We start from the raw sequence: 144,179 nt of genomic DNA, 5'->3' as shown, positions 1-144,179 counted from the left end.
TCTCTCTCTCCTCTTCTCTTTTCTTCCTCCCTGCCTCCCCTCTCCTCTTCTCTTTTCTTCCTCCCTGCCTCCCTTATCTCTTCTCTCTCTCTCTTTCTCTGCACTCCAAGTATAGGTGGCTTGCAGGCCTGCCTGGATTTTGATATGAGTTCTGAGGAATGAGACTCCGGTCTTTGTGCTTGTGTGATAAGTACTTTACTCATTGGTCCATCTCCCAAGCACGAGTCAGAATCTTTATGGACAAATTTAAAAAAAATTTGAGAAAGGGTTTTAAAAATGAAACAAAGTCTTCTAATTCTTCTTATAGAACATTGGGAAGAGTCAAGTTATAGGTAAACATCCAGAATAATTAGTTGGAAATGACAGACAGGGACAGCAGCATTGTAAATGCTGTGGATGAGATCAACAGAAGAATGGTCTAGAAATGAGAAATTGCAGAACAGAGAGGTGAACAGGATGATTCACAAGGCAAGGATTTGGGGGGTTGTTTTGTTTCATTGTGTTTCAATTTGGGTTCATTTAACTTGAAAGTCTGTGCCCAGTTTGCATTTAAGCTAAATTACTAACCACTTGACATTTCTTCTAATTTAACAGACAGTTCTCAAAACATGAAGTACAAATGGCTAATAAACATTTGAAAAGGGTGTTCATCTTCCTTGCTATCAGGAAAATGCAAATTAAAACTACTGTGGGACTCTATCTTGTTCTTGTCAGAATGGCTATCATCAGAACAACAAATGCTGCTGAGAACGATGAGGGGGATTGAAGGGGACCACCCTTATTCATTGTTGGTGGGAACATAAACAGATCTGGCGACTGAGGAAATCCATATAGAGTTACCTCAAAATGTTAAAGTAAAACAATAATTACTCTCTTATCCATCTATACCACGTCTCAAGATATACCCAGAAAATGGTGTCAACATGCCACAGAGATACACACACATCGACATTTATTGCAACACTATTCATAATGACCAAGCTAAGTAATCAGCCTAAGGTCTGACAATGGAAAAATGGATAAGAAAATATGGTATATATACACAATGGAGATTGATTCAGTCATAAGAGGAATGAACTTATGCTGTTTGCTGGAGAAATGTATGCGAGTGGAGATCTTGCATTAAGCTAAATAAACCAGACTTAGAAAAACAAGTATCTCATATTCCCTCTAGTCTGTCTATCTGCCTGCATATCTGCCTACCTGCCTGCATATCTGTCTATCTGCCCGCCTGCATATCTATCTATCTATCTATCTATCTATCTATCTATCTATCTATCTATCTATCTGTCTGTCTGTCTGTCTGTCTGTCTGTCTGTCTGTCTGTCTGTCTGTCTGCCAGCCCACCCGTCTGTTTGTTCGTCTATCTATCTATCTATCTATCTATCTATCTATCTATCTATCCATGGATTACATGAAATTAGAGGGAGGAAGGAGGGGGACTAATGGGGAGAAGGGGAAGAAAGCCAATGTGTAAGAAAGAGGTGAATGTGGTCAAAGTACACAACATGTCTGAAAGAAATTGTCTTTATGAAACCTATCACTCCATGTAATTCAACAAATATAACTGGGTGGAAAATGCTATGGGTCTTTCATTCTACATTCAGTAGAACTTACCATTGTCAAGCCTCTTCTTGAGTCTTTTCTTTGCCTTGTATAAATGGGCATGCTCTATAAACTTACTTTGGGATACTGCTTTCTTTTATCTTGAGTAATTTAGTATGTTTTGCTTGTTAGTTTGCTGGTAAACTTCTGGAAGAGACGTTGGCATTCTCAGGACAGAGACATGTTGACATGTGGAGGTGAGACTAAGTTCAGAATCATGATATAAGATGGTTCAAGCTCCAGCCCTACTCTTCCCTGGTTATATTTCAATTATTCAGTGTCTCTAAGCACAGTTTCTTAACTTAGTGTGTAGAAATAGGACTTACCACATAGAGTTCTAAGATATCTGGCCTAGTGATTGGCAAGTGACAAACACATAAGTGATACAGTCTAGTTTCATTTCTAATGCTGTGGTTAAAAAAAAAATCCCCTGACAAAAAGCAAACTTGGGACGAAAAGGTTTATTTGGCTTGCAATTCCAAGTTAAAGTCCACCATCAAGGATAAGTCAAGCATGTAGTTACACCGTGTTCACAGTAAAAATCAAATAACCCCATTAAAAAATGGGGCTCAGAGCTAAACAAAGAATTCTCACCTGAGGAATACAGAATGGCTGAGAAGCACCTGAAAAAAAATGTTCAGCATCCTTAATCATCAGAGAAATGCAAATCAAAACAACCCTGAGATTCCACCTCACACCAGTCAGAATGGCTAAGATCAAAAATTCAGGTGACAGCAGATGCTGGTGAGGATGTGGAGAAAGAGGAACACTCCTCCATTGTTGGTGGGATTGCAAGCTTGTACAACCACTCTGGAAATCAGTCTGGCAGTTCCTCAGAAAACTGGATATAGTACTACCAGAGGATCCTGCAATACCTCTCCTGGGCATATATCCAGAAGATGTCCCAACCGGTAAGAAGGACACATGTTCCCCTATGTTCATAGCAGCCTTATTTATAATAGCCAGAAGCTGGAAAGAACCCAGATGTCCCTCAACAGAGGAATGGATACAGAAAATGTGGTACATTTACACAATGGAGTACTACTCAGCTATTAAAAAGAATGAATTTATGAAATTCCTAGGCAAATGGATGGACCTGGAGGGTATCATCCTGAGTGAGGTAACCCAATCACAAAGGAACTCACACAATATGTGCTCACTGATAAGTGGATATTAGCCCAGAAACTTAGGATACCCAAGATATAAGATACAATTTGCTAAACGCATAAAACTCATGAAGAATGAAGACCAAAGTGTGGACACTTTGCCCCTTCTTAGAACTGGGAACAAAACACCCATGGAAGGAGTTACAGAGACAAAGTTTGGAACGGTGTCAAAAGGATGGACCATCTAGAGCCTGCCATATCCAGGGTTCCATCCCATAATCAGCTTCCAAACGCTGTCACCATTGCATATACTAGCAAGATTTTGTTGAAAGGACCCAGATATAGCTGTCTCTTGTGAGATTAGGCCGGGGCCTAGCAAACACATAAGTGGATGCTCACAGTTAGCTATTGGATGGATCACAGGGCCCCCAATGGAGGAGCTAGAGAAAGTACCCAAGGAGCTAAAGAGATCTGCAACCCTATAGGTGCAACAACATTATGAACTAACCAGTACTCCGGAGCTCTTGACTCTAGCTGCATATGTATCAAAAGATGGCCTAGTCGGCCATCACTGGAAAGAGAGGCCCATTGGACTTGCAAACTTTATATGCCCCAGTACAGGGGAACGCCAGGGCCAAAAATGGGGAGTGGGTGAGTAGGAGATTGGGGGGGTGGGTATGGGGGACTTTTGGGATAGCATTGGAAGTGTAAATGAGGAAAATGCCTAATAAAAAGTATTAAAAAAAAGCAAAGAAGCAATATGAGACAGAAAGCCTTGTTTTCTCTTAGCTATGTTTCTCCACTCTGATACTGTTAAGAAATGTCTGTGTAAGGAATGGTGCTGCCCACAATAGGCTAGATCTCCTTATATTAATTAATAATCAATATAATCTCCTATGGGCTGACCTATCTGCATAATTGTTCATTAAGATTCTCTTTTCAGAGGATTCTAGGTTGACAGTTAAAAATGACTATCACAAGGTGCTATTGTTATTTCTTGGCTAGAGGACATGCGACCATCCAAATATTTCCTATTTTGTATATGCCTCACCTTTTAGATGTCTCTTTTCTCTAGTTAATAAGGCCATGTCAAGAAACTAATAGGATTTTAGAGTGCATTTGTGTTTTATCCAGTGAAACTATTACCCCTTCTTTTCTGGCAAGGCAAATAAAATGACACCCCTCAAACCAGAAAAGTCAAACATCTTAGACTTCCAAGGGAAAGAATTTGGCTTGCATCCCATCCCATGAGCATACTCCTATTTTCTTCTTTGTAGGCAAGCAATGTCCTCCTTAGCCCTGAGGATGAGATTGAACTTGTCAAACTCAGCTGTAGACAAGAGGTCACCACTCTTTCTTCATTCCTGCAGGAGCAAGCTAGCTATAGTCTAATGCTGTAACCAGCATTGCATGTCAAGAGAAGAAAAAAAACATGCATCTGAGTCACGATTTGAGCTGTCTTCCCAACCCTGGTTTTATCAAGTATGACAGCGTAATTATAAGGCTTCCTACACAAGTTATTTAGGCAACTGAGATCTTTTCCTGATGTGGGTCTCCTGCATTATAACAAAGTTCTTTCCTGTCATACTCACAGAACATGTTTATATGAGACTAAACTTTCAAAGAATCTTGGACAAGTTTACTGCTAAACTTCCTAAAGTTATCTTAAATGATCTACTTCCATGATAACCCCAGAGGTCATGAATGGAACATGGAGGAGAAATTCTGAAGAGGTCCATTACAGCTGTAAGACTGGATACCTCTGTATATTTTATTTAGTGTTTATGCTTAGTGAAAATATCAACCGTGTACAAACTGGTTGTGATGCTCAGGGTTGAGAAGGTTGTGTAGGCCAGGTTTACTAACTGAGCTAAAGCCCTGTCCCCATTAGGATGGAGCTTAATGCTCATCCACTAGGGCTTTTATATGCAATTTCCTTGTGTTAAATAGGAAGGCATTAAGATGAAATGGTCTTTGAAGTTCCTAACAACTATAAGTTTGAATGCTTCTGTTTTTTCCCTAATTTTCCCTGATATTACTTTTAAAAAAAATCTATCTATCTATCTATCTATCTATCTATCTATCTATCTATCTATCTATCTATCTATCTATTTATCTATCTATTCTTCTCCCATATATTACACCCTGACCACAGTTTCCTCTTTCTCCAGCCCTCCCAGTTTCTCCCTCCCCTACCTCTCCTCTACCCCCAGTCCACACTTTCTCCATTTCCCTTCAAAAAAGAGCAGTCCTCCCAGGGATATCAACTGAACAGGGCATAACAGGTTACAATAAGACTTGGCACATACTGTCATATCAAGGCTGAGCAAAGCAACCCAGTAGGAGGAAAGGGTCCCAGGAGTAGGCAAAAGAGTCAGAGACACCCCTCCCACACACACACACACTACCACTGTTAGAAGTTCCACAAGAATACCAAGCTACACAACCATAACATAGGCAGAGGACCTAGGTCAGACCTATACAGACTCCTTGATTGTTGCTTCAGGCTCTGTGAGCCTCTATGTGCCCTGCATTGACTCTGTGGGCTGTGTTCTTACAGTTTCCTCAACCCCTCTGGCTCCTACAATCTTTCCTCCCCTTCTTCTGCAGCTTTCCCTAAGCTCCACATAAAATTTGACTGCCAGCTTCCACATCTACTCCCATCAGTTGCTGGATGAAACCTTTCTGATAATGACTGAGCTAGGCTCCAGTCTATGGGTATAGTAGAATATCATTAGGATAATTTAATTGACTTTGTTTTTCCTGCCAGTTGTGTTTGGTTCTATTCTAGGTCTCTGGGCTATCCAGTCTCTGGCTCTTGGCCATCCAAGCAGCGTCAGGTGTGGGCTCCCTCTCCAGGTATGGGCCTTAAACTGAACCAGTAGCCAAGCACATCTTGCAGACAGGACAAATTGTAGGTCAAAGGTTTTGTGGCTGGGTTGATGTTGCAGTCCTACCACTAGAAGCCTTGTTTCATTATAGAAGATGGCCAATTAAAGCTCCATATCGCCCATTACTAGGAGTGTTCACTTGGAGGATGCTTGTAAGATTCCAGGAAACTTCTGTTGCACTAGGTTTCCACATCACCCAGAAATGTTCCCGAATTTCAGTTGTCTCTCTCAGTACTCTCTCCCTCCATCCCCCTAATCTGATCCTTCCTGCTCCATCCAGAGCTACTCCCGGTCCACTCAGGAAATCTATTCCATTTCCCTTCCCAGAGATATCCATGTGATCTTCCTTGAGCATGTGTTATTTAGCCTCTCTAGATCTCTAGATTAATATCCTGACTATCCTTTACTTAACAGTTAATATCCACATGTAAGTAATGTTGTTTGTATTTCTGGTTACCTCACTGAGGATGATTGTTTTTTCTAGTTCCGGCCATTTGCCTGCAAATTCCATGATGTCTTTTTTTTTTTTAATAGCTGAGTAATACTCCACTGTATTACTTCTTTATCCATTCTTTGGTTGAGGGCCATCTAGATTGTTTTCAGTTTTTGGCTATTGTGAGTAAAGCTTCAATTAACATGTTTGAGAAAGTGTGCTTAAAGTAGGATGGAGTGTCCTTTGGGTATATGCTCGGGAGTGGTAGAGATGTTCCTTAATAAAAATGTAAAGCTATAAAGTATAATATTTGATATGATTTAACAAAAGTATACATATTCATGTTCCTCTCCCCAACAAAAACATAGAGCATTTATATTATTACACCAATTGTGCCCTTCCATAAAAAACACCTTCCCTATAGTTAATCAATGTTCTGGTTTCTATTAGCACAGTGTGATGGTTAATTGTTTATTTGCATTTTCATGTGCAGTACAGTTGTATGTGAAGGTATATGTGCTTTGAATGAGAAAATGCCTTCCTCCCAAATTTTGGAGCATTTGAATACTTGGTTCCCAGTTGATCGCTGTTTGGGGAGGATTTGGAGATATGACTTTATTAGAGAAAGTGTGTCAGTAGGGCAGGCTTTGAGCCATATGCCATTTCTAGTGTACTTTCTATGTTTTCAGTTTGCCCTTTGAGATGTGAGCTCTCAACTGCTGCTACAAGCCACTTTCAGTCTGCCACCTCTACTCTGCCAACATGGATATTACTCTGAAACTGTAGGCCACAAATAAACCCTTTCTTCTATGTTGCAGAATATTTGATTATACTGTGAACCTCAAGATTGTGGTTATTTGCTCTTGCTTTCTCTTGTTTCTCTCTTGCTCCCTTGCTTTTCCCTTCCCTCCTCTCTTCCCATTCTCTTTCCCGATCTCTCCATGTGCTCATGGCCGGCCTCTCCTCCTCCTCCTCCTCCTTCTTCCTCTCTCTCTCTCTCTCTCTCTCTCTCTCTCTCTCTCTCTCTCTCTCTCTCTCTCCCTCCCCTCCCTTCCTCTCTCCCTCCCTCTTTCTCTGCTTCTACTACACTCTTAACTTCCCTCCCCATGCCCTGAATAAACTCTATTCTACCCTAAAAAAAATGTGGTTACTTACTGAAAAAAAAAGAAAAACTTGCCTAGTTGCGATGTGACTCAGTCCTTAGCACACACCTTTTATTCCTCTGGCTTAAATACAAGCACACCCTTAGTATACATACACCCTTAGTCCAAACACCGAAGGTAAAGTTAGTTTGTAGAAGGAAGCACCCATATTTGAAAGTGATGCCTAATTGAGTGGCAGACAAAGTGCTGAATCGAAAAACACTGACAGAATAGAATATGTCCAACTCTCAGGAGAAGAGAGAGGAAAGGGAAGCTACTTAAGGGGCAGTGCAGAGAGGAGGGGGCTGTTTTTCTGGGAGTTTTATAGAGACTGGTTGCAGAGAGAACAAGCTAAATATAGAGGAAGACATAATGAACCAGAGAATGAGGAATCAGATTAGAACAGACTGACAGAGTTAGTTTGAGGCCGAGCAAGGTAATTCAGGAGAAGCTGAGAGAAGCCAGGTTGAATTAGTCAGCTTGGAGAAGAGTTGGAGCCAGAACAGCTGAGTTGAACCGGCCAGAGCTCAGAAAGAACTAGAAAGGGTGATCTTATTCAGCAGTAAGTCTCAGAGGCTGAAAACATTCTCGACCTAGATAAGATTGTATGAAAGCTAGAAGCATCCAGGACTAGGTCTAAGTTAAAAGACTGAGGCAGCAAGCCTCTGGGAGTACAATTACTACCGGAGAGTAAAAAATGCTGAAACACCTCTATAAATTAATTGCCTTGGTCATGACATTTTATCACAGCAACAGAAAGTAACTGTCAAGAAGTTTTAAAGTGGAACAATATTAGTAGCTCTGCTAGAGGCTATTCTCATAATATTTTGGCCAAGAATGTGGTTATTTTGTTCCCTTATCCTAAAATTTTGCCTGAAGCAAAATTGAAAAACAGTGGATTAGTTTCCTTGGTGGAGATTTCAAGACAGCCATTGTATTGATTGCATTATGTGGTTATTAGTAATCACTCTTAAGCAAGTCTACAGTGAAAAAGAGCAACTAGGGTGAAAAGAAATACAAAACATCCAGTTTGAAGCAAGGAACAGCACCAGGAAATGTAATGTTGAAACCAAGACCTGAGCTAGAAGAGATAAAGAGAAGCCTAATGAAAGGACGGGTTTCTTCAACACCCCACTCAGCTAAGCTTCCAACTTGTAAAAAAGGAACTGCTTGAGAAGTTTTCTGCTCCTACAAAGCCATAAGAAAGGAAAGTTTATGTAAACATAGTTTAAGAAGGGGGCTAAGATCCATCCCAAATGGGTTGCTAAACAGCACTGTCAGCCCTGTGGTTCTGGTTTTAGAGTCATGAGGACCTTTTGAGTAGAGTGGTGATAGAATTTTCCACCGTGGTTAAGGCCATGTGTGTGTCAGGCGAATCCCTGCAAGTCTCTAAGAGGCCAGTGTGGAAAGCTGTGAAAGTGAAGCCTGGATCGTGTTAGAGACATCGAGATATTGGAGATACCAGAGCCACAAGACATCTGCCTTGGAGAGCTGCAGACAGGGAGTGGAACCAGGCCAAGAGAGAGGAACGTGTTGTAGTCAACAAAGCTGGAAGGATAAAGCCATCTAAGCCCTCATGAAAGGCCATGAAGACCTTTGAAAGATGACAGAGTTCTCAGAAAATAGCTTGCATTGAACACATAGGAGGTTATTTTTGAGTAAGGCATTATGATGTGGCTACTAGACCACGTGGGCCAGGGAGGGAAATGTGGGGTTTGAATATAAATGGTCCCCGTAGGTTCATATATTTGATTACATGGTCTCCAGTTGGAGGAACTATTTGGAAAGGTTTCAGGAGATGTGACCTCATTGGAGGTATGTCCCTGGGAGTGAACTTTAAGGTCTCAAAAGCCCATGCAGTTCCCAGTTAGCTCTCCTTTTGCCTTGTTATTGTCTCAGTGAGTGAGCTCTCATCTACTACTCCAGAACCATGCTTTCCTGCCTGTTGCCTTGGTCTCTGCCATTCTGGTCACGGACTGCAAAACCCAGACTGAATAGAAAGGGGGAAAAGGAGAAAACCAGCTGAGGACTGGTGTGCCCCAGCCTCTGCTTCCTTCCTGGTTGGCACTGTGGACCTAACAAGTGTTTTTTCCTTTTCCTTCATGACTAACTACATTTCTATGGACAGTGATCCCAGAGTATTCCTTCTTCCTTTAACTTACTTTGGCCAGATATTTGATCTCGGAGAAGAGAAAATATCCTACTTCATACATATAGAACTTTATGTATATCTGGCTTCTTTCACTCACCATGTTTTTTGAGATTTCTACACATTACTATATGCATCATGCTTCGCCTTGTCATTGACACATACTCCATCATATTAAAATTAATTCCTCCATTTTCCTCTTAATGGACGCCTGACCTATTATGAATAAGGCACAATAAATGTTCTGGTACAAATATTTAGACAGACATATGATTTTGTTTCACTTGGGTAGAATCCTAGGAAAATAATTGTTGTGCTATAGGTTACTTAGAAACATCCAAAGATTTCCCAGAGAAATTGCAGCCTTTTCAACTCTCCCTAAGCTTGTAGAGAGTTCTGGGTACTCTCTATCCTGATGATTCTGTTTTTCTTTTCATGATGTGTCCATTTCCTCTGGGTGTGTTCCCAAGGAAACCAAAGAGATGCTCACTATTATCAGCAAAGACGTGCTTGACACATTCCCTTAAGATGGTAAAGTTCCCAGAAAATAGCATGTATAGATCACTTTAGAGGTGATTTTTTTGAGTAAGGCATCTTAAACCATCTTAAAGGAACATGGAGCTATGGTATGATTTATGAATAAATGCAAGGAGATACATGTTCACACTTACTTGCTGTTTCTTTGTAGCTCTTTCAAATATGCAGAAAACTCTTGTTTCTAGTACTTTTGCATGCAGAACATTGGCAATTTGTCTCAGCAATAAGGAGCTAGGAAGAGGGAAAGTAGTAATTTGCTCATCTATTAAATTTTGAGGTACTTTGGGAAAATGAATCTCTGGAAAACTTGTGCTGTCTGTTAAGGGAGTTCTAGAAATTAAAAAAGCAAATTAGTCAAACTATTATAGCTCTAATGTATGTACACACACACACACACACACACACACACACACACACGACACTATTGTGAATGATAGCTTTTTTTCTGTTGCCAGTGAGAAGGATTTTTTTGCTAGGTAACTAAATCATCTGTTCTCATTCAGTAAATGTTTATTATATCTCAGGCAGTGGGCCAAAGATTTTCATATATCAATTCATTTGATCTTTGTAACAACTTATAAAGTGACAATATTAATTTCATAATGTCATGGAAGGAAGGAGAAAGTAAAATTCATAGAGGTCAAACTAATTTACCCAAAGACATAACTATTACACAGTAGAGCTTGAATATGAATCCAATGGGTAAGCCATAAGTAAGCTACACATCATTAAGACAGTTGGGTTGTGTGGCCACAAAGAAAATGTGTGTGTGTGTGTGCGTGTGCGTGTATGTGTGTGTGCATATATGTTTGTGGTTTAGTACATGCTATGAGTTGAACAATTAGTCTTTTAAAAATAAACATTAATCCCAGTAGGATAAAATTCTGTGTAAGTAGTAGGATGTAAACATGAGATTACAGAGAAAAATGCTATAAAAGAAATATACAGCTGAATTAAGGATTGAGGGAGGATATAGATAGAGGGATGAGGAAGAAGAGGGGATTGTGGGTGGGCTAACTTAAACTAAGGATTTATGGGAAATTCTCATGGAAACTGATGGCTAGCTTTATGTCAACTTAATACAAGCTAGAATCACCTGAGAGGAGGGAACTTCAATTGCTATTGCCATTGCCTTTGGTTACACACATAAATACATAGGAAGAAGCAATTACTGAAGACACCTACACTTTGGCTGCAGGACATAGAGCAATCGATCTCAAGTTGACTGGGAAATTTCCTCCCTGCTGGCTAGTTTTCATTGCACCATAGGATGCCATACACACCCCTGGAGAGAAAAGACAACACTGGCCGGACTCAGTCCTGGACCCAGCATGCTACAATACTGACCTAACTGACAGTTAAGTTGCTCTCACTGATACATTTGAGACACAACTATTATGGGGTTAATAAACTGATTTCTGATGGGATTTAAGGTCTGTACCACAGGAGGGAATTCTATTTCTGGTAGTTTAAACCTTGCCAAAAGGCAATGGCTAGGGAAGTCATAGGCTCTGAAATGGACACTGCTATTATTCTTTTTCTAAATGAAAATGTTATCAAACTGCCTTCTAAATATTTATGGATTAAGAATGTATTACATCCTTAGATTAGTGCAGCTTCAACCTTGGTCAGAAAAGCATATCTGGTCATCCAAATGTACAGAAAGAAAATTTTACTGTATTTCTTTTTATTTGGAATTATTTAATTGAAAAATTATTTGTGGAAAATTTATATATGTAGATAATAAAATATGAATGCACATGTTAATATTTCTCTCTAGTCAGTGGACAGTTACTATACAACTAATATACAGAGTCATAACTGGTACAAGTGCTAAGAACAAGTGATTGTGAGTTCACAGCCCTAAATGGAACATCTTTATCAACTTCACTCACAAGACTCGGGGAATATTAGGGGATAGGAGAAAGAAAGAGTGGAAGCATCAAAGGATAAGGAGGAGTGCTGTGAAATGCTGCTTTTGAGCATGGCATAGTCATTATACTTGCTAACTCACAGCAGCTAACTCACCTGTGCAAGACCTACATAAGAACAAGTCAGACTTTTAGCAAACATAGGGGAGGAGCTCTCAAGATTCCACTCCTTACTGAGATGCTATCTGCAGCTAATAGCTTCTGTGAGAGGGTGAATTATTCTTCTTTGAGTGTGTGGCCACTGGTAGGTCACTCATGCTCCAGTGGATACCTCTGCACCTGGGCACATATAGGCAAGGTTGATTTGATTTAGTGCATTATATTTTTAAAGAAAAACAAGAGGGTATGAAGTTGGGAAGGGGATCTGATGTGAGGATCTAGAACATGGAGAATATCTATCTATCTATCTATCTATCTATCTATCTATCTATCTATCTATCCATATTTCATTAAGTACATGCATGAAATTCTTCAAGAATGCATTTTTAAAATTGAATAATGCAAAATAAAAATAAGCGCTGTAAAATTTCTTCCTATATATTTTTAAAATAGGCAATATTAGGTATTAAAATGGTAATGTAATGCTACTGGGCACATTTAATTAAGTAACATACAGGTTTTATTTTATTTTTAAATGTGTGGGTTTATAATACAGTTGTAGTTATATCATTATTATTTAAGTTTGTGATTAAAATGTTAAAATGTGAACTTTAAAATGGATAGAGAAGTTACCTAGCTTCTCAAGCTTCTTTTAAGTGACATGGCAGCTCAATTCTGAAGACTATGACTTGTCACATTAGTCACCTTTTAATCCTTACACTTGGCACAGTACTCTGACTATTCAAAGTTCTCTACTTGCCTTTGTAAGCCAGAGATGCAAGGAAAATGATACATTGTGCACTCTGTGCACTAAAGGCTCAGAACTGTGGAAGACTTCATGCATCCTTAAGACTAGTGCAAGGAACCATTGGACCATCTAGGCTCATTTCCTACATTCAGAAAATAACGCTCTAAAATAATCACCAGATGCCCACTAAAGGAAATACTTTGAACCATGGTAATTGTTGTGATCATGGTATTTTGTAGTTTAGACTCTTCTGTACAGACATTAGATCACCACAATTCTGAGTGGGAAATGCAACTTTTACATCCTTTTCTTCTTGCTTCTGCTAGTTAGGGAATGCCATTGAGTCATTGATCTTTCTGCCTTAGACAAACAGTAAAGTTAGAATACTACATAGCTTGGGCAAGGACTAAGAATATGCTCAAGGTTGGGAAGGGCAAGGGAGGAGAGGGGAGAGGAGGTTATTGGAGTACATGCAGCATGAGGTTGTTAGGCGGGAAAAATGACTTCTTTCACCTTGCTAAATTCTTTGGCTGGATAGCAGATTAAATTGACATAAGACAGATGAATAGGGATAAAGCCATCTTACCTACATGCATATACATGATATCCCTACAAGAAATGGAACTGAAGGTACAGATGACTAAAGTTTATATAATATCCTAAACTACAAAAAAGAATAAGGGCTTATTGCTTCTGAGTGGTAGTGGATACCCAAATTATGGAAGGGCAAGAGGAAGAAATACTTGGTGTATAAAAATTGGTTTGTTATTCAGACAGAAAGTTTCAAGCAATGCTAGTTGTCTGGAGCCATTATGTAAATTTCCTTACAGATGTAAATTCCTTTCACAAAAGGACAATTTTCAGAGTTACTCTGGAGGTTGCAGCATCTCAGAATAACCAGCTCAAAACATACCGAAAAAGTTTGTTTTGAGGTACCATTCCAGTTTCTCATACACATGGGCAGTCACATATCCAAAACGCCAATACGGTCATCAGTTTTTAGGTCCAAGTGGGTGCTGCTCCCTTTAAAGGATCTATTTAATTATCCAATAAATATTCATTTTCAAACATTCTGTTTGTACCTGAGAATGGTGGTATGGGCCTATAATCTTAATATTGAGGAGACCAATACAGAATGATGGCTCTAGGTTCAAGGTGCCTTAATTACTTTTCAGTTGCTATGATGGAACACCATGGCCAAGTCAACTTATTGCAAAAAGTGTTTAATTTGGGACTCACAGCTACAGAGAGTTAGAGTCTGTGACTGTCATGGTGGAAAGCCGGGCAGCAGGCAGGAAGGCATGGTGATGGAGCAATATCTGAGAACTCACAGCTTGATCTGACTCGCAAGCACGAGACAGAAAAAGCTAACTGGGAATGGTATGGACTTTTAAAAAGTGACACATCTTCTCCAACAGGGCCATATTTCCCAATCCTTTCCAAGTACTTCTACCAAGTGATGGCTAACCATTCAAATATATGAGCCTATGGGGGTTGTTCTCATTTAAACTACCGTACTGGGATGGATACATGGTGAATTTTAGGCTAGCCTGAGATATATCAGTAAGCTCTTGTCTCAAAAAAAAAAAAAAAAAAAAAAAAAGAATCCCCCAAATAAGAGATGGACAAATGGCTCAGTGATTAGGAACTCTTGATGAAAAATGATAAGGACCAGAGTTCAGATCAGAGTACTCATATAATAAGACAGGTGACCCACCGATACATGACCCCATCTTTGAGGGAGTGCATTTTGGAAGAATGCTGAGGCATGCAGGATTCCAATTTAGCCAAAGAAATATGAGCTTTGGGTTCATGGAGAGACCTTGCCTCAAGGAATATGTAGAGAATGATAGAGGATGACAGCTGATTCCCTTTTCTGGCATCCATGCATCTGTACACACACACACACACACACACATCTCAGGAATAAAGAATAAAAATAAAGAAACATAAAGACTTGCTTTGTGAAGGTTTTGAGATAAAAAGCAAAACAATGTTTCCAAGACCTTTTTGGAAGAGGGAAGCAGGTAAGTATGCACATATACAGGAGGAGACTGTTTTTCTTCTATAGCCTTTTCCATCAGAAAGAGGAATTGAGAATCCACTCTCCTCACCTCCTCATGTGATTCAAGGAGGACACTACATTCCTTGAAATGGGATGCAATGGGATTCATGTAAACTGGACGCCTATACATTTCCCATTTGCTTTGCAAGGTCAGCTAGTCTAACAGGAAGTATGGGAAAAGGTGGCCTTTGGGCTTCGCAAAAGTAATAGAATGTTACAAAAGCTATCTAATAAGGAAGAAAAAAACTACTTACTTATATTTCATCTCCAAAGAAGTCATATAGTTGGGGTCAGCAATTATAAGAGGTGGGTATAAACTATCTACTAACTATGCATATCTCTTCAGCGAAGAGCTTGAATTCTAACGGTGCTCAAGCCTCCAAGTTCATTCCTATTGCCCTCATGTAGATATTAATAACTCTTTTGCTCTCAAAAGTGACCCAGGTGAAAAGATAAATCACATAGCCATGGAAGTAATAAGTCAAAGGGGGAAATCAAGCCCCCCTTGCATTGCCCATGGAGAAGTATGACCAAAATACGTTTGTTTTTCAAATCTCTCATGTTAACATTTTGTAGATAGGGTGAGTAATAAATTTGCTGTCATAAATCAGATTCAGCAAGCAATGTTTCTGCAGTGCTTGTGTTAGGAGAATCAGACAGAGGAAAGTGAATAATTTTGAGATCGACTCTGAGCTTATGGACCAACACAGGTGACATAAAGAAATAATAAAGCCAGAATATGGGGACCTAACCTAACCTAATCCATCCTGTATTTTACAGATGAAGAGGTTGTTTATAATTTTCTAAGACTGTATTTATTATTCTCTCTCTCTCTCTCTCTCTCTCTCTCTCTCTCTCTCTCTCTCTCTCTCTGTGTGTGTGTGTGTGTGTGTGTGTGTGTGTGTGTGCGTGTGTACAAGTATGGAGTATGTCCATGCCTTGAGAGTATGTGGAAGTCAGAGAACAACTTAGGGGGAGTTGGTTCTCTCCCTAAGCTATGTGGAGCCTCGATTCAAACTCAGGTCTTCAGGCTTTAACCCACTAAGCCACTTCACTGGCCTCCACATATGGCTTAGGAAAGGAGGCTATGGATTTTGCCTGGAGATAGCTCCTGTTTACATTTGTTCTGGCATCCCCTTTTTGCTCTCTTGTGTGTGTTAGGCAAGTAGATAGGCATTGGAAGCTATCAAGGATGAACCTCTCCTTCATAATCAACCTTCAACCCCATACCTCATTTATCATATGGAAAGGAATAGAGATACCACTTTAACAAGGGTATACTAAAAGAAATCTTCTTCCTCCTGTTCAAAAACATGGGATCTGACTTCTGCCTCTAGCCTTGGAAGGGATATGACATCCTAATCTGCCACCCCCCAAGATTAAAATATTGCATACTATTGTCCCCTCCTTTAAGAGTTCATTTAATTGGCCTATTCATCACTAGTCTAACAGACCACTTGAGGCACCATCTCATCTGCTTTTGCAATACCCTATACCAGAGCCACCAAAATGTGCCTGTAAGTCCTGGGTCATGAAACTTGCAGTCACCATGGATTTTAGGGACAGCAGAACATTTTGGACAGATTGACCCATCAAGAATTCAGTCCAATGGAAGAACAGTCATCTCATGAGAACCCGATTATTCCCCCAAGCAGGGGGTCTTTTTTGAACCTTCACGCAGAACTAAGGCCGAGATAATATTCAACTAGACCGTGTCTTGATTAAGGATGATGAGTTATACATGTCTCTTGCCCTAATTCTTTGCTGATTAAGCTCATATCACCGAACCCCTTTATCTGTTTTTATTTCCAACATATCCACGTTACTTTTATCTTCCTTTACTGTGTTTCACTGCTTCTCATGTCCTTAATTGATGTATTGAGACTGGTAGTCAAGCCTAGGCTGCTGGGGATCCCAGGACTGAATTTCCAGTAACTCTACCACCAAACTGCCCCACAACCCCAGGAAAAGCCTTTATGTCATACATTTGAATTATGTATTAGTCATTTTTCTCATTGTATTGCTGTGACCAGATCCCTGACAAGAAGCAAATTAAAAGTAGGATTTCTTTTGGCTCACAATGTGAGGGTACAGTTCACTGTGTCTGAGAGGGCATAGTGGGAAGAATGCAACATGGCTGGTGTTATGGACTTCATAGTCAGGAAACAGAGAGAGGTAAATACCATTGATCAACTTGCTTTCTCTTCCTATACTTTTTGTTCAACTTATAAAGTGATGTCACTCCCACTCAGAGTAGGTCTTCTCTCTTTATTTAAACCTCTTTGAAACATGCCTCACAGACATGCCCACACAGATGTGCACAGAGGTGCATCTCCTAGGCAATTTCAAATTTGTTCAAATTGACACCCACAATTAGCTGAAGAGATGGCTCAGCAGTTAATAGCACACACTGCTCACTCAAAGGACCTGAGTTTGACTCCCTGAACCATGTCATGTGCTTTACAACCAGCAATCACTCCAGTCCAAAAAGATCTGATGCCTTCTTATATACTCACACACATACTCACACAGAGACACACATGCATGCACAGAACTAAAACTAAAATAAATACTAAAAATTAGCTATCTTATATAGCATTCAGGCAATGTCTCCTTATATTTTTTTTGGGGGGGGGCTTCATTTCTTATTAGACAAAAATCTTACTGTATAGCTCTGCCTGGCCTGGAACTCACTATGTAGAACAGACTGGCCTCAAATTGACAGAGATCCATTTTACTCTGCCTATTTGTGCTGGGATTAAAACCTCATATATATATATATATATATATATATATATATATATATATATATATATATATATTCCTTTGTTTTTATAGATAATTTAACATTAACTATATCCTGTTTGTGGAATGGGACACAGTGACCATGTACACATTTTAGGACTGATTCATTCAACTCTTCTCCATGTAGGCATCCTTAGTGTACTGTATATAGCTGTATATAAAGGTGTGTTTGGCATCTGATGCGAACACACACAAACATTAAACAAAGAGGCAAACACTGGTCATATAATGAGGGAAAGATTGTTAATCTAAGATCAATTTCAGTGTTCTCTGATGATTGAAGCAAATCACTGCTGGGTCAAGTTTGTTGAAGTGTCAGAATTGTCTTCTCTTCCAGGGACAATGACACTTAGAAGACATGACCTATTATTTTCTTCATACTATCAGTGGTTGAGAGACTAAATCAAGAAGCCACTTAGAGATTATAAGAACTAATATAACCATGGAAGAAGAACAAATAAACTGAAGACCACTCTGATTTAAGAATTTCATTTAGGGAGCTGGAGGGATGACTCTGTGGTTAAGAGTGCTTGCTGCTGCTCTTGGAGAGGACCCAAGTTTGGTTCTCAGCCCTCATACTGGATGCCTCACTACTGCCTCCAGGGTATCTGATGCCCTCTATTGGCCTGTGCAGGCACTTGCACTTGGGTACACATACATCCACACAGACACACAAAAAATGTTAAAATCAAATTCTCTCACATAAAAAACAGTAATAATGGCAATAGGAAGAAATACTTCATTTGAACTGCTTTTATGGCAGCTTTCTCTTCATACCCTCTGCAAAAGTACCTGAATTAATCTTTACAGAGAAAAGGAGAGAGCCTATGATTGCTTCTGGTATGTGAAGTTGAGAAAAATACGCTATGAACATCCAACTTCCCAATATATTTGAAGCAGTTCATGTGTCTATTATCTGGGTGCATAGCAAGAGTAATTGCTGATTAAATAGCCTAATTGTTTCTTGATCTAGTTAACTTTTCAGCTGAGTATTTAGACCTGAATCCCAATTAGAACAATGAGTAGACAATAACAAATTGTAAGTGTCACTGAATTTCAAAGAATTAAAGGGAAGAAAAAAGTCAATGCTTTTATCTTCAGGATAGAGTATTGGCAGAAATCATATTGGTTCCTCCAAACCACCATCACTTTCTTAAAGAAGAATAGACAGGAGCTTTGGTGATGGGGCGACAGGAGGGAAAGAGGAGGACAATTTCTGCCTAGCCCAGAGATTATGTCTTAGGCAAGATGCTTTTGTATTCCTCTAAATTTCTCTGTTATATATATAAAAAAATTCCCCACCCATCCTTTCCTTCTGACTATCTTAGAAGACTAATAATTAGTGGTGATGCTGATGTAGCAGCTGAATGAAAGCAGTGCTGATGAAGATACTTGACATATTATTGATGGCCTGATGATGCTCTGAAACAATGAAAAGCACAGGATGATGGCCTTTCTAATCAAAATGTATTGATGCACCCTGAAACAATAATGGTAATGATGGAAGACAGCTACTGATTATGAAGCTCTGTGAGGTGCTCGTTTTTTCACAAGTATAACTTATCCTTTTGGTTCATCAGAGCACTGCATTGAAACACCATGGGAGGTGGTAAGCATTAATGCAGGTTGAATGCATCAGTTTCTAGTACATACTATTGTTACCACTTTGAGATAACATCTCATTATATGCCCAGGCTGGCTTCACACTCAATACACTCCTGCTGTACTAGGCATGTGCCACCATGCCCCGTGTATATTAATTAGTTCCCCTTTTTCATTTCTGTGACAAAGTTCCTGACATAAAGGACCTAAAGGAAGAAGGGATTTGTTTCAACTCAGATTTCAGAGTTTCATAGGGCATTCCTTAACTCAGTGTTTCTGGGCCTGTGGTGAGCCAGAACACCCCAGTAGCAGGAACGTGTGGATAAGTCATAGGGCATTCCTTAACTCAGTGTTTCTGGGCCTGTGGTGAGCCAGAACACCCCAGTAGCAGGAACGTGTGGATAAGGAATATGTCTACCTCACAGCAGACAGGAAGCAGAGAGGAAGTGACAAGACAATCAGATATACCCCTCAAAGGCATACCCCCCCCCCCCATCAAATACCTTCAGCAAGACTCCATCTCCTAAAGGTGCCACGTCCCAAAATAGTTCTGGCAGCTGGGGACCAAACATTCAGTGAAAGGACCTGTGGGGTGCATTCCATATTTGTTGGAGTTTGCTTTCTTCTGCTGTGGTAGACACCATAACCAAAAGCATCCTGAGGGTTAGAAAGAGTTTACTTACTCCTTTCTTCCCTTTCTTTCCTTTTATTGAAAATAAATTCTTGCCTCAAACAATATATCCTAATTATGGTTTTCCCTCCCCCTACTCTTCACAGTCTCTCCCCACTTTTCCTCCTATTTGGGTCCACTCCTCCTGTATCTCATTAGAAAAGAACAGGCTTCTGAGAGATAACATTAAAATATAACAACATAAAATATAGTAAGATTAAATGAAACCCATCACATCGAAATTGGACAGGACAAGTAAAAATGCCCAAGAGAAGGCATAAGAATAAAAGACCCACACATTTGAACACTCAGGAATCCCATAAAAGCAGTAAACTGGAAGCCATAATAAATATACAGAGGACCCGGTACAGACCAATGCAGGCCCTGTGCATGCTTCCTCAGTCTTTGTGAGTCCAAATGTACGTTCATCATGCTGATTTAGAGGACCTTGTTTTCTTGAAATCCCCCATCTCCTCTGACTCTTGCACTCTTTGCACCTCCTATTCCATGGGGTTCCCTGAGCTCTGAGGGGGCGGAATTGATGAAAACACTTCATTTAAGGCCAACTGTTCCAAGGTCTTTCACTCTGCATAATATCTAGCTGTGGATCTCAGTATTTGTTCTAATCTGCTGCAGGAAGAAATTATTCTGATGATGGCTAAGTAAGACATTGATCTATAATTGTAGTAGAATACCCTTAGGAGTGACTTCATCACTATGTTTTATTAATTGATATTTATTTATTTATTTATTTATTTATTTATTTATACCAGTAGTACTTGGTTTTATCCTACATCCCTGGGATATTTAGTTCCTGATCATTTTTTAAAAGATTTATTTATTTTATGTATATGAGTACACTGTAGCTGTCTTCAGACACACCAGAAGAGGGCATCAGATTCCATTACAGATGGTTGTGAGCCACCATGTGGTTGCTGGGAATTGAACTCAGGACGTCTGAAAGAGCAGTCAGTGCTCTCCAGCCATCTCTCCAGCCCAATGTGTAGCCCAAGCTGCCCTTGAACTCATGATCTTCCTGCCTCTGCCTCCTTCAGCAAATCCTACCAGAGTGTGACACTTCAATTGGCTAGTTCCTGATTCTTGGCTATCTAATCAATGCTGGGTATGGGTACTATCTTGTAGAGTAGGCCTTAAGTCAAATCAGGTATTTGTTGGTTACTCACATAAGCTTTGTGTCACTATCAATACTGGATCCTCACTGGGACTCCTTTCAGATATCCTGTTGTTGCCCTGTGTCATGGAAATTCTGCAGCTTTGGATCTGCAGGGCCAGCCCTTTCACATACTCTGGCAGTTTATAGATGGGTAGATGTTAGGGTGGGCCAACTCAAAGCCCTGGATCTGATCCTGGGTGGTAGCTGAGTTGGTCAGCTCACCAGCTCTCCCAAATCCATATCACCAGGGAAAGTAATCCCCCAGATATCTCACCCAATGCCACAGCTGGCAAGGGGCAGAGGCAGCTTTCCTTCTCTCATTCTATGAGGGCCAGTTTGCTCTTGCCTTTGCCACCAGGGCCAGCTCTACTGTGCTGCCCAGGTGAGGTGCAAACATTGCTCTCGTGAGTGCTGCAGCTGGTAAGGGGCAGAGACAGCTCTCCCACACTCACACCATTGGGGCCACCTCTCCCAAACCCATGCCACCAGAGCCATGTCTACAATGCTGCCCAGGTGAGAGGCAGGGCCACCTTTCCTGAGTGTGGTGGCCAGTGAGGGGTGTAGACAGTTCAGAACAGTGGTCAAACATCAACATGGCCTTGGGCAGCAGCTCAAACCAGGGACATCTGCCTGGCCTTTGGGGGTATCATGGGCCTCAGACATCAACACAGACCTTGGTTGTGATAGGACAATGAACCCAGATATTGTCGTTGATAGCAGCATGGACCTGAATATCACCATGGCCTTGGGTAGCAGCGTGGACCATGGGCTTTGTCTTTGGTAGTAACTTGGGCCACAGACATTAATGCAGATTCCAGATGCAGCAGGCCCATGGGCCCAGACATGGCCCTTGGTAAGCAACCCAGGCCAGCATCTCACTATGGCCTCAGATGTTTGCACAGGCTCCTCATAGTTGCCTGTTCCTTACTGCCATCTCAAGTCTTCAGTTCCACCTTTCTCTTGACGTGTGCAAACACCTCAGCTTCTCATCTTTCCACCTATGATGCCATCTTTTCCACCTCTCCATCACATATTTGTTCATTGTACAGGCATCATGGCAGACATTTTGGTGTCTTTCTTAGGGCTGCCCAGGGCTGGCGAGACCAAGACAGGCACTTGGGTATCTTTCTTCCAGCCATCTGGGTCTGCATTTATGTATTTTCATATATTGAACCATCCCTACATCTCTGGAATGAAGCCTACTTGATCATGGTTGATGGACTTTTTGAAGTGTTGTTCTTGGATTTAATTTGCAAGTATTTTATTGAGTATTTTTGCGTCTATGTTCATAGGGGAAATTGGTCTGTAATTTTCTTTCTTTATTGGGCTTTTATGTAGCTTGGATATCAGGGTTTTTTAAATATGTTTTTTTATGATTCTCTGGCATTTGCTTGGTGTTTATGTTCTCCCTTTCATTTCTAATTTTGTTAATTTGGATATTCTCTCCCTGCCTTTTAGTTACTTTTCATAAGGTTTTTGCCCATTGTATTGATTTTTCTCAAAGAACCAACTCTTTATTTCATTGATTCTTTTGTTTGTTTGTTTCTGTTTTATTGATTTCAGCCCCAAGTTTCATAATTTCTTCCTGTCTACTCCTTTAGGGTGTGATTTATTCTTTTTGTTTTAGGGCTTTCAGGTGTGCTGTTAAGTTGTTAGCATGAGAGCTCCACTTTTTTGTAATGCAGGCACTTAGTGCTATGAACCTACCTCTTAGCACTTCCTTCATTGTGTCCCATTAAGTTTGGCTTTGTTGTGTCTTCGTTCTCATGAATTCTAGGAAGTCTTAAATTTATTTTTTAATTGCTGCCTTGATTCATTTTTCATTCAGTAGAGAGTTGTTCAGTTTCCATGAGTTTTCAGATCTTCTGTTGTTTCTGTTTTTGTTGACATCCAGCTTTAACCATTGGTGGTAAGGTAGGATGCAGTGAATTATTTCCTTTCTTGTATTTGTTGAGACTTGCTTTGTGTCTTAGTATGTGGTCAATTCTGAGAAAGTTTCATAAGATTCAAAGAAGGTATATTCTTTTGTATTTGAGTGAAAAGTTCTATAAATATCTGGTAGGTACACTTGCTTTATAAAGTCAGTTAGCTCCAGAATTTCTCTATTCAGTTTTTGTCTGGATAACCTGGCAATTGGTGAGATCAGAGTACAGAAGTCTCCCACTATTGGTGTGTGATGGTCAGTATATAATTTAAGCTTTAGTGATGTTTCTTTTATGAAGTTGGGTGCTGTTGTGTTTTGAGCATAGATGAAATGCTCCTCTTGGTGGATCTTTCTTTTGATGAGTATGTAGTGTCCCTCCCTATCCTAATTACTTTTGGTTTTCAAGTTCATTTTGTCAGATACCAAAATGGGTACACCTACTTGCTTCTTAGGAATTTTTTTCCAACCCTTTACCATGAGATAATATCTGTCTTTGATATTAAGGTGTATTTCTTGGATGCAACAGAAGGATGGATCCTGTTTTCATACCTATTCTGTTAGTCTGTAACCTTTTCTTGGGGGAACTGAGAGATATCAAGGACCAATAACTGTTGATTTCTCTTATTTTTGTTGTTGGTGGTGGTGGTGATGGTGGTGGTGGGATGTGTGCATGCATGCACTCTTCTTTACTTTTGAATTTTCTGGTCTGTGATTATTTATCCCTTATACTTTCTTAAATGTAGTTAACGTCTTCAGGTTGGAGTTTTCCTTCTAATACTTTCTTTAAGGCTAGATTTTCAGATAGATGTTTTTTAAATTTGAATTTATCATGGATTGTCTTATGTTTTCTATCTATGGTGATTAAAAGTTTTGCTGGGTAAAGTAGGCTGGGCTGACATCTGTAATCAATTAGAGTCTATAGTACATCTGTCCAGGCCCTTCTGGCTTTTAGGGTCTCCATTGAGAAATCAGGTGTAATTCTATTAGGTCTGCCTTTATATGTTACCCTTTTTTTTCCCTTGAAGATTTATTATCCTTTCTCTGTTTTGTAAGTTTAGAATTTTGATTGTTATGTAGCAAGGGGACTTTATTTTCTGGTCCAATCTATTTGGTCTTCTATATGCTTCTATATGCTTCTTGTATCCTTCTATAGATTAGAATAGTCTTGTTCTATGATTTTATTGAAAATATTTTCAGGGCCTTTGACCTGCAATTCTTCTCCTTCTTCTATTCCTATTACTCTTAGAGTTGGTCTTTTCCTAGTGTCTTAGAATTTCTGGATGTTTTGTGTCAAGTGTTTTTAAGATCCAGTATTTTATTTGACCGAGGTAAGGATTTTTTCTATTGTATCTTCAATGCCTCAGATGTTCTTCTTCATCTCTTGGATTCTGTTGGTGAAGCTTGCCGCTGTGGTTCTTGTTTAAGTTCCTAAATTTCTCATTTCCAGATTTTCCCCCATTTGGCTCTTCTTTATTGATCCCCCCTACCCCCTCCCCCATACACACACACTCACTCATACACCTTTCAGATATTGAACAGTTTTATTAATTCCTGTCTACTGATTGTATTTTCATAGATTTCTTTAGGGATTTATGCATTTCTTCTTTAAGGACCTTTGTTATATTCATAAAGACTATTTTAAGGTCTTTTTCTTGTGCTTCATCTATGTTGGAACTTTCAGGCCTGCTGTGGTAGGGTTAATGGGCCATAGTGGAAATATATTGTCCTAGCTGTTATTTATTGTGTTATAACACTGGTATCTAGACTTCTGGGATTAGAAGATTGTAATTCCAGGTGCTGATATTTGGTCTTCTCTTTGTTGGGTGGGTAACAAAGACAAGTTCTTAGTACTCTGGTAACAGAAGATTCTTAGTAGATTGTAGTAGTTGTGTGTTTCCTGGCAGGAAATTCTTCTAGAGTGTGACTCCTGGAGGGAGGCTAAGTAATATGTGTTTCTGAGTGTTGAGTGCTGACACTTAGGAATAGGGATGGGTTAAGGGAAGCATGCAGAGTGTTCACAGGAGGAAGGAGAGCAGGGTGTTCCATTAGGATCTTATGGGGACAAAGGCTGAGGAGAGGCCACAGCAAAAGGTACATACAGAGATAGAGATGGGACTTGAGTACTAGACTTGGAGGAATGGAGGGAGAGGTGAAGATCTTTAGTAAACCTACTTGCTTCCCTGGTCAGAGTGGCCTGTGGGTTCCCAGGAAATGTTTGCTGGAGTTGGGGACTGAGATAAAGCAATGGATGGGGTAAAGGAAGTTTGGAAGGGAAGATATTAGGGAGCCACTGGGGATGGATGCAGACGGGGAAGAGAGGCTGTCACAGGTATTTGCTGCAGAGCTAGGGATGAGACTCAGGGATTAGATTTGAAGGAGCAGAGGGAGAGATGAAGATCTTTATCTAGCCTACCTGCTTCGCTAGTCAGAGTGGCCTGTGAATTTCCAGGGAATGTTTGCTAGAATTAGAGGCTGGGAAAAATCATTAAGTGGTAGATGGAGGCTAGGAGGAAAAGATATGTGAGGTCCACTAGAGCTGGGGAATCTGCCACAGGTGTTTTGTGCAGAGCTGGGGATGAGACTGGAAGATTGGATTTAGAGGAGCAGAGGAACAGGCGAAGATCCTCAGTCAGCCTACCATGGTGGTTTGAATATGCTTGGCCCAGAGAATGGCACTATGAGGGGGTGTGGCCTTGTTGGAGAAGGTGTGGCTTTGTTGGAGGAAGTGTGTCACTGTGAGGTGGGCAATGAGACCCTCCTCCTAACCACATGGGAGTGAGTCTTCTCCTAGCATCCTTCAGATGAAGATGTAGAACTCTCTGCTCTTCCTGCACCATGGGTGCTACCATGCTTCCTGCCTTGATGATAATGGACTGAACCTCTGAACCTGTAAGCCAGCCCCAATTAAATTTAAATGCTGTCCTTCTAAGAGTTGCCTCAGTCATGGTGTCTGTTCACAGCAGTAAAACTCTAAGACACCTACCTCCTTTCCTGGCCAGGATGCAGGCTTACTTACTTATATTATATCACCAAGGAAAACTAAGGCAAGAACTGAGGCAGAAGCCATGGAGGAACGATGCTTACTGGCTTGCTTCCTGTGGCTTACTCAGTTTGCTTTCTTATATAACTCAGAAACTTGTCAATAGGTGGCACTGCCCACAATAGGCTGAGCCCTCCTATATCAATCATTAAGAAAATGTGTCACAGACTGTACCAATCTGATAGGGGCATTTTCTCATTTGAGGTTCCCTCTTCCCATAATATTCTACCTATGCCAAATTGACAAAAAACTAACCAGTACAACACATAATTCAGAATACTCGGCTAGTTGAATTTTTTTTCTAAAAAGTAATAAATGTGTATTTTAAGTAATGCAACTGAAGCCCAGAGGAGTTAAGGATGTTGCTCAATGACACAATAACAAAGTACGGGATTTTATAGTATGAGCCAACTCAACAAGCATTACAATGCTGCTTGAGAATATCAAAACTACCAATTGACTTACACTATCACTTTCTATGTAGCCTGATAGAAAATGCAAATGGACACATTCTTTAGTGGAACAGAGGCATGGTGAGATATAGATTTTTTTCCTTGTTCCAAGTGAATACTCAAGCTAAGGATCACTTAAAAGAAGGAATGATTGAGAACAAGGGGTCATGTATGTATCCTCCTGTAATAGAGGCTTTATGTTTTCTTAGAATTCCTTCTCAATAGCCTTCACCCTTGCCTATTTTGCTATAAAGTTTAAGATATAGTTTTCTTTTAGATATAAGTGTATACATTTATAGAAAGATGTTGTCTTCTGAACTCAAGTGGAGAGAGAGTGTTAGCTGCTCGGTCCCACATCCTGTCTCCTTACCTTGAACATAGACTTGATGCTTCATAGGTCATCTTCTTACATAAAGAAAAAAACCCCAAGGCACTAATGATCATAGATCAATGTAATCAAGAGTCATAGAGAGGAAATAATATTGCCAACTTAACATTCCTTGCTTTTGAACTGCTTGTCAGGTAAGAACAAATAAATTTCCATTTATTCCAACAGCTGTAAGTGGAGCTTCATGTTATTTACTCTTGATGCATTCCTAATGTACACAATTCAGTCTTATCCCTGCCTTCATAATGTTTTGTTTATTTTAAACTATTTATTTGATTATTTATTTCACATTTGATTATGCAGGTACATACATTGTGGAACATGTTCAGAAGTCAGAGGACAGACAACCTATAGGAGTCAAGTCTCCCGTCACATGGGTCCCAGGAATTGACTCAGGTCACCAGTCTCAGCAGCAAGTGTTTTTGCCCTTTGAGCCACTTCAACATCCCCACAGTGCTTTATTTCTCTGCCTTCCCCCCTCTTTCCCTCTTCCTTTTTCTTTTTCTTTTTCTTTTTCTTTTTCTCTTTCTCTTTCTTTTTCTTTTTCCCTCTGTTGCTTAACTATTTATTTGAATTGCTTTGAAGTCTAGAAGAGACAAACTTGATTGGGCACTTAGGAATACTGGGAGCAAAACCATAGAACAACATAAGAGATTTTACTAGAAGGATGAGGGGATTCATCCATGGTCATACTCACCCAAATAGCAAGAATATAGAACAACACCCTTAGTGTGCTCTACTCATCAAGGAAGACACTGGAAAGACAAGAACCTATTATGTCATGGAGGCAGAGGATTTATTTCATATAACCATTTTTAATTTTTATTTATTTTAAACATTTATGTATGTATGTATGTATGTATGTATGTATGTATGTATGTATGTGTGTGTGTGTGTATGTACGCCATGGTACAGAAGTAGACATTAGAGAGCATTTAGTTGAAGTCAGTTGTCTCCTTTCACCTTGGTAATCATGAGGATAGAACTCAGATCATCAGGACTGGTGGCAAGTGCCTTTCCCCCCTTAGCAATCCTCTCACCAGCCTCCCTCACTTTTTAGTTTTGTTATATCTTCCCATTGAGGGTTCAAGATCATGTAGGTGGCCAAAATTTGTACTTTTTTTTCTTTTTTGCTTTTAATTGATTCTTTGTGAGTTTCACACCATGCACCCCAGACTCACTCATTTACCTGTTCTCTCACATCATCCCTCCAGCCTAGGCCCTTAAAACGCACCACCACCACCCCCACACACAAAAGAAAATAAAAAACAAACAAAACCAAAGTATAGGAAGCATCTTATCATGGAAGCTGTAGTGTGTCAGAGTGTCCCACAGTATACCCCTCTGTCTACACATCAATTGAAAATGTTTACTGCAGTATGTCACTGGTCTGGTTCAAGGCTTCTGGCTTCTGTGACACCATCAATTTTGGGTCCTTACTGGGACTTCTCCAGGTTATCTTGTTGCCCTGTGTTATGAAGATCCTACAGCTTTGGATCAACAAGATCAACGCGTTTATGTGGTCCAATAGTTCATAGATAATAGAGATTTGGGGGGTGGGTCAACTCAAGGCCTGGGGCCTGTGCCTGGGTGGTAGCTGAGATGGTCATCCCACCAGCTCTTCTGTATCTGTACCACCAGGGTGAGCTCTCTAGCATTGCTCCAGCTAGGCCACCCAATGCCACCATTGACAGGAGGCAGTCAGCTCTCCTTCTCTCAGACCCTTAAGGCAGGCTCACCTACACTCATGCCTCCAAAGCCATCTCTTTCTTCCTTTTAAAAGATTTGATTATTATTATTGTTATTCATGATTGTTTGCCTATATGTATGTGTACTCTGTGCATGCATAGTGCCCAAGGAAATCAGAAGAAGGTGTTAGGTCCCCTGGAACTAGAATTAAGGAGAATTGTAAGCTGCCATGTGGGTACTGGGAACTGAACTCAGGTCCTCTGCAAGAGCAGCCAGTGCTCTTAACCACTGGACCATCTCTCCAGCTGCATCAGCAATTTCATAGTGTTATATCATGGTGAAGTAAAGGAAAAGTGATAGCAAGCAAAACCCAGCAGTCCATAAAAATCAACATTATAAATTGTAACCCTGAGTTTATGCTAACAAATCATAAAATGCATGTTTCAACTTGGTTATAGCAAATTTGTAGTGATAAGCGTAGGGAAAGGAGAAGAAAATGAAAAGCCCTGTATATTTGATGATTTTCAGCATACATTCATCCCTTCCCATCTCACCTCTCCAAAACTCAATAGGAGAAGTATATTTCTCTTTTCCATTGACTTTTATCCAGGCCACATGACTTCCTTTGGAGAGCAGGATGTGGATAAAAGTGAGATCATCCTCGTAATCAGTCTTAAAGAATACAATGTGCTCGCTTCTGGGCCCTTCTACTCCCTCTGCCACCACTCCATGAGCACCCTCATGTAAGCCACTGGTCTAAGGAGGATAAAAGGACTGAATTGCACTTCTGAAAAACTTGGGTTCAGCCACAGTACAGATGAACTCAAGACACATAACTGAAAAAAATCTTATTATGTATCCGTGAGTCTTCAAGTGCTGTTATACAGCACTAGTATGTGAAGAGATAGCTTACGCACAACTCTGACAGAAGCCTGCATGGAGAAAGATATCTCAGCAACAGAAGATGGTCCTACCCAACTATGCTAGTCACAAACTCTAACTCAGACTGATAAAATCAGTCTTTGCAGGTTGATTAATGAGTCCTATAGGTGCTGAAGAATGCCTTGATAGAAAGAGAAGTCAACACAGATTTTTGACCTGGGACAGCTGGGCAGATACATTCTAAGGAGAGTAAGGAAGTTTGGTATTCTGCCTTTAACAATAAAAATATAGACGGTTTTAAGGGAAAACTGAGAAAAGAAGCTCGGCTGTGCCATGACCATACCCATTTGATATGACTCTGGAAATTCCCAATATTTTCTCTTCCCAGCCTACTTTTTCCACACAAGTAGTTTTACATCTTTGAATTCAGAAGAGAACTGGTCTTGTTTTAAGGAGACAATAAAACAGAAGTACAAGAAAGGCTCTGTCTATCCCATAGGCAGTCTTTCGATCATCTCCCAGGAGGATGCAGCAAGCCTAAAGGAAAGTTTAGCTGAGGCCCTAGAGGGTGGGCTTCATCTTATCCTGGACTGTCACAGTAGTTAGGCATGTTAGCCCCTCATTGTCTTTGAATAGAATGACCAAACTGTAAAACAGAGACCTTCAGTTCACATACTGGGCATCAATTAGCAGGCAAAGAAAATTTAGCAGCAAGCAAATTTTATAGCTCAGCTTTCTATTTGAGATGACAAGTTCCAACACCTTTTAGAAACATACCAGCAATAGGCAACCACTACAGCGATTGTATGATCATATCAATTGTACATGTAAATGCATCACAAAGTAGTTTGACAAAGGCTAATACTGTAACACAGGCATTTCAATGGGCTTGCTGCACATTCTTATGCCATGACAACTAATTTCCCCCCAGGGCCAGAAATATGAAAAACTGGTGTCTCATATGACCTACCTCAAAACAAACAAACAAACAAACAAACAAACCCAAACAAACTATACCTTTGTTAGTCTCACGATAGCCCACTGATTGCATGGATTAGCTATATTCAATGTGGGATAGGGTTGTGTTAGAATATGACTTCTAGGAAGCAGATAACTAAGAACTCTCTCTCTCTCTCTCTCTCTCTCTCTCTGTGTGTGTGTGTGTGTGTGTGTGTGTGTGTGTGTGTGTACGCATGCATGGGTGGAGTGCACATTCATATGTATGTATAAGTGTATGGAGTCGAGAGTTAACAACACCTGGCTTACTTGATTTTCCTTCACTTTATTCTATTTCTATTTTTTGAGACAGAATCTCTCATTAAACCTGAAGCTCATAAATTCAACTAGATGTCTAGCCAGTGAGTCCCAGGGCTTCTCTTGTCATTGTTTCCTTGGTGCTGGAATTACATGTCGATGCTGCCACATCTGGCATTTCTTTTTCTTTGTTCTTTGAAATCATGGGTTTGTGGGGTCAAACTCAGGTCCTCCTGCTTGTGTAGCCAACACTTTATGGACTGAGCCATTGCTTCCCCTGCCTGACCCTGTCCTCTAATTCAATATTTTTGTTTATTTTAACACAGTGTTCTTCTGACTCCTCCAAGCAAATATTTTTAAGTGGATTTATTAGCAATACTGAGAGACATTTTTGCATGCACCACATGATGAGGGGAGGGCTATGTGCATACTTGTACACTTGGTTGGAAGAGGTCAGGGGTGATACCCAGCATCCTGTAACATACAGGGGCATTCTCCTTCCAAATACACATCATTAAGCTCCAAACGTCAATAATGACATTCATTCTCATGAATGTCTCCTTATGAAATGGTTACAGTCTGCTAGAAGGTTAGTTTCCCCTTGCAAAGCCTTCAATATATCATATAAACACTGCTTTTCATTTTCAGTCAAGTATAATCAGATAAAGCAAAACAGAGTTATTACAGTTCAAGATCAAATTGCAGATGCACAGCCTGAAGGGAGTGAGCAGGAGAACTGAGTCCTGTTATGAAACATACCACACGTGTGTGTGTGTGTGTGTGTGTGTGTGTGTGTGCACGTGCTCGTGCGCACACCCTCAGAAGTATGGTGGGGGCAAATAAGTTTCTCTTTTATGTGAAACATTTGCTGACTTTACAAAAGCAGCCTTATATTATTCAGATTTCTTTAAGAATTCCTGGCCAGCAACTCAAAATGACATTACCTGCATGACATGGTGAATTCTCTAAAAACCCATCTGGTATTTTAAAGACAAGCAGAAGAATGCGAGGGTGAATTCAATAGCATCTTATTGACAATGTGTAGCTTGGAGAGCTTTTACTCTAAACCTTGACAAGTCTTTGCATCTGAGGTTTATTGGAGCACTCAGAGGGGGGCTAAGATAGCGAATCTATAACCCATCTCTTTCTGCAGTGTTCAAAAGCAAACAAGGAGTGATTATCAAGCAGACCGCCCCGATCTGGGGACAGCCTCAGGACTCCTTGTTCACTTTAACAATTAGGAAAAGAAGATCAGCCTGAACTCTAATTGTCCTTAAACAAACCATGCAGAACTGAATTGGCTTCTGGGCAATGTACAAAGCCTGAGATGATGGGAACAGCTGAATTGGACCACACCTTCTGAGTCTCTAGGCTAGAGCATGGATGATGAATCTTCAGGAGAAAAAAAAACATGTATCTTTTCATTGCAAGTTCCACTACTTGATGAATTATATACGCCCACATTCTTAATCATTTTAGAAAATGTGATTTAGAAATAACTATAAAATGTTCTAGAAGTGGATGCTCACAGTCAGCTACTGGATGGATCACAGGGCCCCCAATGGAAGAGCTAGAGAAAGCACTTAAGGAGCTAAAGGGGTCTGCAACCCTATAGGTGGAACAACAATATGAACTAACCAGTACCCCACAGAGCTCGTGTTTCTAGCTGCATATGTATCAGAAGATGGCCTAGTCGGCCATCATTGGAAAGAGATGCCCATCGGTCTTGCAAACTTTATATGCCTCAGTACAGGGGAACGCCAGGGCCAAGAAGTGGGAGTGGGTGGGTAGGGGAGTTGGGGGGGGAGTTATGGGAAACTTTTGGGATAGCATTGGAAATGTAAATGAAGAAAATACCTAATTTTAAAAAATGTTCTGTCTTCCACATGGAGATCCTTGGAAAGTGCTGGCAGCAGAGGAATAAAATAGTTCCAGGGTCTGGGGTGTCTGCAAGTAGAGGCAGCTATGTTCCACACTGTTCAGTTTGATATCTGCTTGAGCAGTGGAGATGAGGGGGTAATGGGAGGGTTGCGTTCTTGTGAAGGAGAAGCTTTATAACAGATGTGACTGAGTTAAGGCTCCTGCCATACTCAAAACTGGGCTCCCTTCAGAGGCTCAATGCTGCACTCTAGGCTTTGTCTCTTCTGGCTTCCGGTGGTCACTTGCATTCAAGGTTGTATCTTGGTCACTCTACTCTCTTACTTTGTGTTCATCCTGTGCCCCTCCTCTTCCAGCAAATATCCCTCTGCCTCTCTTTGATAAGGGCATGTGACTATATTTAGTGCCCATCCTGATAATCCCAAACAATTTCCTATTTGTTTTCAAGCAATAAACAAATAGGGTCTTGTTTAGGAACATTTACTTTGAACGATAGAACTTAAATGTAGACTGTTTATCTGAGGCCTAATCTCTGCTCATTTTGATATGGGTCTTCAGCCATGATTGGTAGGCTTCACACTGCCTAATGGGGGACATTAAATACACAACTGACATACACTCAGAAGAGCAATACTTTCAGAAATCCATGTGCTTTAGAAATATAAGGGTTACTTTTCAAAGATCAGCTACATATAAAGTAAGAGGGTTTATTTTTAGAGGGGATGTGATTAAAAATAGAAGACTTCTCAACTTAGTTTGGAGTCAGTTTAGAGATGAGGAAGCTGATGGTTTTTAGAGACAATAATATGTGTCAGTCAGCTAATGCTGTGTAATAAACAACCACAGACTCTTACTTTATAAAACACATATATTTACCTACTATATATCTAGACCATCTAGAGGTTGTCTGATCTAGGATTTTGTGGCCACAGCAGTCAGTCCTGTTTATGTTTTGGTTTAGTCAATGAGAAACACATCTTCCTTGAACCAGAGTGACTACTGAAGTAGATTGTCTTATCATGCTAAAAGAGGCTTAAGAGAGCAAGTGGAACTACACATTGCCTTTTAAAGCCTATACATTAAACAAATTACCCATGCCTACATGTCATTACCTTAAGTAAGTCAGAAGTGGCCCAACAGTGAGGCCCATCTAAAGGTGAAATATTAGGAACAGTCATTTGAGGTACAATCATTTAATTATCTACACATGATTTGCTTAATTTCAAATACTACATAATGTCCCAATTAAGGGGCCCAAGGATGGTGGGTTGCTGAGTTGGTAAAGTACTAAGTACTTGCTTGATAAGCATAAGGACTTGAGTTTGATCTCTAAAACTGACATTTTAAAAAAGCCAGTTGTTGTGGCAGAGAGAGAGAGAGAGAGAGAGAGAGAGAGAGAGAGAGAGAGAGCAAGCAACAGAGAGACAGAGGGAGAACTCAGCAGACCACAGTTCTCCGGTAGCAGACCACAGTTCAGTTGCCAGCACCCACATCTGTCCTCTGCTGGACTCCAGAGGCAACTACACACAAACGTGTACCTCAGTCTGTGTCTCTGTCTCAGCCTTTCTGTCTCTGTCTATCTCCCTCTTTGTCTCTGTCCCTTCCCTCTTTTTATCTTTCCTTCTAAATACACACACACACACACACACACACACACATGTGTTCACACACACAAATGAAAGAAAAAGAGAGAGAGGCAGAGACAGAGATAGAGGCACATGTCACTTTCTTTGCAAATTCTCTTTCTGGTGCCCCTGAGATGCCTTCCGATTGTCCTCCTCTTGCTATGTGGTGCTTCTTATCACACAAGTGTGTGTGGGACCTGATGTCTTAGACCTCTGAATCATCAAGTCATCAAGGGGACATGATTCACATTTTTCAGCAGGATGGCATCATAGTGATGTTTTTTGACTTGTATCTTTGTGCTTTTTCGTGAAAATGATTTCTCAGATTTTCTTCTGTAGCCCATCTTTCCAGGGAAGGTACAGAGACTTGCAGCCACAGAACACTCATGACCCTTCTCTGTGAGTTGGGGCAAATTACTTCTTGTTTCCTGCAAGGGCACTTATGGAAATGTTAATAGATTTTAATTCATGTGAGAGATTTTTCAGAGCTCAGGCCTAAACTAAGGTCTTATTGACATAGTTTGTTTGAAGAATAAACTCTCAGATCAACAGAAACAACATCCTCCCAATTGGAATTCAGCAGAGCAGTCGTTCATTTTCATGAGGAAAAAGAAACTAATGGTGGATTGCACATTTTCGTGACTTGCTTGCCAGTTCTCATATTTTCCCCCTTGGAAAGTATTACTTGAGAATTTGCTTAATGATTTCTACAGTGTAATTTATAAGGAACTTCTCAATTTCATGAGGCATAACTAAGTTGAATTAGAATATGGTGAATCCATTTAATTTTGTTGAGAATGCATTTAGAAACTGCAGCCTCTCCTCACTGCTCCCACATATACCCCCAAAGCCATTTTCTCCTGCTCAAACACACTTTTAACATGGCTTAGAATGGATATTAATAGATGCAATGGGAACCCATGTTTCAACTTTCCCTTTTCAGTTTAAAAGTCTCTACCTGGTTTTATTTCAGTCAAAAACCAAAACCACTTCTCCATATAATTTCTTCCTTTGGTACCACTTTGCAAGGAAGGAGATGGCTTAGCCCTTCTCAAACATCAAGTATCTTCCTTATGTCCCTCCCTCCCTCCCTCCCTCCCTCCCTCCCTCCCTCCCTCCCTCCCTCCCTCCCTCCCTCCTTCCCTCCTTTACCTCCCTCCCTCCCTCCCTCCCTCCCTCTTTCTTTCTTTCTTTCTTTCTTTCTTTCTTTCTTTCTTTCTTTCTTTCTTTCTTTCTTTCTTTCTTTCTTTCTTTCTTTCTCTCTCTCTCGCTCTCTCTCTCTCTCTCTCTCTCTCTCTCTCTTTCTTTCTTTCTTTCTTTTCTGACAATGAGGATAAAGCTGGGGTCTCCCACATGCGAGCAAGCCCTCTATTAGCACTGAGCCCCTAGCCCCAGAAAACATGAGCAGCTCCTTCAGAGATGTCTCTAGTCCAGTCATTTACATTCATGCAGACTCTCTTTAAAATGTCTGTAGTCTCTCTATACTCATCAACCAAAGAAGTAAGAGCATGTTTTTACTCTGTGAATGGAAATTTATACTCTTACACTTTCTCAAATTATCCATATTTCTCAGATAGTAAGAAAAGCACTGCTCTGATCTTTTTTTTTTTTTTCTTTTTCTTAGTTTTCTCAAGACAGGGTTTCTCTGTGTAGCCCTAGCTGTCCTGGAACTTGTTCTGTAGACCAGACTGGCCTTGAACTCAGGGATCCACCTGCCTCTGCCTCTGCCTCTGCCTCTGCCTCTGCCTCTGCCTCTGCCTCTGCCTCTGCCTCTGCCTCTGCCTCTGCCTCTGCCTCTGCCTCTGCCTCTGCCTCTGCCTCTGCCTCTGCCTCTGCCTCTGCCTCTGCCTCTGCCTCTGCTTCTGGACTTCTGGTATTAAAGGTATTCATCACCACTGCTTAGTGCTGCCCTGATCATTTTAATAAATGCTGTCTTCTGATACTCTACTAACAAAAAAGTTACTGAATGGATCTTCCTGGGATCTACCTTGTTGTACAATTTTAAGGGACAGATTTGATTTCTAGTTGTCAAAAATTTCACCAAGTAAACCTACCTTCCTAGGGATTTTCCTATGGCAGTTGAAGCCCTCTCCATGCACACACATGATAGGCCAAACTGCCAAAGATTAACATCTTGCTGGGAGCAGTCTTTCAGTGTGTGAATAGTGTTGGGTAGGAATATCACCACTCTGTTGCCTGTTCAGAAGAATGTTATCATGTATGCCTTCTGTTCTGATTCCAAGAATTTTTACCTACAATGGAATCTAGCTTGTTAATCTCACATTTACTGGCTGTTTTCTTTCCCTGATACACTACCACATTCATCTTCTAGAATTTTCTGAATCATCTTGTGTAAATTGGTACAACTATTTTGGTGATGCTGGGGAGTGAACCTTGGGTTTGAACATAGTAGGCCAAATTCTCTACCACTGAGCAACATCACCAGCCCTAACACATGAATGTTGTCAAATTCATGCCTCAAGATCTTCTGTGGGAAATGCAACTTACTGAAGTCAAGGAAGCCATCGTGCCCCATAACAGCAAGATACTCTAGGCATCGAATGCAAACCACATTGGGGGTGATGTCTACTATCCCGAGCTTTTGTCCCCGCTGGCAAGAACACACTCAGGACAACCGGAATCTTCTTTGGTAAAGCTTTTATTGCTTACTTATCAGGAGGGAAGACCCAAACCGGGAAAATGGTGTTGCGTATATAGCCCGCAGTGTGACGTTTCAGCACCTGATGTGGCGTGACAGCTCCTGATTCATTGCTCGCCCATCACCCCATTACTACGCCACGAGATGGGCAGTGACTAGGCGTGAGTTCACTCTTGCACTTGCGCATAAGGCTTATTTACTAGTTAGGCGCAGTGGAAGCCAGCGCCATCTTATAATGGTGATTGCTCACGGCACGCACGCGATTGCTCGCCTCACAGCTCTCCACAGTCTACTCCTAGAATTTAGAATCTAGTGGGGAAAGATTGACAAAAGCATGTGAATACAATGTCTTCTGACATGAATCAATAGCCATGTTATACATAAAGCTAATGTATATTTCCATCAGGTTCCAGCTCTATCAACTCATCATCTAAAAAATAAAGGCTAATAATAGGAGCCATCCCCATTGTGTGTATTGAATCAAACAACATATATAAAGTGCCTAACATAGTGTCTGGTGGATGGTAATGGCTTGAAACTGAATGATTCTGAAGAATCTTGGGTCCATACATTGGATTCATAAAGGCACAACAGTAAAGTTTACACTTTTGAAGGAAACATGGGGATACACATTATCTTTTGAATGCTTTAAAAACTACAACCTTAATGCAATTTTCAGTGTCCACATAAGGTGTGCTAACATCGCTTTTCATAACATGATGTCTTTGTGAGGTTGGACTTTCAGCATTTGCTGAGATAAAAATACAAATACCAAGTGAAAATCAGCATGGAGTCAAGGTGTGGGGGCCAACTTAAAACCAAGATTGCAGAAATTCTGAATATCCAACAGATCCCACTGCGACACACATATCCCACTGGAGAACTTGCCATAGTTATTCAACCATGAAATTTCTGCCAAAAGTTAAAACATGTTTGTGCTATTGTTTTAAATTGCCACTAAGTTGCTTGGATACAAATAAATATTTAACAAGTTGTTTAAACTTAATAAATAGAATCATGAAGGTTTTCTCTTGGTTTCAAGATGCCATGAACAAATTACAAACACACAAGGGGCTATGATCTAAAAAATATTCAGAGCCTTGTGTATATTTTAGTTATTCAGTAGCCAATTACAACTTGAAATTAATTAAAAGTATTCATCACATGCTGCTTTGTAGTTGCCCACTACATAGACAAATCTTGGAATCTTTGCGTGTCTGCCAAGAAGACACCAAAATTTCCAGCCTATAGTATATGTGGTTATACATCTCCAATGATCTTTCTTAATATATCGTTCACACCTCATCTGCCATCATTATCTTGTTAAACTGAAATAGTCACCATCTAAACAGCACAACTTGCTCTTTCTTCCACATATGATGCCTTTGCCATTCACGGCAACCTACTAACTCTTCAAGGATCTGCCAACATCAGAATAAATATTATCCCTGTTAGAGCCAGGAATTATCTATTTCTTTTCTGTCATATATGAATTCTCATGCTCAGAAACTATGAAGACTTTTACATTCAAGTATGTTTATCTCAAACCTTCTTTTCTTTAAAAGAAACTTTATATTTTGTAAGTGGGTGTTTTATCTGAATCTTTGTGTATATATTACCATGTGCATGCCTGGTGCCCTAAGAGGCCAGAATAGATCATTTAATTCCCTGGAATTGGAGTTGTTTTAAATGTTTGTGAGCTGATGTACTAGTTAGGGTTACTATTGCTGTGGTGAGACACCATGACCAAAGCAACTTGGAGAGGAAAGGGTTTACTTGGCTTATGCTTCCATACCACTATTTAAAATAACAAACATACAATGGCCCAGTAGTGTTTAAGTAACTCTCAAACTACCCTCTAGAACTTCACAAGCCAGACTGTCATCATCTGCATTTCTCCCAACTCCCAGAGAACAGCTCACCAAGTTTTGAACATCCAATAGTTTTTTTGCCCAATGTTTCTACATCCTTCCACAATCTTCCCCCAAAACAACATGGCCAGGTTTATTACAATGATATTCCACTATCATGGTACCAATTTCTGTGTTAGTTGGGGTTATTATTGTTATTATGAAAGAACATTACCACTGCAGCCTAGGGAAGGAAAGGGTTTATTTCACCTTCTAATGCTATATAGTGATATAGAAAGAAGTCATAAAAGGAAGTCATTACAGGAACTCAAGCAGGCAAGAGCTTATGCAGAGGCCATGGAGTAGTGCTGGTTACTGGATTGCTCCCCATGGCTTGCTCATCCTGCTTTCTTATAGAACAGAGATGGCATCACCCACAATGGGCTGGACCCTCTCCCATTGATCATTGATTAAGAAAGGCCTTACAGCCAGATCTTGAGACATTTTCTCAGTTGAGGCTCTCTCCTCTCCTATGATTATAGGTTGTATCAAGCTGACATAGAACTATCCATCATAGCTGCTATATGGGTTCTGGACATTGAACCTGGGTCCTCTGGAGGAGCTTCCAGAGATCTTAGCTATAGAACCACATCTCCAGAACCAGTTTCTGATCTTTCTTATTCAAAGGAAAGTAGCCACACAATAAAGACATGCTGTTTCTGGAAAGGAGTCAAGGAGATAGATAAATGATTGCAAGGATATGGATGGAAGAATAGCTGAATAGCAGTTAGACAGATGGGTAAAAAAAGATAGATGTACAAATAGAAGGTTAGTGAATAAAAATGGATGGGTAGGTAAAGAGGTACACAGAAAAGTGAGTGGATATGTGGATAAATGTAATGGCTGTTTAAAAAGTCATTTCCCCTCATACTTAAATTCTTCATAGGCATAGGCATCAATTACCCAAAGGTCACATTCCAATTAATAATCATTTTATCCTTTCATGCCTTATTAGTAGTCTAACATCTCATCATATCATGAATTAAAACAGTTTTTCCTACTTACCACTGGGGTTTGTTTTTTCCAGGAAATTTACACATTAATCTCCTTATCAAATAATTTTGTCTACTTAAAAAGTATATTATGATACATAATTTCCTTATATATAATAAACTTTGTAGTAACATAAACACAGTGTGATTTCAGAGAAAACCACAGCCCTTCCATAAAAGATGAGAAATAGCTATTTTGTAGAAATATGGTTCAGGAGATGGTAATGAAGATGGCTTTAAATATTACATGCAAAATTTGGCAATGTTCTTAGGAAAACAAACCACTGTTTATTGAGTATTTCTCTGCATCCTTTAATTCTCACAGCCTGCTCTTCTTTCTCCTTTTCCCTATTTTTTCTAGACAGGCTATAGAAACCAGAATTCCTCTTCCCCAAGCAGATATTTTATCCCCAAGGTGGCCAAAAATTCTAAGACTGCTGCTCTGGTTCTCCCCCCATATTTCACTGTAGGATCTTGTCATAAAGAAATTCTCTAACAGCATTTCATAAAATCCTCATTCCAGAGGGAATTTGCCCAGAGCCTATAAAGAAGGGATTACCCCCAAAGAAAGGCCAAGAAGAATGTGAACAGACTGGCTTTTCTGGGCTTCCTCTCAATCAGTCACTATTAAGTACAATCATATGTCTACATAACTGTCTATTTGGTGTGTGTGTGTGTGTGTGTGTGTGTGTAACTTAAGAACAAGAATGGTTTCCTCTGGGTCATTTCTAAACCTCCTGTGCCACCAAAACTTAGGATAGGTTAAGGTTATGCTTTATCCTATTTTTCTTTCTCTTTTAATGATTGGATATTTTCTTTATTTACTTTTCAAATGTTATCCCCTTTCTCGGTTCCCCCCTAGAAACCCACTATTCCATTCCCCCTCCCCTGATTCTATGAGGGTGTTCCCCCACCCACCCACCAACTCCCACCTCCCTGACCTGCCCTCACATTCCCCATACACTGGGGCATCAAAGTCTTCACAGGACCAAGGGCCTCTCCTTCCATTGATGCCCTACAAGGCCATCCTCTGCTGCATATGTGGCTGGAGCCATGCTTACTCTTTGGTTGGTGGTTTAGTCCCTGGGAGCTCTGGGGGGGGGCCTGGTTGGTTGATATTGCTGTTCTTCCTATGGGATTGCAAACCTCTTCAGATTTTTCAGTCCTTTCTCTAATTCCTCCATTGGAGACCCCAGTCCAAAGGTTAGCTGCAAGCATTGGCCTCTGTATTTGTCAGGCTCTAGCAGAGCCTCTCAGGAGAAAGCTATATCAGGCTCCTATCAGCATGTACTTCTTGCCATCTATAACACTGTATAGTTTTGATGACTGTATATGGGATGGATCCCCAGGTGGGGCAGTCTCTGGATGGCCTTTCCTTCAGTCTCTGCTCCACACGTTGTCTCTATATTTGTTCCTGTGGATATCTTGTTCCCCCTTCTATTAAGAACCAAAGAATCCACACTTTGGTTTTCCTTCTTCTTGAGCTTCATGTGGTCTGTGAATTGTATCTTGGGTATTCTGAGCTTTTGGGCTAATATCCACTTATCAATGAGTGCATACCATGTATATTCTTTTGTGATTGAATTACCTCACTCAGGATGATATTTTCTAGTTCCATTCATTTGCCAAAAAATTCATAAATTCATTGTTTTTAATAGCTGAGTAGTACTCCATTGTGTAAATGTACCACATTTTCTGTATCCATTCCTCTGTTGAGGGACATCTGGGTTCTTTCCAGCTTCTGGCTATTATAAATAAGGCTGCTATGAACATAGTGGAGTATGTGTCCTTATTATGTGTTGGAACATCTTTTGGGTATATGGCCAGGAGTGGTATTAGCTGGGTCCTCAGGTAATACTATGTCCAATTTTCTGAGGAACTGCCAGACTGATTTCCAGAATGGTTGTACCAGCTTGCAATCCCACCAACAAATACTTACTAATCTGTCTTCTCTTATAGGAGTGTCAACTGTGGCTCAAGATGGTATATCATAACAGTAATCACATTGTTTCTGAATTAAACCTACTGATTCAGTTTTTCTGCTTTGCATTTAAAGCAACTAAGGAGTAGAAAAGGGGAGAGGGAGTAAGCAAAGGAGTGGAGAACAGGAAGGACCTGCAAACTCTCAAGGATCAAATTTAGCCACAGGATTGACATCATTCACAGCAGAACCAATGAGCTTCTTTCTTCTCCCCTTTTCTCCCTCCAGGCAAGCCTGTTGGCTATTGATCATGTATTACAAACTTGCTCATCTCTTAAGACTAGGTTTCTAGGAAAGTCAAAGGACAGGACCTGCGGTTTTCAGGTATGACTTTATGTTGTCTTTGGAACTCAGGCTCTTGGTTTCCTTTCTTGACTTTGAACCTCTCTGTGCCTCTGACTCCCCACCCATGAAATGAATGCAGTAATAATATTTACACTATTATGTGCTTATAAGGAACTGAGTCAGATTTAATAGATGTCAGTAGTAATGAAGTGATGATGGTGCTGATGGTGTTCATATGATGATGGTAATGGTGGTAATGATGCTATAGGACAAATCTTCCCAGATGTCTCCAGGAAGACTTGGCAGAATAGTGAATTTAAACTTGGAGTAAAAACACTAAGAGATTTGCTGGCTAAAGGTGAAAGCAAAGGATTTTAGGACATTGGAAGCAACACTGAGAAAAATTATATGGCACTTCTCAAAGATAGCACAAAAAAACCCTCACAAACCTCCACCAACAAACAAACAACCCCCCCCCCCCCCACACACACAGAATTCAGGCAGTTAAATGAACTGGATTTTAATTATTGTAATAATATGGGGTTGGAGAAATGGCTCAATGAATAAGAGTACTTGCTGTTCTTCCAAAGGACCTAAATTCAGTTCACAGCACCCATGTCAGAAAATGCAAAACTGCCTGTTATTTCAGCTCCAGAGAGTCAGATGCCTCTAGCCTCTGGGCACCTACACTGAAACACACACACACACACACACACACACACACACACACACACACACACACACACACACACACAGAGTGATATTTTTAAAAAGAAACTTTTAAAAACATTCTATTTTTAGTTATGTGTGTGTGTATGTGTGTGTGTGTGCAAGCATGCACACATACTAGCTTGTACAAGTTTACACACACCATGTGCATATAGTGTCTGAGGGAGGCAGAACAGGGTACTTAATGGGTTCTAGTACTACTGAGTCCCAGATTGCAAAATTTTCTTTTTTTTATTATTAGGTATTTTCCTCGTTTACATTTTCAATGCTATCCCAAAGGTCCCCCATACACACACCCCCAATCCCCTACCCACCCACTCCCCCTTTTTGGCCCTGGGGCTCCCCTGTACTGGGGCATATAAAGTTTGCAAGTCCAATGGGCCTCTCTTTGCAGTGATGGCCGACTAGGCCATCTTTTGATACATATGCAGTTAAAGACAAGAGCTCCCGGGTACTGGTTAGTTCATATTGTTGTTCCACCTATAGGGTTGCAGTTCCCTTTAGCTCCTTGGGTAATTTCTCTAGCTCCTCCATTAGGGGCCGTGTGACCCATCCAATAGCTGACTGTGAGCATCCACTTCTGTGTTTGCTAGGCCCCGGCATAGTCTCACAAGAGAGAGCTATATCTGGGTCCTTTCAGCAAAATCTTGCTAGTGTATGCAATGGTGTCAGCATTTGGAAGCTGATTATGGGATGGATCCCTGCATATGGCAATCACTAGATGGTCCATCCTTTAGTCACAGCTCCAAATTTTGTCTCTGTAACTCCTTCTATGGGTGTTTTGTTCCCATTTCTAAGAAAGGGTAAAGGGTGCACACTTTGGTCTTCGTTCTTCTTGAATTTCATGCGTTTGGCAAGTTGTATCTTATATCTTGGGTATCCTAAGTTTCTGGGCTAATATCCACTTATCAGTGAGTACATATTGTGCGAGTTCCTTTGTGATTGGGTTACTTCACTCAGGATGATACCCTCCAGGTGATCCATTTGCCTAGGAATTTCATAAATTCATTTTTTTAAATAGCTGAGTAGTATTCCATTGTGTAAATGTACCACATTTTCTGTATCCATTCCTCTGTTGAGGGACATCTGGGTTCTTTCCAGTTTCTGGCTATTATAAATAAGGCTGCTATGAACATAGTGGAGCATGTGTTCTTCTTACCGGTTGGGACATCTTCTGGATATATGCCCAGGAGAGGTATTGCTGGATACTCCGGTAGTACTATGTCCAATTTTCTGAAGAACTCCAGACTGATTTCTAGAGTAGTTGTACAAGCTTGCAATCCCACCAACAATGGAGGAGTGTTCCCCTTTCTCCACATCCTCGCCAGCATCTGCTGTCACCTGAGTTTTTGATCTTAGCCATTCTGACTGGAGTGAAGTGGAATCTCAGGGTTGTTTTGATTTGCATTTCCCTGATGATTAAGGATGTTGAACATTTTTTCAGGTGCTTCTCTGCCATTCGGTATTCCTCAGGTGAGAATTCTTTGTTCAGCTCTTAGCCCCATTTTTAATGGGGTTATTTGATTTTCTGGAGTCCACCTTCTTGAGTTCTTTATATATATTGGATATTAGTCCCCTATCCGATTTGGGATAGGTAAAGTTCCTTTCCCAATCTGTTGGTGGCCTTTTTGTCTTATTGACGGTGTCTTTTGCTTTGCAGAAGCTTTGCAATTTTATGAGGTCCCATTTATCGATTCTTGATCTTACAGCACAAGCCATTGCTGTTCTATTCAGGAATTTTTCTCCTGTACCCATATCTTCGAGGCTTTTCCCTACTTTCTCCTCTATAAGTTTCAGTGTCTCTGATTTTATGTGGAGTTCCTTAATCCACTTAGATTTGACCTTAGTACAAGGAGATAGAAATGGATCAATTTGCATTCTTCTACATGATAACCGCCAGTTGTGCCAGCACCATTTGTTGAAAATGCTGTCTTTTTTCCACTGGATGGTTTTAGCTTCCTTGTCAAAGATCAAGTGACCATAGGTGTGTGGATTCATCTCTGGGTCTTCAATTCTGTTCCATTGGTCTACTTGTCTGTCACTATACCAGTACCATACAGTTTTGACCACAATTGCTCTGCAGTACAGTTTTAGGTCCGGCATGATGATTCCACCAGAGGTTCTTTTATCCTTGAGAAGAGTTTTTGCTATCCTCGGTTTTTTGTTATTCCAGATGAATCTGCCGATTGCCCTTTCTAATTCATTGAAGAATTGAGTTGGAATTTTGATGGGGATTGCATTGAATCTGTAGATTGCTTTTGGCAAGATGGCCATTTTTACAATGTTGATCCTGCCAATCCATGAGCATGGGAGATCTTTCCATCTTCTGAGATCTTCTTTAATTTCTTTCTTTAGAGACTTGAAGTTCTTATCATACAGATCTTTCACTTCCTTAGTTAGAGTCACGCCAAGGTATTTTATAATATTTGTGACTATTGAGAAGGGTGTTGTTTCCCTAATTTCTTTCTCAGCCTGTTTATTCTTTGTGTACAGAAAGTCCATTGACTTGTTTGAGTTAATTTTATATCCAGCTACTTTATTGAAGCTGTTTATCAGGCTTAGGAGTTCTCTGGTGGAATTTTTAGGGTCACTTATATATACTATCATATCATCTGCAAAAAGTGATATTTTGACTTCCTCTTTTCCAATTTGTATCCCCTTGATCTTCTTTTGTTGTCTGATTGCTCTGGCTAGGACTTCAAGTACAATGTTGATTAGGTAGGGCGAGAGTGGACAGCCTTGTCTAGTCCCTGATTTCAGTGGGATTGCTTCCAGCTTCTCACCATTTACTTTGATGTTGGCTATTGGTTTGCTGTAGATTGCTTTTATCATGTTTAGGTATGGGCCTTGAATTCCTGATCTTTCCAAGACTTTTATCATGAATAGATGTTGGATTTTGTCAAATGCTTTCTCAGCATCTAACGAGACGATCATGTGGTTTTTGTCTTTGAGTTTGTTTATATACTGGATTACATTGATGGATTTCCGTATATTGAACCATCCCTGCATCCCTGGGATGAAACCTACTTGGTCAGGATGGATGATTGTTTTGATGTGGTCTTGGATTCGGTTAGCAAGAACTTTATTGAGGATTTTTGCATCGATATTCATAAGGGAAATTGGTCTGAAGTTCTCTATCTTTGTTGGGTCTTTTTGTGGTTTAGGTATCAGAGTAATTGTGGCTTCATAGAATGAGTTGGGTAGAGTACCTTCCGTTTCTATTTTGTGGAATAGTTTGTGAAGAACTGGAATTAGGTCTTCTTTGAAGGTCTGATAGAACTCTGCACTAAACCCGTCTGGTCCTGGGCTTTTTTTGGCTGGGAGACTGTTAATGACTGCTTCTATTTCTTTAGGGGATATAGGACTGTTGAGATCATTAACCTGATCTTGATTTAGCTTTGGTACCTGGTATCTGTCTAGAAACTTGTCCATTTCATCCAGGTTTTCCAGTTTTGTTGAGTATAGCCTTTTGTAGAAGGATCTCATGGTGTTTTGGATTTCTTCAGGATCTGTTGTTATGTCTCCCTTTTCATTTCTGATTTTGTTAATTAGGATGCTTTCCCTGTGCCCTCTAGTGAGTCTGGCTAAGGGTTTATCTATCTTGTTGATTTTCTCAAAGAACCAGCTCCTTGATTTTTTGATTCTTTGAATAGTTTTAGGATAAAATGTTCTGTAGATATCTGTTAAGTCCATTTGTTTCATCACTTCTGTTAGTTTCACTGTGTCCCTGTTTAGTTTCTGTTTCCATGATCTGTCCGTTGGTGAAAGTGGTGTGTTGAAGTCTCCCACTATTATTGTGTGAGGTGCAATGTGTGCTTTGAGCTTTACTAAAGTTTCTTTAATGAATGTGGCTGCCCTTGTATTTGGAGCATAGATATTCAGAATTGAGAGTTCCTCTTGGAGGATTTTACCTTTGATGAGTATGAAGTGCCCCTCCTTGTCTTTTTTGATGACTTTGGGTTGGAAATCAATCTTATCAGATATTAGGATGGCTACTCCAGCTTGTTTCTTCATACTATTTGCTTGGAAAATTTTTTCCAGCCTTTCATTCTGAGGTAGTATCTATCTTTTTCTCTGAGATGAGTTTCCTGTAAGCAGCAAAATGTTGGGTCTTGTTTGTGTAGCCAGTTTGTTAGTCTATGTCTTTTTATTGGCGAGTTGAGACCATTGATGTTAAGAGATATTAAGGAAAAGTAATTGTTGCTTCCTGTTATTTTGTTGTTAAAGTTGGCATTCTGTTCTTGTGGCTGTCTTCTTTTAGTTTTGTTGAGGGATTATCTTCTTGTTTTTTCTAGGGCATGGTTCCCGTCCTTGTATTGATTTTTTTCTGTTATTATCCTTTGAAGGGCTGGATTCGTAGAGAGACAATGGGTGAATTTAGTTTAGTCGTGGAATACTTTGGTTTCTCCATCTATGGTAATTGAGAGTTTGGCTGGGTATAGTAGCCTGGGCTGGAATTTGTGTTCTCTTAGTGTCTGTATAACATCTGTCCAGGCTCTTCTGGCTTTCATAGTCTCTGGTGAAAAATCTGGTGTAATTCTGATAGGCCTGCCTTTATATGTTACTTGACCTTTTTCCCTTACTGCTTTTAGTATTCTATCTTTATTTAGTGCATTTGATGTTCTGATTATTATGTGTCGGGAGGAATTTCTTTTCTGGTCCAGTCTATTTGGAGTTCTGTAGGCTTCTTGTATGTTCATGGGCATCTCTTTCTTTAGATTTGGGAAGTTTTCTGCAATAATTTTGTTGAAGATGTTTGCTGGTCCTTTGAGTTGAAAATCTTCATTCTCATCCACTCCTATCATCCGTAGGTTTGGTCTTCTCATTGTGTCCTGGATTTCCTGGATGTTTTGAGTTAGGATCTTTTTGTGTTTTGTATTTTCTTTGACTGTTGTGCCGATGTTCTCTATGGAATCTTCTGCACCTGAGATTCTCTCTTCCATTTCTTGTATTCTGTTGCTGATGCTGGCATCTATGGTTGCAGATTTCTTTCCTAGGGTTTCTATCTCCAGCGTTGCCTCACTTTGGGTTTTCTTCATTGTGTCTACTTCCCTTTTTAGGTCTAGTATGGTTTTGTTCATTTCCATCATCTGTTTGGATGTGTTTTCCTGTTTTTCTTTAAGGACTTGTAACTCTTTAGCAGTGTTCTCCTGTATTTCTTTAAGTGAGTTATTAAATTCCTTCTTTATGTCCTCTACCATCATCATGAGATATGCTTTTAAATCCAGGTCTACCTTTTCAGGTGTGTTAGTATGCCCTGGACTGGGCGAAGTGGGCATTCTGGGTTGTGATGATGGTGAGTGGTCCTTGTTTCTGTTAGTAGGATTCTTACATTTACCTTTCACCATCTGGCAATCTTTGGAGTTAGTTGTTATAGTTGTCTTTGTTTAGAGATTGTTCCTCTGTTGATTTTGTTACCCTCTATCAGCAGACGTGGGAGACTAGCTCTCTCCTCTGAGTTTCAGTGGTCAGAGCAGTCTCTGCAGGCAAGCTCTCCTCTTTCAGGGAAGGTGCACAGATATCTGGTGTTTGGACCTCCTCCTGGCTGAAGATGAAGGCCCAAAGCAGGATCTTTCCCAGAAGGTGTGTTGTTTTGGCCAGGAAGGTGGCTGGTTGTCTGGAGCCGAAGATGGCGCCGCCTCAGAAGCTCTCTGGCTCTCGCCTTCCCAGAAACAGCTGGCCTCTGTATTCCACACCGTCACCCGTGCAGCCTGCTCTCCGCGGAGTCCCGGAGCCAAGGAGGCTTCCGCCGGGGCCTGAGGCAGAAACCTCTCAGGCCGGGCGGACCCCTGTGCTCTCACCAGGAAGGTGGCTGGTTGTCTGGAGCTGAAGATGGCGCCGCCTCAGAAGCTCTCTGGCTCTAGCCTGTCCGCAAAAATTTCTTAACGTTAATTTGAGACTTACTTTCCTGAGGAGACTGTTAAAAATCTAAAATTGTATGTCAATACTAAGAGAATTCACATATGTCAAAGACAAGAGAAAGGAATAAATCTATTGGTCCTTAAACTTGATTAGTTTCTTCTTTGTTAAATGTTAGAAGTATCAAAACAGCTTATCCAAGGAGAAATAGCTTAAGTGAATAAAATGCATGCTATTCAAGCACCAGATCCTGTTTGGCTCCCCAGAATTCACATTAGTGTGTGTGTGTGTGTGTGTGTGTGTGTGTGTGTATGTGTGTGTGTGTGTGTGTGTGTGTGTGTGTGTGTGTATGTGTGTGTGTGTGTGTGTGTGTGTGTGTGTGTGTGTGTAGGGGTGCACATCTGTAACCATAATGCTGGAGGGGCAGAAACAAGGGAGTCCCCTAGGCTCAATAGCCAGGTAGTCTAGCCAAAATAGTGAGATCCAGGTTCTGCAAGAGCCCCTGTTTCAGAAAAGGAAGGTGGAGTGTGCTAGTGGAAGCCACACAATGTCAATATTTGGCTTCCATAAGTAAATGCATAAGCATGTGAATCCATACATGTAAGACTATGTCACACAGGCCCATGCACGTACACACACATCCTCCTCCTCCTCCTCCTCCTCCTCCTCCTCCTCCTCCTCTTCCTCCTTCTCAACAACAACAACAACAACCACAACACAAAATACCCCAGGTGATTCTTGTGCCAAATTGCTCTTCCCTGGAAAACAAAGCATCAAAAGAATACCTTAAGAGAGACCTTGCACCAGGAATAATACCCATAAGAAGTAAAGAGGAAATGAATCACAGTGGGCCATGGGGATCCTGGGATGATAAAGCAGCTCAGAAAATGACTCCCTCAAGCCAATGGGAGATCTGGCCCAAACGTTATCCACTAGGAGAGGCCCACACTGGGCAGAGATAATCAGGTCTTGGTATGTTTTATCCATGCTGAGCCTTTGACTGATAGCTTCCTAGGAAAAGTAAAACCCCTCCCACTAGAAAGCAAGGGTATATCTTGAAAGCACTCAACAGCTGTAGAATCTCAGCTGGACAACACTTTTTGTCTTGAAGTGCAATCTGAGTGGTGCATATCTGGTGGTGCCAAGCTTCCTCTAACGAAATGCCTCTTAGGAGAGCAACCCAAAGGCAGCTAGTGATGGTGCATGCTTTAATCCCAGCACTCAAGAGACAGAGACAAGTAGATCTCTGAGTTCAAGGCCAGCATGGTCTACAGAGCAAGTTCCAGGACAGCCAGGGCTACACAGTGTAACCCTGTGTCAGAAAAATGAAAGAAGAAAAAAAAAAGCATCCTGGAATGGAAGTGGAGGAAGAAACATAGCTAAGTTCACAAAAGCCTTAGTTTTTAATCTACATTCAAAATTCATTTATTGTGATGGTTTCTTGATCTCTCTAGGTCTCAGTTCTCTCAGTTATGAAGGAGTTAGGGTTCATTTGAAATTTAAAAAGTATTTGATTCCAGCTTCACGGTATCCTCTGGAACCACACTATTAAGAGCACAGTGTTGAGAAAGCAACTCTCATTCACCATTTGGGGGAGGTACAAATTAGTACAAACATTGTGAAAATCAGTTTGGAGATTTCTCAAAAAATTAAAAATAGGAATACCATATGACCCAGTTTTCTCTCTTCTGGGTAGATACTCAGAAAACTCTGTATCCTGCCATAGAGATATTTGTACTCCTATGTTTATTGATGCTTTATTTATTATAGCAAAAAATCAGAATTGACATGGATGTCCATCAACAGATGAATGGATGAGAATTATATATATATATATATATATATATATATTACACAATATAATGCATATATGTACATTGATATTGCAACAAATAGCATTCCATAATGTATATATTTATGCATATATATGATGAAATACTATTCATTATAAAAGAAAATTGAAAATCTTCAGGAAAAATAGATAAACTTAGAAACATTCTAGAATAGACCCAGAACTTGGAGTGAAAATTTAAGATGTTTTAATGTAGGAGCTCTACAGGAGAACCTGAAGTCACCCTTGACTAAGTAGAGAATTCAAAGTCAAGTACCTGAGAACCTGTGGGAAGGAAGAAATGAAGGAAGAAAGGAAGGAAGGAAGGAAGGAAGGAAGGAAGGAAGGAAGGAAGGAAGGAAGGAAGGCAGACAAACAGAAGCTAAAGTAATGGCTCAGCAGTTAAGACTACTTGCTGTTCTTGCACAGGACCCAAGTTTTGTTCTCAGCACCCATATGAGGTGGCTAACACCCATCTGTAACTTCAGCTCTAAGCGACTTCTTCTACTCTCTCTCTCTCTCTCTCTCTCTCTCTCTCTCTCTCTCTCTCCCTCTCTCTCTCTCTCTCTCACACACACACACACACACACACACACACACACACACACACACACACACACACACACACCATACCTTTGAACTGAGGTGAGTGTACCTGCATTCAGTAATGTATCAGTTCCACCTAGGAGGAAGCAGAGTGCCCTGATTTCTAGGAAGAGGTAGAAGACATTTTTCTTCCAAAGTACAGTTTGTATTGTTTCTGGATTGCCTAGTAACAAAAGCCTCTCCTTGTTCTTTCTCTGACCTGATTATTTTCAGCTCAACAATTTTTTTTCAATTGAAAGTTTTTTAAAAAATTAATTGTGTTTTGCTTCCTCAGTCATTTGAAGTCACTGAATCTTAAACAAAACATTAGGGAAGCACACAAACACTATCATCTGCTGTAACCTGCACAGTTACTCACTTGTTTTTCTGTTAGCCTCACATGCTTGGCAACCTGGTTTTCTTTGTTACAGATGAAAAGAGACCTCGCTCTTAAATTGGCCTTACAGCCTGGTTTGGGGGTGGTAGTCTCACTAATTCCTTCTCAAATCCAAGGCTCCCACCTTTTCAGACCTTGATTAAGAAAGAGGGTGTGCTTTACTAGCTGCTCCAGTGGTACAAAACTCAAAGAAGACTCCTGTGGATCACATGGAAAAGGGAGAGTTTAGGAAAGAGGAAAAGCACACAGTCTGGTTTAGAGGACTTGGATGTACTAGGCAAGCACTCTAGCATTGAGCTACATCTTCGGGCCAGAATGGATATAGCCGAATAGCTATGGTAAGGGGTAAGCCCACCACAGCAGACTGGCTGTTCCTTTTGGAAAGGTAGCTTCTCACTATTGGCAAACAGAGGCAGGAGTTTGGTCAGGACAGGGAGTAAGGGTACAGTGGAGTAAACTGAACAGCTGGGTAGCAAGCCTTGCTGTAGTCTTAGGAGAAGCTTCTTTGCTGGGAGCTGGGAATTAGAGGCATAGCTGTTGTTATGAGTCATTCAGAAAGCTAGCAGCATTTCCTTTCCATCAAAGTATGGCATAATTTGCTATGTGTTTCCGGAAGAATGTCTCACCTTGTTTATTGCAAAGGGAAGCACAACTGCAGTCCTGTCACCATTGGGAATCTGAGAGCCTTTGTGCCTTTCTACTCTTTATCTTAAATTACTTTGATATTAAAAAAAATGTGACTGTAGACATGAGATTGGAAATGAGCAGCATGTTTATTTCCCCAGAGGTAAGAACCCCACAAAAAGAGAAACTGAACAAAAATGTGGTTTTGCTGAAGAAGAAATCAAAGCTGCAGCTGCTGGATTCTCCATCTTATTTTTATCGACTTTTTTTTTCTCTGCTTTTAGTTCCCTAATTATTTGTTGTTGTTACTATTACTTATTCACACTTTACATCCCATTTACTGGCCTCCTCCCAGTCACCCCTTCCCACAATTCTTCCCCCTCCTCCTGCCCTTCCTCTCTGAGCAGGTGGGGGCTCCCTGGTTATTTCCCTACCCTGGCACTTCAAGCTTCTGTGACACACATACTCTCCCAACTGAGGCCAGATAAGGTAGCCCAGCTAGAAAAACATATCCCACAGACAGGCAACAGCTTTTGGGGTAGTCCTCTCTCCAGTTGTTCAGGTACCCTAATTCTTTATCCATAGTTTCTACTAACTTGTATCTCAGTGTATCTTTTCCCCTTTATTCCTTTTTATTCATGCAACTTCCCAGGAGAACTCTGAGTCATGTCTTTCTCTTTCTACCTTTTATACCTTGAAAAGAAGTGGGACCTGATGGCTGAACTCCCAATGTTAAGACCAGATTTATCAGCCCTGGGAATGCAGCCATATTGCTTCTCCTCCCTATCTCCTCTCCTGGAAGACGAGTGCAGAAAGCCTTGCACCATTTGATGCTTTTAAGGACTCCAGAGGAGAACTGATGTTGGTTATTTCTAGAACTATGTTCTCTGTCTGTCCTCTTTCCATAGATCTTACAGTAGCTATTATCTAGCTAGTTAACTTGGCTTGTATGGAACACTAACAGATTTGAAATATACTCAAATGGAGACATGCATGCTAGTGTAAGCATTCTTGGAGGATGAAGTAGGATTACCATGAGTTCAAGGCTAGCCTGGGCTAAAAGGCCAGCCAAGTGATATACAGTCAGAATATGACTTAGAAATAAAATATAATGGCCACAGAGTGAAATGGGAAAGGATGGGGTAGGAAGGCAGTAAAAATGGAAAAATTTCAATGCATCTATGTGGCATTTCCCTAGGCTGACAACTTGGCAGTCACCATGAAATCACATGAAGCCTATGCCACTTCATTCTCAAGAGTGACTGAGGTAGAGCACCTAACGGGATGGACTGGTGGCTTAGGCTTTGGTGGGAGTTCCACTTTTCCTACTCAGCAGAGGTCTCCATGTTGGGAGACCAGTTCTGTGGATGGCACTATAAGCTGTGTTGATAATGAATTATATTTCAGACACTAGAAAAGCCTATTTCTAATGGAAGGTTTCAAGCACATACAGAAACACAAGCAGAGCTTGAGCCCTAGGTACAACCAGTCTTACAGAACTGACAAGATGCTCCTGTTTGAGTTTTGTCCCGGTGCATTTCTCCACTTTCCACATGATGTTGAAACAAGTCCTGATTATTACACCATTTTGGCCATAGATATTTCAGCAAGTCTCTGTGGGCCAGCATGTCATCTTATAAATAAAGTTTCCTGGAAGGCAGCCACACTCGTTCATTTTCCTACTATGATCACTTGGCTCCTTCCCAGAGTCAGCTTAAAGCTTCACAAAATCAAAAAATATTTCTCATTTTGTCCCTTAAGAAAAAGTGTACCGAGGCCTGCTTTAAACAGAAAGGATTGAAAAATTATAAATTAATTAAACAATAAAAATAATGGCTTTTAAAAAACAAGATTATTATCATGTCTCAAAAGTGATACTTGACAACATAGTCTCTTGAAATTGTTTAAGACTTTATAGATATTTGTTTATTCATATTCAGATTCTTTGTTATTTGTTATTTCCTTTGAATCTTGCAAAGAGGGTGTCAGAAAGAAAGCCAAATCATAATAACCTTTCTTTTGAATTTATTTTTTAATTAGGTATTTTCTTCATTTACATTTCCAATGCTATCCCAAAAGTCTCCCACACACTCCCCCACTCCCCTACCCACCCACTCCCACTTCTTGGTCCTGGCATTCCCCTGTACTGAGGCATATAAAGTTTGCAAGAACATGGAGCCTCTCTTCCCAATGATGGCCCACTAGGCCATCTTCTCATACATATGCAGCTAGAGACAAGAGCTCTGGGGTACTGGTTAGTTCATAGTGTTGTTCCACCTATAGGGTTGCAGAACCCTTTAGCTCCTTGGGTACTTTCTCTAGCTCCTCTATTGGGGGCCCTGTGTTCCATCCAATAGCTGACTGTGAGCATCTATTTCTGTGTTTGCCAGGCCCTGGCATAGTCTCACAAGAGACAGCTATATCAGGGTCCTTTCAGCAAAATCTTGCTGGTGTATGCAATGGTGTCAGCATTTGGAGGCTGATTATGAGATGGATCCCCTGGTATGGCAGTCTCTAGATGGTCCATCCTTTCCTTTCAGCTCCAAACTTTGTCTCTGTAGCTACTCACATTGGTGTTTTGTTCACAATTCTAAGAAGGGGCAAAGTGTTCACACTTTGGTCTTCATTCTTCTTGAGTTTCATGTGTTTTGCAAATTGTATCTTGTATCTTGGGTATTCTAAGGTTCTCGGCTAATATCCACTTATCAGTGAGTACATATCATGTGAATTCTTTTGTGATTGGGTTACCTCACTCAGGATGATGCCCTCCAGGTCCATCCATTTGCCTAGGAATTTCATAAATTCATTCTTTTTAATAGTTGAGTAGTACTACATTGTGTAAATGTACCACATTTTCTGTATCCATCCCTCTGTTGAGGGACATCTGGGTTCTTTCCAGCTTCTGGCTATTATAAATAAGCCTGCTATGAACATAGTGGAGCATATGTCCTTCTTACCAGTTGGAACATCTGGATATATGCCCAGGAGAGGTATTGAGGGATCCCCCGGTAGTACTATGTACAATTTTCTGAGGAACCACCAGACTGATTTACAAAGTGGTTGTACAAGCTTGCAATCCCACCAACAATGGAGAAGTGATCCTCTTTCTCTACATCCTTGCCAACATCTGCTGTCACCTGAATTTTTAATCTTAGTCATTCTGACTAGTGTGAGGTGGAATCTCAGGATTGTTTTGATTTGCATTTCCCTGATGATTAAGGATGTTGATCTAGGAGGTGAGATGATTCTGATCAGAATACCCTGTATGAAATTCTCAAAGGATTATTAAATATTTTTAAATGACATAAGCAAAGGCAGGTAGTGCGAAGACCATTGGAATAGGATGCTGCATATGATGGGCAAAGAGAAGTGTGGATCCTGTAGTATGTGGCTGATAAATTCCCATGTGTTTCTTAGGTGCTCCATATCAAGAGTATTTGACTTGAGAAAGCTAGTATGGCAAGTATATTTCAGACATGACTTGGAGTTAATTTAAGGTGAGCCTCCTTCAAGCAGTAAAAGTAACAGCAGTTTTATATTGAGCAAGAGTTCCCATGGAATCACTTTGAGTTTGAAGTGCCATCCTGACATTTGGAGAAACAAAAATCTGTGGGTAAGCCTTTTCTAGCATCTTCCTTCAAAAAAAAAAGTGGTGTGTTATTTTACAAGCTAGATGGGGAGGGTGAAATGTGAAATTTGAGCTCTCTTCAGTTCCATGAGCACCTAGTGTTTGGAGGCACAGCCTGGTTCATTTGTTCCTTAAAACCTGCTACAAACAAAATAAAAAATAATTTTTTCTTAGAAGAAACACATTGCAACTTTTAGCTGTTTTTTTTTTTCTGGGAAAGTATAGTCTATATTTGAGAAGAAAATCCAAAAGAGCATATAAAAGTGGGAAATACACTATGTTCAATAATACCTCAAAAACTGTAAGGATAATACTCTCATTCATTATTTTATTTATTTACCTATTTTTTAGTTTGTGACATAATCTTCTTATGTAGCCCAGGATAGCCTCAAGTTCCCAATCCTCCAGCCTTATCCTTGCAAATGCAAAGACTAAGAGCTTGTGACACCACACCCAGTTTTGTTCCTATTCAATGGTACAACTCCAGAAAAGGCCAGAAAATGGCATAGATCCCTAGAACCAGAGTTACAGATGGGTATGAGCAGTCTGATATGAGTGATGGGAACTCTTCTGCAAGAATATTACACTTTCTTAACCACTGAGCCATCTCTCTGGGCCCTTAGCACCACCTTTAACTTGAAACCCATCAAACAACTGAAGTTCATTACTGAAGCAAATTCCAGATTGTTTAAAGGGCATGCTTGTTTATGCTGACTAAGGAGATATTTTTTTTTTAAAAAAGGACATTTAAAATGTTTTCCACAGAAATCAATTAACTCCTTGGTAGCAGGGCCCATTGCTTGATAATTTTTGTATTTCCAGGATGTAGAACTGGATTTGGCAGGGAATATGGCATTTCTTATATGTAGCACTGAATGGCTATATAATATCAATATCATTCCTTATCTCTATATATAATTAAAAATCACATTTCTAGTAATTAAGAGGAACTGATTACCCTAAATATCACTTCACAATGGAGAATCCTAGCAGGCACCACTTTAACCAAGTGCTCAAGTTTAACATTGCCATTGAGGAATGACATGAGTCTCAAATACCCTGTTGTGGACTTAATAATGGCTCCCAACAGTATCCAAAATCTGGTCCTACATCCAGTATGAATATATCCCTTTACATGACAAGCAAACTTTGTAGACAAAGAATTTTCATTAAGAATTAATTAAGAATTTTAAGATGTAGAGATTATACTGGATTATCTCGATGGGGCCAATGTCCCACAAGGGTCCTTATCAGTTGGAGGCAGAGAGGAAGACTTGCTTATAAAGAAGAAAAGGCAATGTGATGATGGAAACAGAGAATGAAGAAGTATGGCCATAAGCCAAGGAAATACTGGCTTCAGTTCTCCCAAGAGCCTTCAGAAGGAACCTGCCTAAACAACACGTTGAATTTAGTCTTAAAGGTTCCTTTCATAATTTTGGGACACAGAAAACAAACTCCTCCTCCTCCTCCTCCTCTTCTTCTTCTTCCTACTCTTCCTCCTCCTCCTCCTCCTTCTCCTCCTCTTCTGTGCCATCAATGATGCTCCTTGGTTATAGAAGCAAAGATTTTGATGGCTTTTTTCCCTCCAGAATTCATCTCCCAAGTCTAATAATAATGAAGTGTTAGGAAAACCAAAATTGAAGGATAGTCTACAAAATACTTGAACCATACTCCTTAAAAGGGTGTTAAGATCAAACTAGGTCTGCTAGTACAGATCTGAAATGCCAGATACTCAGGAGGATGAGGCAGGAGGATCACACATTTGAGGTCTATATGAGCTAGAGAGTGAATTCAAGGTCAATCTGTTGAAAAATAATTTAAAGGAAAAACTGGGTTCAATCATTAATTATGAGCACACATGGGGTGGGGGTGGGGGACAAGGAAAGTCTGAGAAACTGTCACAGATATACCACTGGCCTAAAGGATCATAATGATTAACTACCACAGAGCATCTTGGATTGGACCCTGAAATTGAAGATGACAGTAGAAGGACCAGAAGTCTGATTAAAGTGTATAGTTTGTGCAATAGTATTGTACCAATACGAATCTCTTAGTTTTGTAAGATGTTAACACTATGAGGAGTTGGGTGATAGATACATTTTCAATCTTTGCCCTGCCTTTGCAACTTTTCTGTAAATCTAAAGTTAGTCCAGACATCTATTATGGATAGGCAGAAATAACTCAATGATGCCTTTCAGGGCATTTAGCATTCTTCATGGGGGAGGCGAAAAAGACTGGGAAGAAATGGTTGATCTTAGAATGGTACTTCTCTTGCATGCATACTGTTACTGGTTGGGACTGATGCCTCATGTTGTCCTGGGGCAAAGGCAAGGAGAAAATGTCCCTGTATTTCACAGATGGAAAGCCACAGCACAGAACACTTCAGTAACAAATAATGTTCATTGAATTGATTTGACTTGCGCAAGCTCACTGAGCAGATATAGAGATGGCATATAAATTGTCTAATTTCCAGATATATGGTGGCTGAGTAGCTAAGTTCAGCTCATTTTAACTATCTTCAAAATACATATATCTTACCCAGATAAGAAACTTTGCTGTTCTTGGAAAACAAATGGATAATAGCTTGCAAAAGTTCTTCAGACTTGACCAGATTTTTACGTCAATGAACACCCTGTCTAAATACTCAAGATTCAACTTGGGTTTACAGCACTTGCCTCTTGTGGTCCTTTGTTTCTTTTTTTTTTTTCTTCTTCTTTTAATGGTTTATCTTTCTTCCTCTAGTCCATCCATTGTACTGGCTAAGTGTTTTCCATTGTTATGTAATAAATTACCATCAACCAGTGGTTTAACAGTAACAAACATTTATTAACTCAGTCTCTGGTGGTCAGGAATTTGGAAGTGGCCTGGGTTGTGAGGTCCTGAATCAGGGACTGTCATGAAGCTGCAGTCACATATCAGCCAAATCTTTGGCTCTAGATCAGTGTTTCTCAACCTATGAGTTATGACCCCTTTGGGGGTTAAAGGACTTTTTACAAAGGTTACCTAAGACCATCTGCCTACCAGATATTTACATTATGACTCATATCAGTAGTAAAATTGCAATTATGAAATAGCAATGAAAATAACTTTTTAGTTATGGATCACCACAAAATGAGTAATGGCATTAAAGAGTTGTCATGGCATTTGCAGCATTGAAAAGCACTGCTCTAGAGGGTCCCACACCTAAAATGACACAGAGCTATATCAGTTCTTCATCAAGTAGGCCTATCAATAAGGCTATTTGAATGTTGTATTAGTTACTTTGTTAGCACTTGTGACAAAATGTCTGCGTGGGAGAGAGGCTTATTTGGGCTTACGGTTTAGAGGGTACCTTCCATCATGACTGGGGGATGCATGGCAGCTTAGTCTGAGGCTATGGGACCTTGTATCAGCTTGTTGCATCTTGGTAGATAATAATTAAAGGCAGAATGTCCTTCAAGGCCCTCCATTGTCAGACTACATCATCCAGCAAGGCCCCATGTTCCAAAGGATCCATGACTGCCGCCCCAAAGCATCACCATCTCTGACCAAGTGTTCAAATGTATGGAACTGTGGGAGGACAGTTCACATTCAAGCCATAGCAAGTGTCCTCATGACATGGCGGCTGCTTTCCTCCAGAGCAAATGATCCCCAAACAAGATGCTGTGATGGTTTATTTACCCTCTAGTGTTGGGAGTTGTGATGAAGTTGCCTGCTTCATCATTTCACTTGTTAGAATCAAGAAACTGTGTACAGCTTATATCCCACAGAAAGAAAATTAATCCTGTTTTCCTAAGTAGACACATTCCATGTTGCTTGTCTTATTGCTATGACTAAATCCCTGACAAAACTAGCTTAGGAAAGGAAGCATTCATTTTGACTCATGGTTCCCAGGAACAGTCCAGCATGATGGAGAAGTTACAGTTTGAGTAGCTTGAGGCAGCTGGGCACACAGCATCAACAGTCAGGAAATGAGAGCCATGAATTCTTGTGATTACCTCGCCTTCTTTATATTCATTTCAGGACCCTTCCCATAGACTACGACTGCCCACACTTAGGGTGGGCCTTCCCATATCAATGAACCCAATCACAAAAATCCAAGGTGATACTGAGCCCATCAAGTCAACAATCAAGGTCATCCATCACACGTAACAAGAACAGGTAGACTTAAAAGCCACAACATTGGACATTCCTTTAACTTTGAGGTGGGTTAAGAATGTGGTTTTCCTCTTCAGGCTTTCTCTGACCATCGGCATCTGTTTCTGCATCTTTGTAGGGCTCAAACTGACACTTGACTCTTTGAGAACACACCCCTCATCTTCCACGGAAGTTTCTCGGCCCATGAAAAGTCAAGAGTATTGAGAACAGAAAAGGGAACTTGAAACAATCCCAGCATTGCAGGATCTGGATAGACTCATCTGCCTTGTCTGTTCCTGCTGCAGCACTAAAATTTGACATCTCTGATTCTTTTCAAGCAAGAGTTACTGCAGTCCTCTACACAGCTCCTCCCTTCTGTTGTCACAGGTCTCACATGGAAACCATGTCCAGTGCCCACCAACCCTCAGCACATCACCTTGGCATCAAAGCTGAATGTCACTCTACTCCTGACTCTTTCATCCTATCTTTGGACTATTTGGCATTCGGCATTCTGGCTCTCAGTTCTCTTCATTACTTACCTCTCTGTCTTCATCTCTCATTTCCAGTGACTCCTTTGTTCCTATAGTGAATTCAGTTTGCACACAAGAGTAGGCTCAGAATTTCCCTCTGGAGTAACTTCCATCATGTCCTTGATTTTTTATTCTCAGAGTGATATCCCTAAAAGAAAGGAAAAGAAATCACCATCCTTATGGGTGAACTGGCACAGACTGTGATTATCAGAACTCAGAAGGTAGAGGCAGGTGGATCTTTGAGATTAGAGTCCTGCCCCTGGGTATACTGACGTAGCATAAGACACTGGAACAACTCTCAACCATTATCAGGGATATGAAGAAGCCCCGGTGCAGTAGTTTACTTTCTTGTCTATTTGTTGTGTAGTCTGGAACTCTTGATCCTCCTGCCTAAGACTCCTATGTATTAGGACTACAGACTCACATTACCACACTGAGCTGCAAGGCTGCAGTGGTTCTTAGTTAAATTTGAGGTGGTCCAGTTGCTGGTTTCAGACTGAGCATGAGCTTCTAGTCTCTCCTATCCCCATATACCTAGTTTCCTATTCCTATTCTGCCTTTTTAACCATTGTTCCCAGACATTCTTGATGCCTACAATGTTCCTGTATCGTACACTTTTAACTTGCATATGACTTTCCTGGACATCTTGTTACAGCGAAGATTAGTTCTTCTAAATGCAACTTATTAGGACTAGAGTAGTGCCTAGGATTCTGCCTTTCTAACGTTGTTTTTATTTACTTAATTTTGTATGTGTGTGAGCATGAACAGGCATTACATGCCACACAGCATGGAGGTCAGAGGACAACTCTCTGGAGTCAGTTCTCTCCTGCCACCTTGTGGGGTTCACGGTTTGAAGTCCGGTTGCTAGGCCTAAGCAAATGCCTCTACAGGTTGAGCAACACCACTTGCCCATGATTCTATATTTCTAGTAAATCCTGAGGCCATGCTGCTTGCTTAAGGATTTACTCTTGGGTAACATGAACCCATAGCAGTAATCTAAATTCTTATACATGTTCCTTTCCTTCCTCCCTCATCAGAAGGGGCAGAACATGGACTGTCATGCTGACATGATCCCTATAGCCTATGCTGTTTGCCTCGTTAGCCCCCAGTGTATCCCCTAGAGACCTAATGAGAAAGAATCATAATTGGGTTCTGGGTCCTGTCATTGAAGATTTAAAGTTAGTAATATAGGGTAGGACCTCAGAAGTTGTATTTTTATGAAGCACCCCTGACAATCTTGCTAATTTAAGAGCATATTTTTGTCAATTATGTATATGTGTATATCTCTGTGTGGGTACATGTTTGTCAGTGCAGATACTTGGAGAGGCCAGAGACATTGGATTGCCCTTAGAGCTGGAGTTTGTGGGATGTGGCTGCTGGGAACTGAAACCAGGTCCTTTTGAAGAGTAGTATACACTCTTAACCTCTGAACCATCTTTCTAGGACCACCTTTTCTTTTCTTTTTTTCTTTTTTTTTATTAGGTATTTTCTTCATTTACATTTCCAATGCTATCCCAAAAGTCCCCCATACCCTCCCACCCACTCCCCTACCCACCCACTCCCACTTCTTGGCCCTGGCGTTCCCCTGTACTGAGGCATATAAAGTTTGCAAGACCGATGGGCCTCTCTTTCCAATGATGGCTGACTAGGCCAACTTCTGATACATATGCAGCTAGAGACACGAGCTCCGGGGGGTACTGGTTAGTTCATATTTGTTGTTCCACCTATAGGGTTGCAGACCCCTTTAGCTCCTTGGGTACTTTCTCTAGCTCCTCCATTGGGGGCCCTGTGATCCATCCAATAGTTGACTGTGAGCATCCACTTCTGTGTTTGCTAGGCCCCAGCATAGCTCTTTTTTTTTTTTTTAAGATTTGTGTCTTATAGGCTAATGCCAGCCTGAAATCTTAAATAAAAATCTTCCCCAATGGATCCAATGTCCTTAATTTTATTTTGGTCTCTCTCTGTCTCTGTTTCTCTCTCTCCCTCCTCTCTCTCCCTCCTTTCCTTCTCTACTCCTCCCTTACCCTCGCTCTATCTCTCTTTGTTCTGGACACAGTCACTGTAACTAATTTATCTTAGTGATATATATATATATATGTATATATATATATTAATATAGCTAATAGTAGATGTCAAGCCTCAATATACATTCACTTTTAAACTACCATTAGAACATTTCTATATGGCTGTAGAAGGCACAATGCTAATGGCAGCTTTGATAAATCAACACCTGTCCACATCTGCTTAACATACATGGGAAGAAACACTAGTAGCCTAATTGGACTTAAGAAGCAAGACTGACTCAGCACACGGATGAACAGATGGGGAGATATAATGCCCACAGGTCCTCTTTGTGTACCCAGACTCTAGAGGCAGAACTTCATAGCAACAACAAGGGATTCAGCACTGTCTCATCCAATTTGCCTCCAGCTGTGTTTCATGTTGTACTCTCTGCACCCTGTTTCTGCTAATTTGGGTGACCTTTATAAAGGGGCTTATAGTGTTTCTCTTGCTCAATGCTACCCTGCTTCCTTTGTGCCACGAAGCATGTGCTGCGTTTTCTCTGTTCAAAAGCCCTAGCCCGCACCTAGGAAATCTTCAATGTCAGGTGTTACATTTTCTTTGGGGGGGCGGGGGTGGAGGCAGTAAACTTCATTCTAGAAAGGGAATGGATCTAACGTGTGATCACCTCAATCAGTGCCGCTCTCTAGCTTCTTACATATGTAGTACATGGCAGCTATACATTCCTCTTAAGTAAACAGAGGAATTGATGATTCACTGGTGTGTGTGGAACTCCTGTCTATTGATTTGAGATCAATCAGTCTTCTGAGCTGTTCCCAAGCAAATCTTTTCCCTTCAATCCCCAAATGGTGATCATGGTAATAGTGGTAAGTAGCTAAAATTAATCAAATGGAATAAATACTATACAGTCTTACCAGGGATGGTTTTTTATTGAATTTCATAAATTATCCCTGCTCTACAAATAAAGAACTTGAACCTGAAGATGTGTGCCCAAGCAATGTGCCAAGGTAATAAATGGGTGGGTCTGTCAGGACTGAAGCTCATGTCCTGTATCAATAAGTTGTACTTCTAGCAACTGATTGACACCACTAGACTCATGTTTATTGGCTCAATCCTGGCAGTGCTGGACTCCACTAAGAAACCCTTCTACCTGCAAGCATGTAGCATCATCAATCTTCTGACTGCTGCCTACAAGGACTCTTTCATGTTACCAAAAGGGCACCACAGTCACCTGGCCATCAAATGCTGCAAAGGTACATGGCAATGCCTTTGGAAGCTTTCTGGGTGGGCCCTGACATGGTATCAAGCAGTTTTCTTTATTTATTATGGGTCCTGAAATATGAGCCTTTCCCTAGCACTGTCTGTTATTAACTAGCTTTCTGACACATATCAAAAAGGACCGGCTCAATAGATACCATAAAGGTATAGCCTTATGATGTACTTGTTAGTGCTAGCAAAAGGTCAAGTCTCATTCTGATAGCATTTTAATAGAGTATTTCTCAGCACTCCTTTGACCATAACTCATTTCTTTCACTAGCTCCCCACCCCCTCTGTCTCTTGTTTCCTGTTTCTTGAGAGAATCTACAACCGTTGTATACTTCGGAGGAAATTGACAGCTTGCCAAAAATGCAAAAAGCTACACCAAAAAGCCAGCTCATATGATTTTTAGATCAAAAGAAAATAATGCGCTTTAAATTTGGTTTGAAAAAGATCATCCATTGATCTATGTGTGCTGAGCCTGCAGCTGGCTCCATAGTCAGAGGCTTGGGAAGTTTTCAAGAAAGAGCACATGTGCACCGTACTTCTGGTTTTCCTGAAGTCTGTTGCTGTAGGTTTAAGGTGTGAGTCCGTGCATGCAGTTCTCCGTAGCAGTCCCTATTCCGAGGGAACTAACTGGGACAGCTCACACACAGACCTAGATGTCCCATTTTAATACATTAGTAAAGATTAGAAACAGGAGGGTCCTGAGTCACATCTGAACTCATGGAGATAGTATCAGAGATATTCCCAGACTTTGCAGCGAACAGCATTTATTAAATGCCTGCTATTAGGTGCTCCCAGCTTAAATGAAAAGGCAAAGGTATCTATCTATTAAGCCACTTAGGAGTTGTGATCTGCTGCCTGATTCTCATTTGAAGAAAGCAGGCAGCTGGGCAGTGATTGAAGCGTCCAGCAGGGGGCTGGCATTCGCTGTCTATACATGGTCCTGGCTCCACTTCAGAGCGGCAGCTCAGGAGAGCTGCCGTTTGCTAGGGAAGCCAGTGACGTCCAAAGCATCCTGCCTATAGGATTGGAGGCTTTCTTGGTGCAGTTTTTTTCTACCCACTTTAAACCTTCAGGTTCTACAAATCAGGGAAGACGGGAAATGCTGTGTGAAAATAGCAATCCAAAAGTTCTTAGTAAACTGCAGCCAGAGAGACTCAGTCTAGGATGGAGGTAGGAAGAGCTGAGACAAAGTGGGCTTAATTCTAAGCTTTTCTTCAGGCTGAGTTTCTGTTGCTTGTTAACTTAGTGAATGTACAGATGTATTGCTTGCTGGTGGTGTGAAGGCTGGGACAGAACCAACATCAACAAACTGAGCTAGAGTTTGGAATACCAGTGTGTGTGTGTGTGTGTGTGTGTGTGTGTGTGTGTGTGTGTGAATTCAGAGTGTTTTAAAGAGAGATCAAGAGGCTCACACAGATCAGCGAGCCTAACTGACAAACCTTCAGCGCCTAACTGAAAAACCCAGAAGTTACAAAGCAGCATCTTGAAGGCGCATTTGAAGAGAGAAGCTTTGAGATGGCTCCAAATAATTGTTCCCACCTGAACTTGGACGTGGACCCTTTCCTGTCCTGCAACGACACCTTCAATCAAAGTCTGAGTCCCCCCAAGATGGACAACTGGTTTCACCCGGGCTTCATCTATGTCATCCCTGCAGTTTATGGGCTTATCATCGTGATAGGTCTTATTGGCAACATCACGCTCATCAAGATCTTCTGCACGGTCAAGTCCATGCGAAACGTGCCAAACCTGTTCATCTCTAGCCTGGCTTTGGGAGACCTGCTGCTGCTGGTGACATGCGCCCCTGTGGATGCCAGCAAGTACCTGGCTGACAGGTGGCTATTTGGCAGAATTGGCTGCAAACTGATCCCCTTTATACAACTTACTTCAGTGGGGGTGTCTGTCTTCACACTTACGGCACTGTCAGCTGACAGGTAAGTACTCATTGGAAGTTATATCCTCTCTTGGGGTGGCGGACCACTCAGTGAATCACATGAGAGAGCTGTCTACCCTAAAGGGAACTTTTACTCAAACTCACAATCCCTTCCAGGCATGGTTTTGTTCTGAAAATTACTTCTGGAGTTTGGCATATTAGTTTAAGAAAAGAAAAATGAGAGAATGGTGGAGACCCGAGGAGACAAATGAGAATTAAATCTCTAAGCCTGAGACTGAGGGGCATTTTTTTTCTGAAGAAAAATCATTGCCTTTCCCTGTCTTCTCCTTCTCTGAAAAATTAATTGAACAGTGAGAAGGACAATCCTACCCTACAGTTTCAACCTCAGGCTAGTGTTTTTTAGAAGCAATTCAGAATCCTTCAGAAAATAGAGAAGTTCCCACTGACCCTCTGTAAAATCTCCTTTGAGAAAGAACAACAACAACAACAAAGGCTCCATTTCTCTGAATTTTGTCTTCCTTGGACAGTCTTAACTTTTCTTACAGTTCATTTTTAGGTATGACTGAACAGAACAGTTGTGTGTGAATTTTTCCAAGTCTCCCTTCAATGACTTTAAATATGTTTGCTCCCTTTTGCCCAGCTAAGCGAGTTCAAGGTTGACTGTCCTTCTATGTACAATATCTTTGTATCTTGGTGAGGCTGAGTGTCTTCTGTTATTCTGAAAAATGCACATCTGGAAAACACACATGTGATTATACACACACACATATATATATATTTCAAACCTGTATTTGTCAAATATCTATATCTACCATGTTAAAAAGAAAAAGAAAACTCATGCTTGAACAGGCAAGTAAAGATATATGTGAAGGATATTCACACATGTTGTTGATTGTATCTTATGTTCTGAAGAATGAACACAGAAATGATTAGACTACTAGATACAATATGTTGTATCTAGTATCTAGCTAAATTTCTAAATTAAGAAAAAAAAACCCAGGTTTATTGGACCAGAGGTTATACATTGTTATCTTTAAGTCAACTATATGGTGTATGTTAAAAATACATAGGACCAGAGTGTATACTGGAAAAAGTATAGCTGCAATTCTGTAAAGTTTAGAATCTGAAGTAGAGGGCCTCTCCTTTACTACTTGTGGTGCTTGAGTCTCCTGCTATAAAAGAACAAAGCGTCCTCAGGTGAGCTGGCCTTCACAAGTAATGGACAAATAAAGCCAGTGTTATCAGTATTTGTGGCCATGTGTTTAACTTAAGCTATTTAAAGTACACTGCTCAGCACTGATGATATTCTCAGAGCCTGAAAAGTAATGGTCCAGAAATGAGGTTATCGTGTGGACCAGACAGGGTTTCTCCACACACCCTCATCTTGCTTGCACCCTGCCTATTTACCTTTAAGGTACTAATGACCACAGACACTTTCTGTGTTCACTCAGGGCCAGCAAACTTCAGGGCTGGCAAAAGCTCTAAGGTTGGTTCCCACTGGTGGAGGGCACGTCAGGCTGAGCATAATTTTCTTGATAGGAAGAAGAGATTTGGGTTTCCGGGCTGGTGAATGCAGTGGTCCAGATGGTGTTTACTGTCTCCTCGGGGAGGCGAACAGCATGGAAAGGGAGGGCATGAAATGGAAAACTGCAGCTGCAGGGACCCTCTTCCTGGAGTTTCAGACCAGACTGAGCTTGCCATCAGCAGTCAGGAACAGCTCTGTGCAAAGCTGAGTTGAATGCCACTGCAGCTGCAGTGTGTCCTCACTAACTTTTTGTAATTGGCCTTGCCTGGCAAGGGCTGATGGATCACTGGAATGACAGGTGCATCACACTAGCTTCAATGAGAATAGATGCCTGACCAGTTCGATAATACAAAACTTGTACTTTTCTATTTATCTTATGTTGAAAAGCTACAAGATTCTTACAACAGCTTTATGGGCTTGGCAATGTAACTGTGGATTCTATACTTAACAATGTGTCATCTATGAACATAGTAAAAAGAGTAAGTTAACAGCTCATCATTTTTACATAATGTCTATGTAACCACGTGATTATAATATTGAGGATATGAAGGAGTCCCAATGCCTTGCCCATTTCCATTTAATATTCCTAAAGAAAGGCAACTGTTACCTGACATTACCTATTGAAATTCTTGAACATACAAACATACAGTGAATAGAACTTTGAGTTTGTCTTCTCATGCTTGGTGTATTTCTGGGATTCTCATCCATGTTAGCACGTTTAGGAGTGGTTTTTCGATTGTGTGCAGGGTCCCATTGGAGGAAAAGACTTCCAGTTATCCTGATGAATACTGATGTATTTCTTTCTGGATTTTGTTTCTGTTTGTTTGCTGTTTAGAAATTCCTACAATGTATCTTGACAATATTCTTTACTCATCCCCAGCTCCTCTCTGATCCTATCTCAACCTTACCCACTACGTTCTTCGCTCTTTAGAAAATGAACAAACAAAAAGCAAAAGCAGACAAAAATAAACAAGCTAACATGGGGTCCATTTTGTATTGGACAACTGTTTCTGAGCAGGAGTCCTGCCCTGGAGTGGTTGATACCGAGAGTCACTCCATTGAAGAAAACTGATTTCCCCTCTCTCAGTAGCTATCAAGGACAGAGAGCTTCTTGGTTAGGACTGGAACTTTGTATCTTTTGGCTGACATAAGAATTTTATTTCTTTTAGGTGTATGTTCAAATCTGAAATGCTTAAGTTATTAGTTCACATATTTAGTACATATTGCTAGTTTTCATGTGAGCCTCTATACTTGGTAACTTGGTAAAAAAGGGTGACCCAAACTGCCCAGCGTGGATGACCATCAGAACTAAAAGGGAACAGAAACAGAAGCCTAGGCTCCACCCTAAACTACTTTAACAAGGTTTCCAACATGTGAGTGGGGCTCACAACTGTTAACATGAATGCCCAACCATCGTAGGTTTTTAGCAAAGCCAATGTTTATCTCAGTCACTCTCCTGCAGCCCCCTGTATCCACAGGTAAGGTTGAGTGTCACTAAGAAAAGAACATTTTTCTAGAAAAATATATACCACTCTCACCATCCCAAAAGGGCACTTTCAAGGATTTTGACTGGAACCATGGGATCGCCAGTTTACCAATTTCAGGGTCACATTCAAGTACCTTCAATTTTAGTTCCTGTCTTCTCTTTCCACTTGCACTCTCTGTCCTCATACACACACCGCTGTCCTCATACATGTTATTACATGGCCCCATTCAAAATACAGTCTGATTCCATTTCCCTTCTCATGACAGGGAGCCCCAGACTCAAAATCGGGCTGTTTTAAAAGATGGTGGCTGAGTGACCCAGGGCATATGGATTTGGAAGGGGTCCTTCCCTGGTCACTTCAATGGTTCTTAGGCTACTATGCCTAGCTTTCTGGATTCTGATGAGATTGGTCTCTTTCTCACAAAAGAAGACTCAATTTAGTTCCCCATAGAGCATCCTCCTATAAAATCCCTATTAGAGGAGTTTGGGCTGCCAGATCCCAGGTTCTATCTAGTTTGGTTTTTCAGAGGCATATGCTGCCACCCTGGAAGGAAATACACCTTGTGTCTGCCCACAGCCACAGTGACCCAGAAGTGCTGCCAGCAGCTTCTGGGAATGAGCAGAGGCCAGGTGTGTGGAAGTGGGCTTTCCCAGCCAGGATTGCTCTCAACCTGAATGCCTTGGCAGAGGAGACGAGGGTAATGAAGAACTTCCATGTCTCTCACACATTAGTTTTTCAAGTGTCAGGCTTTCATGTGATTAATTAAGGATCATTCTGGCAACTTAATATGCATGATGGGAAAAAAAAAGCTCAAGCTTCATCATGAAACACGCAGTGTCTCACGAAGGGCTCCCTGGTGAGGTCTTTTGAACTGTGCCTGTCAATAACATCCTTTAAAAATAGACTAAATTTACATTCTTGCACTTATAAATCTTCCTGGTGTGTGTGGTTGCATAAAGTCTCCTTTAATTAAAACTCAGGCTTTCAGCATAAAACGAAAGTTCTCCTCTTTTTTACCTCCAAGTAAAAGCACAAAGGGACATCCAAGAGGTTTCTTTGGCACAGTGGTCTCCTCCTCTAAGAGACTTTCTTTGGCCACTCAGTCTGAGAAAATGGGAGATCCTATCAACCAGGTTCTTTCTTTAGGTTCATTGGAAGGTAAGTTGCATATGTGCTTAGGGGGACACTTTGACACCCCCACCCCCGAACTGCATCACCTTCACCAACACAGCCCAAATGTCATTTCTATCACTCATCCGATTTCTTTCTGGTCCCTTTTTAGTGTACCCCTCCCTCCACCTCAGCTTCTGGAGACCTTGATCTTTTCCAGGATGCCCCATGAATATGTAACATACAACCTGGTTCCTTTTAACACACCGTATTGCATGTTATGCTTATATAACTCACTCCTATTTTGCTGTGTAGTAGTCACATCATTGGTGTGTCCTGGTTTGTTTATCTGTCCTCCAGTTCATGATCAGTAGGACCGTTTTCCACTTGGGATGATGATGAATAGATCAGGCATAATTTATCATTTACAGTTTTAGTATGGATATATGTCTTCAGTCCTCATGGGTACATACAATCTATGATTATTTTCTCAAGACAGTCCTTATTCATTTGTTTTGTTATGTCATGCTGTATATTTATAAGACATGCAGGAGTCTAGAGGCTTGGAGAAATGACTTTTCTGCAAAGTGTTTGACTTACTATCCTGAAGAGCTGAGTTTCACCTCCAGAACATACCTGTTATCTCAGCACAAAGGAAGCAGAGATAGAAGATATCAGGAGCTTGCTAGCTAGCCACTGAACCTCAATTGTCAACTTCTGAGTTCAGTGATAGACCCTGTTTCAAAATATAAGATAAAGAGCCATCAATGTCAACTTCTGGCCTCTGCTCACGTGTGCACACACACCTACAAAGTGGGAATCTATCTCAGTCATTAATATATTCTCCGATACTAGACCAGTTCATAGTATTTACCGAGTGCTCAAGATATCCTTGCTGAACAGATGAAATGAAATATGCATGAAAGAATAAAGGAGTGAATACATTCAGATGGCTCATGCCGGATGAACTGAGAATACTTGATTATGATCTACAAATCATGTTCATTTCCTCTGATGATTCACAGAGTAACACTAGCACAATGGTTCCAGCCACAGATGACAAGAGCTAGATTCTGTGGAAACCGACGAGTGCTTTTCAAAAGAAAAACCAAACAAAAGTTTGGACAGAAGGCAGATAAACAAATATTTAAAATCATAATCAAATGAGTTACAAATTAAATGGCTTTAATCATAAAATAGTTATCATAAAATTCAGGAAAGTACCATAATACCTACAAACTAGCTTCCTGACTCTTCTTTACCTTGCCTGTTTTCCTAACTCTTTTGGCTCTATCCTCATCTGTCTCCTCTTAAAATATCCATCATTTGGACATATTTTTTTTCGCTTTGCCTTTTTTAAAAGTTCTGGAGATTGAGCTGAAGGTCATATGCATGTATTCATGCTAAACATACACTCTACAGCTGACCCACACTCCCAGACTGATAAGTCATTTCTATAAGAAATTACAATCAGTCTTCCTCAGGGATAAATTCCCTTGTAGCTTATCCATTCCCAAGTTGTCAGCATTAAACACATGTATAAGAGTAACAAGGACCCTGATAGAGCTGTCTCTTGTGAAGCGATGCCAGTGCCTGGCAAACACAAAAGTGGATGCTCACAGTCAGCTATTGGATGGAACACAGGGCCCCCAATGGAGGAGCTAGAGAAAGTACCCAAGGAGCTAAAGGGGTCTGCAACCCTATAGGTGGAACAACAATATGAACTAACCAGTACTCCCAGAGCTTATGTCTCTAGCTGCATATGTATCAGAAGATGGTCTAGTCGGCCATCATTGGGAAGAGAGGCTCTTTGGTCGTGCAAACTTTATATGCCTCAGTACAGGGGAACGCCAGGGCCAAGAAGTGGGAGTGGGTGGGTAGGGGAGTGGGTGGGAGGGTATGGGGGACTTTTGGGATAGCACTGGAAATGTAAATGAAGAAAATACCTAAAAAAAAGAAGAGTAACAAATTGATCCCACAGGCTATATTTATATATACATAAGTATTTTGTGTGTAAATTATATCTCTAGAAGAAGAGGTCATGGATCAGAAAAGAATTGGGGGGAAAGTTGGAGGAGTTGGAGTGGGAGATGAAGGGATGGAAATGAGATAAATATAATACTCGTGTGAAATTCTCAAAAAATAAAAGGATACCATCAATGGCTTACCATTTTCTTGAAAAATGAAAAGTTGACACTAAAATGAGGAGAAAGGTTTTTTGTTTGTTTGTTTGTTTGTTTGTTTTGTTTGTAAAAAAACGTAGACGAATATGGCTCTGTTTTATCATGGTTAATTAAAATCTAGCTTTTTACTAGAGGTTAGAAAACTCTTCATTGGGCCCAGAAGGGGATCGGAACTCCACAGGAAGACCAAGAGAGTCAACTAACCTGGACCTTTGGGGGCTCTTAGTTATTGAGCCACCAACAAAAGACCTAGCTCTCCTGCACATATGTAGCAGATGTGCAGATTGGACTTCATGTGAGTCCTGAACAACTGTAGTGGGGACTATCCTCAAAGCTGTAGCCTGACTGTGGAATAGGTTCCCCAACTTTCCTTGTTCATTTGTTTTGTTATGTCACACTGTATATTTATAAGGCACGCAGGAGTCTAGAGGCTTGAGGAGATGACTCATTTGGCAAGATCCCTTGTCTGGCCTCAGTGGGAGAGGATCCACCTAATCCTGCAGAGACTTGATGTGCTATGGTGGGGGATACCCAGAGAGGACCTCCAACCTCTCAGAGGAAAAAGAGAAGGGGAGAAGAGATGGATTTTGGGGATGGGGAGCCAGGAAAGAGCAGCAATTAGGATGTAAAGTAAATAAAAATGTTTTTTAAAAAAAAGGTTTCCATCCAATTTCACAGCTCATTATTAGGCCTAGTGTATATAAACTTTTAGAATTATAACATTTTAGAAAACTATTGGCTTTATCTTGTTTCTCTCTTGTTACAATAGAAATAGTACAGACTGAATAAATTATAAAAGATAAGAATGTATTTAGCTCATTATTCTGGAGGATGTGGCATCCAAGAAATACCAGCAGGTTGTGAGGGTCCCACTGCTGCATAGTGACATGGCAAGAAAGAAAAAAATGTGTGTGAGACACCCAGAAACCTGAAAGTTCATTACAATTTACTGAGAAGGGAAAACCAGACAGGGTAGTGGGGCAGGGAAGGGGAGAGAATGGGAGAAAGACAAACTATTACACTGTGGCTCATGTTAAAAAATAGATAGATAGATAGATAGATAGATAGATAGATAGATAGATAGATAGATAGATAGATAGATAGATAGATGTTTAAAAGATGATAGATGTTAAAAAGATTATAGATAGATCGATTCACACATTCACATACATACATACATATATACATATATGACAGATAATTATTCTTCACTTCCCAAAATTCTTTCCTATCCCTTTGTAGTGTAGTGAACCTTCAAACATCACCTCAGTTCCTAGAAACCTTGATCTTTTCTAGGATGTCCCATGAATGATAATATACAGCCAGGCTCCTTTTTAACACACTGTATTGCGTGTGTGAATAACCCATCCCTATTTTGTTGTGTAGCATTCATAGCACTGATGTGCTATGGTTTATTTATCTGTCTTCCAGTTCATGATCAGTAGGAGTGTTTTCAGTTTGGGATGGTGAGGCCCAAATCTGACATACATGCTCATTTACAGTTTTAGTATGGATATAGGTCTTCTATTCTCCTGAGTACTTACAATCTGTAATTATTATTTTCTTGAGAGTTCCCGAATTTTATACATATAACATGAAGCCAGAAGGAGAACTATTATGGAGGAGAATAAATACAAGGGGATGGATAGCAGTGGAGTGAATATGAACAAAGCACAATGAAACATATGCTCAAAACCTCATAATAAATAAATTCAATAAATGAAAAGATAAAAAAGTAGCCATTTACTGTTGGTGTAACTAATGTATTTCTGCAATAATGGCATTAATCTATTCCTAAGGGCAGAGACCTCATAATCTGACCAGCCCCTGAAGGTCCTACCATTTGACACTATACTGTTTGAATGACAACCAAATTTCTTGAGTTTTTTAGGCAGACATAGTGGGTGGAACCACTACCAAAATTTGTTTCCCATGTAGGCTGCTATAATTGACAGCAGTTCCATTTTCTTGTGTCTTGGGTAATCTTAAGTACTCATTTGATAAATGGCAGCACCTACTATGAGCCCTTTGCTTTCTTCACTAGTCTTGGTATTTTGTGATTATTTATAACACAAGCGAATTGATATCTGTAATTTGGTCACAGGTCAGTTTGCAAACACATTGGTAAATTCAGTTCTACTCATATATCTAAATCAAATATCTTACCATATTACTTGATTTTTATTGGTCTCACCTGATCTATAATTTACTCTTTTTCTTACCTTCTCTGCTGTCTAGTTTTTATGTCCACATGACACAAGCTAGAGTCATCTAAGAGGAGGGAACATCAATAATGCTTCTATTAGATTGGGCTGTAGCAGGCCTGTAGGGCATTTTCTTAATTGGTGATTAATGAGGGAGGGCGCAGCCCATTGTGGGTGCTGTCATCCCTGAGCTGGTGGTCCAAGGTTCTATAAGAAAGCAGGCCAAGCAAACCAGGAGGAGAAAGCCAGTAAGCATCATCCCTTCATGGGCTCTGTATCAGCTCCTGCCTCCAGGTTCCTTCCCTGCTTGAGTTCCTGTCCTGACTTCATTCAATGATGAACTACTATGTGTAACTGTGAGTGAAATAAATTCTTTCTTCCCCAAGTTGCTATATTGGTCATGATGTTTTATTACAACAGTACTAACCCTAAGACAAATTTTTAAGTTAATTTAATATTTTAATTATTTAATTTAACTCTCCCATGAATGTGCTAATATAGAAATCCTTCTCAATACTCATTTACATACATCCCTAAAGTATACAACGTGTATCCTTGACTTATTAGACTCTACTACAAATTAGAATTTCCTCACAATATAGGCCTGTGAGGACTCTTCAACTTCATTTAAAATTCCTCCTTTCCTTTTTTCTTTTCTTCTATTTGGGGACAGGGGCAGGGGGAGGGCTATTGTGTGCCATGGTGCATATGTGGTTCTCATTCTCCACCTTTATGTGAGTTTCAGGGATTGAACTCTGGTCACCAGGCTTTGCTGCAAGCTCTTTTATCTAGTGAGATATCTTGCTGGCCCCATCTGTTCGTATTTTAATTCTCTCTGGGTTTCTATAACCCATAGCACACCAATCGTGTTGTTTGTACATTCTTTATGTTTACTCAATACTTATCTTAGAGTTAAGTCTAGATTTTGATTTATCTTATTTGTCTTTCCTGTATCCTTCACTCCTGTCTCCAACTCTGTGGCTTTTCACCAAAGACCATTTTCCTCCTGTCCAAAGAATTCCCTATAGTGTTCCATTTATTAGTAAGTCCAATAGCAGTGATTAGTCACAGTTTCTGTTTGACACTGTCCTATTTTCTACTTATTTTGGAGAATATTTTCAGAACTCTAGGAGGAGAGTTTCTATCTTTTGGTACTTTGCAGCTGCCATTCATTATCCTCTGAATTCTTCTGTGAACTCATAGTTTCTTATAGCTCCTTTAACAACATTGTGTTCTTGTTGTATTTCTGATTCAATTTTTTTCTTTCCTCTTGACTTTGAATCATATTACTGTGTTGCTTATAGACCTCTTTTTTTCTTTCTTTCTTTCTTTCTTTCTTTCTTTCTTTCTTTCTTTCTTTCTTCCTTCCTTCCTTCCTTCCTTCCTTCCTTCCTTCCTTCCTTCCTTCCTTCCTTCCTTTCTTTCTTTCTTTCTCTCTCTCTCTCTCTTTCTTTCTTTCTTTCTTTCTTTCTTTCTTTCTTTCTTTCTTTCTCTCTCTCTTCCTTTCTTCCTTTCTTTTCTTCCATCTTTCCCATTCTTAGGGTTCATAGTGTTTCTTCAATCTATAGCCTGAAGGTTTGAGTTGGCTTGGGGAAATTTATAATCATTACAACTTCTAACATAAATTCCTTTCTTTTCTCTCTTATCTTTTTCCTTATGTACAGAATAACACAAGCCAGCTTTGCATTTTTAAAGTCTGACCCTTTCACTGTTCCTAAGGCTAGTAATTTCACAATGGCTCTGTTACTAAAGGAAATGTCATTTTTTCATTTGTATGGGTATTCATTTTTGGGTGCTGGAGATAAAAATTGTTTTAAACACATTTTAATGCCACAAATTCTGTCATGACTTATAGATGTGCTTTCCCATTTCTCTATTGCAATTCTAGAATCCCTATTTAGTTCACAAATAGATTCACAACCTATTGTTAAACTTTCTGTGGGGGCTGATGAGATGGCTTGGTGGTTAAGAGTACTGACTGCTGTTGAAGATGCCCTAGGTTCAGTTCATAGAACCCACATGATGGCTCATGAGTGTTTATAACTTCAATTCCAGGGAATCTGACACCCTCCTCTGGCTTCCCGGTGCTTCTTCACTCACATGTGTGCACATAAAGTCATGCAAGCTACACATGAAAAATATGTAAATGAATCTTTAAAAATATATCTGTGTGGCAAACACTAACCTCTGGAATGCCTGCCAGACTTGCCAGAGCAAGTAATTTTTGTTTGAGTGCTTACATTTCTTTGTATGAAAAACCATAGGTAAGTTGAGGCTTTGGATGATATTTACCTCCCAGAAAATACTTTGCTCTTGCTTGCAGCTGGAAGGTAGTATTGTATCAGACTTCTCTGGAAACTGAGCATATTGGACGCTGAGCTTTGGCATCTGTGAGAGTTAGTCTGTGTCTGGGGACACTTCATAGCCAAGATATAACCTGGTCTGTTTCCAGTTTTTTTTTCTTCTGTTGAAGTTTACCTTTCTGGGCATCTCAACTTAACCTCTGTGGGCTCCACTTATTATTTATCTTCACCTTAAAGCTGCTTGAAATTTGTAAAGGACTCAAGGGGAAAATATGAAGCTGAATGCCAGCTTCCTGTCTGTACTGCGCTTCTCTCCAGGATTTGAGCAACTCACATTGTTATCTCCATGGTATGCCTCTGATATTTTTTTTTCAAAGAGTTTTTTCTAACATTTTGTTTCCGAAGCTCTGCCCGACCACAAGCTAGTTAGGCCTGATCAGGAGTGGAAAATCCCCCACCACCTCTCTGAAAGACCTTCTCTGCTGCCCTTGAAGGGGCACTCAGCCCAGCTCTGCTAACAAGGAGTTTCCAGCCACCTACTTGGGCCTGTGAGGTCAGCATTCAGAGTCTCAGCAACTTAGCATTTAGAGAACTGAGTTCTGGCTCACTTCAAAGTGAGAGAGTCAGAAATCTCAGCGGAGGTCTGCAGGAGTGCCTAGTGTGGAGGGTGCAGGCTCATCAAAGCCTCAGGGATTCTGAAACTAGGCCAGGACTCTCGGCCCAGTGAGCAGGACTTGGAGCTGATATTTAGCCACACAATGGGTTTAGAACAATTGAAATTTCTTTGGAAGAAAAGAGCCAGAATGATCCTAAGATGTGTTTCTTTACATTTCATTATTCAATATTTTTGAGAATTTCATACGCGAGTACTGTATTTATATCATTTCTAGCCCCCTCTCTCTCCTTCAGTTTCTCCTGTAGCCCCCAACTTCCTCTCAAATTTATGACCTCTTTTTCTATAATTATTATTGTCACATATATGTGCATGCATACATATGATACACACATACATCTGTATAATCTACATTATCTTATTGAGTTGAATTAGTATTGCCCGTATGTACATGTGTTTAAGGCTCACCACTCGGGATAGGATAACCATTCAGGAACTTGTCCCTGGAGAAAATGAATTCTTTCTCTCAGCAGCTCCTCGTCTTTAGAAGACACTGTCTCATACTGATGTCCTGGTCCTCTGGATCTTGCAATGTTTCCACCTCCTCTTCCAAACTGTTCCTTGTGCCTGAGGTGTATATGGAGTTGAGTTGTAGCTATACCAACAGCTGGTCACCATATGGAGTTTATTCTCTACATTTTACCCAGTCTGAGTTTGATTTTTAAAACTACTCTGTTGCCTTAGTGTACACAGTAGTAGGTTACATTAAAACAGTTTCGTACAAATATATTTGTATGCTGAGCCAATTCCCTACAATACTCGACTCTTTTCTTTGTCTCCCCTCCCATTTATTCTCATAGTCCCTTTTGTTTCCCTTCTTCTTTCATATTATATATACAGGTATGATTTTATGTTATCTCTAATAAAAACCTAGGAACCACATATAAGAGAAAGCACATGGTACTTGTGCAACACTGGCTTAATTTGCTTAATATGTGTGGTGGTTGGTTTGAATTGTCAATACCATCTTGAATGAGCTTGGAGAAGGGCCTCTAAGAAGATCTGTGAAGGATGCTCTTACTATATTAATAGAAGTGGGAAGGCCTCCGCACTATGGGGAGTGCCAAAGGATCCAGTGCTGTATAAGGAAGGAAGCTGAAGAGCAGCCCACATTGATTCATTGATCCCTTCTGACTGTGGACTTAATGTAATCAGTTGCTTCAAGCTCTTCTTACTGGGACTTTCCCACCTAGAACTGTAAGACAATATAAACTCTTCCACTTTAAGTAGTTTTTGCCTGAGTATTTTATTACAGCATCAGGAGAAGAAACTAAGACCCATTTTCCTGAAAAGAATATGACTTTACTCCTTTTCTATGACTGAAAAATTCATAGATATGATACACACACACACAAACACACACATGTTCTTTTGAGTCACTTGAGTTAGTGCACTCACTTAGCTATTGTGAATAGTGCTGCAATAAACACTGATGTGCACAGAGCTCTGTGGTATATTAGCTTAGAGTTCCTTGGGTAAACACCTAGGAGTGGCATAGCTGGGTTCTGTGGAAAATCTATTTTTAGTTTTATTTCTTTATTATTTTCCTCTCTTCCTGGTCTTCCTCTTTTTCTGTCCCTATCTGTTTTTATCATCTCTGTCCCTGTCTCTTTCATTCTATTCAGGCTAACTGGACAGTGAAAACTCCTGAAGACTTTTTTTAAAGAAAAAGGGGAAATGCAAAAACTTTGCACATAATGACATTTATTTTCAGTCAGAAGGACTTGATATGATAACAGCATGTCTATGTGACTCACTAGTTTCTTTACACTGTCTACATATGAATAGAACTATAGGTCATGTGGAAGTTTTTCAAAGTTTCCTTTTGCCCTTTACTAATTTTGTTTTGTTCTGTTCTGTTCTTTTGTGCTAGGATGTGTCATATTTGGGTCAAATGCCTGCTATGAAAAGTACTTTAAACATAATTTTTAGAACAAAAAACATACTGCTAGAATCAAGCAACAATGGTTTTCTCCATGAAAATATATAAGCAATACTGGGTTCTATAATCTTTTTTATGTGTATGGATATTTTGACTGTATGCATGTATGTGTACCATTTACATGGCTGGTGGCTTCATATATGGTGTTGTATCCACTCGAATTGTAGTTATAGACAGTCATATATGGTGTTGTATCCACTTGAATTGTAGTTATAGATGGTTGTGAGCCACTGTATGGGTAGCAGAAATTGCACCCAGATCTTCTATAAGAGCAGCACAAACACTTAACCACTGAGCCATCTCTTTAGCCCTTGGGGATGCTTCCTAAAATATGGTGATACAAACTAAATATGATAACTAAATATGATAAATATGATTTTTTTTAGTCAAGGTTTCTCTGTGTAGCCCTGGCTGTCCTGGAACTCACTTTGTAGACCAGGCTGGCCTCGAACTCAGAAATCTGCCTGCCTCTGCCTCCCAAGTGCTGGGATTACAGTCATATGCCACCACTGCCCGGCCCAAACTAGTTTTTTAAGAAATCTCATTATTGGGTGATTATCTAAGTGAATATTGCCTATTATTACATTAGGTGATCAAACACATTGTGGAAGAATTGGAGCCCAATTTCTTTCCAAGATTGTCAACAAAAATGGAATTGAAGGTTGAAATGATAGTTTGAAGGAGACCTGTATCACAGGATGCATACAAACACAGTCAGTATTTAAGCATCCTTTACTTGTGCTTTTAGGGAAGATATGAGGATCTATAAAGAGCAATGCTTTTCTCCCTTCTCTGGGGACTGGCTTTTCATGGTACCAGAAGGCACCATGCTAGCATCCAAAGGAAGGAGGCAACCAACAGTCCTACTCGGGTATAATGCGTATGAATCACACCTATGACTATCAAAGCACGTTACCACTGAAGGTGCAGTAGTGGCATATGTACCTCAGCAATAACCAACAGCTCTCAAATTGGATTTAAGACTCACTTAACAAAAGGGAACACATGCCTGGTACTGGAAACTAGCTAACTACTCAGCACTACTGAATCATGGTTATAGGAGGAGAATCACTAATTTACTACACTAGCCAAATCCATAGCAATAATCTATAAGCATTTGTTCTTATACCTACAGTATAGTCTTTACCCCTCATCAAGGAAACTTCTCTTTGCAATAGATTAAGTCCAATACAGAAAACCACACATAATCAAAATGCAGATTTTATACAAAACACTTACACTATCTAAGGCTCAAGGAACGTTGTGGAAGAGGGGGCAGAAAGATGATAAGAAACAGAGGATCGGGGAGTTTGCTATGAGATTGTGCCTCCTATAATAACAGAAGCTACACCCATAAAGTCTTCCCAACATGGTCACCTAAGTGTGAGCTGAACAAGGAGGACACCAGTGGGTATGTCAAAGTGGAAAGGGAAAAGACTTTGAGGCTTCAGCCCTACACAAAGGACTATAATGGGCAGCTGGGGAAACCTGGAATTTGGAGAGGTGGTCTACTCCAGGGAAGGAAGAGCACACCAATTGGTTGTCCAGTGCTAAATGGTCAGCCTTAAAAACAACATCTATACAAGTTTGTATCCCCAGGACACTATATGGACTGAACAGGTTATATTTAGGATATTATATATTCCTATACAATATGTATTTTATCCAATATTAAAATATATGTGCATGAAATAAAAATTAATGAAAAAAAAGGCCATGAATTTGATGAAGAGTGGAGAGAATATGAGATGATTTAGAAGGAGAAAAGGCAAGGGAGAAATGTAATTATAATCTCAAAAATAAAACAATGGCCAGTCATAGGAAATCATCACTGATTGGGCATCCAGAGCCTTAGGCTCTGGGAGAGTCAGCTAACTGACTATGGGTCTTCTCCTGGCTTTGGTGTCTTCTTTAAGTGAAAGAAATTATACTTGATGACTTCTTGCTTTCAGGCCTATATTTCCATAGAAGAGAGTTATAATTAGAAAGGCGCATACATTTGTCTGTATTGTGGTAGCAGCACTTCATATATTGATCTACTGCCATCAACTCTAAGAGCTCTTCACAAAGATCTATGCAGAAATCATTGCCATGTTCATTAAGGGCTTTTGGGGGGCATATTTTTCCTCTCAAGTTATATTTTAAATCCTCATTGGTCAGGAATGTTTACATTCATAGTGTGAAGCAGAGCCTGAAATGCCAACTTAGTACTTCAGTGTGCTGCTAAATTGACTAAGCGTGCTGAACAGTAATAGCTTGGTACTAGAAGCCCAATGGCAGGGCTCAGTGGCCAAATGTTTTTATTATTACGAAGTAATAAGGCTAATAAGCAGTGTTGTGTGATGGAAGGCAGGCTTACTTCTATTTAAAGATGGAATGAACAGCTTTGATGGGGACAAGCAAAGAACACAAGAACATTAGCTGTGTTCCGATATTCAGTGCACATAGGCCAGAGCTTGGCAAACATTTCTGTAATGGCCAGATGATAAACATTTGAGGATTGGAAGACTATAGGGTCTCCAATGCAACCACTAAATTCTGCTTTGTAGCATGAAAACAGCTATAGATAATATGTAAACATATGGGCATGCCCATGTGCCAGTAAAACTTTATTTATGGATGCTGAACTTTGAATGCTGTGTAATTTTCACACATCCCATAAATATTAGTCTTTTTTTGGCTTTTCCCCAACAATTTAAAATGTAAAAAACATTAGTAGTTCATGGCCATACCGAAAGAGACAGAAGGCCAGATTTGATCAAAGAGTCCCATAGAGTTTCTTGTCCACGATGAAGACTTGTGTGCATACTTTCTGCAATGGTCACTTAACAGTGAGAGTTTCTTGTTTACATGGAGTGTGCCTAGGAAAATCCATGCTTCTCTTCCAGTTACCCAGGAAAGAGGTCCTAGGGAATATTGTATACAAAATCCCTAAATCTAGGGGCGTGGTTATGATTCAATTGGTCAAGTGCTTGTCTTGCGGGTATGAGTTTGATCCCCAGAACATATATAAAGAGCTGCCCATGGTGGTATGCAATTGTATTGCCAGCTCTAGAGAGTCAGAGACAAGAGTGACCCTGTGGCTCAGTAGCCAGCTTCCCTAGCATACACGATGACCTCCAGGTCAGTGAGACATGCTGGCTCAGAAAGCAAAGTGGACTGCAGTTGAGGAGGAATGCCCAACATTATGTTTTGGCCTCATGGCACACACATGAACACACACATGAATACACACACACACACACACACACACACACACAGAGAGAGAGAGAGAGAGAGAGAGAGAGAGAGAGAGAGAGAGAGAGAGAGAGAGTTCTACATCTCTGTGGTATTATAATGGTTTGAGGCTCTGTCATAGCATGTACCTGAGCTTCTCAGATTATTAAGAACCATTATCATCTATGTTTTTAAATGGTAATATGGGTTTCTGCAGCACGTGATCAGAGAACAGTAAAACTGATAGCAAAGCCAAAGTCTTTCAGCCAGCTATTTCCTCCTGCATGCTCTTGGTTGTCTGTAATGTGACTAGTTTAAATAGAGAAAAGGAAAGGCATTTGAAGACAAAGCTGGATTCCAGCACACACCATGCCTCTTGCTTCTCCCTTTGTGCCTCACCATTGGGTATGGTGCTGATTCCCCCAAAGTCTTTCCATCTAACTCATGGAACATGTTTAGTAAGTTGTAAAAAAAAAGAAAACTACAGGGGGAGGAAACTGGGCCTGACTAGATCACTTCCTTACTTATCCCTAGTAAATTTTGAAGACTTGAAATGATCAGAGAAACAAGAAGCATCTGGACTGTAAGTCTTTGAGAGGACAGTTTAGCTCAGTGTATGGTAGGAGAAGACTGGGTCACTTTGAACATCTCAGACTTGTTTCCTAGTCTAAAGCCCATGAAATGGCAGGCAAATGGAATGAAGAACTCCTAGTTTTTAGTTTTAGTTTATTCTATAAATAAGGCAAGCATAAAAGTGAGCCAGATCTAGACTCCAGTCCTAACACCAATAGACATGCTATCCCAGACAGGGGAAAGCTCATGGGCCTCCAATCCTACCCAAAGAACTACAGTCAGCTAAGGAATGCTGAGAGTGGGGGCTATCCAATACCAGTGGTCAACCCTGAAAACATCCATAAAAGTAACTTTGTACAGACTGAGAAAGTTGTAGTTCAGATGTGTGTGTATGTATGTGTGCATTTATGTATGTATGTGTGTATGTAGACATATATGCATATGGACTTTTCTAACATCAATGGGAAGGGAGGCCCTGGGCTCTGTGGAGGTTTGATGCCACAGCATAGGGGTTGCTGGAGCAGTGGGGCAAGAGAGAGTGGGTAGGGGAGTACCCTCATACAGGCAAAGGGGAGAGGGTAGATGTGGGATGAAGGGTTTGTGGAGGGGTAACCAGGAAGTAGGATATCATTTGAGGTGTAAATGAGTGGAATGATTAATTACAAAGGAAAAAAGAGAGGCCATGAATTTGAAAGAAAACAATGAGGGTTTAAAGGGAAGAAAAAAGAGAGATGAATGTTGTAATTATGTTAGAACCTCATCCCCCCCCCAAACCACATTCTCTTATGACCTAGAGTGAATTGACCTTCTTTTAAAATCCTTATTATTTTTAATTATATGTAGGTATGTGTGCCTGCGTGTGAGTATGTGCACACGAATACAGGTGCTCAAGGAGGCCAGAGGCATTGAATCTCCTGGAGCTGCAGTTACATGTGGAGTTACATGTGGAGTTACATAAGTGAGCCCTGTAACATGGGTGTTGGGAACTGAACTCGAGTTCTCTGGAAGAGCAGCACATGCCATCTGAACCAACTGATCTGATCTGAACACCTCTGAACCATCTTGCCAGCCTGAATTATTGTTCCAGAATAGCATATGAAAAGAGTTGCTAAGAGTTTAGGTTTATGGATCCATTTGCATTAACTCATTGTAAGTATAGGACCCTGCAAAAGTAGATACTTAAGATGCGCTTGTGTGTTACCAGACATGCTGCTTTCTGGGTAGTTGGGGGTGTTTTGTTTCATTTGAGCTAATTGGTGGAGGCACATGAAGAAGCAGAAACTCTGTTCCCTCGAGATTACCAGACTTTCTTGAAAAAATGTACTGACCAGAGGCCTGGTAGTGTCTGCAGAGTACGACCTGATGTTTGGAGGGGCATCTATCTGTGTGATATCACAAAATGTTTACATGACATACTGATGTTAAAAGATACAAAAAGGTCAACTTTTAATCCTGTAAAGGAAGACAAAGAAAAAAGACATTGGGAAGAATTATATCAAAACATCATGTATAAGACTGCCGAGTGATTCTTGTTTTATTTGTATGATTCTTCACTCTCCAATTGTTTTATACTGAGCTCTTAGGATGCTTGCAATGTGTTGTTTTAAGTGAAAAGTCCTTCAAATTTGCTCACTGCTTTTCCTCCACCTTCCTTGTTAATCTCTTTACTGACTCAAGGCAACTCTGTCAATTGGTTCTTGTTCTGTGTGTGTGTGTGTGTGTGTGTGTGTGTGTGTGTGTGTGTAGGGGTGTGGTTGGGAGGACTGGGGATGGAACCCAATGAAGAAAATGGAGCCTCTCAATTCTTCAGATCTGAGCCTGGTCTCAAGGAGCCAGATGGCCTCTGCTCAGATTCTAACTCTGCCATTTGTTAATGTAGCCTTGGGAAAGTTAGCCACTCTGTCAGTTCTTTCATTTGTAAGAGTTATTGGAGAAAGGAGGTGTGAGGAGAGAGAGTGAGAGACGGAGACAGAGTCAGAGAGAGACAGACAGACAGAGACAGACAGACAGAGACATAGAGAGACAGTGAGAGACAGAGAGCAAAAGAGAGAATGAGGTGAGGGGAGAGAGAAATGCTAAATAGTACTTACATCCTTCTATTGTAATAAGGATTTTTTAAAGGTAAGAGTAACTAACTATTGAAAAGTATTTCGTAGAATATTATACTTTCTTTCTCAAGCATGAGGCCCAAAGTCATTTGACTGAGGATGCTAATAGATACAGGCATAACTGCATTAAAGTTAGATTTAAATTTTAATGACAGAAAACGTTTCAAGACTATCCATCTCTGACATTGTAAAATTCAAACTAGATACCTTTTATCATTTAGTGTCAAGTGAGTGCTTCTTTTTGAATTAATTCTTGAAACCAATTGAGAACTGTGTCAGGCACACAGTATGTGCAATGTGAGTTTTCATTGAATAACAAAACGGCCAGACAAACAACAAAATACATTGCTAATGAAATAAGTAGAGTCCAGGGTTCCCAGGCCTCACCCCATCTCTTTCCTTGACTAAGGTTTCTTCCTTACACAATAAGACCTCCCCAACACCACCAATGCCAACAAAGTTACAAAGCTCAGTCACCCCCTTACTACTTCTCAAACTTCTTGTCAAAGTGTATTTAAATATATTGCTGTTAAACTTTTATAATTAGACACAATGAGTCATATGCCATGATTTTTGACCTTCAATGCACCTTGTTTTGGAAAAGAGTTGTAAGACACTTTTTAAAGATAATTTAGAAATTCTATTTTAGCCCAAGTAATATGAAATATATTTAAAATGAATCACTGTCTCTGATATTTCTATGTTTAAATATACATTAGATAAACTAAATTGACCAGGAGAAGGTTTTATGCTGTAGGTAGTGGCTGTGTCCCCTGGTGTGTCCTGGAAGACTTGGGCTTCTTCTCTCAGAGTAAAACCAATCACTGAGTCTAAGGGAGGTTTGGGGCAGGATGAACAACCTATGCAATTCTCAGCCAAAGAGGGCTCAAAGAGGGTTAGGGACTGGTGGGTTAGGCACTTTGTTCTTAGCTGGCATAGTTCTGCAACATGCCCCTGACACTTTCAAGTGGTCCCTTGTTCTTTCCCTTCTTCTCTCTCCCTAACTTTCTGATGAATTTCTCTTTTCTTAATCCAAATCTTCCCCTCTGAATCTGTTTAGGGTGAATGACTAGTTTTGAAGGCAATCTATGACCCAAAATTAGTGATCTATTCTACCCTTGAACTTGGGTAAACTTTGCCAGTGGGACTTGTCTTGTTCTGTGTATTTCCTAGACTGCAAGGTACAGTGATTTCACTATGCCTGATTGCAATGTGCAAATGGAATCTGGAAATGGTCTTCCAACTTTGGGGCTCATAAACTGTTGAGAAGTGTAACAAGATCTAAATATATGTTCATCCCTCCATAAAGCTTTGAAAAATGCTCCATGAGCAGCTTGTGCTAAGATGCTCACGTACCTATTGAAGTTTAACTGGATAACTGCTTTCCTTTGTCATTTTAAATGTAACCAAGGGCAGAGGCAATATTTCAGCCTGCTTATGCCCCTTCTGACAGGCTCCCTTATAAGATTAGCATTGAACTCTGGAATTAGATCATCTTGATGAAACTCATTTTTGGCCCAAGGTTCAGTTGGTACCCAATTCCTCATGAGAAAGCATTATAAGATGTCCGATAACTGATTACTTCTCTCTTTCCACTTTATTCCTAAGATTTTACAGCTCTCACGTCCTAGAATCAGAGGGCTATATTGCCGTCATTCTGTAGTTTTGAGAATCGAACTCAAGGCCTTGAATGTGCTAGGCAGGTGCTTCACAACCGAGCTACATGCTCAGTCTCATTTCTCCGAATCAATATCGTTCTGTCTTAAATATTCCTGGCAACATCCCAGCTGCATTCTAGCTTGTAGGCTTCTGTTTCTTCACTGATCCCAATGCCTTTTTCTTTTTAAACCTCACTCCAGGCTCTCACTCAGATGACCCTTTTGGGCGCTGGGGCTTCTAAATATAGAAGAGATCTCAGAGTTCACTCTAAGTCTCAGGCCATATGGGACTCTGTGTGAGTGTGTGTGTGTGTGTGTGTGTGTGTGTGTGTGTGTGTATGTGTGTATGAGAGAGAGGGGGGGAAGGGAGGGAGGGAGAGGGAGAGAGGGAGGGAGAGGGAGAGAGGGAGGGAGGGAGATGGAGAGAGGGAGGGAGGGAGAGGGAGGGAGGGAGAGGGAGAGAGGGAGGGAGGGAGAGGGAGAGAGGGAGGGAGGGAGAGGGAGGGAGGGAGGGAGGGAGAGATCAGGAATCCCAGGTTTCATGGTCAACCACAGGACCATCAGATTAGGAAGCTATCTGGCCTGGTGATATCCTTAGGAGTCATCTTGAATAGGCTCAAACTCTCAAACTTTGCTAATGTTTAACATTGTTAGACCTGGATGAGTTGCCGAGCTTCAGTTTACTCGTCTGTTAAAGAACAGTAATATTGGTGCCTGCCCTCCAGGATTGCTGTGTGGACAAAGTATAGCCCAATCAATCACAGCGCGATCCATAGTAAGCAACTATTATGACGCTGGTGATTCCTTATTGAGTCCATCTAATTATTCCCCAGAAATCTACACACACACACACACACACACACACACACACACACAAAGATATTTATGGATGCTGAGGAGATGCCTCAGGCTGAGTCAGATCTTCATCACCCACATCCAAGACCCTGAGCATGGGTTCGTATATCTGTAATTCCAACACTTAGGGAAGCAGAGACAGAATCCCCCTGGCTTTCTAGTCATCCAGTCTAGCCCAATTAGTAAGTTCCAGATTTAGTGAGAGATTCTGTCTCAAAAAAAGATAAGGTGGAAAGCTACTGTGGGAGACATGGACATGTGTCTCTGGCCTCCACTCGGTATATACACAGATGAACATATATACAGGTATTCACACAAATATAGATATACATTTTTTAAAATATTCCCACACGGTGGATGCAAAGTAAGACTTTAAAGCAGAAAGTAAATATGTAGAGATATGGCTACCTAAAGCACTTGCTCCCAAATAATGGAGAAATTTAAAAATCCTTTGCTGGGAAACAGCCTTCTTGCCATAGCATACAGTGAACACACTGATTTCCACTGTTCTATGGAGCAAATAATAAGCATCCCCATCCCCAAAGCCAGCTATGCTCCTTAGGATATACTAGGTGTGTACTGTGAGAGGACATGATGGAGAAATTGCAGCCTTTAACTTTAGGATTATACAGTGTATAGGAGGTGTCTTAGTCAGGGTTTCTATTCCTGCACAAACATCATGACCAAGAAGCAAGTTGGGGAGGAAAGGGTTTATTCAGCTTACACTTCCATACTGCTGCTCATCACCAAGGAAGTCAGGACTGGAACTCAAGCAGGTCAGGAAGCAGGAGCTGATACAGAGGCCATGGAGGGATGCTCTTTACTGGCTTGCTTCCCCTGGCTTGCTCAGCCTGCTCTTTTATAGAACCAAGACTACCAGCCCAGAGATGGTCCCACCCATAAGGGGCCTTTCCCCCTTGATCACTAATTGAGAAAATGCCTTACAATTGGATCTCATGGAGGCTTTTCCTCAACTGAAGTTCCTTTCTCTGTGATAACTCCAGCTGTGTCAAGATGACACACAAAACCAGCCAGTACAGGAGGGTTCTGCTCACAAACACAATTTGGTCTCTTCGCGGAAAATCAAAATTTCAATTACATTTCACAATATGGATCATGACCCAGTTCCTTAGCCTAGGTTTAAAACTTGCTTCTTCCCAAAATGGGAAGATTTCTGCTGAAGACTCCTAGAAAGTCCACTAAAACCTTAACTACATCTTCTGGAAACTTTCATATGGGACAATGGATGCCCTGGAGAGGGAACTAAATGCTGTCTGATAGATGAGGGAGGAAAGTATCAAACCATCTATTTATATTGTCTTCTATTTAAATGGAAGGATGAATTAAACATTAGTGTCCAAACTCAGGTTCATTCCCTGTTTGTTCTATCCCAGTATCCCTTACTAGATGTCCTTCAGGCATCAGAAACAGGGCCCTCATCTACAATGGCAGCTGTACTCTTCCCTGATCTCAGCTCATATCCAGCCAATATAACTGATGTGTATTCTATATAATCTAGTTTTAATTAAACTAGCCACCCCAAATGAACAAGTGGCTTAAAAATAGTCCTGATGAAACAGAAAAAGCACACAACAAAACCTCACAGGTTGTACATGATATTAAAGTCACAAACCCAAGAGAACAATATGACTTATTCCTTGCTCTTGGTGTAGGTGCTGAGCAGATATGATACATTCAATCACGTTTCAATTATAATTTAATAATGTTGTGCATATGGCAAAGGCTTTTTCCTTTAATGACATAAAGTAAAATATATAACATTATGTCTTAGGTACTTTTCTATTATTGTGAAGAAACATCATGGGCAAGGCAACTTATAGAAGAAAGTGTTACTAGGTTTATAGTTTCAGAGGATGAGTCTTTGATCATAATGTCAGGGAGTATGACAGCAGGCAGGCAGGCAGGCAGGCAGGCAGGCAGGCATGGTGCTGAAACAATAGCTGAGAGCTTACGTGTTAAAATAATAACCACAGGAAAGAAAGAAAGAAAGAAAGAAAGAAAGAAAGAAAGAAAGAAAGAAAGAAAGAAAGAAAGAGGAAGGAAGGAAGGAAGGAAGGAAGGAAGGAAGGAAGGAAGGAAGGAAGGAAGGAAGGAAGGAAGGAAGGAAGGAAGGAAAAGAAAAGTAATTGGGAATGGTGTGGCCTTTTGAAACCCCAAAGCTTGCTCCCAGCAATGATATACCTCCTTCTAAAAGGCCACACCTCCTAATCCTTCCCAAACAGTTCTACCAACTGTAGAAAAGCATTCAAATATGAGAGTCTATAGGGCTATCCTCATTCAAACCACCACACATTATTTTACCCCTTTTCAGTACTGCTAGACAATTTTTTAAAAAAATATATTTTAAAATATCCTATTACATTCAAGAATAACTATTTCCTTGATTTTGCTTTTACCATGTAGTATGTGTGAATATGAGCATGGATACTTATGTTTGTTTTCCGTATTCTGTTTTGTTGAGCTTTTAAAAGTAAACATCTTGAACTTTTATCCTTACTAATTTCATTGTTTTTCTTCAGAACAAGGACAATCTTCTATATACTCAATCTCATCATACTGAACAAAATTAAAAATAATTTTAATAACATCTAATACTTATTTTCCTTTAAAAGTTTTATAGCTTTTTAAAATAACTATAGATCAAATAAAGACTTATGCATTACATGTCTTATATCTCTTTCATCACCTTCAAGGAAGAACTCTCCATTTTCTTTAGTCTCCATTTCTTTAGTAACAAGGACATTGATATTTTAACAATATTTCAAATTTGTTATTTGGCAATTTTATACATATATATGGTGCATCTTGATTTTATCCATCCCCAGATTTTTCCCCTAACTCTGTTTGGGCCCTTCCCAAAACATCTCCCTTCTACTTCATCTCTTGTTTTCTTTTTAAAAAAAAATAACCCAACTTCCATGTCCTCATTAGCATATGACTCTCTACTAGAGAATGAGAAACCTACCAATTCCCACACTCTCAATAAAATGACTCCGCTCTCCAAGCAGTCACCAATACAATAGCCACAGCTAGGAGTGGGGCTTTATGATCTCCTCCAACAACCATTCTGCAATTTTGACTGGCTTGATCTTTGAGGGGGGGCTTCATTATTACACACACTGTAAGACTCATTCTTCTATAGATGGATAAATTTACTTTGCTGATAGTACAAGGCACAAGACAATTCTGTCCACATCTAAAACCATCTGGGCTTCATTTTTCTGGTGTCAACATTGGAATAGGTGAAGGATGGTCTTCACAAAATTAATGTGTCAAAGACACAAACTGATTGGCTCTTGTGTCCAAGTTTGGAAAGCTTTGTCCACAGAAAGACATGACATTTATTCAAATTGTCTTTTGTTTCATTATTTTATTCAGATAGTTCTGACCTTGCTTGTCTATAGTAACCTGCTGTAGTCAGTAGGAATTGTTAAATATCAACCCTTTAAAACTCCCAATATAAACCAAATGCTCATTCTACAGAGAAGATTGGTCTAGAAGAAAACAAAATGAACAAACTAGTCTCTGAGATAACTGACACATTGCATGTATTTAAATGAGAATCCTACAGGTGAACTTTGACAAAACTCCAAAAGCCTGGATTTATTTTCCCTTGAGAATAGCACCTATCATCCCCTTGAAGAAATGTGAGGCTGTTATAACTGACTTGTAAGATGACTGTAACCCAGAGCACAGGGCAGTGGAATCTTTAAGAAGTATGTTCATAGGATATATTCTGGTAATGCATTTCCTTCCCTCAACTCCTCCCAGATCCTCTTCACACCCCCCTCTGAGCCATTTCTCAGCAAACAGTTTTGTGGTTCTTATAGGAGATCCAACTGTTCTGTTTTGAGTATGTGATATAGTACAGTCATCTTTTTCTTTTTTTTCTCCAGGTTACTCACTCCAGTGTTCCTTTTCATCCCATGTTAATATACTCTAGTTAATATACTTGTAACATAGACTTGTGATCAAAGCAGAAACCCTGGGGACATGGATGGATGGAGGGAAGGGTAGAAGAAAAAAGAAAAGGACACAAAGAAGCAAATTCGAGAAGACTAGAGAAGGAATCGGGGAAATAGGAGGAAATGTTGGGTAATTGGAGATGAAAAGAGCAATGAGGAGGAGAAGGAAGAATTAAACCTTAGTCTGACTTTTTAATATGACTTTATTGCTACATCATGCCCTTACCAATATATTTACCTGAACCTTGTCAATGTGCCTTGCTGTCCCTAAGGAAACTAGCATCCGAGCAAAAAGTAATTGAAGCAGAACTGTACACAAAGGGGGAAAGTACCCATGTCCTTTTTTCAAGAATTTTTAAAGAATGGGCAAGGCTGCCACTCAGAAAGTAGTAACTTTTAGTGAAACACAACTCCACCACGTGAAGTGCATACCTTCCAATCATGCTATAGGCACTAGGAGCACATGGCTGAAGATTCTGAACACTTGCACAGTTGATACAATTGTATACCTTATTTCCCTATCCCAGGTTTTGTAGAAGTGATATGGACAAAGAAAAGTGGAGCATAGGGTTGAGGTCAATCTTTCTTCCCTATTGTAGAAGTAGCAAAGAAGATTTTCATTCACATTATATAAAAAAAATGACACAAGGAACTACTCACCTTCAACTACACAGTAAAGGCACTCCCTATTGTGCTAGTTGGGAACACTACTCAGTACCGAAAAATAGGAGCATGCACCTGAGTTGTTTTATAATATACATGTACAGTAAGAAAACATACAAATTTATACCATCTTTAAAACATAGAAGCTCTTGAGAAAATGGTTAATTGTACATCTGAAGTAAAAAAAATGTGTAACATGAACCTCAAATACATTATGATGCCAGACAGAAAGGAAATGTTGAAGTATGAGAGATTTGTATATCAACATAGAAAGCATATTGAAGAGTCTTCCAAGGACAATTTTAGCAAGAAAATTAGAGCAGTGGTGATACATAATTCATTGAATTTAAAGCTATTCATAAATCTATACCATTTTATTATTTATTTTATAAAATGTGTATGTGTGTGCCGTGCATAAGTTTATGTGCCACATGTGCATGGGAGAGACTGTAGAGACCAGAAGACAGTGTCAAGAGTCCCTGGAGCTGCAAATTTACAAGCTATCAGATATTATGACCTATCAGACATGAGACCCAACTCAGGTTCTCTGTAAAAATCATTGCTTGAATGAACCATCTTTCCAGCCTTTCTGTTTAAATTAATGAACAAAAGATAAAAGGCCATCTAATAAAGCAGAAATATGTCTAGATGAGGCCCATTTGTAATCATTGACTCAGGTGAAAGCAAGAAAGCCATTGGGTTAGAGGTTTGGGAGTGATAAGGTGTTCACACAAGGTGCTAATCAAGTTACAAATGGGAAATTTTTTTCCTTTTTGATCGATAATCTGGAAGTTAACCCACCACATATCAAATGCAAGGGAAATTTTTGTTTAAACAGAGCAGGCACATGATCCAATGCTGAAGAAACACTCTCAGAGGTCCAGAAAAATGCTTTAATTGTATTTAAAGTTTGAAAAATATGATCTAATTTTATCTTTACACCAATGCACTCATGAAACTAAACCTTTGATTTACAATCCTCCTGTCTCAGCCCCTTAACTAGGTGGTATTATAGTCCTGAGTCATCATATTGGCTACATGTATGATCAGTATTCTTGGCCAAAACACTTAACCAGAATCTGAATGTGGTGGGGAAAGACAAATCAATATTTTGGCACATTTTAGAAGATAATATTCATTGCAACTGTAAGTAGATGGTAAGAACATACTGCTAAAGAGACCACATACTTTGGTTGCAGAACATAGAGAAATTCAGCTTGAATTTTCCTCCATACTGCCTGGTTTTCTAGTGCTAGACAATGAAGGTCACTTGAGTGGAGTGGGGTTGGGGCAAAGTCATTAGTAGAATTTCCCAGCATTGAACCCTGTGTGCTACAGTATTAACCTGGTGGGCAAGATGCCCCCAGCTATGCAATAACAGAATGACTGTCCCAGAGGTAACCAACCCTTTTATCGCTGGGTTTGAGGATTTAGCCACAGAAAGGATTTATGCCTGGCACTATGAACCTGGTCAAAAGTTGATGATTGGGAAGATCATGAACCCCAGAGAATGTATTACTGCTTTAAATAGATGGGTCAAACTGCCTTCTAAATATGGTTGAGGCTGGAGAGATGGCTGTGCAGCTAAGAGTGCCCTTTCAGTGCCCTTTCAGAGGACCAGGCTTGTTTTCCAGCACTCATATGTCAGCTTACAACTGTCTGTAACTCCAGGTCCTGATCCAGCTCCATGGGTAGTTGGCACACATTCGGTGTACATGCAGACAAAACACTGCTACACATAAAATAAAAATAAATAAATCATTAATTTTGGATTTATGCTTATATCCATAGATCAGTGCTGCTCTCAGCCTTGGTCAGAAAAACTTCTTTTTTTCAGTGGGTTGCATTCCATGCAGAGATTCATAACTGATACAAGTATTCAGAATAACTGATGGATGTTCATCTCTAAATGGGTCATCTATGTTAACGTCCATGTCCAAGTCTCAGGGGGCATCTCAGAACAGGTCAAAATAATGTAGGAACCAGATGATGGTAAAGAGTCTCGGGAAATGCTGACTTCTGGATATGAGATGGCTGTTGCACTCATACACTCACTTGTGAAAATGTAGGACTAAGAGACTCTCCTGCAAGATATATTTTGGCAACCAATAGCAAGTGTTTGCTGAGCTCCTACTTAAACGTGGGTAAAAGGGGGACTTGAGACATTTTACATGATACAGAAAGAAATGAAGAGAAGAAACCAGAATCTTCAGATCTCAGAAAACTGATTTTTTAAAAAGTCAAGTAGAAAAGTCATACCAATAAAAAATTAGCAAACAATAAATTCAAATCTGGCTGGGTGGTGTAGCCTACAATCCAAGTTACTCATAAGGCAGATGCAGGAGAGTTGCAAAGTTTAAAACCTATCTGAGCTACATAGAAAGTTCAAGACAAACCTAGGAAATTTACATGGACTGTCTCAAAATGAAAAGTAAAAAAAAAAAAATCTAAGGCTTTATACAGAGCTCATGTAGCTTACATGAGTAAGGTCTTGGGTTAATCCTCAGTACCACAATCTTAGGTAATTATCTAAAGACAGTACATAGTTATTTTAAAATGATAAGAGCTGATAAAAAATTTGATAGATTGGGAGAAAGAATGGAAATGTTTAAGGCATTGATTGCTTTCAAAATCTTCAAGATGCCACTTAAGCTGGGATACAGAAGGATTGGGTCCACAGGTATGGAGATTGTGAAATAGAGCCTGAAGAGAAAGAGGGAAACAGAGGTACAATAGAGACATAAGCATTTGGGTACCTATCTCTGGAGTACAATTTATAAGAGGCAGCTTATTTTTTTAAGGGTGTCAAAATGACAATGGGAAGCAATCCTGGAAATAATGGCGACAACTCCAAATGGCCACTGTAGTCGACTGTCTCATGTAAGACTCTTTTGGTCATGAATAACAAAAGCCATTCAAAGTAATTCAAGAGAAAAGCCAATGGGAGAATATTCCTGATCATAACATGAGACTGGATGTTCAAAAGTAGCTCACAGATCAGACCACAAGGACCCTCCATGACATAGGACCACACCGTCTGCTTCTGCTCCTTCTGCTTCCTTCTCTTTCTTCCAGTCCGTCTACTCTGTTTATTTATCTTTTCCAGAGTTCAAGCACAGCTGCTCTGATAATGTCTTTGACAGCAAAACCTTTTCTTTTCATCATCAATCATTAACTCACTATATTTTCTGGATAAATGTTTGAGAGAAAAAGAAACTCTTTAGTACCTGAGTAAATAGTCCATCAGCTGGTTTAGCTCAGGTATCCACCCCCAATAAACCTTTGAACCTTTGACTTCAGGCCTGTGTCTGTTTCCCAGACTAACTCAAGGCAGTAGAGGTCCAGGTACCTCACAAAGCAGTAGGGGTGTCGGACAGAAGGAAAAGGGTAAGAAAGTGAAGCAAAGATTCGTTTGTTAATTACTGGCCTCCTTCAGGTTAAAGCATTCTCAATGGCCTATTCATTCCTATTCTTTGGAAGAAAGAAGAGAAATATTGAAAATATCCAGTGACTTCAGATTCCTAACTGGATGTGAATATTCAAAATGAAGATTTTACAAAATAAAACCAAGCTCCTTGTCTTCATATCTCTCTTTAGGTAGCAATTTTTCTTTGCTCTTCATTTCTACAATTTATTAAGAAAAATGGAAGGAGCATCAGTTTTTCCAAGAATCAAGAGACAGGGTGAATTGTGCTGCACAGTGGCTGCAGTTGTTAACAATGTATCATATTCTTGGAAATCACACAGTCATTTTTTTCTTTTTTTTTTTAAATTTGTAACTTTTTAATGTATTTTCCTCAATTACATTTCCAATGCTGTCCCAAAAGTCCCCCACACCCTCCCTCCCCCCACTCCCCTACCCACCCATTCCCATTTTTTGGCCCTGGTGTTCCCCTGTACTGGGGCATATAAAGTTTGCCTGACCAATGGGCCTCTCTTTCCAGAGATGGCCGGCTAGGCCATCTTTTGATACATATGTAGCTAGAGTCAAGAGCTCCGGGGTACTGGTTAGTTCATAATGTTGTTGCACCTATAGGGTTGCAGTTCCCTTTAGCTCCTTGGGTACTTTCTCTAGCTCCTCCATTGGGTGCCCTGTGATCCATCCAATAGCTGACTGTGAGCATCCACTTCTGTGTTTGCTAGGCCCCGGCCTAGTCTCACAAGAGACAGCTCTATCACGGTCCTCACGCAGTCATTTTTAATTGGCTTCACAGAAATAAAACCACATAACTATGTGAGATAATGCAAATGCTAATTACCCAATCTAGCCTTTGTATAATGTATACATATTTTGAAATTTAATATATACAATAAATAAATATGTATAATTTTTAAAGAGGAAATCTCATGAGAGCCCACACATAGACAAAGAAGTCCAAGCATCTAAGGAATGCTGGGGAGGAGGGTAGACTTCCCCAGGGAAGACTTCTTCTAATTGGTTATTCAGTGCCAAGTGGTCTGCTCTCAAGTTTTATGCATACAAGTAACACTAAATGGACTGAGAACACTCTCTTATATAGTTAAATGTGTGGGTATGTGTATGTGTGTGTGTGGGCATGTGCATGCCTGCAAGCATGTGTGCATGAGAGGGGGTATATGGAAGGAGGGAAGGGAAGAAAGAAAATGATATCAATTGCATTATATAATAATTTAAACAAAGAAAATAGAGGAAATGTACATAAAATGATTTAAACTTCTAAACTAAAAAGAGAGAGAAAGGAGAGAGACAAAAGGGGAAAAGAAAAAGAACAGAATGTTACTTCTTAGGGCATCTATTATAGAGCAACCAGAACGAGCCAAGGTACATACATGTTCAAGGTGCCAAATTTCAGAAGGCACTCACTTTGGGGGTCATGAGAACTCAGAGTAAACACTTTCATGAACTTAAGGGTGAGTACCTCCTTAAATTTTGCACCTCAGCAGCCTAACTTGCCACACCCTGGTCCTGGCTCTGCCATCATCCATAATGATGTCTAAACTTACAGAGAATCATTTTCTTTTGTGCTGCCCCAGGTACAAAGCCATTGTACGGCCAATGGATATCCAGGCATCCCATGCCCTGATGAAGATCTGTCTCAAAGCTGCTTTGATCTGGATTGTCTCTATGTTGTTGGCCATCCCAGAGGCTGTGTTTTCTGACCTCCACCCCTTCCATGTGAAAGATACCAACCAAACCTTCATTAGTTGTGCCCCCTACCCACACTCCAATGAGCTACACCCTAAAATCCATTCCATGGCTTCCTTTCTGGTTTTCTACGTTATCCCACTGGCGATCATCTCTGTCTACTACTACTTCATTGCCCGAAATCTGATTCAGAGTGCCTACAATCTTCCCGTGGAAGGCAATATACATGTCAAGAAGCAGGTAGGTGCTTTCTATGGATTCATTTTTCTCCTTAGGCACTTAGACCCTTGCATTAATTTTGAATCTTAGTGATAAGTATGGTGTAGAAGTGACCACATCACTCGACTTTGACATTCTAGGAAGTGAATGATGCTTCTTCATTAAGGTTTTCTTCCATGATAGGGCACTTTCCTAGCATACACAAGGCCCTGCTTCAGTTCCCCAGAGCTGTGAAAAGGAAAATAGTTTGAGAGACTCCAATGCTTTCTATAGACACTTCTTTTAATCCAAACACATTGTTTGTCCAGGAAGAGAGTTAGCACACAAATAAACAGAGGGAGCAGAAAAATGAGACTAGGTGAAAGAAAAGAAAGAATGTGGTTAGGAGAGTCTCATGCTGGAGAGAGGTATAGAGGGGCTATAAGGTCAAAGGACATGACATACTTGAACAAGTGTCTTCATGAAATTCATCTCTATGTATGATGAATGTGTATCAATGGAAAAAAAGAGAAAGGTTTACAGAATGATGGCTCAAATCCAGACTTGATTTCTTGTCTTGAAGCCTTAATTCTCTTATCATTGTTATACCAGCAATAGCTTCTATTTTGTAATTTTATTGGAAAATTATGAGGGTGTGTCACAACATAGAGGATACCCCAATATGTTACTCTTCCCTCTATCTTCCATAAACCTCTGCAATTTTATCCTAGAGGGACAAAGGGTAGAAACTAAGGGCCCTGGCTTTCTTTCCTTGTTAGTATTTTTTTAATTTTTAAAAGATTTATGTATTTTAATTTTATGTATACCACCAGCATGACTGGTGCCCACAGAAGTCAGAAGAGGGCACCAAATTCCATGAGACTAATCTTATACCCACGTGGTTGCTGGGAACTGAACTCAGGCCCTCTGCAAGCCATCTCTCCAACCCCAGGCAGTTCTTTTTGCCCCTCCCCATCCCCTGCAACCTACATGTAGATCTTTGATATATTTAATTGTAGACCAAAAAGATGTCCAAATCCATGGAAATGAATAGCTGACTCCATTTAGAGGGCTCCCTTTTCAAAGTTCTTTTCCTAGCAAGTAGAAATGGCAGTTGACGATGCAATTGGCTGCCTATTTGAAAAGCCTTTTAGTAAGTAGATAGCAACTGTACCCTAAATTATTTAATGAGAAAGAAGTCCCCCCTGAAGTCACAAAGGGAGTGAAGTGCAAAAAGAGATGTTCATTCCACTTTGCATGATCACCTTCCTCACTGTGTCGCCCAGAAATAGCTAGAGATTAAAAAATAATAATACAGACTTATCTCAGCTTGGCCAATGAGGAAGAAATAAAGCTGGCTGCTGTTTTGAGCATCAGAAGGGATAAGAAATAATTAACTGTAGAGCAAAAAAAGGCATGAAGAAGAATGGCTGATAAACTGCCCCAATGCTCTCTGGAGGAAAAAGAGGGCACTTACTAGAATTTCATTGTGCAGTCCATTCAAGCATGTAATCAACTTTGTTTAAAGATATGTTCTCCGTGGTATGTTCTAACTATTTTGCCTCACAGGTTTCTGCTTCCTGCCTTGTCAATCTGTGTGTTTCTGATTCTTTTATTCTTCCTTCCCCCATCTCTCTGTGTGTCAGTGTATGTGTCAGTGTGTGTGTGTCTATGTGTGTGTCTGTGTATCTGTCTATCTCTCTATCTTTGTCTCTCTCCCCCCTCATTATCATCTCCAATTATACTTTCTATGGCCCTGCTCCCTCACCCATTTCTCTATCTCTGTCTTCATACCTTTAACACTTCCTCCCTTTCTGCCTCTCTTCCTGCTCAGATCGAATCCCGGAAGCGGCTTGCCAAGACAGTACTGGTGTTTGTGGGCCTCTTTGCCTTCTGCTGGCTCCCCAACCATGTCATCTACCTGTACCGTTCCTACCACTACTCTGAAGTGGACACCTCCATGCTCCACTTTGTCACCAGCATCTGTGCCCGCCTCCTGGCCTTCACCAACTCCTGTGTGAACCCCTTTGCTCTTTATCTGCTGAGCAAGAGCTTCAGGAAGCAGTTCAACACTCAACTTCTCTGCTGCCAGCCTGGCCTGATGAACAGGTCCCACAGCACAGGCAGAAGTACCACCTGCATGACCTCCTTCAAGAGCACTAACCCCTCGGCTACCTTTAGCCTCATCAACAGAAATATCTGTCATGAGGGGTATGTCTAGACTAAACTTCAACCTTGCCTCTAAAGGAACTCCTGGTATTGTTCTACAGATGTCCAGGGGCCCTGAGATTGATTGTTGTCTCTATATCTTCTGAAGACTCTTCAGGGGGATGAGTGATACAGACGGATGGGAAAGATGTCCAAATGCACCAATCACCATTGTATCTCAAAGTAAGCCTGCAGGCTTCATTTTCCATCTCAGTTGTGAGGGCTTCTTCTGATGGAGATGAAATCTTCCTTTAAAAAACAAGGAACAAATTGGAAATTATTATTCAAAGCACCAAGCCCCACTAGGCAAGTATGGTCAATTAAGTCTTAGAAATTATATGAAAAAAAAAAAAGAGAGAGAGAGAGCCGAGAAACCATGCATTGGTTATCTGCTCTGTGAGTTATTTTCTTTAAACAGAAGCTGGTTGCTTGCAAAACATGGCTTGGCTCCTTTTTTTTCCAGAAATATCTATAATATGTAAACCAAGGGACAACTTGTATTTACATTCCTAAAATGAAAAGCCAACTCTAAAAAAGAGTCCCATGTGTGAGGAATGGACTCCATTTATAACATTGGAAGCCAGTGTAATATAAAACAAACTGCTAAATATTGACTTTTTCAGAGATGTTGCTGAGGACACAGAAGAAACACTCAATAGAAAATGTTAAGGCGAAAAGCAACCAAATGTAGACCCATGTATGGCTATGGAGCAATGGCTTATGCCCAGATTTCCCATTTCATAGAAATTCTGATTCTTGTTAATCCAATTTTGGTCATTATAGTGTCATTCTACCATAGAAGAGAGATCTTTTTTGTGGGAAAAATGCTCATTTTATTAAAGTATTAACTATTACAAATGTATAAAGGATGGCATTTATTCTTGATATACATGTTTTGAATCAAGTGTATTTGCTTAGGGTTAACTGTCTTTGTAAAGCAGTAGTTTCAATACAAGAAAGATAATTTTTTTCTGTGCAGAAATAAAATCATGTTTATATTGAATGTATAGTTCCCCTAAAGTGTGCAAAGAAAATTAATATAATTTTACTAATGTGACATTGTGTCTGAACATGTGTAAAAAAAAAGAGTCACAGAAATCTTAAATTGTTGAACTCACCAAAAAGGGTACATATTTGTTTCCACTTTAAAATGTGTGTGAAATAGCCCACATGCAGAAAAAAAGGCTGGAGTAATAGCACCATCTCTTCTAAAGTCATAGAACTGGCTCTGGAGTACAGTTGGGACTGTCTTATTTGAGAAATCCTGTTTTCACTGTTTCTGAACTCAAATATGGGCCAATCGTGACAGACTGAATATGAGGACCCACTTGAATCTAAATCCAAGTTGTACAAGTGTCTCCTAGTATGTATCCCTTAAATCCTAAGGCAATTTTAGTTCAAGCTCTCTCCGCCTCTCAACAGCAAAGACATAGCACATATAAGAAAGCCTTCTGTGGCCTGATGTGGAGAAGTATTGGCTGGCATGGAGCATTAGGCATTAGGACCAAAGCAGTATAAGGATCTGTGCTTACAGTTGGAACAAAACTTCTCCACTCCTGCTTTCTCTGGGCTCTTATATACTATAAACACTAGCTTTTCTGGTAGCCCCTAACTACTTTTCACTGTTTGAAAAAAAAAAAACCAGACAGACAGACAGTGGAGGTCTTAATATCCCGCTTTTAGCTATATGACTTTGGCTATCTGGCTTCCCCATCTAGGCTCCTCTTTCCATGAGTGAGAAGAGAGAGCTAAGTCGCTTCTCTTGCTAAGGTTCTCTGAGTCTCCTCCAGTTCTGTCTTGAGAGCATGTATGTGGCCCACCTCCTTAACAGTTAACGTACTTCTGCTTCTCTTACAACTGTAAATTTTTGGAGAACTCCCTCAACCATTCTTCCATGTTCCTGTGCACATGGCAGAATGAAAGAAGCTAGGTTGTTCTGCTGCTCAGGGACTCCTTAGCATCATTCACATTAATAAAGTTCAATGAGCTTGCAGGGTTTTATAATTAGAGCTGAAGGATACATAAGAAAGTGTGTGGTCCGGTCTTCTCACTAGTCAAAGGGAATTCTTGCCCTTCATTCTCCTTCAGCTTTCACATGCCTGCTCTCTTAAGGTTACAGTGTCCCAACTTTGCTCTTTTGCCTCAAACCTTCAAAACCCTTGAACACAAATGTCTTATTGCCTAGATATTTGCTAATATAGGCAGCATTCTGGATGTCTAAAATTCTGACATATGGAACTTAAAGTAGTAGTTTTAGCCACTCTGCTATACCTGTTTCTAGAGGCGATTTAGGAACAGGATTCAGCTTTCCATCTCCTTTAGTCAACATCGAGGCACAGACAATGTGTCTCTTTACTAGCTACTAGACAAACAATGAGAAGATCAAGGTCTGGATATTGCTGTGTGTTCTATGGAAAATCTTGTTACTTCCTTGTGAGTTGTAAATGAAAGAGTTGGAGGGAGTTTTTGCCAGCCAGTGACCAAAACTGATAAAAACATATAGTGGATTAAATAATAGGTTGAGCTAGACCTTCTTATTGGGAAAATCATAATTGGCCCATCTCTTCTCTAAGGAAGCAAAATTTTTATTTTAAAATCAAGAACCTAAAATCAGATGAGAAACCTAAGACCCACGTGGCATCTCTTCTTTGCCTGGGCAGAACACATAGGGGCTGGAACCGAGACATTTCATGCCTGGCTTCCAAAGATAATCACATTTAGCACTTATGTCTTTGGCGAAGGAAAAAAAAATCAATTTTTGCTGTGGAAAACCATCTGTGTTTATTCAATTGACAGATACTACCTTTCAATCTATCTTAAATTGAGACTCCCTGAGGCAGGCAGCTCAACAGTGATAGATTAAGCAATAAACAAAGCAGTCTCCCTAGCAAGGACGGACTGCTGCTGGCAGGGAAGGTCCAGCTGCCATTGGGAGTGATCTTCTACAGCAAGATGATCCTCCCTGCTTAGTGCAGACAAAGCCCCTCCCTGCTGATGATTTTATGATTCCCCATAAACGTGGATGGCTCAACCCAGGTCTTCTGGCTGCTCTTACTTCCCCATTGAATCTAGCCTTCTGCCTCATTAGCAAGGCTTCTTTGCCCCACCAATAATTTGGTTCTTTGGCTTAGAGGAAGAATAGCCCATAGGGAAACTGTTCAGAAGCGGCTACAGATGAAGCAACATTGTCTTGTTATGAAAGTGCACACTGACCAGAAATAAATGAATTTGACTACAGGACATGGGAGAACTTGGGTTATAAAGTTCTTGTTTCCGCCAAACTGAGCAGTTAGTTATTGGTTTCTGAGCCCCATTATATGTCAGATGGCTTCTAGGAAAAGAGATTATCTTTGTTTGGAGAATGATATGTTGAATGGCACCCTCATCCGTTGGCTAAAAGGTGGCTAAGGCACTTTCCCCAGAAGCTAGACAGAAACAGTTGTCCTGAGCACCTGACTGTGTGAGAACTGAATGAACACTGTACCTTGAATCTTGGTAAAATGGGGGAGACACACTTTCCTGCCACCTTCTTTCTTTCCATCCATTCTAAGAGGAAGCTGTTATGAATGAATGGATTAGAATTAACCTTGGCATTCTGGGAAGAACAGAGAATATTTTACAAAATTCATCTACCTATGGCCCCATTTTCATGGGATGAACTAAGAACAGAAAGGGAGCAAACACTCTTTCCTTTTATGGGACCAATCTCTCTCACTCTCTCTTCTGTCTCTTTCTCTGTTTCTCCATGTGCATGAGCACACAGGCTATTCAGGAAAACATTACTGCCCTAGGCTCTGCTTTCTTCTATGTCCAGATTGCTATTTCTCCCAGCCATCCCTTACCATAGCATACAGACACAATGTATTTAACACTGTTCTGTTCTTCCCATAACTTTGCCCTTCAGATTCGGTGAGATAGCTCAACTGGTAAAGGCACTTACCACCAAGCCAGACAAGCTGGGTTCCACCTGAAGAGCCCATGTGGTAAAAGGAGAGAACTATCCTGCAAGCTATCTTCTGACCTCCACACATGTTCCATGACACACGCATGCCGCACACATAACCACCCTGTCCAACACACACACACACACACACACACACACACACACACACACACACAGAGAGAGAGAGAGAGAGAGAGAGAGAGAGAGAGAGAGAGAGATAATAAAAAGAAGTTTTACAATATTATCATTTGGGCCTTCAAAGATATCCTTTATTTAGATAAAGGAGAATCATATGTATGCTCTGGAAGACCATCTATCTAGAGCAGTCCACAAACACCTCACAAAGAACAAAGTTTCCTCTATGTTAGAAATGTACTGGATGGAGTTCAAGTGTCTTCGAAAAGTTTCAAGGTTGCACATGGGTTCAATTTAGGAACCTTGGGCTATACTATTATGATCCATGATTAATTCAAAAGAATATTGCATTTACCTCATGTTCATGGTCTATAAAGTATTCTCACACTCATTACCTCATTAAACTGTAGGTTTTCCCATCGGCCAAAGAGCCCATTTCCATCCTTTACTATGGGAATTTAGAAGTATTAAATTCACTTGCTTGTGATCATCTAGCACTGAATTAAAATGCCCATGGAACCATGGGACTGAAGCATGAGCTGTCAAAATCAGACCACATTTGACCTATGAGAAAGCTGTGTTCATCCACACTGCAATTTAGTCTGATTCCTATTTGCTCTAGTCTGAATTAACTATGCTTTAGTCTATGTGGTTTGTTCTGTGAAAATGACAATCACTGCTTCCCTGGTTTCCAGGACAGAGTCTACTTACAAAGGAGTTAGTAAGGTGTTCTGGGCTGAATAGAAGTGGAAATAACTTACCATGTTATAAGGAAGTGGAAGGCAGAGACACAGGACGAGATGGTTGGGGGAAAACAATGGTTATGAAATGTGTAACATTTATTCTGAACCTGAATGAAGTCCTGTGGCTCTGAATGTGCTAGAAGGCAAGGAAGGTAATGTCACCAAGTGTTCATATATGAACTGCTGTCCTTCTTCAAGATCATTATCTAATAGTTCTAAGGTTACATGGAAAAGTTGAACGGCAAAATACACATATAGGCCAAAATTTTTCTTCCAACCAGTAATACTTCCCAAATCCAGACTGTGCGAGAAATGAAGCTCACAAGACTTAATACAAAGCTCTCTTGCTATCTAGATATTGTCCAAGCCTGAACTAGTGAGAGACTCAAAGGAGATCAAAACACACAGGTAAATGACTCACTGAAGGCCAAAGCTAAGATGCAGTACAAACTGGTGGAGCAGGGAAGTCCTCAAGCTTACACACTCATCCAAACGCAGAGATATACTTCAGTTACAAGCACCAACTAAATCACATGGTTGTAATCCCAGCACTCACGATGCTGAGGCACAAGAATTGCTGTAAGTTCCAGGCCAGCCAGGGCTACATAATGAGGCTTTGTCTCAAAATAGCAACAAAACCTAACTCAACAACAGATAAAGTCAGAGAAGAGGAACCAAGTATTCACAATCTAGACTTCTTTGATATTAGGTTTCATTGGAGACGAGGGATCAGAAAAGAGGCAGAGCCACTCCCTCTCTCTCCATCTTCCCACTAAATGAATAAGATATGGCAATGGTTGATTTCTAGGAGCCTGGTGAGATAGGCTACATGAATGGTCTCTAATAGAAAAACACTTTATGGACTAAGAGACATGGCCAGGAACTCAAATTTGAAACAGTAGTCAAGATGGCTAGCTCTGGATGCCCTGCTGGAATCCCAGATTCCACAGTCTCTCTGCTCTCTCTGAGCTCCACAGTTCTAGGAGATAAGATTTATACTTCCCCAAATTCAAAATTCACTCCCAAAATAATAGAACATAGTGAGACTTTCATAACTTTATGGTTTCTTAAGAGAATCATTTTAATGGATGATAAAACTTCATATATTCAAGACTTCATTAACTCCCAGACAAGCTTGAGTTTTTTTTCAGTATAACTCAGGACCTTAATATTAAAGACACACTGTAGAATTCAAACTTTTCTTTATGTTGGCCTTAGCTATTGACATTGATCTGCTTATGACAATGATGTACAGGGTTTGAGATGACACAGTCCAGTGAGTTTTGAAACTACATGGCACAAGCTTCTTTAGTGTTATTTTATGTTTTGTTTTAAATAGCAGGCACATGTTATGTAAATTATAATTGTACTTGTTAATATTAGCATAAATATTTATTGCTTTGAAAAATACACTCTGGGTTAAATAACTCAGAATGAGTTCCAGGTGTGGGACTTATTGTAAATAATGTCATAGTTGGGTTTTGTCTGGACTCTTTAGATTAATGAATTGTGTAGAAGAAGTTCACAACAAGACGCGACAGACTCAGATCCTTTTGACTTCGCCATGTGTGTAACTGTGTGGCCGGGTGAACTGTGCTTGGAAGAAAGTATGCTCTGTGATTGATTTGGATTTTTCCAGAAATCTTTCCAATGCTACTCTCCCATCATATGTGTTCTCTGTGACAGTAGCTCAATTCCAGTGTAGAAAACTGAATGTTCAAAGTGGTAGAAGATAAGTAGTTGCTTTTATTTTGTGACATAATAAAGTATAACTTATGAACTGGACAAATGCATGTATCCAATGTTCAATAAAATGGTTGTTGCATGACTGCACTCTGTAGCTGAGTCCCTTTTATTATTACTAATACAGGTTATTATTATCATTATCATCATCATCATCAATTTAGGGGAGCATGTACACCAAAGCATGCAGGAGACCAGACAACAACTTGTGGGAGTCGGCTCCTTCTTCTGCCATGTGAGTCCTGGGAAACAAATTCAGTTCTAAGGCTTAGTAGCAAGCACCTTTTACCCGCTGAACCTTCTCACCAGCCCTGTCCTGTAAATTGCTGGCTCCTCCGACTTATATCAGAATCAATCAGACTGATTTGTTGCAAAAAAACAGAGTTTCTAATATTTTATTGGGATTGAATATTGCATTGAAAAGCATACCAGGTATTTCCCCACAACTAGAGTTTTATTGCATTTTTGCTTATACACTTAACATTTTAAAAACATATTTTATTAATTCTTTGAGAATTTCAGAAATGTGTTTTGATCTTCCCCTTTTTCTTCCTTTACCCATCCCCTAATTCTTCACAGACCCACTCTGGCCTACTTATGCACCCACAACTCCATATAGTTCTCTTCTCTTCTTTCCTCCTCCTCCTCCTCCTCCTCCTCCTCCTCCTCCTCCTCACTTCTCTTCTTCCTTCATTTAAAATAACTCCTTGAGTCCTAATTTGTGCTGTCCATATATTCCTGAACATCTGGTGGAACATGATTGACCTACCAGGAATTACACCCTTAAAGAAAATCAATTCTTCCTCCCCAAGAAACCATCAAGTCTCCATCAATCCTCAGTTAAGGGTGGGAGCTTTTGAACCTTTTCCCCTTCCATGCTAGAATGTTGACTGTCTTGGACTTATATAAGTCTTGTTTGGCAACCTCCACTGCTATGAGTTTGTGAGTGCAGTGATCCCCTCATATCCAGAGGACATTGGTTGCTCTGATGCTCCCTAATCTCTGTCCCATGGTTCAGAACTCTAAAATGGCATCCAGTGCAAAGTTGTTAAGTATCAATGTACTCTTTCCTCATGATGCTCAACATCCATCTGCAGTTGATGATCATTGTTGAGCTGTTACTAGTTTCTTTAATGTTTCCTGCAGTGTTTACACATATATACAGAGTAATAACAAAATGTTTTCAAATATCCTATCCTCAGTTTACAGAAATGATAGCCTATTGGCCGCTATGCCCACTTGTTTACACATGACACAGCATATCTTGAAGTTCTTTCTCTACCAGTGCCTAAAATGCTTCCTCGTCCTTTACTACACCTACTTAGCCCAGCCACATTTACTTACCCAGTCTAATTTGAGCAATATTTTGCTATCATCAGCAAAGACATGATAAATAACAAACATATTTGACATTTCATGCACATACAAGTGTTTGTAGGAAAAATTCTAAAATGTAGATTTATAGAAACAAAGAGTAGATGCCTTTATAATTTTGATAATTATTCCAAATTGTTCTCCTTAATACCTGGACGATTTAAGGATCTTTGCTTTCTAGAAGTATCCTAGATAATATGGAACAGAAGAACTCTTAAAATTTACGTGTTCTATTTTTAAAAGAACACAAACTGGTCTTACGAGTGGGGACAGATCTTGGAAAAGTTGAGAGGGGGAATGAAACTAGTCAAAATTTGTTATGTGAAATTCTCAAATAAGTTTTTAAAACCTACATTAAAAAGAAAAGGCAAATGTGAATGGAAATGTCTCCTATCATTTTGTATAATGAATATATAAAATTATGTAAGAGATTACAAATTAGGTATGTGTGGGTGGGTTGGGAGATCCTTATGAATCAAAGCGAGGACATCTAGCTAAAGATCAACATAGTTAACACATTGCCCTGCTGGGTTTTACTCTTTTTTCTTTCCATCTAGCCAATGGCTGGTTGTGAAGAAAAATGAACAGATAAGGTGGTATTTCCAAAAATAATGAGGCTATCTAACATTCAGTTCATGAATTCTCTCATTCATTTCTACAGAGCCAATAATCAAAAACCTAATTCTTCCATCCTTTGTCACCAACTCACTTACATGAAATGTGTGTCTGCAATGGCTTCCACAGCAATAAAGTCTTTTGAAATATTTAAAAGAGTCAACAATAGCTATGGATGGATATGGTTTGATTATCTCCCAGGGCTTCATTCTTGAGCTACAGTCCCTGGCGTGAGGTAACAAGAGGATCAAATTTAATCCAGCTATGATATTTAGAGTTGGGCCCTTCAGATGATGAGGATTAAATACCCCCCCATGATTAAATCCTGATGGTTTTATAGAAAGAGGGAAAGAAATCAGAAAACAAAATATCATATATTTTCTTTTATTTGCAGTTTCTGGGTTTTAAGTCCTATACAAAAACATGTATGTATATGTAAAATGAAAGTAGAAGTGAAAGGGTCTAGTGATACAAAAAGAACAAAAGAGAGGAGGGAGGGGTAAGGAAAGGGATGGCATGATTGGAGGCAATATGCTTTGTGTATATTATAGGAACATTTAAAAAATAAAATTTAAAACAGAAGCTATAAGGAACACATACATATACCTCACACACACCCCATATCTTATACATAACACACCATACTCTCTCTTTCTCTCTTTCTCTCTCTCTCTCTCTCTCTCTCTCTCTCTCTCTCTCTCTCTCTCTCTCTCTCTCTCTCTCTTGACATGTCATAAAGAAAGCCATCTGGTCTTGGTAGCACAAGAATGCCTGTAATGTCAGCACTTGAAAGTCAGAAACAAGAACTAATTGAAAGTTTGAGGCCAGCCTTGGCTTCTTAGTGAGTTCTAGGTCAGCCAGGACCACAGAGTGTGATTATGTTTCAAAACAAACAAACAAACAAACAAACAAGTCAAAAGATTATCACCAGCCATGGATGGCTCCTTGATCTTGGACCTCCACAGATGGAATAAATCTGTGTTCTTGGTAACAGAAAATGGCTAATACAAGAAAGTTGGCTGCAGAGCAGTGGCACAATCACAGTGGGTGTAAATATGGCCCACCCAAGCCTTGCCGAAAAGAGGTCATTCTAGTGGTTGCCTATCAGACGTAGTCAGCAAATGTCTCGAAGAACACACTGGTCACCATGCCAAGGGGCTTCCAGAGGCTGGCCTTTGAATTCGTTTGAAAGGAGGTCCCTTCATCTCCCACATTCCCTGCCATGTACTCCACCCTCTTGAGTTGTAGTGTGTACAGTCTACAATTAAGTTGTAAATGCTTTATGAAAGTGTCAATACTTCCATATCATAACTGTACCTGAAGAAGTGCTTCAGTTTCTGGGTTCAATGAGTTACATGGGAAAGTAGCCCAGCCAAAATCTTTTGGGATATCCAGGCAATGCAATGTTAACTGAAAGTAAGGTTGTTCTACTTTAATCACTCAGAGCTCCATCCAAAGCAATGGAAACTCCATGGATTCTATGAGCTGACACTAGCAAAGACTCCTAGTAATGGGGGACAGGGATCCTGAACTGGTTATCCTCTGAAACCAGGCAAGGGCTCAAGTGGAAGGATTGGGACACCAGCCCATCCACAAAAACTCTGACCTACAGTTTTTCATGCCTGCAGGATGTTTTGGGACCAGAGCTTATTGTAATAGTCATTAGAGAGATCAGAGAGACTTCATCCACCAACTTATGGGAACAGATGCAGAGTCCAACAGCCAAATAATAGGTGGAGTGCGAAGAGTCCTGCGGGGGAGGGGGAGGAAGGATTTCAAGAACCAGAGGGGTCAGGGACACCATGAGAACATGGCCCACAGAATCTCCTGAAGGGAAGTCATGAGGGCTCATAGAGATCAGGGAGCCTGTATAGGTCTGACTTCTACAAACAAGTTATGGTTGTGTGGCTCAGTGTTCTCGTGGGATTCCTACAAGTGGGAGTTGGGGATGTTTCTGACTCTTTTGTCTGTTATTAGGATCCTTTTCCTCCTACTCGGTTGCCTTGTTCAGCCTTGATGTGAGATTATGTGCCTAGTCTTATTATAGCTTTTTATGCCAGATTTTGATCACTGGAAGGTCTGCTCTTTTCTGAGGGGGTATGATCGGGGTGAATGGGGAGAAGGGGGTGAAGGGGAGATATTGGGAGGGGAAACTATAGTTGGGATATAAGATAAGAGGGACAAATACGTTGAAAAAGAAAAGAAAAAGAAACTCTGAACTCTTTGTAAGCATTCTACTACCATGTCAGTAAAGAAAACTTTACTAACCCACTGATTGTAATATAGATAGGTAATATTCTCTCAGAGCATGGAATATTAGCATTGGAAGACACCCTAGAGAATGCCATATATGGCCCCTAATTTTACAAATGAAGAAGTTAAAGAAAACTGTCACAATTTATGCTACACTTAGTCATTGGAGTTTGGGAAAATGAAAACTAATGGGCTTGGAGATGCTGTAGATGAAGCTGGCAAAGTTTCATCAGTCCCTTTTTGCTGGAGAAAGGCAAATATGTACAGGATTACCCTGTAACACACCAAGCTTACTCATTAGGCTCGACACTGATAAACCATGGTGTCTACTACAAGAAAGATGGGATAATTTCTTAAGGAGATAACAGAAAGCACAATGACTATCCTTTGCATATGGACTGAATTGTGCCTTTTATTATAAAAATGAATTTCTGAAAATACAACCCCCCCTTTTAGAATTGAAGTCAGGCCAATTTTAACTTCTCCAAGACCTTCTAGGCTTTTCAAAGGAGCTACAATAGTTCTAACCAGTGCTTTCTTTACTAGGGATGGTCTACTTTTGGGTGTTCAGCCTGAACAGTGGAACCTGGTGTATGGTTTAGGAACCATCACCTAGGAACTGATTAAAATAAAAGAATAAATACTAAGCAACAGATAGCTGGCAAACATTACCAAATGGATTTGTAAAGCATCCAATAGAAACCAGGCCGTGATGGTGAGTGCCTTTAATCCCAGCACCTGAGAGGCATAGCAGGAGAATCTTTAAGATTTCAAGGCTACCCAGTTTACAGAGAGTTCCAGGACAGCCAAGGCTACAAAGAGAGATCCTTTCTCAAAACAAAACCCAACAAACAAACAAACAAACAAACAAACAAACAAACATCTAGGAGAGACAACTGGGGTAGACCAAATGAGAGTGCAAACAAAAAGTACACCACCAAATCAGCAGAAATTTACTGGACAAGCCCCGTTGAGACAGCTGGAGTTCCCAATAGAGACTCAGGCAGAACAAATGTTCCCTCAGGTGAAGTTTTCAAGTGAAAGAACAGGACCACATAGAGATAACATCATTGAGTCAGACACTGGCAGCATCCAGCAGAAACTAAGGGAGGGAGCTGAGGGAGTCAGATGGAGTTTCCAACAGATTAGTGTCTCTATAAATGAGCTTCCTATTGATGGGTTCCTAGTTTCTTATTTCCATGATAGGCACTATTATATCATGGGATAAAATGATAGTGACCTCTGTTGGAGATGCCTCACCTTCTGGCTTTTCTCAAGGACACAGTTGGGCTTGTTTTATTGTTCTTTCCTTCCTGTCAGAGTGTTAGGAAGAGGCAGTCCATCCCTTGACAAGGGACTTTGGAGGACACTTTGAAATAGACATGCTTGGGTTTGAAATGAAGGGTGGCAACCCTACTTCAAGTGCCAGCTTCTTGGTGATTTCAATTAGCACATGACTATTTACCAATATAATGTAAATTACAAGTTCCTATGTATATTAAATTCATGCTCACTAGCCAAGAACATCATTTACCATGAAGAAATATGTGTTGAACATGGGACATCTGGTGCCTACTCAATTATCAATATTTTTCTTTCCTGTGGAATGTAAATGATGTCAAGGGACAATGGCTATTGTTTACTGAACCCAAGTCACACTTTGCTCTCAAAATCCAATAGCAGCTGTGGTGGTTTGAATGGGAATGGCCCTCATAGATTCATGTGTGTGAATGCTTGGCCCATAGGGAGTGGCACTATTATGAGGTGTGGTCTTATTGAGGAAGTGTGTCACTGTATCGGCAGGACTTTGAGCTCATGCATGCCTGGAGTATACCACTGTGGTTGCCAGTCCATTTCTGCTGCCTACAGAGCAAGATATAGAACTCTAAACTCCTCCAGCACCAAGTCTGCCTGCGTGCTGCCTGCTTCCCACCATAGTGATAATGGACTAGACTTCTGAAACTCTAAGCCAGCCCCAATTAAACGTTTTCCTTTATAAGAATTGCCTTGGTCATGGTGTCTCTTGACCCTAAGACAGCAGCTAATTGAGATACATAGCCAAGGTTCCCATGAGAACCTTTTGAGGAAAAGTAATAAAAACATGCATCTGTTGATGGAGCTTGGGGATTCTTAGGGAAGAATAGGAGGAAGGATTGCAGGCCCTGAAGGGAATAGGAACTCTACAGGAAGACCAACAAAGTCAACTAACCTAGACCCTTGAGGCTCTCAGAGTCTGAACCACCAACCAAAGAGCATATACCGGCAGACCTAGGCCTCCCCACTCATATGTAGGAGCTGTGTAGCTTGGACTTCATGTGAGTCCCAAACAACTGGAGCATGGGCTATCCCAAAAAGTTATTGCCTGTACATGAGATATGTTCTTCTAGCTGGGCTGCCTTGTGGGAGAGGAAGCATCTAGCTTCAAAGAAACTTGAAGTGCCAGGGTAGGGGAAGACCCAGGGGACTCCTACCCAGAGGAGAAGGGGAGGAGAGGATGAGGTAAGGATTGTAGGAGGGGTGACTGGGAAGGGGGCAGTGAGTGGGGTTTAAAGTGAAAAAGTAAAAAATAAATAAATAAATTAAAGTAAACAACCTTGTATCTGGAGGCTGGAGAGAAAGCTCACTCTGTAATTACGAGCTCTTCTAGAGGACTGGGATTCAATTCCCAGCACCCACATTACTACCTGATTATTAACCCCACCTCAAAGGAAGTACTGTCCTTTTGATTAGACCCTGTTGCCCTAATTTTCTTTAAGTTAGAGGAGATTGTTTAAAGACAGGTACAGTTTACCTGTCTGCTCATAAGCACATTCCTGATTCCAGCCAACCCTTTGACTTTGCCTCTTTTCCTAAGGCTGTGGGACCAAGCTCCAGACGGGTCATTGATAAACAATTTCCAAGCTCGTGCTGGTGAACCAATGAACTTATTGAGATCACTTACAGGAGTTTGAATGAACCAGAATCAGCTATACAATAAAAAGGCCTGCTCCAGCATGAGTGACAACCGCTCAGATGAAGACTCACCCTTAAGTCAACTTTTCACCTCCTATATTCTCTAGTATCCCTTCAAGACAATATGTGTCTGGGAAACAGAAGCAAGTGGTAAAGTGGTAAATGGAATCTCAGGAGAGGGCTTTGGGATTGTGCCCTTTCCTCCTTTGAGGGAACACTAGGAGTCCCATTACTAGTACCATACATATAGCTACTGCTGTATGACTTTACTGCTGGACCAAAGTATTCTCGGAGTTAGCATAGGAATTTTGGCTCCACAATAGCCAATGTTACAGTCAGGCCTAGAGGAAATAGCTCTACTCTATCTCTTTGCTGTGTCCTTCCTAGGCAAATGGATGGACCTGGAGGGCATCATCTTGAGTGAGGTAACCCAATCACAAAGGAACTCACACAATATGTACTCACTGATAAGTGGATATTAGCTCAGAAACTTAGGATACCCAATATATAAGATACAATTTGCTAAATGCATAAAACTCAAGAATAACGAAGACCAAAGTGTGGACACTTTTCCCCTTCTTAGAATTGGGAACAAAACACCCATGGAAGGACTTACAGAGACAAAGTTTGGAGCTGTGACGAAAGGATGGACCATCTAGAGACTGCCACATATGGGGATCCACACCATAATCAGCTTCCAAACGCTGACACCATTGCATACACTAACAAGATTTTGCTGAAAGGACCGTGATATAGCTGTCTCTTGTGAGACTAGGCCAGGGCCTAGCAAACACAGAAGTGGATGCTCACAGTCAGCTATTGGATGGATCACAGGGCCCCCAATGGAGGAGCTAGAGAAAGTACCCAAGGAGCTAAAGGGATCTGCAACCCTATAGGTGAAACAACATTATAAACTAACCAGTAACCCAGAGCTCTTGACTCTAGCTGCATATGTATCAAAAGATGGCCTAGTCGGCCATCAATGGAAAGAGAGGCCCATTGGTCTTGCAAACTTTATATGCCCCAATACAGGGGAACGACAGGACCAAAAAGTTGGAATGGGTGGGTAGGGGAGTGAGGGGGAGGGTGTGGGGGACTTTTGGGATAGCATTGGAAATGTAAATGAGGAAAATATCTAATAAAAATATTTTTAAAAAATTTTTTAAAATGGGAGGATACTATTATGCTTTGACACTTAAAAAAAGAGAAATATCTCACAAGCCAAGAACTAAAGCCAGTTGGATCCTATCTGAATTCTGTCAAGAGAACAAAGGCAACAAGTTTCTTCATGATCTCTAGGTGTCATGGTGTCTTAAAAACATCTTCCTTGTTGCATATTTTAAGAAAACATGAAAGTTGCTCTCGATTCTGCAGGTATTCAATAATAAAATCCAGTCCCACACTGATGCCCAACTTGATTATGTTCAAAATGAGTATCACTGTCCCTTAAGATTCTTCACTGATTTTTTCTGTGCTTTGCCTTCTAAAGGCTGTCAAGATGTCCTCAGTCCCAAACCTCTGGAGTTTATCATCATTTCTGATCCCTTCCACTTTGATCACTCACATCAGCCAGCCCCAAGGTCTACAAATGTCCTTCTAAAATGTGTCAAACAAAAAGCTTATCTCCCAAGGGCTATATTCAACAATGAGATGTTGGTTAAAAGGTCCAAAAGTTCCCTATAGCCTCAGCTTCTCTGGGACCCTGTGTCTCTATTTCTTCATCATGCAGAAAGTGAAAGGTTGGGCCTCCAGAGCAGAGGTCTAGGCTAAACTAAGCACTTCCGGTGGACTTGTTCTTGTACCATGCCTAAGTTATGACTATTTTTCTTCCTACTTTTATATCTGCCTTCTGGTACTGTAAGCATCCTTAAAATAAATTACTCCCCCAAAACTGCTTTATCTTTCACTTCCAGACAATGGTTAATCACTGAGGGAAGTCTGTAGAAACTCAAGCAGAGCATGAACCTGGAAGCAGGAACTAAAGCAGAGGCCATGGCAGAGTTTTGCTTAGTGGCTTGCTCCTTATGGCTCACTCAGCCTACTTTCTTATACAAGACAGAACCATCTGCCCAGGGTGGTATCATCTCCCCTCTCACAGGCTGGGACCATTAATGAACCATTAATCAAGAAAATGCCTTACAGACATACTTAGATAATCTGATGAGGCATTTCCTCAACTGAAGTTCCTTTACCAAGATAGTTATAGCTTGTACCAAGTTAAAAACAACTAGGATAACTGACCTTTTGTTTTCTCACATTACTATTAAGCTATCACCCTTCATTTCTTGTTTATCCCCCAAGTTCTCCTGGGAATATTAATATCACAACATAAAACATTCCAAAGTCCCACAGTCTTTAAAACTCCAAACACTTTAAAAGCTCAATCTCTTCAAAACATCCAAAGTCCTTTTCAAAGTTCTAAGTATCTCTAAAATTCTAAAGTCTTTCTAAAATTTCAAAGTCTCTATAAAATTCAACAGTCTCACAATTGAGATCACCTGTTTAAAATAAAGTTGTGGGAGCTGGAGAAATGACTCAGTGGTTAAGAGCCGAGGTAACACATTCACAAAGGAACTCACAATATGTACTCACTGATAAGTGGATATTAGCCCAAAACCTAGTATACCCAAGATATAAGATACAATTTGCTAAACACATGAAACTCAAGAAAAATGAAGACTGAAGTGTGGACACTATGCACCTCCTTAGAATTGGGAACAAAACACCCATGGAAGGAGTTACAGAGACAAAGTTTGGAGCTGAGATGAAAGGATGGATCATGTAGAGACTGCCATATCCAGGGATCCACCCCATAATCAGCATCCAAACGCTGACACCATTGCATACACTAGCAAGATTTTATCGAAAGGACCCAGATGTAGCTGTCTCTTGTGAGACTATGCCGGGGCCTAGCAAACACAGAAGTGGATGCTCACAGTCAGCTATTGGATGGGTCACACGGCCCCCAATGGAGGAGCTAGAGAAAGTACCCAAGGAGCTAAAGAGATCTGCAACCCTATATGTGGAACAATAATATGAACTAACCAGTACCCCGGAGCTCTTGTCTCTAGCTGCATATGTATCAAAAACTGGCCTAGTCAGCTAATGGATGGATCACAGGGCTCCCAATGGAGGAGCTAGAGAAAGAACCCAAGGAGCTAAAGGGATCTGCAACCCTATAGGTGGAACAACATTATGAACTAACCAGTACCCCGGAGCTCTTGACTCTAGCTGCATATGTATCAAAAGATGGCCTAGTCGGCCATCACTGGAAAGAGAGGCCCATTGGACACGCAAATTTTATATGCCCCAGTACAGGGGAACGCCAGGGCCAAAAGGGGGGGGGGGTGGGTGGGTAGGGGAGTGGGGGTGGGTGGGTATGGGGGACTTTTGGTATAGCATTGGAAATGTAAATGAGCTAAATACCTAATAAAAAATGAAAAAAAAAGAGCACTGACTGCTCTTCCAGATGGTCCTGAATTTAATCCCCAGCAACCACGTGGTGGCTCACAACCATCTGCAATGGGGTCTGAAGCCTTCTTCTGATGTGTCTGGTGTATTTAAATAAATAGATAGATAGATAGATAGATAGATAGATAGATAGATAGATAGATAGATAGAAAGATAAATAAATAAATAAAGTTATATACTAACTATCTTACTCGAAGGGGGAAGAACCTGAGCACAGTTAGATTCAAATCAAAGCAGGACTAAAATCCAACAGTGTAAAGCATCATGTCAGAAATCTGGAATTCCCAATCTTCTAGGCTTCAAAGGGTTCCCTTTCTCCAGCTTTCCGACCAATGTCAGCACTCAAAGTTCAGACCAGCTCTTATCCACAGCTGCTGCTGTCCCTAACAATCATCCTATGATACTAGCATCTCTAAAATGCTGTGGTCTCTGCTGCAACTGAGCTAGGCTTTCACCAATGGTGTCTACTAGGCTCTCTTCAGGCTCAACCCCTGCCACATGTTGCCAAGTCTCAACTTCTCACAACGACCTGGCCTCTCATGATGCCAAGCCTCATCTGCTTTCCATCAGCCCTTAAAGCCTTCTAAACCTCTATCACCTGAGAGACTCTTAAACATTTCCAAGTATGGCTGCCAACACAAGATACAGCCTTGGTTCTCTGTGAACCATACATTCTGTATGCTGACTGTGGAAATAATTTCCAGAGAATTTTGGCTTAATGATAGTTGCTTCTCTCCTCCTCCTCTTTCCTCAATTTTCCCTTTTTATTGAAAATAGATTCTTTTCTCATACAGTGTAAAAGTAACTTTTATTCACCAAATGTAATTGTCGTCTTGGAGGCTTACTGCTGGATAAGCTCATCCTCTCTAGTTCTTTCTGAACTCTGGTTGGCTGTTTCAACTCAGCTGTTTTGGCACAAAATTCCTCTCAAAGCTGATTAATTCAGTCTGGATTCTCTCAGCTTATCACTGAATTGCTCTTCTTGGCCTCAAACTAACTCTGGCAATCGGTTCTAATCCTCTGACTCATTCTCATTTTCTGGCTCATTCTGTCTTCACCTGTGTGTAGTTTCTTTTATCTGTCATGACTTTGTAAAAAAATAAAAAATGGTCTTGCTTAAAACTGACAGAGAGAGAGAGAGAGAGAGAGAGAGAGAGAGAGAGAGAGAGAGAGAGACAGAGTTTTCTCCCTGTACTATTATTAAGTAGACTAAGTAGACTCTTTCCTGTTCTGTGCCAGTTGGGTGCATCTTTCTCTGAATTTTCACTTTGTCTCTCCCTCAGTTACACTTCAAGCACAATTGCTTCCTTCTACAAACTAATGTTACCTGCATTGTTTGGGATTAAAGGTATGTACTAAGGGGCTCATCTGTATTCTAACCAGAGGGATGAAAAGTGTGCCATTCCAGTCAGATCACACAAACTTAGAAGGTCTTTGAACGTGATCCCTTGAGCAGCCATGATGCTGCATTAAAATTCCTCTACAATACTGTATATCCTGATTATAGTTTCCCCCTTCTCTACACCTCCCAGTTCCTCCTCATCTCCTATCTCCTCTAGATCTACTCCCTTTCTGTCTCTCATTAGAAAAGAACATGCTTCTAAGAGATTTTTTAAAAAGACAAAATAAAATATATTAAGGTGAGCAAAACCTTTCATATTGAAGGTGGGCATGGCAATCCAACAAATGGAGAAGGGTCCCAAGAGAAGGCACAAGAGTCAGAGATCCACTCATTCTTATAGGCAGAAGTCCTTTAAAAATACTAAGCTAATAGCCATAATATATATGAAGAGGATCTGGTGACAAGTCCTGTAGACCCTGTTCTTGCTACTCCAGTCTCTGTGGGCACATATGCACCTTGTTTAGATAATTCAGAGGGCCGTGTTCTAGTGTTATCCATCCCTTCCAGCTCTTACATTCTTTCTGCTTCCTCTTATCTGGCCATCTCTGAGTTTGAGGGGAGGGATTTGATGGAGACCTCCCATTTGGACTCTTTCTGTATAATGTCTCACTGTGTATCTCTCCATCTCTTCTATGATTATTACTGCATAAAGTACTGAACTATGAGTACAGTAGAATATTATTAGGAATCATTTTATTGCTCTTTTTTTAGTCAAGTAGTATTTGGTTTTACCCTAGGTCTGTGGGCATTCCAGTCTCTGGTCCTTGGCTACCCAAGCAGTGTCAGGCATGGAATCCCTCTTGTGGAGTGGGCCTTAAGTCAAATAAGATATTCATTGACTACTCCCACAATTCTGTACAATCCTTGAAAGAACAATACTCAACTTCATATGGAAAAATAAAAAGCCTGTGTAGGTAAAACAGTCCTGATCAATAAAAGGACGTCTGGAGGTCTTACCATTCCTGATTTCAAGTTATACTACAGAGCTACAATAAGAACAAACACATGGTATTGGTGTAAAAACAGGCAGAATGATCAATGGAATTGAATTTAAGAATCAGAATTAAAGAATCCACACACGTATGGACACCTGATTTTAAAGAAAGAAAGAAACCAGTAATACAAACTGAAAAGAAAGATAACATCTTCAGCAAATGGTACTGGTCAAGCTTGATCTCTGAATGTAGAAGAATGCAAATAGATTCATGCTGATCACCTTGCACGTGCATCAAAGTTCTCAACATAAGCTGAGACGAAAGGATGGACCATCTAGAGACTGCCATATCCGGGGATCCATCCCATAATCAGCTTCCAAACGCTGACACAATTGCATACACTAGCAAGATTTTGCTGAAAGGACCCAGATATAGCTGTCTCTTGTGAGACTATGCCGGGGCCTAGCAAACACAGAGGTGGATGCTCACAGTCAGCTATTGGATGGATCACAGGGCCCCCAATGGAGGAGCTAGAGAAAGTACCCAAGGAGCTGAAGGGATCTGCAATCCTTTAGGTGGAACAACAATATAAACTAACTAGTATCCCCCAGAGCTCGTATCTCTAGCTGCATATATATCAGAAGATGGCCTAGTCGGCCATCAGTGAAAAGAGAGGCCCATTGGTCGGGCAAACTTTATATGCCTCAGTACAGGGGAACGCTAGGGCCAAGAAGTGGGAGTGGGAGGGTGGGGGAGTGGGGGGGGAGCGTGTGGGGGACTTTTGGGATAGCACTTGAAATGTAACTGAAATAAATACCTAATAAAAAATAAAATAAAATTTATTTTCTTTTTGGAAAAAAAAAAGCAGATACACTGAACCTAATAGAAGAGGAATTAATTAACAGCCTTGAACTAATTGGCTCAGGAAATAGCTTTCTGAACAGAACACCAACAGCTCAGGTACTGAGCTCCACAATTAATGAATGAGACCTCATGAAACTGAAACACTTCTGCCCAGCAAAGGACACGGTCAAAAGGACAGAACAGCAGCCTACAGGAGGGGAAATATTTTAACTGACTCTGCATCTGACAGAGAACTAATATCCAAAATATAAAAATAAACTAGATATAAAAATAATTCAATTAAAAATAGTGTACAACTCTAAATGAGAATATCTGAGAAATACTTAAAGAAATGTTCAACATCCTTAGCCATTAGGAAAATGAAAGTCAAAATAACTTTGAGATTCCATCTTATACCTGTAGAATGGTTAAGATAAAGTGCATGTGTGATAGCTTATGATGGCCAGGATGTGGAACCAGGGGAGCACTCTTCCATTGCTGGTGGGAGTGCAAACTTGTACCGCTACTATGGAAATGAATACAGGGCTTTCTCAGCAAGTTGGGAATTGCATTGAATCTGTAGATTGCTTTTGGTAAGATGACCATTTTTACTGTCTTATTCTTGCTGGTCCATAGCCAAGGGAGAACTTTCCATATTCTGATATCTTCTTTAATTTTTTTCTTCAAACACTTGAAGTTTTTTATCACAGAGGTTCTTCACTTGCTTGGTTAGATTTACACCAAGATATTCTATATTATTTGAGGCTACTGTGAAGGATATTGTCTCCCTGATTTCTTACTTAGTCCATTTGTTATTTGTATATAAGGAAGGCTACTGGGGATTTTTGTGAGTTAACCTTGTATTCAGCTACTTTACTAGAAGTGTTTATCAGCGTAGGTGTTCCTTGGAGGGATATTTAGGGTCACTTATGTATTCTATCATATAATATACAAATAAAGATACTTTGACTTTCTCCTTTCCAAGTTGTATCCCTTCAGTTAAGATATCTTGATCTCCTTCAATTAAGATATCTTGATCTCCTTCAATTGTCTTACTGCTCTAGGTAAAACATCAAGTAGCTATATTAAATATATATGGAGAGACTAGACAACCCTGTATTATTCCTGATTTTAGTAGAATTGCTTTGCATTTCTTTTCATTTACTTTGATGATGGCTAGAGGCTTGCTGTAAATTGCCTTTGCTGTGTTTAGGTATGTCCCTTGTATTCTTGATTTCTCCAGGACTTTTATCACTATGGTGTGTTGGATTTTGTCAAAGGCACTTTCTTTCTTATTTTCGTTGATTCTTTTTTTATTAGATATTTTCTTTATTTACATTTCAAATGCTATCCCGAAAGTTCCCTATACCCTCCCCCCACCCTCTTCCCCTACCCACCTATTCCCACTTCTTGGCCTTGGCATTCCCCTCTACTGGGGCATATAAAGTTTGCAAGACCAAGGGGCCTCTCTTCCCAATGATGGCTGACTAGGCCATCTTCTGCTACATATGCAGCTAGAGACACGAGCTCCAGGGGTACTGGTTAGTTCATATTCTTGTTCCACCTACAGGGTTCCAGACCCCTTCAGCTCCTTGGGTGCTTAATCTAGCTTCTCCATTGGGGAAACACTGTTCCATTCAGTAGATGACTGTGAGCATCCACTTCTGTATTTGCCAGGCACTGGCATAGCCTCACACGAGACAGCTATATCAGGGTCCCTTCAGCAAAATCTTGCTGGCATATGCAATAGTGTCTCAGTTGGGTGGCTGATTATGGGATGGATCCCCGGGTGGGGTAGTCTCTGGATAGTCCATCCTTTCGCCTTAGCTCCAAAGTTTGTCTCTGTAACTACTTTCATGGGTATTTTGTTCTCTATTCTAAGGAGGAATGAAGTATCCACACATTGGTCTTCCCTCTTCTTAATTTTCTTGTGTTTTGCAAATTGTATCTTGGGTATACTGTTTCTGGGCTAATATCCATTTATCAGTGAGTGCATATCTAATGACTTATTTTGTGATTGGGTTACCTCACTAAGGATGATATTCTCCAGATATATCCATTTGCCAAAGAATTTCATTGTTTTTAATAGCTGAGTAGTACTCCATTGTGTAAATGTACCTCATTTTCTGTATCCATTCCCCTGTTGAGGGAAATCTGGGTTCTTTCCAGATTCTGGCTATTATAAATAAGGCTGCTTTAAACATAGTGGAGCATGAGTTCTTATTACCAGTTGGAACATCTCCTGGGTATATGCCCAGGAGAGATATTGCTGGATCTTCCAGTAGTACTATGTCCAATTTTCTGAGGAACTGCCAGACTGATTTCCAGAGTGGTTGTACAAGCTTGCAATCATACCAGCAATGGAGGAGTGTTCCTCTTTCTCCATGTCCTTGCCAGCATCTGCTGTCACCTGAATTTGTGATCTTAGCCATTATGACTGGTGTGAGGTGGAATCTCAAGGTTGTTTTGATTTGCATTTCCCTGATGATTAAGGATGTTGAACATTTTTTCAGGTGCTTCTCAGCCATTCGGTATTCCTTAGTTGAGAATTCTTTGTTTAGCTCTGTACCATAGTTTTTAATGGAGTTACTTGAATTTATGGAGTCCGCCTTCTTGAACTCTTTGTATATATTGGATATTAGTCCCCTATCAGATTTAGTATTAGTAAAAATTCTTTTCCAATCTGTTGGTGGCATTTTTGTTGTATCGACAGTGTCTTTTGCCTTACAGAAGCTTTTCAATTTTATGAGGTCCCATTTATCAATATGATCTTACAGCACGAGTCATTGCTATTCTGTATAAGAATTTTCACCCTGTGCCCATATCTTTGTGACTTTCCCCCACTTTCTCCTCTATTAATTTCAATGTCTCTTGTTTTATGTGGAGATCTTTGATCCACTTAGACTTGAGTTTGTACAAGGAGATAAGAGTGGATCAATTCACATTCTTTTACATGATAACAGCCAGTTGTGCCAGCACCATTTGTTGAAAATGCTCTTTTTTTCACGGGATGGTTTTAGCTCCCTTGTCAAAGATCAAGTGACCATAGCATTATGGATTCACTTCTTTGTTTTCAATTCTATTCCATTGATCTACCTGTCTTTCATTGTACCAGTACCATGCAGTTTTTAATCACAATTGCTCTGTAGTACAGCTTAATGTTAGGCATGGTGATTCCACCAGAGGTTCTTTTATTGTTGAGAATAGTTCTTGCTCTCCTAGGTATTTTATTAGTCCAGATGACTTTGCAAATTGCCCTTTCTAACTCAGCTAAGAATTGAGTTAGAATGCTGATGGGGATTGCATTGAATCTGTAGATTGCTTTAGGCAGGATAGCCATTTTAGTATATTAATCCTGCCAATCCATGAGCATGGGAAATATTTCCATCTTCTGAGATCGTCTTCAATTTCTTTCTTCAGAGACTTGAAGTTCTTATCATACAGATCTTTCACTTCCTTAGTTAGAGTCATACCAAGGTATTATATATTATTTGTGACTATTGTGAAGGATTTTGTTTCCCTAATTTCTTTCTCGGTCCGTTTATCCTTTTTGTAGACAAATGCCATTGATTTGTTTGAGTTAATTTTATATCCAGCTACTGCACTGAAGCTGTTTATCAGGTTTAGGAGTTCTCTGGTGGAATTTTTGGGGTCACTTATATATACTATCTTATCATATACAAATAATGATATTTTTACTTCTTCCATTTCAATTTGTATCCCCTTGGTCTCTGTTTGTTGTCAAATTGCTCTGGGTAGGAATTCAAGTATTATATTGAATAGGTAGGGAGAAAGTGGGCAGCCTTGTGTAGTTTCTGATTTTAGTGGGATTGCTTCAAGTTTCTCTCCATTTAGTTTTATGTTGGCTACTGGTTTGCTGTATATTGCTTTTATTATGTTTAGGTATGGGCCTTGAATTCTTGATCTTTCCAAGACTTTTATGTTATCATGAAGGGGTGTTGGATTTTGTCAAATGCTTTCTCAGCATCTAACAAGATGATCATGTGGTTTTTGTCTTTGAGTTTGTTTATATAGTGGATTTTGTTGATGGATTTCCTTATATTAAACCATCCCTGCATCCCTAGGATGAAGCCTACTTGTTCATGATAGATGATCATTTTGATGGGTTCTTGGATTTGGTTTGCAAGGATTTTATTGAGTATTTTTGCATCGATATTCATAAGGGAAATTGGTCTGAAGTACTCTTTCTTTGTTGGATTTTTGTGTGGTTTAGATACCAGAGTAATTGTGGCTTCATAGAATGAATTGGGTAGAGTACCTTGTTTCTATTTTGTGGAATCGTTTAAGAATTGGAATTAGGTCTTCTTTGAAGATCTAATAGAACTCTGCACTAAAGCCATCTGGTCCTGGCCTTTTTTTGGTTGGGAGACTATTAATGACTGCTTCATGTCTATAGGGGAAATGGGACTATTTATATCATTAATCTGATCTTGATTTAACTTTGGTACCTTGTATCTGTATAGGATGTTTTTCATTTCATCCAGATTTTCCAGTTTTGTTGAGTATAGCCTTTTGTAGTAGGTTCTGATGATGTTTTTGATTTCCTCAGGTTCTGTTGTTATGTCTCCTTTTTCATTTTTGATTTTGTTAATTAGGATACTGTCCCTGTGCCCTCTAGTGAGTTTGGCTAAGGGTTTATCTATCTTGTTGATTTTCTCAAAGAACTAGCTCCTGGTTTGGTTGATGCTTTAAATAGTTCTTTTTGTTTCGACTTGGTTGATTTCAGCCCTGAGTTTATTTCCTGCCATCTACTCCTCTTGGGTGAATTTCCTTCCTTTAGTTCTAGAGCTTCTAGGTGTGCTGTCAGGCTGATAGTGTATGCTCTCTCTAGTTTCTTTTTGGAGGCATTCAGGGCTATGGGTTTTCCTCTTAGAACTGCCTTCATCGTGTCACATAAGTTTTGTTATGCTGTGGCTTCATTTTCATTAAACTCTAAAAAGTCTTTAATTTCTTTCTTTATTTCATCCTTGACCAAGAAATCATTGAGTAGAGTGTTGTTCAGTTTCCATGTGAATGTTGGCTTTCTACTATTTGTGTTGTTATTCATGATCAGCCTTAGTCCATAGTGATCTGATAGGATGCATGGGATCATTTCAATATTTTTGTATCTGTTGAGGCCTGTTTTGTGACCAATTATATGGTCAGTTTTGGAGGAGGTACCATGTGGTTCTGAGAAGAAAGTATATCCTTCAGTTTTACAATAAAATGTTCTGTAGATATCTATTAAATCCATTTGTTTCATAACTTCTGTTAGTGTCTATGCGTCTCTGTTTAGTTTCTGTTTCCAGGATTTGTCCATTGGTGAGAGTAGGGTGTTGAAGTCTCCTACTATTATTGTGTGAGGTGAAATGTATGGTTTGAGATTACTAAAGTTTCTTTAATGAATGTGGCTGCCCTTGTATTTGGAGCATAGATATTCAGAATTGAGAGTTCATCTTGGTGGATTTTACCTTTGATGAGTATGAAGTGCCCTTCCTTTTCTTTTTTGATAACTTTGGGTTGGAATTCAAATTTATTCAATATTAGTATGGCTACTCCAGCTTGGTTTTTCGGACCATTTGCTTACAAAATTCTTTTCCAGCCTTTTACTCTGAGGTAGTATCTGTCTTTTCCCCTGAAATGGGTTTCCTGTAAGCAGCAGAATGTTGGGTCCTGTTCATGTATCCAATCTATTAGTTTATATCTTTTTATTGGAGAATTGAGTCCATTGATGTTAAGCAAAATAAAAGAAAAGTAATTGTTGCTTCCTGTTATATTTGTTGTTAAAGTTGGGGTTCTGTTCTTGTGGCTGTCTTCTTTTAGGTTTGTTGAAGGATTACTTTCTTGCTTTTTCTAGGGTGTAGTTTCTGTCCTTGTGTTGGTGTTTTCCCTTTATTATCCTTTGAAGGGATGGATTTGTGGAAAGATATTGTGTGAATTTGTTTGTATCATGGAATACTTTGGTTTCTCCATCCATGGTAAATGAGAGTTTTTTGTATAGTAGCCTGGGCTGGCATTTGTGTTCTCTTAGTGTCTGTATAACATCTTTCCAGGATCTTCTGGCTTTCAGAGTCTCTGGTGAGAAGTCTGGTGTAATTCTAATAGGCTTACCTTTATATGTTACTTGACCTTTCTCCCTTACTGCTTTTAATTTTCTATCTTTATTTAGTGCATTTGTTGTTCTGATTATTATGTGTCAGGAGGAATTTATTTTCTGGTCCAGTCTATTTGAAGTTCTGTAGGCTTCTTGTATATTCATGGGCATCTCTTTCTGTAGGTTTAGGAAGTTTTCTTCCATAATTTTGTTGAAGATATTTGATGGTCCTTTAAGTTGAAAATCTTCATTCTCATCTACTCCTATTATCCGTAGGTTTGGTCTTCTCATTGTGTTCTAGATTTTCTGGGCGTTTTGAGTTAGGATCTTTTTGCATTTTGCATTTTCTTTGATTGTTGTGCCCATGTTCTCTATGGAGTCTTCTGCACCTGAGATTCTCTCTTCCATCTCTTGTATTCTGTTTCTGATGCTTGCATCTATGGTTCTTGATTTCTTTCCTAGGGTTTCTCCAGAGTTGTCTCACTTTGGTTTTTCTTCATTGTTTCTACTTCCCTCTTTAGGTCTTCGATGGTTTTGTTCAATTCCATCACCTGTTTGGTTGTGTTTTCCTGTAATTCCTTGAGGGACTTTTGTGTTTCCTCTCTAAGGGCTTCTACCTCTGTAGCAGTGTTCTCCTGTATGTCTTTAAGTGAGTTATTAATGCCCTTCTTGATGTCCTCTACCAGCATCATGAGATATGATTTTAAATCTGACTCTTGCTTTTTTGAGTGTGTTGGCATATCCAGGACTCGCTGAAGTGGGAGTACTCGATTCTGATGATGGTGAGTGGTCTTTGTTTCTGTTAGTATGATTCTTATGTTTGCCTTTCACCATCTGATAATCTCTGGAGTTAGTTGTTATGGTTGTCTCTGGTTGGAGCTTGTTCCTCCTGTGATTCTGTTAGCCTATGTCAGCAGTCCTGGGAGTCCAGCTCTCTCCTGAGTCTCAGTGGTCAGAGTACTCTCTGCAGGCAAGCTCTCCTCTTGCAGGGAAGGTGCACAGAGTTCTGGCGTTCAGACTTGCCTCCTGGCTGATGATGAAGGCCGGAAACAGGCCCTGTCCCAGAAGCTGTGTTGCCTCTGGAGTCTGCATGCTCATCTGGACAGACTGGTCTCCGAGAGATGTGGGACCCAAGATGGCTCCCTCACCTGCTCCAGCAGTTAGAGCCCTCTCCTCTGGCAGAGAAGGTGCCCTGATGTCTTGAGCCTGAAATGGGCTCTGTCCCAGAAGCTGTGTCACTTATGCAGTCTGCATGCTCACCCTTTGCAGTCTGCGAGTTGACCTATGCAGATTGGTCTCTGAGGGACCCGGGACCCAAGATGGCTCCCTCACCTGCTCCCCAAAGGCACTTTCTACACTTAAAGAGATTATCATATAGTTTTTGGTCTTTCAGTTTATTACTATGGTGAATTACATTTATTGGTTTTCATATATTGAACCACCCCTGCATCTGTGGGATGAATCTGCTTGATCATAGTGGATGATCTTTTTTAATGTGTTCTTGAATTCAATTTACAAATATTTTTGCAACTCTGTTCTGAAGGGAAGTTGGCATGTGATTTTCTTTCTTTATTGAATGTATGTTTTGTGTAGAAGAGTAACTGTAGACTCATAAAATAAATTGGGCAGTGTTCCTTCTGTTTCTATTTTGTGAAGTAATTTTAGGAGTATTGGCATTACCTCTTTAAAAGTCTGATAGAATCCTCCATGAAAACCATATGGGTCTGTGCATTTTAGGGAGACTTTAATGGCTGCTTTTATTTCACTAGAGACTATAGGTCTATTTAAATTGTTTATCTGATCTTGATTTAATTTTGGTAAGTAGTACTTCTAGAGAAAATTATTCATTTTTAAATATTTTCCAATTTGGTACAAGTTTTTAAAGTATGTCCTGGATTTCCTCATTGTCTGTTGTTATGTCACCATTTTCATTTCAAATTTTGCTAATTTAGATATTCTTTCTCTGCCCTTTAGTTAATTTGGATAAGAGTTTGTCAACTTTATTGATTTTCCTAAAGAACCAACTGTTTCATTGGCTCTTTCTATTGCTTGCTTGTTTGTTTGTTTCTATTTTATTGATTTCAGGCTTGATATTAATAATTTCTCCCTGTCTACTCCATGATTTGGGTGTCCTTTTGTTTTAGAGCTTTCAGGTGTGCTATTACATTGCTAGTATGAGATCGTTTTAATTATTTTATTATTATTCACTTTATTCATTTATATTTCAAATGATATTCCCCTTCCCAGTTACCCCTCCACAACCCCCTCTAATTTTTTATGTAGCCACTTAGTGCTGCAAACTTGCCTCTTAAAGCAACCATCATTGTGTTTCATAAATTTGAGTATATTGTATATTCATTTTCATTCAGTTCTACAAAAGCTTTAGTTTCTGTCTTGACTCATGTTTTATTTAGTATAGACTTGAGTTTCCATGAGTTTGTGAGCTTTCTGGTGTTTCTGTTGTTGTTCCTATCCAGCTTTAATCTGCGGTGGTCAGATAGGGTGTAGGGAATCATTTCAATATTCATTTATTTGTTGAGACTTGCTTTGAATCCAAGTATGTGGTCAACTTTTAAGAAAGTTCCTCAAGATGCAGAGAAGAAGGTATTGGTTGTATTTGGGTGAAATATTCTTCAAATATTTGTTAGTTTCATATGATACATATATATATATATATATATATATATATATATATATATATATATATGTTAGCCCCAACATTTCATTCCTTGCTTTGGATTATGTTTACTTGTTTGAATGCTGCTCTCTCCCACTAGATCAAGGATTGGAAGACATTTTCTATAAAGATCCAGATAATCAATACGTTAGGCATTAGAGAACATGCAACCTTTGTAGTAACTACTCAGTTGTACCACTGCAGAATGAAAACAGCCTTAGATGAAATCAAAATAAGTTAATGTGCTTGTGCCTCATAAACTAGTATTTGCAAAATCAAGATGTTACCTGAACCCCTTATTTTGCTGACCCTGGCATGAGGCTAATACAGCTACTTTGGGTAACACACCTTCTTGTCTTTTTAACTCCTCCTATTCCATCCCTAGTGTCTATTACAGTGCCTGATCTAATTAGCAAACAGCATACGATTTCCTCTCTAGAACTCTCATCTAGTCAGTTTCTGGTAACTTAACCTAGAGTACAAGTAGCCAAAGTGAAGCAGAGAGAGGCAAAGCTCATTAGTTCTACATTTTAGGCAAAGAATAGTATTTACCTAATAATTTACAATAGAATTGACAAGCAACCACTCCTTACCAGTGAACATCTTCCCATGCCAGTATATATTTTCCAGCTGTGCATGGATTCCCATCTACTAAGCTATGGGCTACTGAGTGTCTTGAGAAGTTTAATGAGGTACAGATAGGTGGATAAAGGTTAGTGTATGTAAGAGACAGCAGTCAAATTTGCAAAACCAGATCGCAGGTTAAGCACCACTGACTGGCAGCACTTAAGAAGGCTTAAATAACTCATCATTAAAACACACACACACAAAACACAAACACACACACACACACACAGAGAGAGAGAGAGAGAGAGAGAGAGAGAGTGAGTTAAGACAGGAGGGACAGAAAACAGAGCTTTCTTACCCATAACCACAGACAGATCAACATTCTGAGAGCTGTTTAATATACATCACCATAAGTGATCAAATGTGTCAAAGAGATTTATCTTAATTGTGGACAAATACTCTGGATGAAGCCCATGGAAAACCATGAGAATTGCTTATTTGGGATAGAACTAGTTCCATATTGTCCCACTTAACTCAGCTCAACACACAGTTTCTGTGTATTCGTTGCCATTTCTTTTACATGCTCTGTAACTTGTATCTCAGGTGATAACAAGAAAAACCCTGTATACAAACTACTGGCTTAGAATCTGTAGCCAGAGCAAGGGGTCCCATGGAAATCCTCAAACAACCCATGCTATTGCCAAGACAGTAGGTTGCTCTCTGCAAACTAAGAGCAAGACCCATTGCTGAAGACAACATCCACAAAATTTATTGATCATGGACAGGTCAAGCTAGTACCTACATAGAACCCTTGCTCCTATATTCTAATGCCGTTGGTACAGGCTATCAAAAGAGAAACATAAAACCAACCCAGCCACAAAACTTTTCCAACATGGAAGCAGTTTTGTGAAGTTTCCTAGTTTTACAGAACAAAGGACCAACATAACTCAAGGCAAGTTAAAAATACATTGGCAGATACATCAGAGAGGCAGGTACAACAAGATGGGGGAAGCTTTTTCTTAGGCTTCAGATGTTATCTGACAATATTCTTAGCTTTTGAGTAGGTGGAAGCTAGTGGCCTGCTAAGTTAGTAGATTCCAAAAAGCTTTTATCTATTAGTGGCACACTGTTGGTTTCAACAGAGTTTGGCAAGATACTAACGCTAGCCCCAAATCAGGTAATTAGCTGGGAACCAATAGCATTCCAACCTCTCCATATCATTGCAGTTCTAGGCATGCTATCAGTCTCTGTACATATAGCTTTTGGCCAGTTGATCCTGTTCACAGCTCCCTTCCCATTGAACAAGCATCACATTTTGCATGTGATAGGGGAGCTCATTGTTCATTAAATATAATAAGGTCCCTTGTACCTAAGAATGTTCCTTTCCAGTATCTGATGTAGATGAGGCTGACTAGTGGCAGAAGGGCAGTCTTTAGGAGAGAGGAACAACTGGTAAAGGCTATTAAGAGAGAAACTCTTGGATCACAGCAAAACTATTTAGCCAACATAACCCAGACCCTATTGGCTTTTCCTTATGCCTTCTGTACCTGACATAACATTTACACATGGCATGCATAGGATGAGCAGGCCTAAAAATCAAATCAAATCACTAAGAACATAGTTTTTCCTAATGGAGGGAGGATAACAGATAAAGGAAACATATGTTTTAAGTAAAAAGGTGTCTATATTTTTAAAACAAGATTGACTGTATGTTTCCCTAGTATTCATGGTTATTTGTGTTCTGTGAAGTATCTTACTTATGCTTAAATGGGTAGAAATGGAAATAAGACTCTGGACAGGGTCACTGTAGCATTGTGCATTTTTAAACTAGTGAAATATGAATATTGTTTATTTTTTAGGAAATTTTAGAGTTTAATGAAGTCAAAAACATCAGTATTTAAGGCATAAAACATCATGAATGTTGCTGTTATTAGACATTGATGTCTTTTGTATAGTTTGGATAAGAAGAGTTAACGCAAATATTTGGGTAGTTCTAGCTAGAATAAATAGAGTTAAAGTTTGATTTTAAGGCTAAATGTTTCTTGATAGCTAGAAAACAAACAAACAAACCAGAATTGGCCCAGTGATTTTCAGAGACTCCAGTTTTGTACTAAGAATCTACATGTAAGTGTATTTCCAAGCTCTGTATGGTTCCACTAGTTTATGTGTTTATCTTGGAACTCATGCTGTGTTCCTTTAATCACGATAGTCTTAAAATAAGCTCCCATATCTTAGAAGATGTGCCTCTTCATCCCACTCTTTGTAAAAAGTTTTTTCCTCTTATTATCCAGAGAAAATTTCCAATCCGCTTATCAGTTTCTAAAGATGTCATAATTTCATGGCTACAAATTAAACTATAAATTTCAAAAGCTACTGAGTTGTCTGATCCACAAATGTGTCAAACTGCTCTACTGTTTCAGTCTTTTCATTAAAATGTTATAATGTACTCCACATTGTTGATAAAATTGAGACTGAGGTGCATATTTGTAATGGTATTATACACAAGATTCTGCTCCTTACCCATTTGTCAATTGATATAAAGGAATGTAGTATGTATAACATACATGCCCAGCAATATATAACACATATAGAAGCATATATATTACATTTCTTTTTAACAGTTACTAATTGAGGAGAGAGGCAGAAAGTTTAATGGCTACTTGATTAGATATATTAAACACACACGATACTAAACACTCCTGTTATTTTTCATTCGTGTATATGTGGCTCAGGTTTTGATACAACCCTTTAATGAGTAATGATGTTGTCTGTATTCCTTTCCAGTTATGTATCTTTCCCCTTGCCCAACTCAGAAGATCAGAAAAATGTTGAATAAGAGGGATAAGTGAGCCCCTCATTTTATGATTGAACTCAAGAAGACATTCAGGCTAGCCTCATAGACTATGTTTATTGTAACTTTTTGTATTAGGTTAACACATATAAAAAATAATGACTACTTTAGATTTTTCTATGTTCTAGCCATATCATGGTACTTCCTCCCCATTCTGATGTTTTAAGACTTTGGGGGTAATTTTTAAAATTATGAATCATACCAATTCCTTTCAAATATTTTTCTACCTTACTGAGTTAATATATTTAAATGTTTATCTATTCATGGAATGGATTATAATGGTTGATATGTAGATACTAAGACAAACTTGTGTTTCTCTGTAAGAAATGACATTTTTCTAACAGAAGATTTAACTCTTCAATACAAGAGGTAGATTATCAAGTCTTCCAAGAATACTCATAAAATGCTAAGTTCATTTGTTGCAAGTTTTATTTTGTATTTTACAAAGGCTTGGGTGGTAGCATTTCTTCTAGGCTCCACCCAACAGTTACCTAGAAACAGCCAAATATAAGCCTGGCTCACTATAAAAAGACTATTCGAGAGTCTCTCTGTCTCTGTCTCTGTCTCCCCCCCCCACACACACACACGTGTTCCTACCCAACCTCTTCCTGTGCTCTCAACCAACCTCTTCCCTTTTTTCTCTCTTCTCTCTTTTTCTGTCCCTCTCTGACCCTTCTTTCCCACAGCCCCTTCCCATGCCCTCAATACACTTCATTTTATACTAGACCTATCTGTCATATGGCTGGAACCTCAGGGTAGAGGGTGGATGCCTCAGCGTGGGCCAGCTAAGGCACTACCTCCTGCCACATCATGCTGCCGCATATATGCAAAGTCAGGAGACCATGGATGGGGGATGGAATTCCTTTACATAGAAAATAAACAGAAACACTTCATTTCACATTGCAAAAATAACCCTGTATTTTCTCTATAGCTATACTGTAAATACATGGCTGATGCCAGGCTGGTGTACAAGAACTTCATGCTTGGTAATTTGAAGTGATACCTTAAAACCTGTAAACTAATTGCATGCTAATTATGTTTGAGTTACATAGTAACTCCCACCTACAATCCCATGTAATCTGAAGGGCATTTAATCATAAAGTTTAGAGTAATAACGAATCATTGTTTGTGCCCTGTAAAGAAGTGAAACTGAATCATCTTTAAGCATGCTTGTCACATAATCACCAGTAAATATTAGGGAATGAATAGCAATGTCTTACATTAGTCATGAGCACTAACATACAAACGTGCCCTGTGGCATGCAATTTTGTTTTATTACATAGAATTTAAAAGAACAAACATCTCTGAATCTAGCAATGACTTAAGGTTAAAAATCATTAAACATTCACCAAAAAGGTCTGCATTTTATGAATAATTTTTAAAATTTAATAAGAATCTGTAGAAAATTTTGCTATTTTAAATTTCTACCCTATACCTATTCCTTTGATTTTGTTTAGAAACTGCAGCGTTATCTTGTAATTTTCCTGTGAATTTTTAAATTAATTTGTGATTTTTACATAGATTAATTTTTACATTATAGGTATACCAATAGCTGATGCTGGGGAAGGATGATTAAGCAATGTGCTTTCTCTTCTCTGAAGACTCGAAAATAGCCTTGCCAGTGCACAGCATTCATAATTTAAGACATAGGTGGAACACCAAAATGTATAAAAAGCAGTGTATAAGAAAATAATATTTATTAAAATTATTTCTATTAAAAATGAAGTAAATGAAGATCTCTCAGTAATAAAAGGACAAAAACCTACTCTTTGCAATATAAAAAAATCTGAGATATTGCATAAAGAGATAGCCTCTCAAGTATGCCTAAAAGTGTTCACTGTTGGAAAAACAAGGTATACAAAAGTAGTGCATAATATACATCACGTACATGACAAAGTAAGTTAGCTACACAACACTGTACCAAAATTCAGCAGGTCATATACAAAGGGGGAAGCATTGTTCAAAGTTACCTGTCCAGCTGTTATTTCTCCCTAACTCATCACACCTGTTTGCTTGGTAGGACCAGCACAACAGCACACCCCAGTCCACCTTCAAGCATTTAGCAAGAGAAAAGAAGGCAAATGAATATCCCAATTAGAATCATGCAGTTCAGAAGAAAAGAAAAAAACTGACCAACTGCCCTGGAGCATCCTCCATCCCTCCATTTTCCAGGTTCCTGAGAATTCTTTGAAAGTGGCTCCCTTGCAGTGAATAAAGTTAGCATTTTATAAGAGTGCTGTGGGAAAAATTTGATAATTCATCCTCCTTTGTTTTGAAGAGTTGAATCTTCTGTTAAAAGACGATTTAAAATTTGAATGTGATAAAGTATGACAAACTCACTCCAGTCATGTGCAATTTTTATCTCACACTTCAAATGCTCTTTGCCATGTAATCCTTTGTTTTTTAAAATGTCATTTTCTGCTGCTAAGAGTAATTCTCTTTCCTGCTGGAGTTTCTGAAGAAAAGAATTGGAAATCAATCTTTCTACTAATGTAAATTTGAGGTTAGTTCTAAAGTGTAGCAAAACAGATTTTTGATCATTTGCTGTATTTTATAGTATCTTATTTTAACGTTACTATGATTGAGCATTGTAAGAATTGGGACAATACAGTATTCAACTTTTTAAAATGGTTTTAAAATTTTTAAGTACAATTAGCTTTTATAGTTTCATCAGATTTTTGTTACTTTTCTGGAAGTAAAGTGTTTAGCAAGGGATGTCTAGCTTTTACTAATCCCTAATTTTTCCACTGTATCTTTTGTTTTAGCAGCACTTAATGTAAGTGTGTCAGTTAATTGTTCTATCTGGCTGACCTTCCATATAGTTGTTAACATATATGGGGAGGTTGAAGCATTCTTTGCATTCTAAATAAGGATAATTAGTTGTTTATTAAACTCATTTTCATGATAAATTTCTCTCTTTTTTTTCATGTTCACTCTTCTTTTTTTATTAAAATGATGGTTTTTAATGGGGACCAGAGATATGGTTACAATTAGGGTGCTCTCTCTCTCCCTCCCTCTCTCTCTCTCTCTCTCTCACACACACACACACACACACACACACACACACACACACACACACAAATATCTGTGAGCAATCCTGAATTGTAAATTTACAAAATAACAAGGGTAACACTGGGTACAGGAAGAGTCCCAGAACTTCAGGAGCCAGGCTAATATGGCCTCTCCCTGTGATTCTGTCTGTGCTCGCCCTTGGAGTCCATCTTGCCAGGTCCCCACCACCCCGGCCCCCTCTGAAGCCCCCACGGTCCCCTCCTTGGCCCCAGTAGCCGCCCCGGTCATATCCTCCTCTGCCACGTAGATCGTCTCCATAGTTTCCCCCCATATGAGAGCTTCCTGTTCCCTGTCCTGGGCCAGCTGGCTTAGGTGCCTTACACTGGTTGTGTTCATTTCTCCAAGAGAAGTTCATGCTCTCACATGTAGGATTAGAACACTTCAGTCCCCAGCTCCTTGCTGTCCTCAACCCCCACCACCTCCACTGGGGAATCCTTCACGACCACAGCCACTGCTGCCACCTCCTCCATAGCCTCCATGGCTCATGGGTCTTCCAGGCCCTCGGCCTCCATGACTGTTTCCACCATCCCAATTGAAGTCAGATCGGCAGGTAGCAAATGAAACTTTAATGGGATTCTCAGGGAATTCTTTACCATCAAACTAGTCGATAGCTGCTTTAGCAGAAGGTGGGTCATCAAATGAGATTGTTGCCAGTTTCCCTGTCTGTCTACAAATTAATCATAGGCTGTTCAATTTTCTTGTTTGTCTTAATAACTCCAATCTGCTTGAAGTAATCAGCCACAGATTCAATTGTAACATTCTCACCTAGGCCTTGCAAGAAGATAGTGTTGTCTGAATTATCCTGTTCCGAATCATGACGAGATCCTTGATCCGGAGGACCATCAAATTTATTGAAGCCACCACGGTCACTTCTGCCCATGCCAACTCTGCCTCCTTGGCCACCTCCATGGCCTCTGGGTTCATAGCCACCACTGCTTCGGTTGCAACCATTTCCGTTGTCCCTGACACTGCCCCCACGATCCTGCTGGCCTCCTGCATAGCCACCACTGCAGCCACCACTCTGGTCCTGATTGCCATAACCACCACCACCACAGCCACTGCCACCGCCACTCATAGAGGACTGATCTTGGCCATAGTTGCCTCCACCGCCCCCTCTACCACCTCCACTGCTGCTGTTGTACTGGTTCTGTTGTTCATAATCCTGAGGTGGGTTATAGGAGCTACCATAGCCAGATCGTTGACCATAACCTCCACTCTGGGGCTGCCCATAGCTACTACTCTGAGAACTGCCACCATAACTTCCTGAGGTGCTGTTGGCCATAGCCAGGGTAGGAGGACTGCTGCCCATAAGAAGATTGGGAACTGTGGCTGTTGCCATAGTCACCAGTAGAACCATATCATATCCCTGGGAACTGACTGAGTTCCATAGCCTGTGTTTTGGGTCTGTCCATAAGAACCATAACTGTTCTGGCCGTATCCTGAAATGTCAGATGATTGGCCATAACCAGTGTAACTTTGCTGGCCATAGGGCTGATTGCTCTGTTGGGAGTAGCCTTGCCCAGGCTGGGTAGGATAAGCCCATAGGTTTGAGTTGCTTGTTGGAGATAGTCATTTGAAGCCATGTCTGAGCACAAGCACACAGGCCACCAAGCAACAGGATTCCATATGACTGCTAAGGGACTGAGCCCATGTTCTACTCTTAACCTCTTTATTACATTTACTTTTTATTTAAAGCTCATTTGTTAAAAATGTTAGTGGAAATTAATGCAAATGGCTATACCAACATAATGCACTTTTTAAGTACTTGCAATATGAAATGCTGAATGAATAGTTTAACTCAGAAAAAAATCTATTATTTCTTTAAATATTGTAATCATTAGCCATTTTATATCTTGACTATCATGAAATTTTTGTAGGTCTGCTTCTTTCTGTTCCATTTTTCCTATTTGTCATGCCTGAATATTCTTACATTTTATTTAGTTTACTATTCTTTGTATTCCTTATATTTTCTGTTAGCATTTTCTAGCATCCTTGGATTTGTTGCTAGTGCAGAGAAAATTGGCTTTTGCTTCTATTTTAGCTATGGGCATTTGTCCAACTTGTGTAAAACAATAGATTGCTGGAACCAGGTCTTGCGGAATCCCCCAAAACTGTGAATTTGAGCTGCCAATTCCCTAAACAGCCAGACTACGGACACAGCTTTCTGCAGACATCACTCCCTACCTTCTCCAGGAGAAGGTTCAGAGAGCAATTTTCATTGCAGTCCCCTGAGATGATAGCGCTTTGTTAGCTACCAGGGCTGTTGTTAGACAGAGTAGGCAGGACATGTTTGTTCTTTTTCTGAACCCATATCACACAATGACGACACTGAAGTTGAAGTCGCTGACAGTTTGGCTTAAACTGTCAATGTCAAATACCACTGTGTTGTTCGAGTTTGCTGTTCTGCATTTCCATTTTTATTCATTCTAGCACCTCTATGTTCCTTTCTTGACCTGTATTAGCTCATACTGTAATTTCCAATCCCGTAGTTCAAATGGTTTTCTGAAGGAGAGTCAAGTTAGAAACCTGTCATGCCATGTTAGTAGAAAGCAAAAGCAATAATTTTATCTAATTACTTTGTAACTGGTTATTTTTCTATTTTAATGCCAATCCTACAGGAGGTGAATATAATTAGCAACACCCAGGCTCAAACAAACTTCCCTGGAGAAGCTGAAATGGAAACAGAGAATCCTGATTTCTAGTACTTGAGAAAAGAGGGACCTATGGCTATAGTTTAGTTGATAGAATATTTGCCTGGCATATGCAAGGCCCTAAGTTCAATCCAGAACACTATAAAAATAATGTCATGGAAGAAAGGAAAAAAGATGAAACCCTAGTCCATCAGGATCCATCTTCCTAAATGCTAATGGGGATCCTAGGATTAACTTGGTCTCCATACTATAGAGCCTCTACTATCTGCTTATTCTCTTCCCTGAAGAATATTGAGCAGTTTTCAGATTGTGCCAGTTGTTGAGGTTTGGTCTGTTGCTATATATTCAAATGCTAAATACTGTGTCCCCTGGTTGCCTCAGGGGTGAGAAAAGTCTCATGTACACCAAGTGATGCTATGTAACCTTTCTCCTTACTTAAAAACTATTGGTTGGATAAAGATGCCTACAGCCTCTAACTAGGCAAAATCAAGGTATGTGGGGCTTCAGTTCCTGGGGGTTGGGATCTGAGCAGAGACCACGAGAAAGAAGGTGGAGAATGCAGAGAAAGGAAGACATGATGGGGTATCAGATTGTGAGAATTGGCCATGAGAGCTGGCCAGTCAGAGTAAGAGTTCCAGATGGAACATGGCAAGTCATATCTCGGGGTTATCATCAGGGAAGTAAACAAAATAGCTTAGAGTGTTGATACCTGCTCAGCTCTAGCGCTATTAAGGCTTATTATAGGTATAAAGGTTGTGTGTCTTTTATCTGGGAACTAAATTATTCAAGGTGGGATAGAAACCCCAACTAATTTTTACTACAACACCAATTCTAATTTAAGCATTCTACTTATGAGATTTGTCCTCCTCCCAGCCTGTGTTCAAGTTTAAATCCTTCATCACTTTTTTACTAGCCAAAAATCCTAGTTCAACAATTCTAATCTAGGGGTTGTTTTGTCCAGCCTTTACCCTTCAGGGCATATGTGTCCATGTCAAGAGACTTGTTTACTTCTTTATTTTTGAAATGCTGGGAGAGGGTGGATTGAGCTTAGCTCCTTGGGCATGCTTCATGTCTTAGTTACTTTTCCTTTCATGTGAAAAAAACCAAGGCAACTTGAAGAAAGAGATTGTTTGAGTTTACAGTTCCAGAGGAATGAGTGGAATAAGAGGAATAAGCTCTGGAAGCAGAGCTCTAACACCTTGAATCACAAGCAAGAAACAGAAAGACTAAACTGGAAATGGCATGAGTCCTTCAACTCTCAAAAAGCCTACCTCTAGTGATACACTTCCTCCAACAAATGTAAAACTCCCAAATAGTACCATCAACTGTGTACCAAGTGTTCAAATGGGGAGACTCTGAGGAATATCTCATTCAAACTACTACATATAGTAAGTGCTCTTCTCCTAGTTATATGCCTGGTCAAAAAAACAATGTTTCATTATCAAACTAGAGGTAAGGAATATTGAAGGTAGATGACTGAGATGCCACTGAAGCAGTGCCCCTCAATAAAGAATGATTTGCCTCCAAGGGTCTATAATGCTAAGGTTGGCATATGCTAGGAAATGATAGAAGCGAAAAGTTTTTCCCATGGGAGGGTTACTCCCTCAAATAGTGTAAATTTAGGTTTGATTGTGAACCAAATACAATTCTATTTGTTGTTGATGAATTGAAAATAAGGACTCTGTAGCCTAGTATGGCAATCCTCCTGTTTTGGAGTTGGGATTCTAGACACGGGTCACCATGATTTGCTTGAATGCAATTATCTAACTGGTGGTCCATCCCTGATGTAAAATCAACATGATTACATCAAATTGGCACCATTCTATGGGCTGAGAGAAGCCTTTCCCAGGAATATTTAAGCAGTATATGCCTCATTCATTGGTATGTGTGCATGTGTGTGTGTGTGTGTGTGTGTGTGTGTGTTTGTTTGTTTGTGTATATACTGGGAATATGTACACAGTGTGACTTGGATAAATATTAGACCAAAAGTTCCACTTTTCAGTCTCATTTGTTTCCCATGAGAAGGGGGAAAATCAATAATTGTATATTAAGTGCTAAGACAAATCAGAGCAATTCAGGACAATTTAAACTACCTCAAGAGGGAATCTGATCAAGGGTCTTTGTGGACAGCCATGTACTAATTTAACATAAATTGAATTATTAGAGTCACCTAATCAATATACATTATCAACAATTTCAGGAGACCACTTTCCTTCAGAAAAAATTATTCACTAGCACTTGAGAAATCAAAATATTCTCTTCAAGGTGACCTAGTCAGAATTTGATTGAAATAATTTCTAGTAGAAAAATGTATTAAATGTCAAGATTTCTGTACCCTCAAGTTTTATACCAATGTACTTTCTAAAGTCAGTAATCAGTTTTAAAGAATATATGAATCACAGAGTTCCATAAGAGAAGCAGAAATGTGAAGCCTGATGCGCAGGGTTGGGTTTCTTAGTTATGGCACTATAGGGGCAGTCAACAGTCCATGCAATGCTGTTTGCTCTAATGTCACCAGCCAGAGCAGCAGCTAGAATGAAGCTATATATTGGTAGAAACAAACACAACCCAAAATCTACATCTCTTAATACTTCCAACCTCAGTGCCACGGGTAACTTTCAGGAGACGCTAGCATTGTTGTCCATGGCAGTCATGTTTGTCCCAGAGAAACCTAAGAGGACATGCTAGAATCTGTAGAGCTATATGCCCAACCATTGCCCTATGTCAACATATATCCATGATTTAAGTAAGCTATTAGTTTTTGGTAGTAGTGTATGCCTCAGCAATTAGGAGACTGAGATTCAAGGATTGCTGTCAGCTGAAAGCTTCTCTGGACTATGTACCAAAAACCAAGCCAACCAAGGCTACTTAACAAGGCCTCATCTAAAAAAAAATACTAAAACTAAATTACCTGTTAATAAAGTAAGAATCAGTTAATTTGCTTCCTTTTCAGAGAAAAATATAACAACAAATAAATCATCACAATAAATTGTGGTAAATTACCCTTCCGGCCCACTGCAGCACCGGGGTCCCTGGCCCGGGGAGTCACCAGACACCCGCAAGGACCCACACAGGATCTGCTAAGAAATCCTAAGACCTCTGGTGAGTGGAACACTGCGCCTGCACAATCCAATCATGCGGGACCTGAGACTGCATTAATTAAGGAAGCAGATAACCCAGCCTGATCCGGGGCTCAAGTCCCTTCCAGACCGCTGCAGCACCAGGGTCCCTGGCCCGGGGAGTCTCTGGACTCCCGCAAGGACCCACACAGATTCTGCCACGGGTTCCTAAGACCTCTTGTGAGTGGAACACAACTTCTGCCAGGAGGCAGGTTCAAACACCAGATAACTGGGCACCTTCCCTGCAAGAGGAGAGCTTGCCTGCAGAGAGTACTCTGACCAGTGAAACTAAGGATAGAGCTAGTTTCCCAGGTCTGCTGATAGAGACTAACATAATCACCTGAGGAACAAGCTCTAACCAGAGACAACTATAAAAACTAGCTCCAGAGAATACCAGATGGCGAAAGGCAAACGTAAGAATCGTACTAACAGAAATCAAGACCACTCACCATCATCAGAACGCAGCACTCCCAACCCACCTAGTCCTGGGCACCCCAACACAACCGAAAAGCTAGACGCGGATTTAAAAGCATATCTCATGGGGATGGTAGAGGACATCAAGAAGGACTTTAATAACTCACTTAAAGAATTACAGGAGAACACTGCTAAAGAGTTAAAAGTCCTTAAAGAAAAACAGGAAAACACAATCAAACAGGTAGAAGTCCTTATAGAAAAACAGGAAAACGCATCCAAACAGGTGATGGAAATGAACAAAACCATACTAGACCTAAAAAGGGAAGTAGACACAATAAAGAAAACCCAAAGTGAGGCAACACTGGAGATAGAAATCCTAGGAAATAAATCTGGAAACATCAGCAACAGAATACAAGAGATGGAAGAGAGAATCTCAGGTGCAGAAGATTCCATAGAGAACATCGGCACAACAATCAAAGAAAATACAAAATCCAATGAGATCCTAACTCAAAATATCCAGGAAATCCAGGACACAATGAGAAGACCAAACCTACGGATAATAGGAGTTGATGAGAATGAAGATTTTTCAACTTAAAGGGCCGGCAAATATCTTCAACAAAATTATAGAAGAAAACTTCCCAAACCTAAAGAATGACATGCCCATGAACATACAAGAAGCCTACAGAACGCCAAATAGACTGGACCAGAAAAGAAATTCCTCCCAACACATAATAATCAGAACAACAAATGCACTAAATAAGGAGAGAATATTAAAAGCAGTAAGGGAGAAAGGTCAGTAACATATAAAGGCAGGCCTATCAGAATTACACCAGACTTTTCACCAGAGACTATGAAAGCCAGAAGAGCCTGGAAAGATGTTATACAGACACTAAGAGAACACAAATGCCAGCACTGGCTACTATACCCGGCCAAACTCTCAATTACCATAGAAGGAGAAACCAAAGTATTCCACGACAAAACCAAATTCACACATTATCTTTCCACGAATCAAGCCCTTCAAAGGATAATAACAGAAAAAAACCAATACAAGGACGGAAATCACGCCCTAGAAAAAGCAAGAAAGTAATCCCTCAACAAACCAAAAAGAAGACAGCCACAAGAACAGAATGCCAACTCTAACAACAAAAATAACAGGAAGCAACAATTACTTTTCCTTAATATCTCTTAATATCAATGGACTCAATTTCCCAATAAAAAGACATAGACTAACAGACTGGCTACACAAACAGGACCCAACATTCTGCTGCTTACAGGAAACCCATCTCAGAAAAAAAGACAGACACTACCTCAGAGTGAAAGGCTGGAAAACAATTTTCCAAGCAAATGGTCTGAAGAAACAAGCTGGAGTAGCCATTCTAATATCGGATAAAATCGACTTCCAACCCAAAGTTATCAAAAAAAAAAAAAAAAACAAAGAGGGGCACTTCATTCTCATCAAAGGTAAAATCCTCCAAGAGGAACTATAAATTCTGAATATCTATGCTCCAAATGCAAGGGCAGACACATTCATTAAAGAAACTTTAGTAAAGCTCAAAGCACACATTGCATCTCACACCATAAAAGTGGGAGACTTAAACACACCACTTTCATCACTGGACAGATCATGGAAACAGAAACTAAACAGGGACACAGTGAAACTAACAGACGTTATGAAACAAATGGATCTGACAGATATCTACAGAACATTTTATCCTAAAACAAAAGGATATACCTTCTTCTCAACACCTCATGGGACCTTCTCCAAAATTGACCATATAATTGGTCACAAAACAGGCCTCAACAGATACAAAAATATTGAAATTGTCCCATGCATCCTATCAGACCACCATGGACTAAGGCTGATCTTCAATAACAACATAAATAATGGAAAGCCAACATCCACGTGGAAACTGAACAACACTCTTCTCAATGATACCTTGGTCAAGGAAGGAATAAAGAAAGAAATTAAAGACTTTTTAGAGTTTAATGAAAATGAAGCCACAACATACCCAAACCTATGGGACACAATGAAAGCATTTCTAAGAGGGAAACTAATAGCTCTGAGTGCCTGCAAGAAGAAACGGGAGAGAGCACAAACGAGCAGCTTGACAACACATCTATAAGCTCTAGAAAAAAAGGAAGAAAATACACCCAAGAGTAGACGGCAGGAAATAATCAAACTCAGGGGTGAAATCAACCAAGTGGAAACAAGAAGAACTATTCAAAGAATTAACCAAACGAGGAGTTGGTTCTTTGAGAAAATTAACAAGATAGATAAACCCTTAGCTAGACTCACTAGAGGGCACAGGGACAACATCCTAATTAACAAAATCAGAAATGAAAAGGAAGACATAACAACAGATCCTGAAGAAATCCAAAACACCATGAGATCCTTCTACAAAAGGCTATACTCAACAAAACTGGAAAACCTTGATGAAGTGGACGAGTTTCTAGACAGATAAGAGGTGCCAAAGTTAAATCAGGATCAAGTTAACGATCTAAACAGTCCCATATCCCCTAAAGAAATAGAAGCAGTCATTAATAGTCTCCCAGCCAAAAAAAGGCCAGGACCAGATGGGTTTAGTGCAGAGTTCTACCAGACCTTCAAAGAAGATCTAATTCCAGTAATGCACAAACTATTTCACAAAATAGAAGTAGAGGGAACTCTACCCAACTCATTCTATGAAGCCACAATTACTCTGATACCTAAACCACAGAAAGATCCAACAAAGATAGAGAACTTCAGACCAATTTCCCTTATGAATATCGATGCAAAAATACTCAATAAAATTCTCGCTAACCGAATCCAAGAACACATTAAAGCAATCATCCATCCTGACCAAGTAGGTTTTATTTCAGGGATGCAGGGATGGTTTAAAATAGGAAAATCCATCAATGTAATCCATTATATAAA

At 40.1% G+C, this 144,179-nt stretch overlaps 1 protein-coding gene and 1 pseudogene across 1 annotated transcript; one reads left to right on the top strand and one right to left on the bottom strand.

The window, feature by feature from the left end:
• The first annotated feature begins 64,579 nt into the window (after window positions 1–64,579).
• Window positions 64,580–100,412, top strand: Grpr (gastrin releasing peptide receptor). The gene is made up of 3 exons (NM_008177.3): window positions 64,580–65,434; window positions 96,894–97,245; window positions 99,038–100,412. The coding sequence occupies exons 1-3, from the start codon at window positions 65,019–65,021 to the stop codon at window positions 99,422–99,424; spliced, it is 1,155 nt and encodes a 384-aa protein (NP_032203.1). The 5' UTR covers window positions 64,580–65,018; the 3' UTR covers window positions 99,425–100,412.
• On the bottom strand, window positions 135,049–136,719 carry Gm7199 (predicted gene 7199; annotated as a pseudogene).

Source organism: Mus musculus, chromosome X (genome assembly GCF_000001635.26).
Source record: "Mus musculus strain C57BL/6J chromosome X, GRCm38.p6 C57BL/6J".
Taxonomy (NCBI): Eukaryota; Metazoa; Chordata; class Mammalia; order Rodentia; family Muridae; genus Mus; species Mus musculus.
The sequence above is the reverse complement of the archived record's forward strand: the minus strand, read 5'-3'. Positions and strand labels throughout refer to the sequence as shown.

Bases quoted from the DNA above. Each gene is read 5' to 3' on its own strand.
- Grpr (NM_008177.3), top strand. From the start codon at position 65,019: ATGGCTCCAAATAATTGTTCCCACCTGAACTTGGACGTGGACCCTTTC. The intron at 65,435-96,893 runs GTAAGTACTCAT...GTGCTGCCCCAG, and splicing joins ACGGCACTGTCAGCTGACAG to GTACAAAGCCATTGTACGGC. The intron at 97,246-99,037 runs GTAGGTGCTTTC...CTTCCTGCTCAG, and splicing joins ATATACATGTCAAGAAGCAG to ATCGAATCCCGGAAGCGGCT.